At 41.7% G+C, this 113,559-nt stretch overlaps 3 protein-coding genes, 7 long non-coding RNA genes and 1 other non-coding gene across 13 annotated transcripts; 5 read left to right on the top strand and 6 right to left on the bottom strand.

The window, feature by feature from the left end:
• Positions 1-14,133: 14,133 nt before the first annotated feature.
• Positions 14,134-21,669, bottom strand: LOC112433523 (kinesin-like protein KIF1B). Its single transcript, XM_076884672.1, has 5 exons — positions 21,637-21,669; positions 21,390-21,543; positions 20,971-21,163; positions 20,696-20,814; positions 14,134-16,298 (listed from the first exon to the last, which is right to left on the bottom strand). Exons 2-5 carry the CDS (start codon positions 21,398-21,400, stop codon positions 16,094-16,096), a joined length of 528 nt encoding a protein of 175 aa, XP_076740787.1. The 5' UTR covers positions 21,401-21,543; positions 21,637-21,669; the 3' UTR covers positions 14,134-16,093.
• On the top strand, positions 15,062-15,133 carry trnap-ugg (transfer RNA proline (anticodon UGG)). Its single transcript has one exon. It is a non-coding gene; the product is annotated as a tRNA-Pro (tRNA).
• Positions 21,670-23,504: 1,835 nt separating the features above from the next.
• On the bottom strand, positions 23,505-26,213 carry LOC143418943 (uncharacterized). Its single transcript, XR_013098890.1, has 2 exons — positions 25,995-26,213; positions 23,505-25,721 (listed from the first exon to the last, which is right to left on the bottom strand). It is a non-coding gene; the product is annotated as an uncharacterized LOC143418943 (long non-coding RNA).
• A 1,792-nt stretch (positions 26,214-28,005) lies between these two features.
• Positions 28,006-51,368, bottom strand: LOC143418941 (uncharacterized). Of its 2 annotated transcripts, none has more exons than XR_013098887.1 (7): positions 51,020-51,368; positions 43,354-43,494; positions 30,105-30,213; positions 29,920-29,986; positions 29,688-29,772; positions 28,280-28,350; positions 28,006-28,183 (listed from the first exon to the last, which is right to left on the bottom strand). It is a non-coding gene; the product is annotated as an uncharacterized LOC143418941 (long non-coding RNA). The 2 variants fall into 2 exon arrangements; XR_013098888.1 differs by having other exon boundaries at positions 51,174-51,368.
• On the top strand, positions 31,730-36,449 carry LOC106675015 (uncharacterized). Its single transcript, XM_076884670.1, has 11 exons — positions 31,730-32,022; positions 32,244-32,396; positions 33,382-33,458; positions 33,667-33,997; positions 34,221-34,460; positions 34,618-34,741; positions 34,858-34,963; positions 35,063-35,301; positions 35,397-35,552; positions 35,650-36,005; positions 36,214-36,449. Exons 1-10 carry the CDS (start codon positions 31,746-31,748, stop codon positions 35,789-35,791), a joined length of 1,845 nt encoding a protein of 614 aa, XP_076740785.1. The 5' UTR covers positions 31,730-31,745; the 3' UTR covers positions 35,792-36,005; positions 36,214-36,449.
• On the top strand, positions 37,352-38,511 carry LOC143418940 (TOG array regulator of axonemal microtubules protein 1-like). The gene is made up of 4 exons (XM_076884675.1): positions 37,352-37,510; positions 37,610-37,848; positions 37,944-38,099; positions 38,197-38,511. The coding sequence occupies exons 2-4, from the start codon at positions 37,688-37,690 to the stop codon at positions 38,336-38,338; spliced, it is 459 nt and encodes a 152-aa protein (XP_076740790.1). The 5' UTR covers positions 37,352-37,510; positions 37,610-37,687; the 3' UTR covers positions 38,339-38,511.
• Positions 51,369-57,785: 6,417 nt separating the features above from the next.
• LOC143418936 (uncharacterized) lies at positions 57,786-64,350 on the bottom strand. Its single transcript, XR_013098886.1, has 2 exons — positions 61,073-64,350; positions 57,786-59,378 (listed from the first exon to the last, which is right to left on the bottom strand). It is a non-coding gene; the product is annotated as an uncharacterized LOC143418936 (long non-coding RNA).
• Positions 64,351-68,115: 3,765 nt separating this feature from the next.
• LOC143419153 (uncharacterized) lies at positions 68,116-68,901 on the bottom strand. The gene is made up of 2 exons (XR_013099131.1): positions 68,614-68,901; positions 68,116-68,517 (listed from the first exon to the last, which is right to left on the bottom strand). It is a non-coding gene; the product is annotated as an uncharacterized LOC143419153 (long non-coding RNA).
• Positions 68,902-72,430: 3,529 nt separating this feature from the next.
• Positions 72,431-81,043, top strand: LOC143418935 (uncharacterized). Its single transcript, XR_013098885.1, has 5 exons — positions 72,431-73,031; positions 75,886-76,621; positions 77,127-77,223; positions 77,329-77,406; positions 80,904-81,043. It is a non-coding gene; the product is annotated as an uncharacterized LOC143418935 (long non-coding RNA).
• Positions 81,044-85,741: 4,698 nt separating this feature from the next.
• LOC143418933 (uncharacterized) lies at positions 85,742-89,259 on the top strand. Its single transcript, XR_013098883.1, has 3 exons — positions 85,742-86,463; positions 87,867-87,970; positions 88,947-89,259. It is a non-coding gene; the product is annotated as an uncharacterized LOC143418933 (long non-coding RNA).
• Positions 89,260-92,306: 3,047 nt separating this feature from the next.
• On the bottom strand, positions 92,307-94,264 carry LOC112432480 (uncharacterized). 2 transcript variants are annotated; one of them, XR_013099130.1, is made up of 5 exons: positions 94,211-94,264; positions 94,040-94,105; positions 93,680-93,832; positions 93,202-93,271; positions 92,307-93,002 (listed from the first exon to the last, which is right to left on the bottom strand). It is a non-coding gene; the product is annotated as an uncharacterized LOC112432480 (long non-coding RNA). The 2 variants fall into 2 exon arrangements; XR_013099129.1 differs by having other exon boundaries at positions 94,040-94,264.
• Positions 94,265-113,559: the final 19,295 nt, after the last annotated feature.

Genomic DNA, 113,559 nt, shown 5'->3' with positions numbered 1-113,559 from the left:
CCCCAGGCTATTCGGGCCCTGAACCAGGTGTAGGACTGGACTCTCCCAAACACGTCACTATAAGACTGGACTCTCACACACGTCACCACACGCACCACCACACATTTCCTATAATCCTATAATTCCTATAATTTACAATCCTTATCTTTATAATCTCTTCTGCTATTTGCACATTTTTACTGTAAATCCCTAAGTTAATTTGTAAATTTTTGTAGTAAATTGTAAATATTGTAAAACTTTTCTTCTGTCATTTAATGGTCGGGCATTGTACAGCTACAAGCATTTCACCCCCATGTCATACTGTGTATGGTTGTGTGTGTGTGACAAATAAAATTTGAATTTGAATTTGTTGTCGAATTTTAAGAATACTTTGCCTTGCCCGAGAACCTTTTAGAAGGCTCGCCAGTAATTTATCAGGTTTGTCACCATGCATATAAAATTTGGATTTGTCATGTAAGAGTAAACGTTCAGTCGAGTACGTTGTGAGTAGGTCAAGTCTTGTTTTAAGTTCTACACGCTTTTTAAATATTTCATGACTCTGTTTGAGAGCATACTGTTCATCAGTCTCCTTAATCTGTTGCATTAACTTGTTCCTTTCATGGGTGGACTGTTTTTTAATTCTTGCCGAATAAGCAATAATCTGGCCTCTGATATACGCCTTAAAGGCATCCCATACGACAAGGCTGGAAGTCTCTGGGGAAGAGTTGGTGGCAAAGTAAAAGCGTATCTCATCCTGGATAAACTTTACAAAATTTTCATCCGACAGGAGGGTCGAGTTGAAACGCCATTGTGCAGCTTTAACAGGAGGATGTGGAAGAGACAGAGACAAAGTAAGAGGGGCGTGATCTGAAATAACTATGCTATGGTAGGCACAGGAGTGGACCTGCTGCAGACAATTAGTGTCAATGATAAAGTAATCAATTCTTGAATATGTATGGTGCACATGTGAAAAATAGGAGTAATCTCTTTTATGAGGATTTAGAGTACGCCAAACATCACACATTCCATATTCTGATAGAAAGGCATGAATGACAGATGCAGATTTGCTTAAAACATTGCTCTTAGTGGATGAGCGATCCAGGGCTGGGTCTAACCAGCAGTTAAAATCACCCCCCAGAAAAAGAGAGTAGACATTTAAGTCGGGCAAAGAGGAGAATAGTTGTTTAAAGAAATTCTCGTCATCTGTATTAGGAGCATACACATTTACTAGAGCAACAAGACTGTTATACAGTTTCCCACTGACAAGATAAGATAAGATAAGATAGAACTTTATTAATCCCTCGGGTGGGTTCCTCTGGGAAATTCGACTTCCAAAAAAAGCATAGCAACGACCGAAGTTACAGTTACAGAATTGTTATATATATATATATATACACACACACACACACACACACATATATAAATACAGAGACAAATATAAATAAAATATACAAAGGGGATAAATAGAATAAATAGGAATAAAAAAATAAAAATACAAGTGAATTGCACATTTCAAGTATTGAGTCTATTGCACTGTTGACTATTTACAAAAAGTATTGCACAAGGTATTGTACAGTGAGGTGAAGAGGCACTACAGCTTAGTTGTTCCCCCCTCCTTTGTCCTCCTGTCTCCCCTCCCTCTCCCCTCCAGAGAGGAGTTAAACAGTCTGATGGCGTGTGGGACAAAGGAGTTTTTAAGTCTGTTAGTTCTTGTCTTGGGGAGAAGCAACCTGTCACTGAACAGACTCTTCTGATTGTTAATGGCCGTGTGCAGAGGATGCCCAGCATTGTTCATAATGTCCATCAGTTTCTTTAATGTCCTTTTCTCTGCCACTGTCACCAGAGTGTCCAGCTTCATGCCGACCACAGAGCTAGCCTTCCTGATCAGTTTCTCCAGCCTGGATGAGTCCCTCTTTGCTGTGTTGCTCCCCCAGCACACCACAGCATAGAAAAGTACTCCAGAAACCACCGACTGGTAAAACATCCTCAGGAGCTTCCTGCAGATGTTAAAAGACCTCAGCCTCCTGAGGAAGTACAGTCGGCTTTGGGCTTTTTTATACAGGTGCTCTGTGTTGCATGACCAGTCCAGTTTATTGTCCACCCACAGCCCGAGGTACTTGTACTTGTTGACCACCTCCACCTCCTCCCCCTCTATCTGAACCGGCAGTGGACCTTCTCTGGACCTCCCGAAGTCCACAACCAGTTCCTTAGTCTTTGAGGTGTTGAGTTGCAGGTGGTTTGTGTGACTCCATGCGACAAAGTTCCTCACCAGACTTCTGTACTCCTCTTCCTGATCATCCCAGATACACCCCATGATGGCCGTGTCATCTGCAAACTTCTGAATATGGCATAATTCAGAGTTGTAGCAGAAGTCAGAGGTGTACAGGGTGAAGAGAAGAGGGGACAGCACAGTTCCCTGTGGTGCTCCTGTGCTGCTGACCACAGTGTCAGACGTGATGTCCTTCAGCCTGACGTACTGTGGTCTGTCGGTGAGGTAGTCGGAGATCCAAGCCACCAGGCAGGGGTCCACCTCCATCCTGTTCAGTTTTTCCTGAAGCATACAGGGCCGGATGGTATTAAAGGCACTGGAAAAGTCAAGAAACAGGATCCTGACCGTGCCTTTTCCCCCATCCAGGTGTGAGTGGGCTCTGTGTAGGAGGTACAGGATGGCATCCTCCACTCCGACACCCGCCTTGTATGCAAACTGTAGTGGGTCCTGGGCATGTTGTACCTGTGGTCGGAGGAGGTTGAGGAAGAGCCGCTCTAGAGTCTTCATAAGATGTGACGTCAGTGCCACCGGTCGGAAGTCATTCAGCTCATTGGGCCGGTTCTTTTTGGGGACCGGGACGATGCAGGATGTCTTCCATAGGGCGGGCACTCTCCCCAGTCGCAGACTGAGGTTGAAGACTCGTTGTAGCGGCTCCCCAAGTTCAGCAGCACACGCCTTAAGCATCCTAGGACACACCTTGTCTGGGCCTGCTGCCTTTCTGGGGCGAAGCTTCCTCAGTTGCCTCCTGACCTGATCCACTGTGACACTGGGAGGTGTTTGGGAGGAGGGGAGGGGGGGAGATGTCTTGCTGCTGAGAGAGGGATTGGAGGAGGGGGGTGTCATGGTGTCAGGAAGGGGGGGAAGCGAGGGAGGCAGGAGAGTGGGGAGAGGACTCTGTAGTGAAGGTGAGGGTGAGGGTGGGGGGGTTGTGGGCTGGTCAAACCTGTTGAAGAAGTTGTTGAGTTCGTTTGCCTTCTCCACAGTCCCCCCCACTGTGCTTTTCTTGGTGTTGTGGTCTGTGATGGTTTTCACACCATTCCAGACCTCCCTCATATTGTTCCTCTCCAACTTCTGCTCCACCTTCCTCCTGTAGGTGTCCTTTGCTTCCCTCAGGCAGCGTTTCACCTCCCGCTGTGCTGCTTTCATCTCCTCTTTCACTTTGCTCCTGAAAGCCTTCTTCTTCATGTTGAGGACTATGACTATGACATATCTACCATATTTGTCTGCTATGACATTGTGGGCCTCAAAGGGAATGTTCTGCCTGACCAATATAGAGACCCCACGTGCCCTAGCTTGGAAAAGTGAGTGAAAACACTGGCCCCTCCAACGGGAGAAGAGACGGACATTATCAGAGGCCCTGACGTGGGTCTCCTGCAGGAAAGCCACGTCAGTGTTACGGTGTTTAACATGTGACAAAACCCTCCGTCTCTTGACTGGATGATTTAGACCTTTAACATTCCAGCTTAGAAAGTTCAATTGCAGACTCATCTGATTTGTAGAGCAAAGAAACTATGCACACTGGCCTTAGATGATAAGAACAGAATAACTTTACAGTGGGTGGAAATTAGTTCAGAACAGGTTAAAAAAAAGAACAGTGTATGAGGTTCAAAGCAGTGACCCTTACCCTCCCCAAACCCTCCCCACAACAGAAAATGGCTGCCAAAAAAAAGAACAAGAACAAGCAGCGAGCTCTTCAAACTTAACATATTTAGAGTGTTACTCCTCCTGTCTATGATACCAATAACCTAGGTATTGAAGCAGTCGAACCACTGCTCCGGTGGCCATAGCATAGTAAGCTGAAACCCCTTATAATACTGTTAAGTTTCGAAACTGTATCAGCCACCAAGTCCAAATGTAATTGCTGGAGTGTTTCAAAGCAGAGTCCAAGTATGTAAACAAACAACCAAACACAAAAAGATGATGTAGTTCAATAAGTACTACCGTTATAACTGAATTATTGAATAAGAACAGACAGAAGGCTACGAGTAGATAACAAAACTCCCCGTCTCCGTGCAACAGGTATTACGTCATTAGCCAACGGGTAGAAGTCAATGAGGTTGTCTCCTTATTTAACAAAGAAAACAAAATAAGATTATCGAGTTAAATTAAAGTAATAATCAGCATTTCAGTGCTATAGCACTCAGACTACATCGCTACACTCGGAGAGGAAAAGCAACGTCTTACGTGGATCCCGACTGCGCCTCCATACCTATATGGAATGTTTGGTACCTGCATTTGGTGCCATTGTTTTATCAGTAATAATTCTTCACGGGGCTTCCGGAGCCTTTGGGAGCCTCTCAATGTACTGTTGAGCCTGGTCCACGGAGCTGAAAAACTTTCTGGCGCCTCTGGCCTGCGTTATGCGAAGCCGTGCTGGGAAGAGGAGAGCCGGCCTCAGGCCTCGCCCGTAGAGCTCCGACATAATGTCCTTGTACTGCGCCCGCTGATTGAGGACCTCGGGGCTGTAGTCTTCCACAATTCGGATAGGCACGCCTCGGTAGTCGAATTTCCCTCTCCTCCTAGCTTCTCGGATGATGAGGTCCTTGATCTGGTATCGGTGCAGGCGGATGATCACCGGGCGAGGTGGGCGTCCCACGGGCGGCTTCGCTGCGAGGGAGCGGTGCGCTCTATCGAGCTCCGGTGGAGACTGAAGTATTTCTTTGCCCAATAACTCACAGAGAAGGTTGGAAAAGAAGTGAGTGGGGCGCCCACTTTCAGTGTCTTCAGGCAGTCCAAGGACGCGGATGTTCTGATGCCTGCTACGGCTCTCCAGGTCAGTGACTTTGTTCTTTAGCTGGTTGTTGTCTTCGCGAAGAGCGGCACACGTGTTTTCAAGGTCAGCGACACGTTGGCTCAGGTCTTCAGTTGCAAGCTCCAAGGATGAAACTCTCTCGGCCTGTTCCTCTTGGGCTTGTCGTACCTGGTCCAGTTTTGAATCGAGGGCGTTAAATGAGGTCTTAAATTCAGATGCCAACTCTCGGTGCTGCTGGAGCAGCGTGGTGATAGCCTCCAGTGTTAAGCTAGCGTCCTCCTTTTTGTTCGCTTTTGCACTCTTAGCAGCCATTGGAAAGGGTCAAAAGTGTTCAAAACACTAGAAAAGTAGTTACGAGTGTAAGCGACTTAAAGGTGGCAGTTGAAGGGGTGAAACTGGTCAAAGCGGAGTTAAGTTCACCACAGCAGCTCGTTCCTGCGTCTATTCGGGACGCATGCTGACCGGAAGTCCTAAATATCCCACTTTAAGCTTTACTTAAAGCTTACCTGTCAGCCACGTTGAAATGGTCACGCCTGAGGCCCGCTCTTTACTCAAACAGCACGGTAAAGAAGTGGTCCTTGACCACTTGGTTTTTAATGGGTTCCCGAAGTCCCGCGGGCGCCACTCGGGCTAACTGGACGCCGCCAGGCCTGACCACGCATCTGTGATCAGGAGTCGATGCCACACGCTGAGCAACCGCGCTCCTAGGGATTACCGTCCCCGTCCTAAATAATTTAAATAAATTTAAAAGCACCACTGTCGATTCCACAGTTAAATTATCTGGTGCCCGAGTCCAACCCTGCTAATCAATGTGGGAATAAAATCCCCTATCCAAATGTCCTAATCTAATCTCGTTTCTTGGCTGACGTAACACATTCACACACATAACACACCAACTTCAAACAGACGTCACATCAACTTTGAAATTCACCCCAGCATTAATCACAATAAGCTTTCATCAAATATTCCCCAGACTCTACTTTTATTTATCACAAATTATTACAATAGGGTTTTACCATGGGTGTTTGTGTAACTATTGTCACTGAATAAAAGCCTGCTTGGGGACGCTGGATTTTTGGAGTTGTCTGGGATCATGTGAGGAGCTTGTAGCTCCAAGATCCGGATCCGACACTTCCCTTGCAAGTTTAAAACCGATCGAGCTCTGATCGTCTTGATTCGTTCATGGTGATAAATCTCTGAACTAGTGGAGCCTGCGAGTGCAGACCTAACAGTAGCGATAGTGTCTGTCTCCTGAATCCAAACTGGAAGCTGATTCCACAGAAGAGGGGCCTGAAAACTGGATTCTACCTGGTGCGCTGTGCTGATCATGCGTGTTCATATACGTGGCAACAGCAGACGTGCGTAGATCAACAATGGGTAATATGGAGTGCAGGAGAGAGTACGACCATGCAGCGTTAAAAGCGTGGAAGTACTTATATTACTTCAAGTGTTATTCTGTAAAAAGTGGCAAAAACATTAGCGTCCGTTGTACACTCTGCGAAAAATTACACTTCAAATCTGAACAAGCACCTAGCACGCTACCATGGGAACGGAAATTCACAGAGAAACCACCAGATCCCCCACTGATATGACCACCGGCCCCACTCCTGCTAAACAGGTGAAAATAGATTTTTTCACATAGTTTTTTTTTAAAAACTGTTGTATAGAATTACATTTTTGCTTGATGCGATTTCCCTAAAATTAAGAGATTAAAAATAATAAAACAATTTTTAAAAAGAGACTTTTCCATTTGACTGAATTTTTATATGATGGATTATGCATAAAAATAGAACTGGGCTGAAAGGTCTATTGCTTTATTAAGTATTCAGGTGTGTACCAAAAAGTAACTAAGTAATAAGTAAATAATTACTTTTGAAATTAAGTAATCAGTAATGTAACGGTATAACATTTTTTGAGAAGTAATCAGTAATAAGTAACTAATTACTTTTTTCCAAGTAACTTGAACAACACTGATCCACACACAAACACTAGAGAACAATCAGCCACCGCTTCTATTCTTACAAACGTCACAATTTGCAATAATAACAGTTTGAATGTTTTTATTCACATGAAAGTGTTTCTACATATGAATCATTAACAACTGTCAGATTTAATGTGATTTCTAAACAGAGAAAATCTCAGCTTTGTGTTTTGTGTTCGCATTAGACCTGATATAACAAAGAAAAGAAAGAAAGAAAGAAAAGATTTTTTTCTCATCAAAGTTTATAAATCAAGTGTACAGTTAGCTTTGATTTACACTCAGAAAAATAAAGGTGCCAACTGGAACCAAAAGTGGTTCTTTAGACTGATGCCATAGAAGAACCTTTTTTGGTGCCACAAAGAACCTTTCAAACAATGGTTCTTTGAAGAACCATTTCTTTCAGTGGTTCATTGAAGAACCTTTAAAGGTGCCCCAAAGAACCATCAAGAAATGGTTCTTTGGGGCACCTTTAATGGTTTTTCAAAGGACCTTTTTAAAAATGGTTCTTTAAAGAACCATTTTTAAAAAGGTCCTTCAAATGGTTCTTTAAAAGAACCATTTGAAGGACCTTTTTTGAGTGGTTCTTTAAAAAACCATTTTAAATCTTTCAAAATAAAATGCATCATAAATTGAATTTGAGTAGGGTAAAATAAATACGAGCACAGCATAGACATATATTAATGGTTTATTGTCATTTTGTAGTTACCAAAAGACAAAAAGGCATTTTAACCCTCAGCAAAACATCACTACTAATACATGTCACATATTAGTGTTTTAAACAGTAATAATTAAATATATTTGCTATACTATAAATAAATATATATAAATACTATAGCTACAGATAACACAACAAATACTACATGTATTGTTTAATTAATAAAACATCAGAAAGTGATAAAACACATTAGAAATAGCAATAGCTTCATAACAGACCAATAAATCAACACATTTTCATCAGCAGATGTTTGCATGTTCAGTAAAAACATTTCAACAACAAGTTTATGATTAAAATGATCAATGAACTTCAGCCTTACGCTATGTAATGTACGTTTCATGTTGTACTCATGGTCCTTGGTTAGTCCAGTTTAGAACAATGTCTCTGACGTATGTATCATATCAAATATATGTCATATCAAAACAAGCCCACACCTGCAGTTGTTTCAGTTTTTCACTGGTGTTTCCTGTCAGCTGGTCAACCTCACATCCATATCAGCCAACCAAACGACAAGTTCCTCCCTTTGTGCTTCAAACCCCTCCCACTCTGAGACAAGGAGCTGAAAGAGAGAGAAAAGAGTCAATTATAAAGAAGAGAGAAAAGTGAAACCCTCCTCAGAAGGTCTGACTCGCATACCTGCAGTTGACCTGTGATGGACTCCTGTTTGGCGTTCACGTCATCCCTCGTTGTTGCCAACAGCCGAGTCTGCAGGGTGCCCTGGAAGAGCTGAGTTAATGTTCGACTCCTCCTGGTCAGGCTCTCCAGCTGGATGAGCCGAGGTTTCCCCTCTCACCGCTGCCTCTGAACACAGAAACACAAATTGCATCTGAAGCAGGAGGTGCAGATTTTTTGTGCTATTCTTTTCTAAATCCAGGCTTGATCACGTGGAGGTATTTGGAAAACTTTTTTGGCCAGTGGACGACTGTTGTCTTGCAGAAAGTCAAATCAAACATATGCGATACACAATTAATTCACAAGAACACATTATAAAAAATAAGTCCAGTTCTTGCCTGATTTCAAGTGAAATCTGCATCAAAACAGGGTGACAGAAGTAAAACGAGTGCACAAAGCCTCACTTTGTACAAGCCTGCTATTAAAGTTCTCCTCTATGCAGACAACTTTCCTGTTTTCAAGGCACAACTTGGATCTGCTGTACGAATCTTATGGATACACACTAAATGAAACAATAGTGTGGATGACTCCAGATTCTGATCCCTCATCCTAATATGGTCCCAACATAGCAACAGCAATAATGCAAATGTTGAGGCTTCAAAATACAAAGTCCATAAACCAATGGCTGACGTGGGTTTTATCATAAGGGTGATAAATATACAGATTTCAGTCTGTCTTAGAGATTTGATGTTCATTTACCTGCAGATGCACTATACGTGCCTGCTCTATGGTTTTTCACAACATTTTGCACATCACTATTTAATACAGGAAGTAGGTGAACTAAAACAAGTCATCTTTCTTTGTGAGAGGACCATATTAATGAAACAAACCTCATCATAGGGAGCCCTAAAGATGCTCCTGCTGCTTCTCTTCCTCCTCATCCTAAGCTTCCTTCTTCTTCTCCTCGCCTTCCATCCAATTGTAATTCAATCTAATTGTGTTTCTCCCCCTCCTCTTCCTCATTTTGTTGAAGCTGTGAACACAATGTGAATCTGGATTAATTTGTGCAAACAAGACAAATCTACAGCTTTTTGGTCAGAGGTGCTCTTGTGATTTAAGCCGGGTAGAGTAGATTTATGTGTTGATGCTACCTGCTTCAGCTCTGGCTGCTGAGTGATATTTACACCCTGGCTGGATTACAAACTTTAACCATGTGCTGAACTTTGGCCCAGCGTTGATACCTGTTAGTATAACGACCTCTTCTTAGCTTGTATGTATGATGTATGATGGTGGATAAAAAATTACAATACAAAAAAATTAACTATATTACAAAAGAACATCTATCTTGGAAACATCAAATGACCGGAGCATAACTTGTCAACTAGTCCGAAACTAAGTTATGCAGGAACAGTCAAAGACACCTTCTCATGTCACGTTTCTATTCATTTCTATATAATTTGATTAGACAATAAAGAGTTATCTAATCTAATTATTCATTCAAAACACTTATGCATAGCTGTATTTTATACAGCTCATACAGAATTCAAAGTAGAGGTTCATGTGAGTATTTAATGTACGGCTCAGATCTACAGAATTTCAAGAGTTTCTAGAGCAGACACAGAGCTCACAACAGGCTTCAGGCACCATTTTAGTGACTTTAACAATATATTAAATTTTAATTTCGGTCTAGCTGACATTAGGTTATGTACGCAGCACGCAATTGAACCACATATTTTAGAAGCCAAAGGTTCAAATTAGCTGGGAGCAGCTTCACTTAATTATAACAGTGGTTTTGTTAGGAAAACAGTTTCTGTATACCGGATACTAAATTGCGCTGACGTGGCTAACGTATCTAGCTAATCGCTACTGTTAGCACAACATTAACAGCAAGCTACAATGACGAGTAACAAAAACAAAACAGTAATAAGGTTTCAATGAAAATGTTTTACCTTTTCCAACAGTCCCAGAATCCACAGCTTCAGAGTCCAGCAGGTACTGAAGACTGTTATCCGTTTCGCTGTCACCGTCCGTGAGTTTTTTTTTCCCGAAAGGTCAAGGCCCGCCGCTCGCACACTCTGTCTGCGCATGCGCATCCCAACGACGGACCCCTCCGTCCGCTCCCGGGAGGTTATAGTATGACGTGTTCTGACGTCACTCTCTCTCTCCCTGTCATTTATTTGGCTCGAAACACATATTAACAAATTGCTCAGTGATGAACAACTACTCAGATCATTTACCTAAGCAGTGCTTTGTCAAAACGAAGTGTGTGTTCATTACACTGACATTCTGTTCTGCAATTGTTATTTACTTGTATTTTATAATTTGACTTTACATACTGCTGAGTGGTTTGTAAAGTTTACAATAACTAGTATTATCATTATGCTATATTTTCAAAAATATATAATAATCTCACAAGTAATGCCTTGGAGTAGAAAATAGTAATGCTTTATTAAAATTTAAAACTAAAGTACAGTATTTGAATGTGTGTATTGTGTCTACTGTTTGCAAATATTTCTAACTTTTATTTGAATATTCAGCTTCCTACCATCTTCTCTTAAAGGGTAACTGCCAGGTATCCCGCCCTCCCCCTTCGCACACACATGCACACAAAGAAAACACACAGTATAATTCACAGCCTCATTATAGTGAATAAATATTTATGCCATTTACACCATCAAACTTAGATTGCTAAGGATGAAGAACCTTTTGTTCTTTAAAGAACCATTTGTAATAGCTGAAGAACCATCCACAAAATAAAAAGGTTCTTTGACGTATGATGGTTCTTTAAAGAACCATGAAGACATCTGAAGAACCATTTAAGAACCATAATTTTTCTGAGTGTAGAAGCAGCGCAGTATGAAAGAGATGTTTCACAGAACATTTACCAGAGACAGACGCTGACTAATATGCTACAGTTCATCTTTATTCTTTTCTAGTTGTGTTAGTGTTGCCATAACTCTGCGTAGGTTCTCTTCATTGTGATTGATTTCTGCAGCTGTTGTCTCAAAGTACTTATTCATGTACTCCTTGCCGGCTCCCACGAAAGTCTGTAGGTCATCCATTAAATCCAGCACTGGTGTAAGCAGTGATGTAAAACGTTTCACTGACTTCAAAAGTTCGTACAAAGGATCCATGAGACGTTTAACATCATCAAGGACAGCAGGAACATAGGCTTTGTCTAAATTATTTTCAGCCTGGAGGACAAAAATAAACCAAATTAATGTAACAAAATATACAAAAGTATGTAGTGTAAAGAGTGCAAACAGACTTTTGTATGATGGGAAATTGTTTTTTTGTTTTAGTTGTCATAGCAAAGCATGTTTTTCTGTTTGGAGTCTGTCAACATCCATGTCATTGACAGACTCACCTTCCTTCTTGCTGTTTCCTTTTGTAATTTTTCAACGTTTCCTTTCAGCTCCTCCTGCAAAACCAGAAAGAACGTCAACAAACATGCGTGCGAAACATGTAACTGGGACAAAATGAGCATTTTAAAAGTAAGGAGAAAAGCTTAACCAGTGATCGGACGGTCATGATTTAATGGTAAAGGTGGTTAATTAAAAGTTACATTCTTTATTAAAACAACAACAACAAAAAGAAAGTTAACAGTCAGTTTACCAGTTCGCCCTTGTTTATCAGTGAACTTGAAAGATGGAGCAGACACAGCAAAATCCTAACTAAGCCTTCGGTAGTTGTGACACCACTCATGGTCAACTGTGCCGCTGCCATCAAAGTTTCTGAAACACATGAGAAAGTATCAATAAGGATTTAAGGAAATAAAGATTTGTAAAGAAATGTACAAAGAGAACTTTCTAAGTTTAAGAGATGTTGCATGAAAATCTGCCTGCAATATGTTTTGAGTCAAAGCACCTCTTTCATTTGAATTCCAAAAAGTCACGTTCTGCTTACATGAAAATATCAGCTTCTTTTACATGAACTACTGTGACCTTGAAAGACCTTCCACAGTGAACAAAACGAAACAGAGACTATATTCAGAATATGCATGTGCGTGCATGGATTTATACTAGCTGTCTGTGTATCCTAAATGCACAGACACTGTGGGTACATCAGGGAGTGCATCTGAGATCAGATATAAGATAAGATAAGAATAACTCGTTATTGTCATTGCACATTCATATTTGGTACAATAGTACAATGGAATTGGAAACTGTCCCACATCGGCACTAAACACAACTAAACACAACACAACATGTAGTGGATTTTTAAAAAGTGAAAATAAAAAAAGGATGAATTAATAAATGACACAATGAATGTTTATTGCACATAAAACTAAAACCTCTGGAAAAGGCTGCTGCTGCTGCCATCGCTTGTAAAAGTGGACCAAGTGCTCAGCTTGAGAAAAAGTTGAGAAAACAGAGAAATTTGGAACAATAGATTTTTAAAAATGCTGCAAATGCTTTATATACAAAGTGACTCAACCCACAGGGAACACAGTCAGATGTGAGTCGCCCTTTCACTTTTGTTTTCAACAAAGTGTTTCTGTCCAGGGTGTACCCCGCCTCTCACCCTATGATAGCTGGGATAGGCTCCAGCGCCCCCGCGACTCTGAACAGGATAAGCTGAAGCGAATGGATGGATGGATGGTGTCATGGCTACTGAACGGACCCAAGCGCAGACAGTTCTTTCAACGAAACAAAAAGGGGATTTATTTACAATAGGGATCACCTTAGTGCAAAATATATGTACAGTGAGTTGGGAGGGGGTCCAGGGCTCCAGGGAGAGAAGGGGGGGGGGGAATCCACACACACGCTTCCTCTTCCACTCAGTCACCGCCACCGTTCCTCCGCACACACGCACTCCTCTTCAGCCGCACTCGCTCCAACACTCCACACACTGCCCCACTTGGACAGGTCCGGTAATTCGGTCCAGAATCTACAGACAGAAGGTCAAGGTTAGTTCCACAACATAAAACACGTGTAAGCGATCCTTCTTTGAATATGCCGCGAGCACGAACTCAGGTGGTTCGACGTTCCAGCGGTGAGCTGCTCTGTGCCACTGCCTTAAATAGCAGCTGGGGAAATCAGCCGGATCAGCCGCAGGTGGACACCATCCACAGGGGTGCGTGGACCAAGAGTGAGAGCCCGTAATGAGCTCCACCCAGGCAGAGAGGAGGAGGAGAGACAAAAAAAACCAAAACTAACAACAACAAAACCTGTAGCGAGCGTGGGCCAACCAGAGAGACACGGGGACCGTGACAGATGGTTTCTGTTTGTCTAGTCTGCTTTATAGGAATAGAAGCCCATCAGCTATTGTTATGACATACCATGACAAAACACGCTTTTCTTTCAGTTTGACACTTCATAAAACGTGTCATAAGTGGATTGTGAATTATGTTATATATTTTTATTAGTGTTTAAGAAGTGTCCTGATTTCGTATTTGAGGTAAGAGACAAACGACTGGAGGTCCATTGTGCGTCAAAACAATGATTTTATTAAAGCACACACGTGTGTGGGAAAGATGAGCTCTGCAAAACATCAGCCTCGATCTCCCCAGAACAGTAAACGAGCAGTCATATATATAACATAGTCGATGACAAGCATCATGCGTCAAAGCAGATAAGAAACATGCATCAGTTCCAGTAATTCCGACCTTGGACATATTCTAAAAAAGAACAGTTCCTTCCTCTGTTCCTCCGCCACCGCCAGATGCTTCCTGTTATTTCACTTACTGCACTTCACTTATTTGTGGAACTAAACTGTCACGTATGCAGGTAAAACAACTTTGCAGTTTCGAGCAAAACAAGTCTATATACTGTGTATGTGTGTTCAGGCAGACTATGTGTCTTGACCTCAGTGGATGACCTCACTCGACAAACAAAGACATCTTAGAAGTATACTTCCTGACTCCGTTCGAGTCATCTGTTACTAGGCAAACTCCAATGCAGCAGGCTGCTGAACACACACAGGCCTCTATTCTGTTTACAGGTTATATGTAGTGTATTGTATTGTAAGCATGTATGCAATTCTTTCATGGCTCCAGGTCACCTTAACTTCCTATTGATCGGCCAGACGTCGCGCTGACCGAAGCTTCAGACCATTAATTAACTTGACCGAGCTTCAACTCTTTAATTAGCACAAAATGCAATATGGATAACATGGTTACAGTTGCACCTGCAATGAAAGATTATTATGTAATTATGCTCACACCTGAAATACAAACTTTAATGTAACATCAACAGTTTCAATAAATGCTCTAATGAAATGATAATGATAAATGATACGTAATGCAACAGTAATGATAATGTTATGAATAGTAACAGTAAAATAATATTCTAATCTCTACACTCCTCCTCTTTGGCAGAAGAGGTTTGTTTTCTTTTGGTACAGTATGACTCTCAACTTGCTATACTAGTTACATACTTGTAATTCTTTCAGTTTAAGGGAAGAAAGAAAATAATATATACTAGGCTTTTATAAAGCATGTCTGCTATATTCAAATGATAGAAGATTCTTTTAAAAAGTACACACAGAGCAGTTAGTATGATATGATTTATTTTAACTTTATTTATTTAGGGCCAGCCCTCATTGTTGTTGTTGAGAATTCAAGTTAAATAGAATGTGTCCTTATAGTATGTCCAATAAATCTCTACTGAATTAATCCTAGAATAAAATCTAGAATCAAGCACACAAACAGATGATTCTCTGAGCGTTCAAGACAATCTTTCACACATTCTTCTTCATCTAGTTGCTCTGATGTGAGACTTTGTGAAAAAAGACTTGCTGGACTGTTTGTGTGGCTCGTTGGTCTAGGGGTATGATTCTCACTTTGGGTGTGAGAGGTCCCGGGTTCAAATCCTGGACGAGCCCACGTGTTGTCTATAGAGCCTCTCAGCTGCCACATGCTGTTTAGGCTCCATTTGAAAGAATCTCTGCAGCTGCACACATGTTCCCATAGTCCCTCATACAGGGACAGCTAACAGATCTGATATGAAGGATGTTGTTGGCCTTGTTCTTATTGTTTACCATTTAAATTCTCCAAAAAGTTTTTCTAAGGTAATTATTTGTTATTCAAGATAACACAGAGTTTTATTTTAGATTAAATAAGAGAATTCAATTCAAACTTGTACACAGAACTACTACAATACACAGTTATGTATCATATATTATAAATGTGTAACTCTCTCACACGACTTTAACAATATGCATGTGGAAGAACGCACATCAGTTTTACTGATACACAAAAGGGCCAAAAATAAACATCAGTAAACATTAGTACTTCAGTACCACGAAGGAATCTCTTTCAGTGCATTATGCACACATGTAACTTATGTACCAAGTGAAATAAAATATTACAGATGAAAATTATGTGATGATTTTAACTGCAAAATTCAGATTTTAGGGTCAAAATGTGACTTAATTTGTGGTGTAAGGTTTCTGGTTATGAAGCTTGACGCTGTCATGCTCATCTGTATGACTATATGCTCATGCCACTGTGTTGATTGCAGGTGGGTGCATGCTCCATGTTGCAGGGTTTTTCTTCAGGTACTCTTTTTTTGTCCGCCATGATCTAAACACATGCACCTCATTGGAAGCTCTAAATAACCCACCTAAATTGGTTCTTAATTTAAAATTAAAAGTGATCATCTGAAAATTAGACGAAAGCTTATTTGTGACAATCTAAGAAACATGTAATTGAAGCTGCTCCTCTTTGCTGTGGGCAGGTTTGAGAGCAGCCACCTGGGCTTCGCTGGAGGGCAGCAGGAGCAGCCTCAGCACCTCACTCCTCCTCCGCCTGCAAGCACACCTCTGCTGTGACCTGGAAAATGCCTAAGGAAGCTTTTCCCTTTTCACTTTGGGTGTAAGCGGTCCTGGGTTCAAATCCCTGATGAGCCTGTTTGGTTTTTGGGGCTTTGCTGTTGAACTGTTCATGCAAGTCCTGGGAAACTGTAATTTGCTATTTTCAGATGTCATAAAAACTCCCTCAAAAGCCTTCAGCTGATCCAAAATGCTGGAGCGAGAGTACTGGCAGGGCCTAGAAAGAGAGAGCATAACGTTCAAGACTGAAGATTTTTTATTTGTCACATGCATAGTCATTAAATTACAAAACAAACAGTGAAATGTCTCCTGAACTGCTCCTTTGACTGTACAAAAAAAGACATTATATACAATAAGTAAATAGATTTTAAAAGTCTGGAAATTTTAAATCAAAAATCTGAAAATGTACTTTGTGCAAATGGAGTGTTAAAGTGTCTTGTGCCATATTAGCACAGCAACGTATTGACAGAGCTGTGCAAGTAAACAAGTGAGCAGAGTAATATAAACAGAGTAATTCAACTGAGTGACCAGAGAAGTGTAAACAGTAATGCGACCAGGGTAGTGTGAACAGATTGATATAAGGTCCTGTTTCAGTCACTTATTGATGCTATGAGGGGAGTGGGGGCGTGTTCTGGTTTAGGACTCGTACGGCCTGAGGAGAGAAGCTCCTCCTCGAGTGTCTGTTTTGGCCCCGATGGTGTGGAACCTTCTGCCTGATTGCAGAAGTCGAAACATTTTGTTACTGGGATGGGACCAGTCCTTTAATATCTGAGATGCTCTGGACCAACATCTCCTGGTGTAAATGTCCTGTAGGGAAGTTATATTTGTGGATCATACTGTATTTGCATTTGTAACGCAGCAGCGTTCTGACGCACGGATCACTCTGCTTCTCAATCCTGGACACAGTTATTCCCACACCAGGAAGTGATGTTCTGTGTGAGGATGCTCTCCACAGCGCCTGAATAGAAAGTTCTGAGGACCACTGGAAAAACCTGCTAACTTCCTGAGTTGTCGGAGACGGTACAGGCGCTTGCCTAGCCTTTTTGGACTGGACGTGAATGTGAGCAGACCATTTCAGGAATGAGGAGATGTGAACACCGAGAAAGACAATGAAGCAGAAACTGCTAAGAGTGGGATTCAAACCCACACCTCCAGGGGAGAGTGAGCACTAAACACAGTACCTTAGACCACTCAGCCATCCTGAAACAGATCGAGCTGAACTGATTTTCTGATAAATCCAGAATCCAGTTTAAAATCCTTCCCTTCACATAAAAAGTCTTGAATGAACCTTTGGTCTAACTGCTCTTCACACCTGACTGGTAACAAGATGGCGCTGCTGTGTGTGGTTGCTCATCTGTCACTCAGAAGTTTGTTTCTATTATTTCTGACCTGTGTCATTCACCAAACAAAGTCTCTGCTGAGGTATAATCGCCAGACATGATGATCACCTTTTATTGAAAAGGTCGGCACCACCAGGCCTCTTATCACAGCTCCTGACTCTGACCCTCAGCCTGCTCCCCCAGCATGCAACTGCGATCCTCTATGCTGTTGCATGCTGGGGGAGCAGGCTGAGGGTCGCAGATGCCAACAGACTCAATAAACTAATCCGTAAGGCCAGCAATGTTGTGGGGATGGAGCTGGACTCCCTCAAGGTGGTGTCGGAGAGGCGGATGCTGTCCAAGATAAAGAGAATGTTGGATAACACCTCCCACCCACTCCATGACATGTTGGTCAGTCACAGGAGCTCGTTCAGTGAGAGACTGAGATTACCGAAAAGCACCACTGAACGACACAGGAAATCATTCCTGCCTGTGGCCATCTCCCTGTACAACGCATCCACTTAACACACTGTTTGCTGCTACAACTACACATGTTTCTTTTCCAAATATTTATTTATGAGTGACTTATGTATGTATGTATGTATATATATGTATATATTGTACTATTCTTAGTTAGCGTATTGTCTGTCTTGTCTTAATGTTGGTTTAAAATGGAGCACTGTAACAAAAAATAATTTCCCCCAGGGATCAATAAAGTATTCTGATTCTGATTCTGATTCTGTCTCTGTGTTCTTGATTAAGGAATACACCTGTTTATTCGGGGATGTGCCAACTTGCACTACGGTGCTAGAGCATGATATTGATGTCCAGGGAGCTAAACCTATTAAGCAGCATCCTTATCGAGCCAGCCCCCATAAGCGCTTGCTCATGAAACAGGAGGCTGACTATCTGCTGCAACATGGCTTAGCGAAGCCCAGTCAAAGCCCCTGGAGCTCGCCTTGTATAGTGGAATCTAAGCCAGATGGCTCGCCCCGTTTTATTACAGACTTCCGGAAGGTGAACTCTGTGACTGTGGCTGACTCACATCCTCTCCCAAGAGTTGAGGATTGTGTGGACAGTATTGGACTGCTCAGTATGTCACTAAATTAGATCTTCTTAATGGTTACTGGCAGGTCCCTTTAACTGAACGTGCCTCTAACATCTCTGCCTTTGTTACACCTGATGATTTTCTACAATACGCAGTCATGGCTTTCAGCATGTGTAACGCTCCTGCCACCTTCCAGAGGCTGGTAAATAAAGTCCTCCGTGGCCTGTCCAACTGCAGTGCCTACGTAGATGATCTAGTAATTTATACTGAAACATGGCAAGATCATTTGGAAACGTTACACCAGGTATTTCACCGTTTGGCTCAAGCTACTCTAACTCTCAACTTAGCTAAGTGTGAGTTTGCCAAAGCTATAGTGATGTACTTAGGCAGGGAGGTGGGACGTGGACAGGTCCGGCCCATAGATGCCAAAGTGGCAGTGATTAAAGAGTTTCCCACACCTACCACCAGGCGTGAGTTGCGTAGGTTTCTAGGGATGGTGGGCTACTACAGAAACCTTTGTAAAAATTTCTCCTCAGTAGTCAAGCCATTGACTGACCTACTCAGCCCAAAAGTTGAGTTTATATGGTCAAGTGAGTGTCAAGATGCTTTTGAGAGTGCGAAAGTCCTCCTCTGCCACACTCCTGTGTTAGCTGCACCTGATTTGACACGACCATTCAAACTGGAGGTTGATGCCAGTGCTGTCGGGGCTGGGGCAGTGCTGTTGCAAGAAGACTTGCAGGGTTTGAACCACCCCGTTTGTTACTTTTCCCGCAAGTTCAATAAAAATCAGTTAAACTACTCCACCATTGAAAAGGAGACCCTGACTTTGTTGTTGGCTCTTCAGCACTTTCACGTATACCTGGGGTCCAGCATGTTACCTCTTGTTGTGTACACCGACCACAACCCACTTGTGTTCCTTACTCGCATGTTTAATCATAACCAGCGCCTTATGCGCTGGGCTCTGTTGTTGCAGGAATACAACTTAAGTATTCACCATAAGAAGGGGTCTGAAAATGTTTTAGCTGATGGTCTGTCCCGCTTGTAAACATGTTTTGCTGTGTTTGTTCTTTGTTTTTGTTCACACTCTTTAATGTCTGCTTCTGCCCAACATAGGTGGTACTTTAAGGGGAGGGGTGGCCCCGCCTTCCTCTATGGAAATCAACGTGTTCCAGGACTCACGGGGGATTGGCTGGCCCGGACCTATGCCCGCCCCACCTTCATTCAGGTCAGAGCGTGCCAGACCACTCACACCATTGGCTGCTGAGGGAGCCTTGAGTACGACAGACCAATGACACAGCTGCCTGCAATCACCTGAGAAGATAAAAGGCTGAGGATTCTTCATTCGTGGAGGGACTTGTTGATTTGAACAGACTGTGGAGACGGTCCCTCCTGCCTTTGCACTGCTGCCATGTGAGCCTTTGTTTTGAGTTGCCTCCTGTGAGATGTTTAGATGAGTAGTGTTCTACTGGTGTTATTGGTGTTACTGGAGTTGTTATGTTTGTTTAAAATCACTCTATTGCCTAGTGAGTTGTTTCACTAACGGTTTTCAGTTGTGTTAATAAACCTTATGTTTTTCTTTTTATCTAACCCCCTAGTCTCTGGGCTCGTTTATGTTACGTCCGCTGTCGCCTAGCAGAGCCGGGTCGTAACACAGAGCATAAACTAACACGTCACTTGGAGATAACTGTAGATTTTTCCTTCATGGTTTCAAATGTAAGCTGGCTGATTTGGTTCATTTTTGTTTTTTTGTTTTAAACTGAGCAAACCTGGTCTTCTCCTGAGGACTGCTGCAGGTATCATGCGAGCATGTTAATTTATTAAAAAACCAACAGCAAAAACCCCCAAAATAGAATGAAACTCATTTCAGGAGACAAATAGCACTGATAGAGACATTTTTTTTGTACAGATGATTGGCAAACGGAAAGTTTCTAAAGAGTCGTGCACACACAAGTAGACTACTACAACATGCTACTTAGTTAGGAGAGTTTGGGAATGACAACTAAGCGGAACAAGATTAGACCCAAACATTGTCATCGAAACAAAAACACAAAAAGCTGAGGGGAGGGAATAGAGAGGAGGAAAGCTGAGCTGGCAGCGGGGTTGCTGGAGGAAGGCTGCGCCGCCTCGCCAGCTTAGATCTGCAGGGAGAGTTTTACGTTGTGAGAAGAAGGGAATGTTTTTGAAGGGTGCAGAAGCTGCACGTTTGACTGTGGTGTGAGAGGAGCGTGTGTGTCTGTGTGTGTGTACCTTATCGTTCCTGCTAGCAGAGGATTAAAAGCGTACAGCCAGTCGTTCATGTCGTTCTCGTTGGTGGCCTGCAAGAGGATGCCTCCATGTTTTGTGCACACTGCAAATGTGTTGGGCGTCTGAAAAGAAAACATCACATTATATTCATATTCATTCAAATGATAAATCCCAGTCCATTTGCCATTTCATCAATCAACGTGCACCAAAACAATTTGAATGAATTCTCATTAAAGACAAACGTGTTACATCCAGCCTTTCTCTATCCTGCCTCAAACCTTAAGCATGGCCTGCTGGTCTTCGCTGTATTCCACCTGTGCTGTGGAGAGGTTGAGGACGCCTCGCTCCACGGGGTCCTGGTCGCTGTTGTAGATGAAGTCGTAGGGCCGGCGAACAACCACAAAATGCTTCCCCCATGAGTTAGAGCGAGGCTCCACGAAGCTTAGAAAACCCTTCTTGGACACAACAGATCTGAAAAGAAGAGATTTTATTCATTTATTTATTTTTTAAGAGAGCGCTTGTTTTTCTGAGGAAGAAGCAGAGTTGGTTTGTTTCCAGCTGAAATCATCCAGGCTCAGGAATTTGAATCGATCCACATCATTTCTGCTTGAACTAGAGAACATGAGTGTCGACTTACATTTGGTCTGTGAGACACATGTCATAGTGACAGTATTTGGGTTAATATGGCATTACTCACCCTGGTCGCATTTCTTCAATATCAGGCACCAAGTTCAGGAACTCGTTCTTTTGCAGCCCGCGCAAGGTAGGAGGTCTCCAGAGTGGGAACCATCGGGAAGTTTTCACAGTCTGAGCAGGAGGGACTGGAGGCACGTGAGCTGTTCTCAGGGGTCCTTTAACACAAATCACACCAAGTTAGAATCAAATAGATAACCTGTCAATAACCGTTTGCAGATCGAGGTCAATGTTCCTAAAAATATGTTTACTTCTGGCCCATGGAGCCACAGCGGGAGTCCGACAGAGAGGGGGAGGTAGAGGAAGGGGTGAGGGTGGCACTGCTGAAGCTCGTCACGGATGGATCACGTCCGATCGGTGAGATGAGAGAAAGCTGAAGTGAAACAACAGCAGGATGAGGTAGACGTCAATATAGGAACTCCCTGATGTGACACAGAAAGGCTATTTTTTTATTTCTTTGTATTATTTCTCACCTTGCAGTCACTGATGCTGTTCACCAGCTGCTTGTATTCAGTATTGAAGGTGTGTGTCAGAAGGCGCAGGCACTACAACACAACAGGAACAAGACCGATCAGCTCCGAGCAGAGAAGGAAGAAGGCAGCAACAAGAACGCCCACTAAGCCCACGTTTTTCTCACCTTGGTGGCCAGCTCCTTCTCACGCTTTCAAAGGTGGTGCTGGAGATCTGCGAGGAGACGGAGGTGGATGTGGACAGAGTGCCGGAGCTCACGCTGGGGGACAGAGACTCACTCAGGGACTTGGTGGTGGGAGCTGTTCCCACGGGAGCCGCCTCTCCCAGAAGGTGACGGGTCTTTTCCACCTGGACGAAAGATGGGGGCGAATGTGAGGTGGGGAGAAGAGGGGAGGTTAGTCATGTAAAGTCTGTACTCTAAGAAAAAACTTTTTAGAATAGCACTTTGGTCTTTGAGCTGAAAAGTCATTTTTCCCTCAATGATATTAAACAGATTTATTTCTTTATGAATCTTTTAAGGCCCCACCTCCTGCAGCTGCTCCATCTTCTCCAGCTCCCACTGGTGCTCTAGGATGAGGCTATCTCCTCTGGGCCTCCAGCCGGCCAGGTTCTCCTCTCCACGCACATAAGCCACTGATGTGTCCAGGACCTTCCTCCTCCTCCTCTGCATCCCTGCTCAGGACATGAGCCCTCATTAGGATGAAGCTCTCCACAGAATTATGATAAAACAGCTGCCGTTCTTTAAACATGTTTCATGGCCGCTCACCTGAGCTTCCAGTTTCAGACATCTTACACAAGCTCAGCTCGTAGATCCCAGTCACTCGGTTGTTATAATGAAGAAGAAGTTTTGAACAAGGAAACTTTGTAACGAAATGCCAACGACCGCCTGTCTGTTTTCAGGGCTGTATTTGAAGCCATGCTCCAATCAGGCAAAGTTTTAAGTGTTGCACATTTCGATGGGTTTCTTTCAGCTGACATAGTTTCCATTTGGGTCATGTGGTGTTAGATACCCCAGCGTGTGGTCAGAGGGTGAAGAGCCCGGACGATTAGTGGGATTTTAGGTGTGGTGTAAAAATGACGCTGCAACTTTAAAAACGTTGTTGCTTTAAGGATTAACGTACAACCATACTTGGGCTGAGTTTGACACTGGTTCTCTTCAGTAATTAAAATAGCTTTAACACATGATAAGATCAAATGTCAGCTACACTGTGACAGTCGAGGGGCCACACTCAGATATATTTATTCGCTTGTTCTCTTTGTGTGATAAGAGTTTCCATCTGAATTTAACCCCTGTGTGGGGCTGATCTTTCATTTCATTTTATTTCAAGCTCAGATTCTTTGCCTTTGGCACATTTTCTGTGACGAGACTTCAAACCATTCCCACCGTCCTTATTAATCAACATGGTGAAGTGATTCTTCGCAAGGTGATGGGATAGGAAGAGTTTCAGAAAATGAGGCCTTTTGTCTTTATTGGAGAGGTCAGTGCAGACAGGACGGATGGGGGGAAGGCGAGGGGGGAATGACACACAGGAAACGGTGTTGGTCAGACCCAAAGACAGGCGTGGGCAGTGAGGACTCTCACCTTCAGACTCACTGTCTAATCAGTCTGACAGTGAGTCTGAAGACAGAGCAACCCAACACACGTTACTATGTTCATCATCATCATCATTGTTTATTTATATAGCACTTTAAAAACACACAAGGCTGACCAAACTGCTGAACAATAGAAACATAATAGATACCATAAGAATAATAAATACGATACAATAATAAACATAGCGAAAAACAATAAAATACAAGTCAGTCAACCACTGAGTCAAAAGCCAGTGAATAAAAATGCTTTTTCAATCTGGATTTAAAAACCAGCACTGATGTCGATTGCCTAATGTGAAGAGGAAGATTATTCCAAAGCTTAGGAGCCACGATAGAGAACGCTCGGTCTCCTCTCAGTTTCAGCCGTGATTTGGGGACTGAGAGCAACAGCTGCTCAGCTGACCGGAGCGAACGAGTGGGGACATAGGGCTTCAGCAGGTGCCAGACCATTTAAAGATTTAAAAACCAATAAAAGAACTTGAAAATGAATCCTAAATTCAATTGGAAGCCAGTGCAGGGAGGCCAAGAGTGATGTTATCACTAAGCAGGACATTAAATCAAATTAATGAGACACCAAAACAAGAGCTGGAGCCCAAGACAGCCATGAAGTCACAGTGTACACAAATACACAAGAAACACAGAAACCAGCTGGGTGGATGTGGCTCGGGAACCTTCTGTTACCTTGAACGTCGGTGTTTTGAACGCTGGCTGCTCCAGTCTGCTTGTATTTGTCCAAGATTTCCCCTCATATCTTGGTTATGGTTATTTTTTCTTTTATTAAACTGATCACACTCCTGTTCATGAATAGAAAAAAACCCCATCAGTGTATTTTCACTTAAACAAGCAGCTGTTTTTTTTGCATTAAAGTTATATAAAAATGTAACAGTGCAAATTCCTCGCTGACAGTTTAACCAAAAGGCATTTCCAGTGGAAAGTAGCCGACATATCCTCAGCATAACCATGTATAATATCCACAAAACCTGAGAAGGTTGGAGAGAAGGTAGGCGAACTCTGCTGGGATCTGCGTTTAACAAAGTGTCTAAAGACGAAACAAAGAAATCTTTCTGTAAATGTTCAGATGCACAGACTGGACTGAAAAAGAGTGAAAAAGCAGCTAACGTCCAAAAATAAGAAAACTTTGAAAGAACTCCAAAAAAACCTGGAGAACTTTTGCTCAAAAAACAGTTTTGTTTTTTTTAAATTACAAGGCAATCTGACAAAATGTCATCAAATGAGACTCAAGACTTCTGCAGGTCTCTGCCATGACTCAATTTTTTTTTCTTAACGGCAGAAACAATTGTTCCTTTTTTACTTTGTTTCTATTTTCTCTTCTTGTTTTTATCTGTTGAACAACAAACAACATTCATGCTGATTCACATAATATCCTGTCTCTACTCTCTGGGATTTCCTCGTAGCTCTTTGATGCAAAGAACATCCATCAAACGCTCCAGCTTGTGCTCAACATCATCGTGAACGGTGATGGTACTCTGACGAGAAAATACTCAGTCGACCTTTTGGTTGATTTGTTAAAGAACCCCAAAATAGCTGATTACCTAACAAGGTATGCAGATAATTCACAGCTCTTTTCCTGAATAGCTGCTTTAAAACTCTGCTGAAAGCCTTTGTCCATTTCCAGGTATCCCCACTTCTCGGCATGTGTGTCTCAAGTGTTAGGACTGCTGCATTGGAAAGACCCAGACCCTGCAGCCAAGGTGAGAGACGACAAATATGATAACCCACACCAGCTGTGCTTAACTCTGTAAGTTCCCAGTATTCCCTGAAACCATCACGTGTGACACAGTTTACATCAGACGTGATGCAGCTGACGTCAACACTGACCTTCTTGTGGTAACAGAGACTTAAAAAAATAATAATAAAGCTCCAATCTCCTCAGGCGGACTCTCTTCTAGGCTCTCCTGACTGTTCCCTTTACATGTTGATGATGTGTCTTGTAAATCTGGATCCCTTTCCAGCAGGACGCTCCTCTTTTTCAGACAGTACCTCAGCTGCTCTCTCTCCTGACAGTCAGCTGTCCACCTCTGCATGGCCAGTCGAGCCAGCGCCGGCATTTGAGGCAGAGCTCGGAGCAGAGCGGGCAGCCAGGCTGAGCACGGAGCAGAGGTTGAAGGTCGCAAACTGACATCCACGTCTTCCAGAGAGCCCAGACCTCCTGCTGCAAACAGACTGCACCAACCGTTGTCTCCCACCAAGCTGTTGTAGGACAGATCCAGTGCACGGAGTGAGGAGAGACAGCCCCGTCTGCACACGGCAGCTGCACAGAGGAAGAGGACCCATTGATAACTGATCACTTTATGCCTGTTCACTTTACTGTTTTGTTCACAATGTTTCTGATGGAGACAAAAATAACACCGAATAGTTTCATTGTTTTGTTTTATACGACAGCTACAGATGCTGGCAGCATGAAATAAATGAAAGAAATATCAATTTCCTTCAGGCTTTACTTGTCTTAATATACATTTATGCAGCCTAATGATCCACTACAGACCAAAAAAGAAAAAGTATAATGTCATTGTGTGTTAGTTACCCAGATGTTGCATGTCATCAGTGGTGAGCTCGCAGCTGCAAAGACGGAGCTCGCTGACGACTGATGGCTGCAGAGCATCCAGCAGGAGCGCCAAGTGACCGCCAACCACTTTACACCAGGAAATATCCACCGTGCGCAGATAGGACACCGCCAGGGCTGATGCATAAACACAAAGTTTTCACCATTTCAGGCTAGAGGGTGGAAGAGGTATTCAGGGAGAATGACTTGAAGGAAAACTTCTATAAATAAACAAGTGTGTGTGTGTGTGTGTGTGTGTGTGTTACCCAGAGCAGTGAAGGACTCGTTGCTCATGTAGCAGCTGTTGAATGGCAGCCTCCTCATTTGTGTCGCAGGGAGGGCGGAGACCAGCAGGTGGACCACACCTCCCACTTCCTTATTGGATGACACATCAAGCTCGGTCAGTGCAGTGAGAGAGGGCAGCACCTGGACTGAAAAACAACGAGTCACATGACTGCTGCAGAGAGCATGCGATTAGTGTCCGGCGTGTGAGATTGGTAGCAACTGACTCAGAGCCTCTAGATCATCTCGCGTGAGGCAACACAGGTGGAGGTCGAGTCTCTCCAGGTGTGTGACGTGAGCCAGGTGAAAGGTGAGGCGGCTCAGTCCACCAGCTAGAAGCAGCTTTACAGTATATTAATCAGAACAATGCTGCTCTCTAATGTATCTTGGTAAAGCGCAGAAAAATCTAATGTTTTATATGATACAGTGTGATTTCAGTAACATATCATAATGGAGGCTTCAGCAAGTACTTACGAAGGACATCTTTCCTCTGCTCTTCAGTTAGTTCATCAAATACCTCCCAAAACATCTGTATGGTGGGGTGGCGGTCATGATATCTCCAACCATAACTTGTGTTCTGAAAACAGTGAAAATGACTGTTATAATCATAGAGTTTGTAAGGTCAGGCATACACTATGTTGCCAAAAGTATTCCCTAACACATCCAAATCATTCAATTAATGTGTTCCAATCACTTCCATGGACACAGGTGTATTAGATCAAGCACCTAGGCATGCAGACTACTTCTACAAACATGTGTGAAAGGACGAGTCGCTCTCAGGAACTGAATGAATTCCAGCATGGTAATGTGATAGGATGCACCAGTGCAACAAGTCCAGTCATGAAATTTCCTCGCTATTAAATATTCCATAGTCAGCTGTTAGTGATATTATAACAAAGTGGAAGTAATTGGAAATGACAGCGAGTCAGCTGATGCTAAGGCTCATAGTGCACTTAAGTCACCAATATCTGCAGTCTGCTGTTGTTACAGATGTCCAAACTTCATTGGTTTCCATGGCTGAGCAGCTGCATCCCAGCCTTACACTGACAAACACAATGCAAAGCGTCAGATGGAGTGATTTAAGCATCTCAACACTGGACTCTAAAGCAGTGGAGATGTGTTTACTGGAGTGACGAATCACACTTCTCTGACTGGCAATCCGATGGATGTGTCAGGGTTTGGTGGTTGCCAGAAGTACTTGTCTGACTGCACTGTGCCAAGTGTAAAGTGTGGGCATGTGTGCACATGGCTGGGCACCAGTGCACAATACAAGGTCCATAAAGACATGGATGAGTGAGTTTGGTGTAGAAGAACTGGACTAGCCTGCACAGAGTCCTGACCTCAACCTGATAGAACATCTTTGGGATGAATTAGAGCAGCAACTGTGAGCCAGGCCTTCTCCTCCAACGTCAGTGTCTGACACCACAAATGCACCTCTGGAAGAATAGTCAAAAAATTCCCATAAACACACCTAAACCTTGTGGAAAGCTTTCCCAGAAGAGTGGAAGCAGTTATAGCTGCGAAGGGTGGGCTGACTATTATATTATACTATCATACAAAAGTCTGGATTAAGACTGAGATGTGACTCAAGTTCATATTTGTGTTAAAGCAGCCGACTGAATGCTTTTGACAGTATGCAGTACACAGTTATTGTGCTACAGGACAGCTGTGAAACTACAGCCTGTGTCTGTTTGGCTGACTGTACCTGTTTGAACTTTTCCCAGTCATGCACGTCCTGGCCGACCAGCACTCCCTGCAGCTCCTCTGGTCGAAACAGCCTCACCAAATCCTGCTCACACACCAGGAAGAAGCCTCGCTTGAACTCCTGGAACAGATTCTCCACTGATGTGTTGAAGGCATGATTCACATAGGCCTCCACAAACTCCTTCCTGTTTAGGAGGGAAAATGTTAAATTAGCAAACATTTCACAGAGACAAAGGTGCTGCAGATGAACCTCACAAACACTTCATGTTTTATATGCTTACTTATTTTGACCTGTCAGTGGCTTTCCAGGAGTTTGAGGATCCAGGTCAACATCTGTTCCATCCCAGATTATCTGTAAATTAGTTATAAATCAGATGAGTTTAGCTGCAAAACCTGAGAATGAGACAGATTACTGATCATCTTCTATAGTAAAACACATACCAAAAGTCCATGTAGAGATTATCCAGAACATCATCTTCATAGTTAGATAAGATATAAGATAATCTTTGATTTTTTAACTTGCGAATAATCTTTCTTGCTGTAAAATGATCGACTTCAAAGCCTTCCCACATTCATGGGTATCAACAACTGCTTCTCTCCTCCTCAGTATGTTACCACTTACCTGAATACGCCACACCAGCAAACTGACAGTAGTGGTTACACTTACTGATGATCTAGTGCACTTGATTAGCACTTGGCTAATACTGACCCTCTTAAATAATTATGGAAATAGTCTTGGATGTCTTAGTTTTTGAAACATCTGAATTTCGGCTCAGTGTGTGTTAAATAAATAATGACCTGGTATAATGTGTTCTGTGCTGTTCATCTGAGGTTGCATTTACCTCATATTAAGACCTACTAAGGACCTGATTGTTTTTAATTATGTCCTGATACATAAAACCTGAGAGCTCACATAACTGCATATGCTCAGAATAGACAGCACACATGGATACAAATTACTGCCTTGCAGCAGCAATCTTCAGACCATCACTATGAGCTCCATACAAGGTTACACTGTTCCTGTTATTAACAGCAGGGGGCACTATCAGCCACAGACTGGGAGCCAGATATGCTCTGCTGGTGCCTCATTGTTACAGAGGAAAGACTCTATAGTGAGAAACAGCTGAGGGGGAAACACTGATCTGGAAACGTCTGAGTGTTACAGAGGATATACATAGCACTGTGGTTCAGTGTCACACAATCACAAACAAATACAGCAAAGTACTAAAAAGGGTGTTGCCTCCAAAGATTGCTTTTACTGGTTTGGAGCTTAGGAGGCTTAATAACAACAGGCATGAATGAAGACAGATCAGAACAGCTGTTTGATCACAGCATCCAGTACCAACACAATCATCCACACTCAAGAGCCTGTTGGCTTCAGAGTCAGCAGCTGAATGTCTAAAATATCAAATGTCATTTTTGGTCCATCAGCTACAGCATGAACTGCTTAAAGTGAGAAGCAGCCTGAAGCCCGACAGATTCATCTTTCCAGACTGAAAATATCTCAGAGTGAACCGAGTGGTGCGTTTTCAGGGTGATCTCACAAAGTCAAATCCCTTTAATGATGTTCTGTCCTGTCTTCCTCTATCAAAAGCACACAAACACTATAAAACATTGTTTCGGTGCTTTGGGGTTTTGTTTTCTACACAGAGGTATAGCACGACTAGACCCTAAAGGCAGGCTGCTCACCTACAACCAGCTCACGAACATCTTTCCAATGGAGCTCGCTGCCCTTCTCGTGGATGAGGGTCACTGTGATCCTCCGCTGGATCCCCTGCAGCAAACATAACAGGAGCTCAGGATCACAGTGAGCACAGCTAGAGCAACATTACGCTTTAAAAGAAGATATTCAACTGTGTACAAAGGAAGCAGTTACCACTGTGTGAGTAATAAGGAAACAACATGTGCACCAATCCTGTACCTGGTGCAGCAGGTAGGTACCATGACAGGGCAGGCCTCCACTGTGATCCACGATGGCTGGGATGTACCTGTGCATGGAGGGAGGAGGTGACACAACATCCCAACTTATAATATTCTTCCTGGAGATCATTTTTATGGTTCCTTTAAAGCTTGTGCGTGAATATAACACTCCAGGTGGATACTCACTCTCCAGTGGGCTCCAGCTCGCTGATCTCAAACCAGACCAGCAGGTCGTACTTGCTGACACACTGACCCAGGTTGGATTTGGTGATGGTGTTCAACTTGGAGGCTGCAACTGGCACACACACACACACACGCACACACACACACGCACACACACACACACACACACACACACTCAACGTTAACAAGTGGGAATTTTTCTGGATTTAAGAGAAGGTGAATAAAAGTGAGCAGTTTTTACTACATGCTTTGGGTGACTAAATGGAGGATGGATAGGTGACATGAAAACACTACTGACCCTTTATACTGAGCCAATAGCTCACACACTTCTATTAAATCTGTCTAAAGAGCCAGTAATCACAGAGGATAGATACTGGAAGAAAACTGAAATGTTAGGAGGAACTAAATCACACATTACAACACCAGTGGCAGCACCCTGCTGTCTCACACATCGGGATCACGGTCCTGTTGAAGCGGGATAATTGCTAAAGCTCACAGTTGCATTCCTCTATACTCAATATGATCGAAAAAACTATTTTAACAAACAATTAAAAAAGGAACAAGTAAAAGATCTACTATAGCCAAAAGAAGACCATTTACAGACTATAGCCCTGTGAACAAGTATTTGCCTCCTTTCTCATTTCCTATCTTATTCCATATTTGTCACACTTACACCTTTCACATCAATACATTTATAACATTAGACAACAATGTCTAATATTCAACGGCAGTTTTCAAGGGCAAAACGCTATCCAAACATACTTGGTCCTATATGAAAAAGTAATCACACAGAAAACCTGATACCTTGTGCGTCACCTCTGACACCAACAGCTGCAGCAAGCGTTTGGTGCTAGAGGTCACATTTGGACTCTGGACCTCTGTTGTATAATGCAATGAATAACATGAACATTTTTAGTAAGGTTTGTTTGCTTGTTAACATTTTTCCCTTTAATGTTTTCATTAATAAAATCCAACCTTGAAGCATAACAAACCAACCTTCTACTTTCTTAAGTTCAAGCAAGTCTACAGTTTAAATAAAGGTCTAAAGTCACAAATATTATTCTGACAATAGAAATCCTAGAATAGTGGTAACACTCTGAATACACATGCCAATATAAATTTATCTCGCTGTCATGTGTTATTTTGCCGGGTTGTTTCCTCCCGTTGCCATGTAAACACAAAATAGTGTATATATATGAATATTTTCAAAAAATGCTCTGTGAGTTCCACATCATAACAGTTATTTACTGAGCAGCTCAGTTAGAACTTGCCACTCACACACTGAGCAGCACTCACTAACTTTCTATTTCTAAACAATTTGTTCACTTTTTATCTCAGGCATGTCTGAAAAGACATCAGATAACTTTTTCCATCGCTTTGAAGATTTGATTCAGAGAAAGCGCACAGGTGGAGATGTAAGTAACTAAACATACTCATTCTTGACTTCTCTGCTGATCAAATGTAAATGTTTCTGAGAGATGTGTTATATTTTGCTGCTTTGCACAGTGTAATTTTTGTGTAAGTCACTGTAGACAGAGCAACTGTCAGCGCTTCACCACAGAGTCCAGGATCCTGGACTTTCACAAAGCTCAGAGCAGTAAGACAAATGTGTTCTTTCAACAGGCAGACACATTGCATATCGCAATGAGACCCAGAGATTATGCTGTGCAACTCCCACCTTTACCTGAGCAATGCGCAGGCTCTCCACAGAGAGTCCAGAGAAGCTGGAACTGTTTGGATGACCCCTTTTGGAATCAGGAGGACCCTGAAAGAAGTCTGAGTAGCCTCAGCTCTGCAGACACACACACACCAAGTGATCTGAGGGCCATTCCTTTCATTGTTAGTCCTGTTGAGATGACACCGCTCACTCCAGTTCCTCCACCTCCTCGAGCAGCTTGTCCATCGCAATTGCGGTTCAAAGGTGATGCTTTTCTGTAGTGGTGACACCTGCTGTTAATCAGTTAGTTTAGATTTTAAAATTTGACACTGTAGATTATCTATTTTAATGCTAAATTACACATTCTTGCTGTCCATTCATTTTATATGCTTTTTTGAAGAAAAAAAAATCAGGAAGAAAAATGTTTATTGTTGTTTTTGTAAGATGTCAATTTGTAGTTATTTAGTTATTTTTTGTCTAAACAGACACGAAGTTCATTCGTGGAATAAGAGTCTTGACAGCAAAAGACAAATTTGGGCCTATTTTGACTCCAAAACCTCCAACAGTTCCCATACCGCAAAAACGAGGACCTCGGCCTGGGACGCTGCTGCCCCGTGCAAAAGTCGTCCCTATAGACAGTAAGTGGTTTTCCTCAGTAACTGTAGAAGATGCTGAATAATCAAACTTTAAATTAAGAGATTTTTTAAAAAGATTTTAATGAACAATTAATCACTGCATCATGCTTCGAATTAGAAGAAATGACAGTTTCTTTTTACTAACCTCGTTGATTATCAGACAAGAAAGCAGACAGTCAGTGCAGTCAGAATAATCCAAGAGAGAGCAGGGTCAAACTCCCGCCTGTAGCTACACCTGTAGAGAGCCTGTCCCACAGCTTTAGTCTGCTGTCTTCATTAGAACTTTAAAATGAATACTAGATCTACTTCTACTGAATGGAGAAAAGGTTCCTGAGAAGAGATTTAATTTTCAGTATAGAAATTTGAGGCGTTTCTGAAGGTACTGTACCATGTTAGAGCATCTTAACATAGAGTCCTTGAATACTAGGCAGTTGTAGAGGATGAGTTACTCTACTTTAAATGACTCCCACCCCTTATTGGAGGATTTCAGCTTCTTCCTGTGGGACAGAGGTTTGCAGCCCCTAAATGCAGGCGAAGTTTGAAGAAACAGCTTTGTCCAAGCTGCTATTTTGTTGTCGTTGTAACAAATGACACATGTTTTTTTTCTATATTTTTTAAAAACTGTATTTATTTATTTACTGTACTTATTTCTCTATTTATGACAGTGCTTTTATCTCCTTTTTGCTGTTTTATATGAATTTATCAGTATAGTGTTGTCTAGTTTTAGAAGCTGTGATTAGGACGTCTATTTAAATTTGTTGATTAAAGATCATAATTAGAGATCATAAGCTGCCTTTGATTTAGACATGTCTGATATTTTTGTAAACACAAAATAGTGTATATATATGAATATTTTCAAAAAATGCTCTGTGAGTTCCACATCATAACAGCTATTTACTGAGCAGCTCAGTTAGAACTTGCCACTCACACACTGAGCAGCACTCACTAACTTTCTATTTCTAAACAATTTGTTCACTTTTTATCTCAGGCATGTCTGAAAAGACATCAGATAACTTTTTCCATCGCTTTGAAGATTTGATTCAGAGAAAGCGCACAGGTGGAGATGTAAGTAACTAAACATACTCATTCTTGTCTTCTCTGCTGATCAAATGTAAATGTTTCTGAGAGATGTGTTATATTTTGCTGCTTTGCACAGTGTAATTTTTGTGTAAGTCACTGTAGACAGAGCAACTGTCAGCGCTTCACCACAGAGTCCAGGATCCTGGACTTTCACAAAGCTCAGAGCAGTAAGACAAATGTGTTCTTTCAACAGGCAGACACATTGCATATCGCACAGAGACCCAGAGATTATGCTGTGCAACTCCCACCTTTACCTGAGCAATGCGCAGGCTCTCCAGAGATAGTCCAGGGAAGCTGGAACTGTTTGGATGACCCCTTTTGGAATCAGGAGGACCCTGAAAGAAGTCTGAGTAGCCTCAGCTCTGCAGACACACACACACCAAGTGATCTGAGGGCCATTCCTTTCATTGTTAGTCCTGTTGAGATGACACCGCTCACTCCAGTTCCTCCACCTCCTCGAGCAGCTTGTCCATCGCAATTGCCTGTTTTCTCTGCTAAACATTCAGGAGCAGGTCGGTTCAAAGGTGATGCTTTTCTTTAGTGGTTACACCTGCTGTTAATCAGTTAGTTTAGATTTTAAAATTTGACACTGTAGATTATCTATTTTAATGCTAAATTACACATTCTTGCTGTCCATTCATTTTATATGCTTTTTTGAAGAAAAAAAAAATCAGGAAGAAAAATGTTTATTGTTGTTTTTGTAAGATGTCAATTTGTAGTTATTTAGTTATTTTTTTGTCTAAACAGACACGAAGGTCATTCGTGGAATAAGAGTCTTGACAGCAAAAGACAAATTTGGGCCTATTTTGGAAAAACTGCAGCATTTCCAGGATGGGATTGTAACCTCACCTGGACACACAGTACCAACCAAAACATTTACTGCAGTAAAGCCTTTGACTCCAAAACCTCCAACAGTTCCCATACCGCAAAAACGAGGACCTCGGCCTGGGACGCTGCTGCGCCGTGCAAAAGTCGTCCCTATAGACGGTAAGTGGTTTTCCTCAGTAACTGTAGAAGATGCTGAATAATCAAACTTTAAATTAAGAGATTTTTTAAAAAGATTTTAATGAACAATTAATCACTGCATCATGCTTCGAATTAGAAGAAATGACAGTTTCTTTTTACTAACCTCGTTGATTATCAGACAAGAAAGCAGACAGTCAGTGCAGTCAGAATAATCCAAGAGAGAGCAGGGTCAAACTCCCGCCTGTAGCTACACCTGTAGAGAGCCTGTCCCACAGCTTTAGTCTGCTGTCTTCAGACGACTGGTAAGAAACGTAGTAAGGAGACATTAAATACTGCACAGAAACAGTGCTGCATAATGTGGCTGTGTTATTTGTGGTGTTCCTGAAGTCGTGTTCAATGTTGTGTTGTGTAAATACAGGATTAAGAAAAGACAGGGCTTGCAAACTATTCAGTCTCTGGCAAAGCACCACTCGGACATCCTGAAGACTAAACTACATGAAGTGTGTCTGGTCCTCATTGAGGAGGTATTGCACACTTTATGTTTCTTATATGCGTTTCATGCAGCTAGTTTCCCTTCAAGTGCATACTACAGCCTCAACTGATGATTTTCACTCACATTTTAGGTGAAAAACCAACGCTCAGCAATAGCCTTTGAGGCCATACATGCCATCAATGAGCTCTACATTCAGCTCCAGAGAACAATGGACCCAGAAGTTGAAACAACAGGCCGAGCTCTATTGCTGAAGCTTGCAATGACCAACAACAACTTTCTACATCAGGAGGTCAATCTGGCGCTTGATGCCATGGTGGAAAATTGCAGCCATGGACGGATTCTGAGCGCTCTGTTTAACACAGGACTGACGTAAGAGGAGAGAAGAAGCTGTAGTGATTTTATTAGAAGACATGAAAGAGAGATCATGTTCACTGAGTTGTGTGTCTAATATTGTCCTTGCTCAGCCATCGCTGTGTTGCAGTGAGGAATAGCACGGCTCAACACCTGCACCAGCTGGCTGACAAACTTGGAGCAGCCGTCACCCTGAAAACAGGAACCTTCACTGAAAGATTTCTAATTGCTGCCTCTAGAATGGCAGGGGATGCTGCACCTGAAGCCAGGTGGGTACTTTTAAATGGGTTTGAAGTGCATCAATGTTTTATTTTCTGTGAGTTTACACAATTAATGAAAATTAATGACAACTGTAATCTTCCACAGGTACCATGGGCGAACAATCATTGAGAAACTGACCCTTCACAAGGACTTTATGAATTTGTGGGTGAAGATTGTCCCTGAAAAAGACAGGCGTCCTGTGGAGAAGAGCCTGAAAAAGACAGGCGTCCTGTGGAGAAGAGCCTGAAAAAGACAGGCGTCTTGTGGAGAAGAGCCTGAAAAAGACAGGCGTCTTGTGGAGAAGAGCCTGAAAAAGACAGGCGTCCTGTGGAGAAGAGCCTGAAAAAGACAGGCGTCCTGTGGAGAAGAGCCTGAAAAAGACAGGCGTCCTGCGAAGAAGAAAGAGCTTAGGGAGTTCCTGTGTGTCCAGTTGACGGACAAGGGGACGCACAGGTGGAGATGTAAGTAACTAAACATACTCATTCTTGACTTCTCTGCTGATCAAATGTAAATGTTTCTGAGAGATGTGTTATATTTTGCTGCTTTGCACAGTGTAATTTTTGTGTAAGTCACTGTAGACAGAGCAACTGTCAGCGCTTCACCACAGAGTCCAGGATCCTGGACTTTCACAAAGCTCAGAGCAGTAAGACAAATGTGTTCTTTCAACAGGCAGACACATTGCATATCGCACAGAGACCCAGAGATTATGCTGTGTAACTCCCACCTTTACCTGAGCAATGCGCAGGCTCTCCAGAGATAGTCCAGGGAAGCTGGAACTGTTTGGATGACCCCTTTTGGAATCAGGAGGACCCTGAAAGAAGTCTGAGTAGCCTCAGCTCTGCAGACACACACACACCAAGTGATCTGAGGGCCATTCCTTTCATTGTTAGTCCTGTTGAGATGACACCGCTCACTCCAGTTCCTCCACCTCCTCGAGCAGCTTGTCCATCGCAATTGCCTGTTTTCTCTGCTAAACATTCAGGAGCAGGTCGGTTCAAAGGTGATGCTTTTCTTTAGTGGTTACACCTGCTGTTAATCAGTTAGTTTAGATTTTAAAATTTGACACTGTAGATTATCTATTTTAATGCTAAATTACACATTCTTGCTGTCCATTCATTTTATATGCTTTTTTGAAGAAAAAAAAAATCAGGAAGAAAAATGTTTATTGTTGTTTTTGTAAGATGTCAATTTGTAGTTATTTAGTTATTTTTTTGTCTAAACAGACACGAAGGTCATTCGTGGAATAAGAGTCTTGACAGCAAAAGACAAATTTGGGCCTATTTTGGAAAAACTGCAGCATTTCCAGGATGGGATTGTAACCTCACCTGGACACACAGTACCAACCAAAACATTTACTGCAGTAAAGCCTTTGACTCCAAAACCTCCAACAGTTCCCATACCGCAAAAACGAGGACCTCGGCCTGGGACGCTGCTGCGCCGTGCAAAAGTCGTCCCTATAGACGGTAAGTGGTTTTCCTCAGTAACTGTAGAAGATGCTGAATAATCAAACTTTAAATTAAGAGATTTTTTAAAAAGATTTTAATGAACAATTAATCACTGCATCATGCTTCGAATTAGAAGAAATGACAGTTTCTTTTTACTAACCTCGTTGATTATCAGACAAGAAAGCAGACAGTCAGTGCAGTCAGAATAATCCAAGAGAGAGCAGGGTCAAACTCCCGCCTGTAGCTACACCTGTAGAGAGCCTGTCCCACAGCTTTAGTCTGCTGTCTTCAGACGACTGGTAAGAAACGTAGTAAGGAGACATTAAATACTGCACAGAAACAGTGCTGCATAATGTGGCTGTGTTATTTGTGGTGTTCCTGAAGTCGTGTTCAATGTTGTGTTGTGTAAATACAGGATTAAGAAAAGACAGGGCTTGCAAACTATTCAGTCTCTGGCAAAGCACCACTCGGACATCCTGAAGACTAAACTACATGAAGTGTGTCTGGTCCTCATTGAGGAGGTATTGCACACTTTATGTTTCTTATATGCGTTTCATGCAGCTAGTTTCCCTTCAAGTGCATACTACAGCCTCAACTGATGATTTTCACTCACATTTTAGGTGAAAAACCAACGCTCAGCAATAGCCTTTGAGGCCATACATGCCATCAATGAGCTCTACATTCAGCTCCAGAGAACAATGGACCCAGAAGTTGAAACAACAGGCCGAGCTCTATTGCTGAAGCTTGCAATGACCAACAACAACTTTCTACATCAGGAGGTCAATCTGGCGCTTGATGCCATGGTGGAAAATTGCAGCCATGGACGGATTCTGAGCGCTCTGTTTAACACAGGACTGACGTAAGAGGAGAGAAGAAGCTGTAGTGATTTTATTAGAAGACATGAAAGAGAGATCATGTTCACTGAGTTGTGTGTCTAATATTGTCCTTGCTCAGCCATCGCTGTGTTGCAGTGAGGAATAGCACGGCTCAACACCTGCACCAGCTGGCTGACAAACTTGGAGCAGCCGTCACCCTGAAAACAGGAACCTTCACTGAAAGATTTCTAATTGCTGCCTCTAGAATGGCAGGGGATGCTGCACCTGAAGCCAGGTGGGTACTTTTAAATGGGTTTGAAGTGCATCAATGTTTTATTTTCTGTGAGTTTACACAATTAATGAAAATTAATGACAACTGTAATCTTCCACAGGTACCATGGGCGAACAATCATTGAGAAACTGACCCTTCACAAGGACTTTATGAATTTGTGGGTGAAGATTGTCCCTGAAAAAGACAGGCGTCCTGTGGAGAAGAGCCTGAAAAAGACAGGCGTCCTGTGGAGAAGAGCCTGAAAAAGACAGGCGTCTTGTGGAGAAGAGCCTGAAAAAGACAGGCGTCCTGTGGAGAAGAGCCTGAAAAAGACAGGCGTCCTGCGAAGAAGAAAGAGCTTAGGGAGTTCCTGTGTGTCCAGTTGACGGACAAGGGGTTGTTTGGTGAGCCGGGTCCTGCGGGGGAGGTTGAGCTGGGGGCTGTTGCTGGTGTTTCTGCCTTACACCTTATTGCGGTTTGCACTGCTCTGAAGAGAAAAGAAATGACCAGGGAGGGTACATCTCCTTCCCCAATAATCCTTCTACAGACAAACTCTCCTACCTGGGGGGAGGTGATGGCACCCGAAAATGATAAAGTAGATAAGGAGTTTAAGCCGTTTGTGTCAAACGGCTTTGTTTCCTTGATAGGAGAAGATCGGCGGACTCCTGTCAGTATTTTGCGAGACACTGGTGCGAAACAGTCGCTCATTCGTGAGGGGGTCTTACCGTTTTCAGCTCAATCCTGTTGTGGGGCGGATGTGTTAGCCTGGGGAGTTAGGATGTGTGTAATACGGGTTCCTTTACACTTGGTGCAGCTTTCATCTCAGTTTTTGTCTGGTGAGGTTAAGCTTGGGGTGCGACCCCAGTTACCGGTTGCAGGTATTGACATCATCTTGGGAAACGATCTAGCTGGCGGCACAGTTTTTCCGTCGCCAGAAGTAGTTGATATACCACTTACAAATAACAGTGGTTTCGATCGTGCCACATCAAAGGCTGTTCAAACCGTCAGTGTAAAGACATTTAGGCAGAGGAGAGGTGCGAGTGGATCCCAGCAACAGCAGCAGCAGAATAGGAGGCAGCCCAAGGGGACGAGAAGAACAAATATTCAAACCACAAGGGTCACTGAAGCCACCATGCAATCAGACCCAAGTAGAGTCACTTTTCAGGACAGTCAGCAGCAAAATGCTGAAACCAGGCCACCTGCTAGAAAAAGACAAGGACCTCGACGGCACAGGAACCGCAGAAGAGGCCAGCTGATGGTGGCTAATGCTCCATCTCCCACCCCTTAAATTTGACACAGACTTTGATTTTGATTCCTCCAACGCGCAATTCATTAAGGAGGCGCTTGAGAAGAAGTTACAGGAGGGGCTGAATCTAAAAGATGGGAATTCTGAGGGAAGAGAAAAGGTGGGGTTGCAGCTGAGTTCGGGGGAGGATCATTTTGGTCCAAAGTGCTACTATGACAAAGCAAAGTCTTTCTTTGACAACATCTCATCTGATAATGGGCTCAGACTGACGTGGGCAGAGGAGCGAAAGCGCCATCTGGAGACTTTTGGTGTCCCTGGGCGGTTCCTGAGGGGCCAAGGATTCAGAGGTGGACGCCAGTGTTTTGGGGGCGGGTGCAGTGCTCGTGCAGGAGGATGAAAATGGCATTGACCACCCAGTCTGTTTCTTTTCTAGAAAATTTCTAAAACAGCAACCAGCGCCTCATGCGTTGGTCCTTACTCCTACAGGATTTCAACATTGAGATCCGATATATAAGAGCTTAGAGAATGTTATGGCTGATGCCCTCTCTAGGTCGTAAATCAAACATCTTTGTGTGGGGTTGGATGTTTGATTTTTTTTGGGTGGGGGAAACTGTTATGACCCAGTGATGTGTTTGTTGGTGTTGTGCCTCCCACCGGAGGATGGCTGGCGGTATTTTCCCTTTTTTCTCTCCTAGGAGGTGGACACCTGGGCGTGGCTGCTAGGTATCTGGGTGGAGTCTCTACATATCTTCGGACTGGATAATTGATGGACCACCTCCAGTACTTAACGTCCGGATGACAGTCACCTGGGAGTGCTTTTTGGAACCCCGTTGACTCGGTCAGTTGTGTGTTGTGTCATTGTAGTGCAGGCTGTGTGTGTGTCTGTTGCTGGTGTTTTTGCCCCACTGAAAAATCTCCCTTCTCCACCTAGCCCTTCTGCGGAGGAGCTGCGGGTAACGCTGCGCATTAAGGAGGTGGAGCTAAAGAAACAGCAGTTGGAGGTGGAAGCTATGCACTTGAGGATCAGGGCTCACCATCCAGTCACCATCCCCGCAGGCACCCTCCCCGGAGTCATTATCCCCGCAGTCGCCATCTCCGCAGCCACCGGCCTTGATGCCAGGTGGTGGCTTTGATGTGAGTAAACACATCAAAATGGTGCCGGCGTTTCGGGAAACTGAGGTGGATTCGTATTTCACAGTGTTTGAGCGTATCGCAGGTGCGCTGCACTGGCCAAAAGATGTGTGGTCTCTTCTACTCCAATGTAGATTGGTGGGGAAAGCTCAAGAGGTGTGCACCGCTCTTTCTCTGGAGGACAGTTTTGACTATGATATGGTGAAGGCTGCTGTCCTGCGTGCTTACGAGCTTGTGCCAGAGGCTTACAGGCAGAGATTTAGGAATGGGGAAAAATCCGCCAACCAGACCTATGTGGAGTTTGCCAGAGAAAAGAAAACTCTGTTTGATAAGTGGTGTCATGCTACAGCAGTAAAAACCTTGAATGACCTGGGTGAGTTGGTGACGTTGGAAGAGTTTAAAAACCAACTACCAGACACTGTGGTAACCTACTTAAATGAACAGAAGGTTACGACTCTCGCCGCTGCTGCTATACGGGCTGATGAGTTTGTGTTGACACACAAAGTGGTGTTTTCGGTTCCTGCTCACAGTTTTCCGTCTTCCGGTAGCCCGCCCAGATGGTCTCCAAGGGGCACCCGCCGTGCCATCCCCTCATCCATTGAGAACCGCGTGTGTTTTTTTTGCCATGAGCAGGGAGTTGTGTGTTGTGTCATTGTAGTGCAGGCTGGAGTATTCACGTGTACCTCTAGCCTTGCCATGTAAATAATTGTAAATAAGTTAACAAGTGGCGGTCACTTTTTGTTCCTTTGCTGTATAACTTTCATTGTCGCAGCCTAGTAGCCGTGAGAAGCCGTTTTCTTTTGTTGAACAAGTTTTCTCCTGTTTTTCGTTAGATAGTTAGTTAAGTGACTTGTCTTTTGTTTTGGCTTCTTTTTATTTTGGTGTAGGGAAGAGTAGGGATTGTTTTATAGGGAGTTTTGTTTATTGTTTTGGCATTGCTCACTGCCGATGAAAATAAATGGCTGCTTAAATACTTGAAAAAGGTGTCGTTGTTGGGGTTTGTGCGTGGGTGGGAAGTGAGTGGGGCAAACTATTTGTTACGTTTATTTACTTGCCGGGACCAGAACGTAACAAGAGCCTGAAAAAGGCTAATAATTACAGGCAGCAGGTCAGCATCCAGACTAGGCTCTCCTCTCCAGCAGGGCCTGGGTTCCCCAGATGTGACAATGCAAGTCCTGACGAGTACAGAGGAGAAGAGTGGCTGCTACAGTAGCAGCAGCACTCTGAGGCTAAGCTGGGAAAGTCGTTGGAGGTTCAACCATCATGACCACAGACAGTCCCAGTCGCTCTGCGGGAGTAAACTTCTCCATCTTCAGGACTACAAACTATTTCTCTGAAGGACAATATTATTTAGATTTACATTAATTATTATTACATCATTCTTATTATTACATTATTTGTATTATTTCATTATTATTATCACATTTTTAAGATCCTGAATGGACAATGAATGAATAAATCCCTTTTTTTTCATCTGAATTAAAACGGCACTTTGGTTGCACATATACAGTTTCTGTTTTTCTGTCAACAAATATTAATACATTCTTAGTTCTCTTGTTTTCATTTTTAACCCATGATTTTGAATTTTTATCAGGATTCAAAGTCATTTTTATAACATAAAGAAATATTAAATAAATACTAGAAAGCGAAAATTTCAGAAAAATTTTTAAGCCTGCCTATGCTGCTGCTAATCAGTGTAGTTTGCCATTCATACGGCTACAGAGAGCAAAACTCAGCAGAGCAGCCATTCTCCACCATGAACTATGGTAAAAACAAACACCGCTCGCGCCTCACAGATGACAGCTTACAGTTTTGTGTAAAGATGAGGTGACTTCGTACAGCCCCGATTTGCAGACGCTGTGCACAGAGGTTCATGAGCAGAAGTCCCATTGTACCACGGCAGACCCAACAATGTTTGCATGAACACGCTTTGAAGCATTACGTTATGGACCACTTTTCACACATGGTTGGTGTACCCACACAGCCGGCTGTAGCTTTTCAACTCACAGCCCAACACACACCAAAAAAAAACCAGCCGAGAGAGCACAGACTTTACGCCCGTGGGTCCACCTCCCCTGCAGCGGCACTGCAGACCACGCCCTGCCACACACATCAAACACGTAAAATAAATATTTATGCACTTTTGCATTCACTTTTTGTTTTTTGTTATTTTTACACAGTGTTCTGAATGATTAACAATGGTCTACAGCCAATCTTGTGTATTATTATACAAACTTTGGTTGTAAGATTCAGATAACTATTTAATAAAAGGTAAATATTTTATATGAGAGCAAGAAAGAAAAGTATATCTTTGTGTCCCCCTCTCCCTGTTAATGCCCTACCTGGCCCCCTGGCAAAAGCTTTGCTAGATCCGCCCCTGCACAGTTACCAGCTGTCAGCTACACAAAAAAAGGAGCTTGGTGTTATTTGTCTCTCAGAAACAGTTGATAACTTTCCTTCAACTCATTCATGTCACCTAAAAGGTAAACCTGTTTCTCCATCACCAGTTCAGCTCTGATGATTCAGTAAGGACATCTCCTGGTTTCGACCAGCCCTTTTTTACAGCTGTGGCTCCAGCAAACATCAGCTGATACTAGAAATTAAAATTAAATGAATTCTAACAACAGCTGATCAAGCTTAACCGTGCTGCTGTTGTTTAGCGCAATGAACAAACGAGAGAAAAGCCGATCATTGATCAGTTTCATGATTGAAGTTTCAACAGGCGAGAGAATGACAGGGGAGGCTGTCATAAAGTTCAACATCAGTAACTTAGGTGCACACAGCTGTCGTGCTAGCTAGCACGCAGAACGAGTTATTGTAACTGTCAGCACAACGAAAATAAACTACACCTAAACTCGGTTTATATCTGACCCAAATAGAGTGCAGTTCGTAACTTCTTACCTGAAATTCAGTTCACCTCACGCTCGGACCGGCAGCAGCCTGCTTCTCCTGCCTTCGGTTTCCCTTATCCACGATTGAGCTCCACGTTAGCCACCACCGGTCGATCGGCGGCCGCCTCGCCACCGGTGTATGTGTCTTTCCCTGCATAGGAGGGTTAGTGGTTAATGTGCTGCCCATTGTGTTGGATTGTCAATGCAACCCTCTTCTCCCACTCTTCACACACTGATAGCAACACCGCAGGAGAAATGCCAGCACAGGCATCCATAGTTTCAGGTGCTGCACATCTCGTATCTTCACACCATAGACAATTGCCTTCAGATGACCCCAAAGATAAAAGTCTAAGGGGGTCAGATCGGGAGATCTTGGGGGCCATTCAACTGGCCCATGACATGACCAATCCACTTTCCAGGAAACTGTTCATCTAGGAATGCTCAGACCTGGCACCCATAATGTGGTGGTGCACCATCTTGCTGGAAAAACTCAGGGAACGTGCCAGCTTCAGTGCATAAAGAGGGAAACACATCATCATGTAGCAATTTCAAACATCCAGTGGCCTTGAGGTTTCTGTAGCCAAGTACAGGATAGGGTAGGGGAAATTAAAGTAAGATGGAGAGAATGGGCCAATAGCTAGATTCGTAGGAGGGATAAAGTGAGTTGCGTGGAGAAGAATGACTGGAGCCACAGGTAAAGTTGCTATGAATTGTATTAAACTATTTAGCAACAATTTAACAGCATTTCATGAACAGGAATGAAAACATAAAATAAAATACAGTGACAGCAATAATAATAACAGTCAGAATCCTATCTCAGCTCAGATATGTCAGTCTTGCCGGCTTAATAGTCAGTGTTCAGTCAAGTCAAATCCAATAGGTCAAAAGTTTGTGATTGGTGCGATTTCGTCCTACCGCACTGTTGCAATTGTTCATGAGAGAAGAGCAACCTGCCCTTCTGGGCCAACTCAGAATGGCTGTGGTTCGGTTCAAAGGGAAAGGTTCGCCATCTTCCTCGTCAGGAAGAGATCCAGGTCTCACGATCCCATAAAAAAACCTAGCCTGTAAACAACAGGACTATTACTAATTCAGTTCACACTCTAATGATATACATGGCCATGTGTAAATAATGTAAGTGCTATAACAAAACAAGCACAAAACATTAATTCTAATTTCTAACTATAGTCTATACAGTGCATCTTAATCATGAATGCAATCTTTAAGTCACAATCAGCTTATTCTATCATCAATGTGCACATTTCTATCAGAAATCAGAAATAAACCATAAACTATGGTAGATTTTTTTTACAGTATTGCCCTTTAACTGAATTAAAGGAGCATTGCTTTACACTGCATAGCAATGAAGCAATATATTATTTACACTCAATGTACAGAATAAAATTATGAAAAGAATATACAAAAACCCACAGGCTGTAGTTTTACAGTATGTGGTAACGTATCAGCACAGTAAGAATACACACAGACATCTATCCAGTGCCGCTCGAGCATCAAATGTAACAAAATAAAGTAGATTCATGACCTTTAAGATCAACATTAACTTATTCCATCATCTAATTTTAGTGCATTTAATATTCAACAAGTAATACTAGAACATCATCAGCACACAAGCTGAGTGCTCAAAATGGCTGAACTCCGTGAGAAACCCCGTGTCACTACCCGATCCGTACCGGAAACCCGATCGGTACCCCGCATGCGCGAATCTTACGTCACTTCCTCTCTGCCAACATTGCGACATCCAATATATTTGAATGATACGGTTAGCGCCCAGTTAGCTCCTAGCATTTCTCAACAGCTCTGCCTCCTTTTCGACTTCCCGGGACATTTAAACAATGAATAATCGGTATACAAAGAAATTCATGCTTTTCTCCTCAACAGAGAGTGTCCCCCGATTGAGCAACAGCACTGTAAAATAAGGAGAATGGCGCCTAATTACAGAGTTAATAATGCAGACTTTGTAATATCTCACGTGTAGATTCAGCAGCCAGATGAAGTGTTTACTGACAATTGACAGTGATAGCGCACATCATAATCATCACTATTCCAACAATCCTCTCCTCACAGACAAGCATAAACACACTCGACTATCGCTAAATCAAATTTAACACACGTTTATAATGACGCTAATTCAGTTTATAATAGGGTTTATTCGCTCGGTCAGCAGGTGACGGTATCCTCGTACACTGGGGAGTACACTGCCATTAAACGAACAGAAGAAGAAGAAAACATCTGCACATGCGCGGTACGGATCGGGTAGACTCGATTTGTACGGTCAGACTTTACACATGCGCAGTAAGGATCGGGGAGTCCTGATCCGTAACTATCTTTTTATTTTTCGTTTTTGTCTACATTGTACTGAAATGCTTCATTATTGCAAACATTTTAAGATATACTTGTTATTCTTAACATCTTAACAGATACTCTGACCTTTAACTATCGTAAAACGCTATGACCGGAAGTAGAAACCTTTCGCGCATGCGGGGTACCGATCGGGTTTCCGGTACGGATCGGGTAGTGACAGTGACACCCCGTGTGTTCTCCCACAGTGAAAACCTGGTCGGGGGGGCGTTCCAAGATGGCCGAGTAAGTACACGCTTACTGCCGAGCTTAGCAAATGTAACCTTATAATACGGTAGCAACACTGTGTCAACTCAGACCTTAGAAGCTTTTACGGTATTTAAGCCAGAAAAGGACTGATTTTGATCAATTAAGAGATAAAATGTCACAGCGTGACAATAAAAGACCCTCGTCTAGCTCCAAGACGAAGCTACTGCTAAAGGCTAATGCTAGCCAAACAACCGGGTCAGTGAACCCACTGCTTGACAACTGCCATGACTATACGGCTCTTTCACTACCTCTCCCAATAACTGAGGACGTAATGGACGAGTTTCCACCTCTACCCGTCTCACCCAGCCAGTCTCCGGCGCCAAAGAAAGCGATGCATTCAAAGGGAGATAGCGTGGATATTGTTGAAACTCTATCAAAACTAATAAACGAAAGAATGGATAACCTTGCACTACAGATTGACGGGATCAGAAAAACTGTGGACTTTGCATGCGAAGAGATAAAAGATGTCAAATGCAGAGTGGGCACATTGGAGCAGAAAATCTCCAAAGAGGAAGAGCGTATGGATAAAAACCAGCAAAGAATCACAGATCTCGAGCGATATTCCAGACGGTGGAACCTCAGGCTGTTTGGTGTCAAAGAAGAACAACAGGAGGATACATGGAAGGTTGCTGTTGAGATTTGTCAGGCTACGTTGCCTGAATGTAAAAACCAACTTTATGACACCATTGACACCGTACATCGGGTCGGCTCCAAACGCCCAAACAACACCAGTCCCAGACCTATTATCATCCAGTTCATCTCCCGCAGAACCAGAGATAGCCTGTGGAAAGCAGCTAAGACATCTCCATTCTTAAAGGAAAACCGGGACTTGAAGTTTGCTGAGGACCTTTCCAGAGAAGAGAGGGAGCGCCGGAGCAAGTTGTGGCCCATTATCGAGAAGGCTCGCAGAGAAAATAAAAAGGCCTATTACGTTGGATGCCGGGGTTTTGTTAATGGGACAGAAGTTTTCCCGTCTTCAGAATGAGAGGTGAATATGGGGGAAGCTAAGGAATGGAAAAGACCCTACAATGTTGCACAGTTGCTTGGACTTGGTTGGCTGTTTTTCATTGATCCTTCTGGCGTTTTGGATCATTAAGTCTATGCCTCATTTATAGTGTGAGGACACTTTAAGTTTCAGCACCAGAGTTGTATCCTAAAAAATATTTCGTGTATTTCTGCCGAGTTATTTTCATCCTTGCAATGCTCGGTCCCTTAGTGAGGTTTATTTTTTGTTAAGCACACAATATTGGTTCTTTAAATTTCTAGCTGTTTATTTTTTGTTTTCTTAATTGTCATTTTCTATTGTTTTTCCTAAATGCCAGGGGGTTGAGACAGATCTGTAAACGTAAAGCCTTATTTTTGTTTGCTAAGAAATATAAAAGTCATTTTTGTTTTTTCCAAGAAAGCCATTCTGTATCTGCTGATGTGAACTTCTGGAAGTCTCAGTGGGGTAATGATGTTTGGTATTCGCATGGCACAGAGAGGTCAGCTGGGGTCACAACTCTCAAAGGTAGCTTCGAAGGTATTGTTCTACATTCAGATTGTGACTCTTTGGGTCATTATATTTGTCTGATAGTAGAATACAATCACTCCATTTTCATAATTGTCAATTTATATGGCTATAATACCAAACCTGAAAATGATAATTTAATTGACTCTTTAGATACAAGGATTAGTTTTTGGCTCTCTAAATATCCCAGTTCAAACTTAATAATTGGAGGAGATTTTAATGTTTCACTAAATGACACTATAGACAGATGGCCACCAGCACAACATTTTAGGAATAATTTGAGATTGGAAACATTTATGGATAAATTTAATGTAACTGATATTTGGAGAGACAAATTTCCTGATGATATATCTTTTACCTGGAGTAACCGTTCTGGTTCAAGGAAATCACGTATTGATTTCTGGTTAATATCAAGTAGTCTATCAAAGGACAGTGTTACGGTCAATATCCTTACAACTCCACTTACGGATCATAGAGCAATATATATTAATCTGCAACTCTTTCCTACTATTGCAATTAATAGATCCTCCTATTGGAAATTAAATAGCTCGCTTCTGAGCCATACAATTGTAAAATCTGAAATTACACGACTGTTAAAACACTTTATACACAAGGCTAATATTGAGAATTCCTATAGCACAAACTGGGAAATTTTTAAATTTGAGACAAGTAAAATGTTGAGACAGTATGGGGCAAAAATAGCTAAGTCAAGGGCAGCAGAAGAAGAAAATCTAATTGTTCAAATTTCCGCAATATATCAACTCCCACCAGACGAGGTCTCGGAAGAGGATAGATTACATCTTAGGTCCTTTCAATCTAAACTGGATGAGATTTACCGCCAGAAAGCTGAAGGAGCTTTCGTTCGTTCAAGAAAAAGGTGGATAGAGGAGGGAGAGCAGAATTCTGCTTATTTTTTCCGCTTAGAAAAACATAGATCTAAAACCAATACTATTCATAAATTGAATATAAATGGTACGGTCAGTGATGATGCAAAAATTATCTCTCAATTTTGTTGTAATTTCTACTCAAAGTTGTATGGATCCAATTATAACGCAAAGGTCGCTACCCAATTTATTGACTCTGTAAACAATGTTAAAATGATTAAAAGTGCTGATAGGCTTTTTTGTGACAGTCCAATTACTGAAAAAGAGATATTGACATCTATTGAATTTCTTAAAAACAACAAATCTCCGGGCACAGATGGGCTGGTGGCTGAATTCTATAAATCATTTTCTTGTCAGCTTGCACCCTTTTTGTTGCAGGTTTATAATGAAAGTATTGAAAGGGGCACTCTTCCTCCCAGCCTTACTCAGGGACTTATTAGACTCGTCTTGGATATTCTGGACTACTCAGCATTAATATCTGATGACTCATTTATCCTTCTCCTGGACTTCTATAAAGCCTTTGACTCAATTGAGCATGAATTTATATTTCTTACACTTCAGAAATTTGGTTTTGGTGATATCTTCTGCAGAGCTATCAAAACTCTGTATTCCAATGCTAATAGTTCTATTAGAATGAAAAATGGCACCACTTCTCGTTTTAGTCTTAATCGAGGTGTACGCCAAGGTTGCCCGATTAGCCCTTATCTTTTTTTACTTTGCACCCAAATTCTTGCCTCTCATATTTCGAATAGCCCTGTGAAGGGTATAAACATAGCAGACAGAGAGATTGTCATCAGTCAATTGGCAGATGATACCACAATTTTTCTTAAAAATGCTAGCCAAGTGCCAATTGCTTTAAGTGTAATAGAGGATTTCTCAAAAGGGTCTGGATTGGTCCTAAACTTAAATAAATGTCAGTTATTACCTGTCAAAGAGTGTAATGTTCAGAGTATTTGTAATATAACAGTTAAAAATGAAGCAACATATTTAGGTCTGATTATCTGCAAAGATACAAAAGACAGAATTTTACTAAATTTTCCCCCAATTATTAAAAAATCTCAAACCAATTTAAATCAATGGTTGCAGAGAGATTTAAGTTTAAGAGGAAGGGTATTGCTCTCAAAAGCAGAAGGTCTGTCTCGACTGACTTATGCAGCAATTTCTCTGCATGTGGACGGCAAAACTTGTAAGGATATCGACCGAATGCTCTTCAACTTCCTTTGGAAAAACCGGACACATTACATCAGAAAAAGTGTATTGATGAATGACTATGAACACGGTGGTCTCAATGTTTTGGATTTTACTACTCTAAACAATACATTTAAGATTAATTGGGCTAAACATTTTCTTAAAAATCCGGTATCCATTTGGAATTTTATTCCTCACTACATTTTCTCTAAGTTTGGTGGTCTAAGTTTTATCTTAGGTTGTGATTATAATATAGATAAGCTTCCAGAAAAGCTCTCGATGTTTCATAAACAAGTTCTATTAGCTTGGTCCCTTATATATAAACACAACTTTACACCCCATACGTATTCAATTTGGAATAATAGGAACATAGTGTATAAAAATAAATCATTATTTTTTTCTAGGTGGGTTGAGAAACGGATTGTTTTAGTGAATCAGCTGTTTAATCCTAATGGGCAGCTCATGTCCTACTCAGAATTCTTAAACACCTATAAATTTCCAGCCACACCCAAAGAATATGCCATATTATTTGATGCAATACCTACGGGTATTATAATGCTTTTTAAAGGTATTCAACCTTGCATATCATCTGTTTCTCTCCCCAACCCTTTAGATTCACACATAGGAAGAATCTGTCTAACAAACCACAGTAAAAGTAATAAGAATATTCGTGCTTTGTTCCAGACAGAATCTCTAACTATCCCACATGTGGTCTCTTATTGGAATTCCTTTGTCAGTGACATTAACTGGAAAAGAGTATGGTCAATTCCTAACAAGTATCTGGTAACGAATAAAGTGAAGGAAGTCTCATTTAAAATATTGCATAAATTTTATCCTGCTAATCATTACATGACAAAGTTCAAAAGGGACATAAATGTGAACTGTGGATTTTGTGGAAGCCATCCTGAGACTGTGCAACACCTCTTCTGGATCTGTTCATTCGCTAGAACATTTTGGAAAGACTTCAGTAGATTCATTGCTGGACATCTCTATAATGACTTTACTGTGAAATGGGAAAATGTTGTATTTTGTTTCTTTCGAAGGCAAAAAAAAGAAGATGTTTACTTTATAATAAACTTATTAGTTATCTTAGCTAAATTTTATTTTCACAAATGCAAATACAGTAACAAAAAACCTAATTTTAAACATTACTATAATGATGTTTTATGTTACATAAAATTGATTAGTGGATCACTTAACAAAAAGGCTATGAAAACTATTACTATTTGTAGTAATTACAAATTATTTGAATGTTTGTAATTCTTTGTATTACACCCCCTGGCATATGTTAATTTTGTTCTGATTGTATACATGTTCTGTATACTGTTTCTTAATAAAGTTTAATGTTTAAAAAAAAAAAAAAAAAAAAAAAAAAAAGTGAAAACCTGGTCAGCTACAGCTGCAGCTATGAGCATTAGGCTAGTTAGCTTTTCAATTAGCCTGATTCGCCCAGTCCCAGTTTAACTCACCAGCACACTTCTAATGTTCAACTCTCAGAGAGGATCTTGTCCACTTCATCCGCTCCCGCGCAAATATACAACATTGAAATTGGGCCATTATATTCCCTGTTAACCTCTTGTTAGCTTTTTAGCTTCAAGGTTAGCTTAACAGCTTCTGACTCACTGCGATGGTTTCAAGGTCCGAAATGTTCACAATAAATCAGGTCCGTTTCTCCAAGGTCCATGCAGATCTCCGGTATGGATATTTGCTCAATTTATCAAGTTAATAGTTATGTTCCAGCGAAAAGCTTGGCGGTGAAAATCAGCGATGGTCTCTTGCGCCTCCGTCTCTCTCTGTGTCTGAGCAGGTGACAGTACAGAGCAGGGGAAGGCGGGGCTTGTTCCTTCCTAACCAGTAGGGGTGTTACTGTAAATATACTCTTTGGGTTTTATTCTTATATTTATAGTATTTATCTTTTACTATTGATTTACTTTAGCTCAACTCAGTGATTAATAGAGTAATGATAAATCCCAATTAACAATACATGTTGTTGTGCATTACTGAGCCGTGTAAACTCACTGGGTTACATTTCCATTGATGAAGAATGGACCCACTATCGTTGTACCCCATATACCACACCAAACCATCACTTTTGTTGTTCCAACAGTCTTGGAGGGATCCATCCAATGTGGGTCAGTGTCAGACCAATAGCGGTGGTTTGGTTGGTTAACTTCACCATTCACATAAAAGTTTGCCTCATCACTGAACAAAATCTTCTGCGTGAACTGAGGGTCCTGTTTCAATTTTTGTTTTGCCCATTCTGCAAATTTTGTGCGCCGATCTGGGTCATCCTCGTTGAGATGCTGCAGTAGCTGGAGTTTGTAAGGGTGCCATTTGTGAGTAGCTAATATCCGCCGAAGGGATGTTCGACTAATGCCACTCTCCAGTGACATGCGGTAAGTGCTACGCTGTGGGCTCTTGCTGAATGAAGCTAGGACAGCCACTGATGTTTCCTCATTAGTGACAGTTTTTTTGTGTCCACATTTTGGCAAATCCAACACTGAACCAGTTTCACAAAACTTAGCAAACAGTTTGCTAACTGTAGCATGGGAGATGGGTGGTCTCGTAGGGTGTCTTGCATTGAAATCTGCTGCAATGACCCGATTACTGCGTTCACCAGATATCAACACAATTTCGAACCGCTCCTCACGTGTTGACCTCTTCGACCTGTCAATGGCTGTGAACAATGAGACACTTATAGATAACTCATGAAAGAATACATTTACGTTGAAACCAAGCACACCATTGTTTTTCTTTGACATTACCAATAAGTTTGATGTGTCACATGGCCCTCTTCCTATTGAAAAAACAAAAGTTGTATCCAAGATGGCCGACTTCTAAATGGCCACCATGGTCACCACCCATCTTGAGGAGTTTGCCCCCTCACATATACTAATGTGCCACAAACAGGACTTTAATATTACCAACCATTCCAATGTTATTATGGTGTATCCATATAAATGACCCACTCTGTAAATTATACACGCAGCCAATGGAGTTAGGCGAGGATGGGAGTTATGTGCTCTCTTTTATGAGTTCTGGTTAAAAGTCGTGCAGCAACATTTTGGACCAGCTGCAGACGAGAGAGAAGACACTGACTAACTCCAAAATACAGAGCATTACAGTAATCCAAACGAGATGAAATAAAAGCATGGATTACTGTTTCAAATCACCTACTTGCTCACTACTTGTCACTGAGTTGCATCTACATCGTGCAAATGTAAATGCAACTCATTTACATTTGCACGATGTCTGGTCATTTTGCCTGACAAAGCCATTTTCAATCAAAAAATATAAAGAACAAGACAACTTGTTTTCACATTTGAGAAACTGGAGTGAGAAATGATGGACTGATTATTGTAACTGCTAGTTATAGGTTTCTTCAGTTCTGCTAAATCATTAATAGCCATCTTCTTCAGCGTTTCTTAACATCCTTAATTGGTAGGTATGTAAGTGAAGTGGACAGCTGGTTGCCTGGTAACCTCCCATTGACAGTATGCTTTGAGGAAGCTGTTGCTTTAAGTCATGAAACTGGCACAGGCCTAACAAAACCACAACCTCTTCCTCTTTTTGTTATTGGGATGAATTTCTTGTCTCTGGTCAGAGCCAGCTAGCTATCCGTTTTAACGCATTGTGCTAAGAAACATTAATTGACTACCGTCTTAGTTAATGGAATAATATATGAGAGATTGTTGCTAAAGCAGACCCACAAGTCAATCTTGACAGATGCTGTTCAGTCTAGCTTGTGCTTGCCTTCTGTGATTGACACTCTGTTGGGTCTCATTGCTCCCAGTTTTATTTGAATGATGCCAGATAGTTGACCTTAAGCACAATGCAGTGCCCATTCCATCATTTCCTGTACACTGATACCTTATGCTGGTAACTGCATGTGTAGAGTACCAGCTTGTCGATCAGATCTTTGTTTCAGTGATGCGTACTAAGCCTTGTTTCTTTTTTTTCTGGAGCATTCAGGGATCTGTTAAGACCATTCAACCGTCTTGCCAAGAGTGGCAGTCCAAGCTAATTCACCTCAAGGTCAGATTGTGCAACGCTCAATGAAACTGCGAAAAACCCTAAAAGCTACATCCCAGACTCTACAGGCCTCAATTACCATGTTAAAGTTCTTCTCTCTAAAACAAAGTCTGCAGCATGGCTCAGGCTTTCACAGCTGCATCTAAACAAACCACAAGACCTCTGGAACAATATGCTTTGCAGAGACGAGACTAGGGCTGGGACAACGCGTCGACGTAATCGATTACGTGGACGCAAAAAATACGTCGACGTAAAAAAATCTGCGTCGATGCGTCGTCACTTTCAAAAAAAGACATGGCGGCAGCGAGTAGCGGAATCATGAATGAGGCAGTTGCAGTCAACTTAAATCACTCCACCCGAACACGCAGTTCTACAGTATGGGATATTTTAACAGAAAAGGAAGTGATTCAGTCGTTTGCCGGCTTTGTGAGGTGGAAATGGCCTATCATAAAAGCACAACGGCTATGCACCAGCACCTCAAACGACTGCATCCAGGAGCAGCTTCTGCAAAGGACAAACCACTGTAAGTTTTCAACTTTTTTACTAACGCTAGTTTTTACCCGTTAATTCATCCAGACCCCCCCCACGTAGACGTACACTCACTCATAGACACAGAGATAAACACCCAACCTCCGTAAATGCAAAACTCATTTAAGCTGCTTAGCAGTAACATATAGCAGCTGCTGTTTAGTTGTTGTTGTTGTTTTGTTTGTGGCCCATGCTGGCAAAATGAGTCGGAATGCACGCAGGCTGATTATCAGAATCGGCGAAAGACAAAAAATGTGAGACAGCGAATTGGCCGCAGGAGAAATGTTAACAAGGATAATGCACCACCTGCTAAACGTAGCCGTCGTGGACACTATTACAACATTGTTAAAGTGCTTGCAAAAGCAAAATGACAATGAACTCTTGATTTGTCAAATTTAATGTGTTTAATCCTATTTGAATGCTGTTTTAATACATAATGCTTCTCCAGCTTGATCTTATAGGTCAAAGTTATGCCATCTAATGACTAGAAAGCAGTGCACCAGTAAAGGTGCCATCAGCTATGGCTATTTAAACGTTATCTTTTCCAGCCATCATGATTACTGCATATCATATGTTCAACATTGGGGATTATTATTAACCTCTTACTGTTATGCTATGAAAGCACATGGCATAACAGTATGTGTGTGTGTATATCTATCTATCTCAACCAGATCCTTATCAAATTATTTTGATATTATGCTTTCCATATAATTATTTTGTAATTATTCGAATTCATCTGTGTGCTGTGTGTGATTTATGATTTCAGGAATAAACAGAAAAGTCTGGAGGACTACTTTCAGAGAAGAAGTACGCCATGCACCCCGCAGGAGGTGGCTGTACTTACTGAGAGCGACTTATCTATGATTTTAAAAGACAAGAGACCACTTGCTGTGGGTGAGGGATTCAAAGAAATGCTGACCACTTTCCAACCAGGTTACACTCTGCCGTCTAAGCGTCATTTTACAAGCATGATGGAGAGAAAGTATGAAACTTCAGTGGAGAAACTAAGGAAAGAACTAAAAAAGGCCACATCCAAAATCTCCCTTACCACTGATGCTTGGACAAGTCTGGTCACAGAGTCCTACTTAGGGGTAACTTGTCATTTCATTATTTGTTCAAAGACGCCATTGCTGCTGTTTGTATATTATTAATTTTTTGCTATGATTTCCTTTGTTATATTTGTTTTGCAAAACATTAAATTTTTTGTTAAAAACAGAAGATTGTAGTACAATGTTATTGTGGATTTTGTTTTGTGAATGAAGAGCACTTTTTGGCAGAAAGCAAAGTGAATGTTACATTTTGTTTGTTTAAAGACACCATTGTTGCTATTTATTTGAAATGTTTTGTTAACTTTTCCTTAATTTTATATATGTTTGCACATTTCAATTCTTGTTAAATGCTATCTCTATTGTATTGATTGCAATTTTTTTTATTAAAAGGTCTTCAAATGAATAAATTTGTGTTTTTCATTTATATACATAAATTAGTAAATGTGAAATTGCTATACAAGTCAAATAATGGGGGGAAAAAATCGTTAATCGAATCGAAATCGAATCGGATTGAAAAACGAATCGTTAGATTAATCGATGCATCGAAGAATTAATCGCTAGATTCATCGATTAGGAAAATAATCGTTTTGCCCAGCCCTAGACGAGACCAAAGATTACTAAAGAGATGTTTGGCTATAATGCACAGCACCACATTTGGAAAAAAGCAAACACAGTATATCACAACAAAAACCTCATACCAACATGCATTTGGAGGAGGGGTGATGATTTGGGTTTATTTTCCAACCACATGACATGGGTACCTTGCCGTTATTAGCTCAACCATTAACCTGTACACCAAAGTACTCTTGAATAAAATGTAAGGCCAATCTGTCCCACGGCTTGAGTGAAACTGGGTCATGCAACAGCAAAATAAGCCCCAAAATGTACAACAATGGCTCAATCAAAGTCCAGACCTCAAACTGATTGAAATGCTGTGGCGTGACCTTGAGAGCTATGCACGAATGTCCACAAATGTTAATGAACCAAGGCAATGCTGTAAAGACGAATGAGCCAAAATCCCTCCACAACAATGTGACAGTGATGAAGCAATACAGAAGGTGATTAGTTCAAGTTATTGCTGCAGAAGTAGCTCTACAGGCTACTGAATAATGAAGTGTATTTAGTTTTTCACAGTCCTGTGACAGCTTTCTTTTCCACATAACCGTAGGACATTAGCTTCTATCATATTCAGCTTCCCACATTTTGGAGTTTTGGAAAAACTGAAAAAATTTTCACAGAAATGATTTTGAGTTTTAAAGCCTCACAAAACTTATCAGGCTTAAGCTGAAACAGTGTGCGAAGCCACTAAGCAGGAAACGAGTTCATGTCTCAGCAACTCTTTCAGGTAATTATATATCTAGAAAAAAAAGTGATTTATTGACTTCCTGTAGCTCTCTCAGATTATCTCGTAACTCTGAGAACTGCAATAAGAATTTTTTTTTTCTTATTGCAGTTCTCAGAGTGGGGCACGGTGGTTAGCACTGTTGCCGCACAGCAAGAAGGTCCTGTGTTCAATTCCACCATCAGGCCGGGGTCTTTCTGTGTGGAGTTTGCATGTTCTCCCCGTGTTTGCGTGGGTTCCCTCCGGGTACTCCGGCTTCCTCCCACCGTCCAAAGACATGCAGCTTGTGGGGATAGGTTAATAGATCCTCATATTGGAACTTAAGTAGTTCGCTTTTGAGCCATACAATTCAGAAATCACACGACTGTTAAAACATTTTATACACAAGGCTAATATTGACAATTCCTATGGCATAAACTGGGAATTTTTTTAATTTGAAACGAGTAAAATGTAAAGACAGTATGGGGCAAAAATAGCTAAGTCAAGGGCAGCAGCAGAATATAATCTTCCGCGATATATCAACTCCCACCAGACGAGGTCTCGGAGGAGGATAGATTACATCTTAGGTCCTTTCAATCTGAACTGGATGAGCTCTACTGCCAGAAAGCTGAAGAAGCTTTTGTTCGTTCAAGATTTATGGATTTATGACAAACAGACACATCTCCAATAATATTAGACTCGTCTTGGATATTCTGGACTACTCGGCATTAATATCTGATGACTCATTTATCCTTCTCCTGGACTTCTCTAAAGCCTTTGACTCAATTGAGCATGAATTTATATTTCTTACACTTCAGAAATTTGGTTTTGGTGATATCTTCTGCAAAGCTATCAAAACTCTGTATTCCAATGCTAATAGTTCTGCAAAGATCCAAAAGACAGAATTTCACTAAATTTTCCCCCAATTATTAAAAAATCTCAAACCAATTTAAATCAATGGTTGCAGAGAGATTTAAGTTTAAGAGGAAGGGTATTGCTCTCAAAAGCAGAAGGTCTGTCTCGACTGACTTATGCAGCGATTTCTCTGCACGGCAAAACTTGTAAGGATATTGACCGAATGCTCTTCAACTTCCTCTGGAAAAACGGGACATTACATCAGAAAGAGTGTAGTGATGAATGACTATGAACACGGTGGTCTCAATGTTTTGGATTTTGCTACAAAAAAAAGATGTTTACTTTATAATAAACTTTTTATCTTAGCTAAATTTTATTTTCACAAATACAGTGTTGAAATCTCCCAATTCTTTGAATCTTTGGGCTGAAGGAGGGACAATACTCGGTGTATCAATGCTCAATCAACAATCATTTATTTCCATACAATTCAACAGTCAGAGCATTACAACGTCCGGACGGGAGAGATGCTACCAGAGGGTCAGGCACATGTCTCAAAATGGTGACGGGTTGCTCAGCTTTTTATAGTCTCTAGTGGCCCCCAGCTAGTCGTAAAAGCCAAAACATCACATTTTTTCTCTGTTACAGCGCCTAAGTTATGACCTCGGCAGTTGTTTCTCTGCTTTCTGTAAGGTGGGGGTGTGGAATGTGGTCTATCTATCTCCCCTGTCTTTAGACACAGAGTCTCCTGCTTACAACCTTCTCTTCATGATTCAACAATTAAGCATGTCAAGAAAACAGTGTAACACATTCCCAGCAGATCAAGGATACAGAGTGATGCACATTTATCTAATGAACTAATATGTGAATATGTTCTGTTAACTCAAAAGTATAATGAGAACTACACTACATATAGCTCACACACTCTATATTAAAGGGTATAATGTGATCTACAGCAGTATTCTAATTCAACTACTTTGATTACATATATAAGGTAACATATAATAACAGAATAATCTAATAATTCCCCCTTTTGATCTCTGAAAGAGATCACTTACAACATGCACTCCAGGGTCGCAAGGTCCAGGTTTTCTTGATCCTGAGGCCCTCTGTCCCCCTTTAACGGGTGGACCATATGTGGGATGACCTCTGTGTTCACGCAGTTCAGATGCAAGCAAAGTTAGATTTACAACCATAACAGCAGTTACAGATGACTCTCCCATCACTCCCCAATTCTCCCACAGCTTTATTTTGGTGCTCCAGTTTTCCACTCCCATTTTAATGCCACCTTATACCTTTCAAATGTACTTAGACTAGAACCTCTGTCTAAGGAGCTTTTAACCTTTATTTTTATTGCTGCAGCTACCAGTGTCTTCCAGTTGGGTGATTCTCAGCTTCTTTCTTCGACCTCCGGGGTTAGACCACCCTTTAGTCATTGCACAGTTCTGGGGATTATTCTGCCCCGATTTCAAACAAGGATCTGTGTGTTTTGGGGTCACCGGCGTGTCCCCCTTTTTGCCAAGAGCCTCTTGAACCTCGTTGGTCTGGTGTTCCTGGTTTTCGCCAACCCCTTCATGGTTATTGCTGTGTTTGTGGGATCCATCTTCTCCAGGAGCCCAAACGTCATGACACTTGACCCCAGTTGCTGTCTCGGCAGTCCCTACATCTGTCCCTGCTGTGAAGGGTCCTCACATCTCCGGGTCCCCGTCTGGTGTCTGTTCCTTTCTCTGCAAGAGACAGAAAACCAAAACACCTCTCTCCCTAGCCTTGATAATCTAATATTGTTATCCATTGTTCTTCTAATGATTCAAATTTGGTTTAAAATATTATGTTCAGGACCTATTCTAATCATAATCTATGTGTGTGTAAAAGAAATCAAAAATTAGTGAACCCTTTCTAAGTCTAACACATTATAAGCTTAAGTTTTACCATAGCTAAATTATTAAACACAGAAATAACGTCATAAGATGTTCATAAAACCATTGTTTGATGTTCGGACTCAACTTCCCCCTTTTTGACACACTCCCATGTGTCAATTCATTGGAGCTAGACAATTAAAAGAGAAGGTTGGTGACATCATATCTCAGAAAGTATCAGAAATTCTTCTCTCGAGTACCGTTGCTCCAGCCTTGTCATCCCTGAGGATCTTCGATCCCGAAAATGTCCCTTCTCCTCATGTAATAAAGTCTGTCATCCTTCCATGCCCTGGTAACTGGTCCATCCAGAGCTGTAACATTTTGAAATGTACATACAACAAGCCAAACCACACCTTGGTCACACCAACCCTTTTCTGCCCCGAAGATGTCCAACACCATCTTAGTCTGGACCAGGGTTGTAATAGTTTTGCAATTTTCATCAGTTTTAATCAGTTTTTACCAATTGTTTGCTAGTTTAGTGTAGTTTTTATTTTCTGAAAATCCTTAGTTTCAATTTAGTTTTATTTGTGTTTTGCAAAAATTAAGTGTAACAAAATCCCAGTTCCATCATATCAGTCATGCTCTTCTGGTTATCCTTGGGTGTTGAGACTAATAACTATTAACTCTTGCCGCACCGAGTGGTCCTAATTTTGGTTGAAGTGAATTGATAACCTTTTGAAGGCGATTGTTTCACACCTTTATTTAGATGTCCCAGTCCTGTTGTCTCGGGATACATCACGCTGCCTTATCTGGGGTTAGCTGTTTTCTGGGGATGCGGGTTGAGTGGGTGAGCTCTTCAAGGAGGGGGGAGTGTGCTCCCCCTGATGAGGTCTTCTAGGTAAGCTAGGTTAGCCTTCTTGTGTGAGCTTTTCAAGTGCACTTTAAGGTTAGTGGGACTTTTAGTTTTATAAATGTCCCTCATGACCCCCTGATGACCCAGTATTTCATTTTTGCACACTGTAGTACACATTTTAGTTTTTGCTTGTAGCTCGCATACTCTACTTGCCACTCCTCTAATTCCTGATGTTTCTTAGAGAGGGCAACAGTACCTTTAAAATTATATCACATGTGTGGGGGTGTGGCCTTGCCAATTGTTTTGCCCACCTTTTCAAAATGGCTGGCGTGCCCACAAGCACATTTCATGGAAAAAGAAAGGTAAGCTTGATATTTACATTTAAAATGTTTTGTTAAACTCAAATTTTTATTTTATTCTTTTTGCAAGTACCCCTCCTCGGTGGCGAGAAACTGTTGGTGTGGTCAAGTGGGTGCTCTAGAAACAAACGCTCAGGACAGAACAGTTATCAGTCATGTACTTCCTACAAATTTTGCATATGTTTTATTTCATATTGATCCTCTGAGTGTAATGGTACATTTTAATTTGAATTTATCCAAACTAAACACAATATTTTCTTTATTTACTTTGCTCTTGTTCTTTTGCAGTACCACATCCTATCAAATGTCCCTGTCGATTATATTCTACATTTAATAACTTACTATTTCAAGTGAGAACCTAAATCACGTGGACCAATGTTTATTATTGCATATCTCTATTCTGAATGTGGCCAGTCATTCATAGGTATTGTTCAATTTTGGCGATTTTCCTCTATAAAATTTAATTGACTTTTTACAGTGGCCTGCTATGGTTAATAATAACATATTCCAGTCATGAGTGGTATCAAAAGTCTTCTCCACTGTAGCATTTGGCATTCCCAATAATATAACATGATACCTTAATCAAAACACAGCTAATATAGCACAGTTTTCTTAATGCAAACATCGGTAACTCAAAATCAGCAACCACAGTGTTAAGTCTGCAGTTCATACTTATGTGAAGCTAGAGTCTCCTCCTCCAGTCTCTCTTATCCTCCTGCTCCTGAAAAAACAAAACAAAACAAAGCGAAGCATCCACCCTTCTCTTGTCCGCTGGGTGAATTGTTTATGAATTGTTTATTGGCATTTACTAATCCTAAAGTGGGTGCAGTCATTGTCTCAGTATCAAGTCAGTCAAAACTTTTAGTCGTCAGTCCATCACAGTCCATTCACATGCATACCTCCATACACATTCATACCAGATGTTGCTGATAATGGAGTCTCCCGCGCAACCTATTCGAGCCTCCATCACCAGCAAGATGACGTCATCATTTTAAAGGAAAACAATTCCTTGTTGTTTTTTGGGCCGGATTGACTCGGTGCAATCCTTTTAGATCAGTGTTCCCTATAAGTGAATTTCTCCCAAGCCAATTACAATCATGGAGAAGCACACTTTGCAACTGTTTACAGTAATAATATTTTATAGCGCTTTAAATTTCAATCTTTCAGGCCTTGTTTAAAGAGCTGATTGTTAAATCATGAACTCACAAAATATCAACATATCACCACCGGTGGATCACACCTCTCAGATTTTCTTATCTCAGTGCACTGTAACAAAACGAAAACAGACATAACCAACAAAACACTAACAACAATAACACAAACTAGGGCCCGTTGCAGACATGTCCAAGCATAAAACTATCCTCTCTCGCTTACGAGAAAGAACACAAGCCAAAGCTCACTGATAAAATCAAGCTAGCGCTAAACAAAACCAAACAATCAACCAGAAATTCACAGGAAAATTTTGCTTCCTGCTGGTTTAAAATATTGTGTGGGAATGAGAACCTCAGGTGCCGTAACACCTTTTGTTCCTCCTTGAATTAAAACTCAATCACAGAAAATGCCGTACTCCGACCTAAAACTTACACTATTAATTCATCATTTTCACTCTGTGCCACTGTTCCTCATCAGGGCTGTGTGAAGCACAGCAAAGAATTCAGTCAAGGCCTTGAGCCATAAACAGACATCACGCACAGACATTGTTTTCATAACCAAACCGTTTTAGAGCTTATTCCTAAAATCTACATAAATGCCTTCTAGGTGACATATAACACATTCTAAGTAATCAATGGCTCCTCATAAAAATTATGCATTGGGATGTTTGTGTGCAGCATTTTGCATATCAGCATAAGCAAAGCATTCTTCATTGCATCAGCGTGTGTGTGTGTATGTGGATCACTTCTCAGTGAATCAGCATTCCAATGTGTGTGTGTGTGTGTGTGTGTGTGTGTGTGTGTGTGTGTGTGTGTGTGTGTGTGTGTATGTGGATCACTTCTCAATGTGTGTGTGTGTGTGTGTGTGTGTGTATATGTGTGTGTGTGTCATTTCTCACTCACTCAACGAGTGCACGTGTTCATGTGTGTATTTCACTTCATTCTGAATCTGTGTGTGTGTGTGTGTGTGTGTGTGTGTGTGTGTGTGTGTGTGTGTCATTTCTCACTCACTCAACGAGTGCACGTGTTCATGTGTGTATTTCACTTCATTCTGAATCTGTGTGTGTGTGTGTGTGTGTGTGTGTGTGTGTGTGTGTGTGTGGGTGTTTGTGTTCATCACTTTCCTGTTCTGGTGTTCTGGGTAAACCACGGCCTGAAGCGTGCCCTGGGGTCCTGCCCCCCTCCTTTTCAGTTTGTTTGCGACCATTGCTGCTGCTGCTCAAAATTCAGTCCGTCCTGGTTCTGACCCCAATTGGGGCAGTCCTTTCTCCAGTGTCGATGTTCACCGCAGGTGAAACCTGCATCTTCTTCTGTGTTTTTGTCCATTCTGAGGTGCCTTCTGTCCTCAGTTACTCCTCTTGTCTCGGTCACGCCCTTTTTCGCCACCCGATCATCCGTGTTGGTCCATCACTGTCCTGCACAGTGTGAATGCAAAGTTATCAAGGTCAGCATTCTTTCGCTCTGCCTTACTTTTCATTCGGGCTTGGCGGGCGTCTCGTCACAGCTCTGTCAGCTGACGCAGTCTGGGAATTTTTCCCCCGTGTAGTGAAACGGGCCTTAGGTTTAGTGCTCTCCGTCTCGGCTGCATGAGATCACATTCCTGCAGGTCTGTTGACATTCTCAGGTCGTTGTTGTGGGTCCAGCTGTTGCAGCATTTGGTCAGTGTCACATATGGGGGAGAGCAGGAGTCCAGTCAGCCTCGGCTTTCAGGGCCGGCAAAGCAGCCTGTAATTAAATATGTATAGAAAAAACAAAAACAAACAAAAAACAAAAACAAACGAACAGGAAAATGTTGTTGTGTTGGCTGTGTTATTCAGAGGGGAGACACACCGGGACCAGGCCCTGTGTCAGCCTTCTCTCCCCCTTTTTTTGTTTTTTGTCTCCCGATATAATCAACTCCTAACCCACCAAGTTGACAGGACAACACCGGTATATGTTAAAATTCTTAAGATCATGTTTAAAAGCCCAAAAAAGGAACTTTCTTTCATTCAGTAATCACTTTTATTAATCAATCAACAGAAAACATGTCACAATTTGACTCTTTTTACCACTAAATTTGTTGCGTCTTGCCTGGTTGGTTAGACCAGTGTTCCTTTTTTTTTTTTTAAGTTAAATTGTTGTCCTGCAACCCAGAGGGTTTCTTTGTCAGTAATGTATAGACTTCATCATTTAAGTATGTTAATTTTTCTTTAACCTTGCTGGAAAATCTTCACGTGTTCATGAGTGTAAGCTGTTTCTTCATTGCGTGTATGTGCATTTGTATAAAAGCAGGTTAATTTTATCTTTTCTCAAACTAGGCGTTACCTTAAAAGGAGCCTTTCTCTCAGATTTCTCTGCTTGTGTGTGTTTTTGTTTCACCTTTTTGTTGTGATGCTCCGGACGCCTTCCCAACCTCCACAAGTCCGTTGGCCCCAATTTTATGTGTTAAAACTTCTCTTAATTTCTCCTCTAATTCTCTCCTCGCTGCTGTCTTTTTCACAGCTGCTGATTCGTGCTGGGTGTGGTTCCCATTACCTATAATTTTGCTTCGGCCGCTGTGCTTGTGGGGGCAGTTGGTCCAGGTCCGCAGCTTCCTGTATTAACACACTAAGAGATTTATTTAATTTCATTTTCATCACTGTTAAACAGATAAGCAGGCAACACGCCTACCTTGACAGCGTAAACTGTACGCCAGTCTCCCAACACATTCCTCTCTCTACTCCTCCATAATTCTCCACTGCACACCTCTTACTATCTCTCCTTTTTATTTTTATTACACCACAGAGTAATACACCCAATTATGCCCGTCTATCTCCATGTGGCTCCGAATTCCCTCTTTATTCTAATTTCACACTCGTCAGGGGACAGGCACACAACAATTTCAACCACTGAAACGAGGAATTCAACCTTTTTATATTTCTTTACTAATCTAGACTCAACGTTTGTTCGCAAAATGTGTCTTGTTCTAGTCCGGAAATAAATGTGAACCCGTGATTACACGGTCGTTCCAGTGTTATTTCCGTGGCTATGCGGGGGCCCTCACCTCCCCAAGTCACCACCTCAGCACCCGGACGCCGCCGGTCCTGGCCAAGCGTCCCTGGACAGGAGGGTCGCTACTCCATAGGCAAAATGTTCCACAGGTACACTAGGCATCAACCTTTGATCCTAAAATGTGTATTTGCTCTAATGTCCTCCTAATCAAACACATTAACCGTCACTGTCACTGTGTTCAGACTTCACACACACAAAAAGCACACTCAGAGCGCGCCTCACCCACGGCCAGAGCGCGCCTTACACACACAGCGCGTTACACCATCAGTGTGACACACAGAGAGCGCCTCTCATCAGCAGAAATTTGCACAGAAACCTCTGAGCTCAACTATTAGATCTTCTTAAAGCACACTGCACCATAGACCAAAATACCCCTTTCTCTGCGCTTATGACCGCCACAACGGGGCAAAGTCGCATCATAAAAGTGATGCTTGCATCCCCGAAGTTATACCTGACATCATAAACCAGGTGTTGCTCTATGTACTTAAAATTTTACTTTGTATTATGACCGCAGCCCTTAAAACTCGACTGACGCCACAAACCACCGTCAAACCTCTGTCCAATGTACTAAAACTAGCACCAACCACTACTGCACTTCACGGCCGCACCACCGGAACACGCCGTATCATAAACCAAACCTACGGACGTGTTTCGCTCTCGCGTTGCCAGCGTTCAACTGCACCGTGAAGCCAGCATCTGCTTTTCCTTAAATCAACTTCTATTTCATAGCCGGCAAAAGCCAGGACGTCACTGACACCATAAACAAAATAAACAAACCTCGACTTCAATGTACTGAACTAATGGCCGCGTCTTCAGAATAAATTCTAACGTATTATTGCTACAGAAGCCAGTATTAGACAAAATTAAATGTGGAAGGTAAAGTGGCTGCAACTAGTCCAACGTAGTATGTTATTAGTATCTCGGTAGAAGCAGTTTATTTAACACACTGGAATTCAGCCTCAACTTATGTTGTTAGTATCTTGCGCCAAAAACCAGACACCGACAAATTTACTGTGAAAATACATGTGACTCAGCGAACAGATTAATTTGGAAAGCCCAATATGCACATTTGGTATTTATAATACAACAGGCTGTGCTTACCTTTCTGTTTTAGGCCGGCCTTCTGTTCACTTTGCCCCACGATCTCACCAAAGGCCAAATCTACACCTCCTCAGCACACCAAAGATCCGGGTCACACGGCACCAAGTTGTTGAAATCTCCCAATTCTTTGAATCTTTGGGCTGAAGGAGGGACAATACTCGGTGTATCAATGCTCAATCAACAATCATTTATTTCCATACAATTCAACAGTCAGAGCATTACAACGTCCGGACAGGAGAGATGCTACCAGAGGGTCAGGCACATGTCTCAAAATGGTGACGGGTTGCTCAGCTTTTTATAGTCTCTAGTGGCCCCCAGCTAGTCGTAAAAGCCAAAACATCACATTTTTTCTCTGTTACAGCGCCTAAGTTATGACCTCGGCAGTTGTTTCTCTGCTTTCTGTAAGGTGGGGGTGTGGAATGTGGTCTATCTATCTCCCCTGTCTTTAGACACAGAGTCTCCTGCTTACAACCTTCTCTTCATGATTCAACAATTAAGCATGTCAAGAAAACAGTGTAACACATTCCCAGCAGATCAAGGATACAGAGTGATGCACATTTATCTAATGAACTAATATGTGAATATGTTCTGTTAACTCAAAAGTATAATGAGAACTACACTACATATAGCTCACACACTCTATATTAAAGGGTATAATGTGATCTACAGCAGTATTCTAATTCAACTACTTTGATTACATATATAAGGTAACATATAATAACAGAATAATCTAATAACAGTAACCAAAAACCTAATTTTAAATATTACTATAATGATGTTTTATGTTACATAAAATTGGTTTGTGGATTACTTAACAAAATGCTATGAAAACTATTACCATTTGTAGTAATTACAAAATATTTGAATGAATTCTTTGTATTACACCCCCTGGCATATGTTAATTTTGCTCTGGTTGTATACACGTTCTGTATACTGTTTCTCAATAAAGTTTAATAATAATTTTTTTAAAAAGGATCAAAGAGCGCTGTGGATCATTCTGCGCATGCTCAGATCATACATAATGAAATTCATTTTTAAATACTTTGCTATTTAACAAAGGTGACTTCCCTCTAACAAAGGTGAATTTTGCAACACCTGGTGGCGATTCACCGTTATCAACCCTCAAGCTCATGAATTGGCTCTCTCGCTTTTACGTTTATGATCGATTGCTACTGTTGTCTATCGCATATGTATTATTTGGAACCCAGCATACCTGTAAAAACAGAGAAACAGGAGGTATCAGGAACTACCTGGTGCGCCAGCTCTGCACTACTCTTCTAGCGAGACACCGCGAATGGGGATGCACAGTACAGTAGTGCAATTCATCCTGATTGGTGATTGGTCAAAAGTCTAGAGTGAAAGGAGAGGCTTGTGATTGGTGGAAAATGTGCAATGAAGAAGCGTTCTTTCATTCATTCAGTCTGTTGTCTGTTTTTTCTTCATCAGGTGATGTTTCCATCTCCTTTATCCCACCTGACACCTGTACTGCTGTCTGTGGTCTTCACCATGTTCACAATGTGTTATTTATGTATTTTGACTGGTTTACAATGACAGGACAGTAAGCATTATCAGTGCACATACAATTAAAGCATCTAGTTGTTATGCCAATAGTGATGATTATCCTTTGGCTCTTTTGAACCAAAACAGTTTGGAAAGTCCCCTGAAATCAACAGCAATTGAAAACAAATAGCTCTCTTTTCTTCTGTGTTATTATGATGTGCAATGACTATCCATAAGAGGAGTCTTTTATGTTGCCCCCATGAGACCATGTAATTGTTTTACTTTTATACTGGTAAAATGTGAAGAATTATTCATGCCATTGTACTGTCATTTACAGACAGGCAAGAAATTAAAGGCATACCCTGAACTCTTGACCCCCAGATGGGGAGACATTGCACTTTGCTGCCATGTTAGGGTGCACTTTTGCTATGACAGATTATGTTTGTCCTGTGACAAAGTATTTGAAGAAGTGTCAGTGAATAGTTGATTATGAAAATGGTGTGATCATATACCATGGCTTTCACAGTCACCAGATCTCAACCAAGAGCATCATGGGAAATTTGACTGACATAACAGATAGATAATAGCTCTGTTAGTGTTTCAGAATCAATTCCAGTAAACACTGAAGCTCTTGCAGAGACATGTGTTGTACAAATACTTTATGAACTTGACTTTGCCACCTGCTTGTACACATTGCTTCTTTGGTTCAGGTCTGTTATGTTTCTTCATATTTGTGTCTTTTAAACCTGTTGGCAGAGTATGCTATTTGTGTGTAACTTAATAAAAAAATATACAACATGTTTGTCTTTCTATAGATTTTATTTATTTATGCTTGTATGTTTTGTCAGTGCCTTTTGGACTATAGTGATGCTGATTCAAAGAAGGTCAGTAAGTCCAAGTCATTCATTCATTAAGTTATTCCACAACTCACTGTTACTGTAATACAAAACACTTTATTAAAATAAATGAAATGGTGAAACACAAGGACAACACTGCAAGCAATCAGTAAAACACAAAGACAGCACTACAATCAATCAGTGAACTTGATTCTGACTGTAATGTTTTTTAAAAGATCAATTGTAAAGATCAAATGGCACCACCAGCTTTCCCAGGCACTGTTGACTTAAAGGCGCGTGGATACCCTCGGCTTGAAGAAGCTTCTCTGCGTGAGTCAAGGCAGTGACTTGGCTGAGCAGCTCCTGTGGAGGTTTGGGGAAGACCGTACTTCTCACCCGAGAGTAACGTGCCTCTTTGGTTGCCATAAGTAGCGCCTGCTGACGATGTGCAGGGGCATCTGGATTAACTACCCGAATCGTCGGTGTCGCCATACCAAGACTATAAAATGGAGTTAAAAAAGGTTAAATTATGTATTCAGCGTGGCGTCGTGTACTTCCAGCTAAATCCAGGAGCGTCTTAGAGTCGATAACTTACTGTAAACATAAAAGAAATGCTAGTTTCCATAAAGAATAGCGGACTTGCCGGCTTCTTCGCTGTACCGCCGTATGTTGTTGTTTTGGTGACGCAACTTCCGCCGAGCAGACGATTGGTCGTCTACAGTGGGATTCGGCGCTCCCATTGGCCCGAGTCTACAGTGTCTACGCTCACCGTAGACTCCGGGCCAATGAAAACGACGTAACCGTCTACAGTCAGCGTAGACTTTGCACTACCGTAGACTCGACCGCCCTCTGCTGGCGGAACTTATATTGCAGCAAAATAAACACTAACAGTAGTTTTCCCCAAAAGGAAGCATGAAGCATAAAAATAAAATGGGGGGGGGGGGGGGGCTGCAATTTTCATGTATTCATCTATATCATGGTGCCACACATGCCCAAAACTTAATTTAGCATATTAAATAAATGTGAATGACCAGAAACAGTTGTTTCGTAAAGAAAACTGCCCAAAATCAAAATATGTAACTCCAAAATAAAGTTTATTTCAAGCCACTGAGGTTACAGTGATCCTGAAATATATGTACATGTGCTTTACAGTACACAAGGCAGGTCAGTTCTTTACTAATGAGGCCACATATTACTGAATAAAGTGAATAATCGATGGATCTACGTCCATAAGCACATTTCTCCATTTGTTTACGTTTTTAAACCAGGTCAAAACATTTTTTTTTATTTTATTCTACACAACGAAACCAGAATCTGCACGCTTTTTGTTTAGAAAGAAGAACCGTTTAATCTGAGCAAATCCCTCCCGCCTTCCATTATCCCAGGACCTGAAGACAAAACTTAATTTAGCCCATTAAATAAATGTGAATGACTAGAAATTTTCTGATCTTTCGGTTTACAAAGTTACAAAACTCAGTTCACAACTACGCAGTCCGATCTACAAAAATTGCTGCACCCGTTTCCAATTCTCCTGCAAAATGTAAAGAAACGAGGGCACAAGACTTTTGCACACTGCCGTCTATATTAAAGTAAAGCTGGATTCATTCTCATTTAAACACAGTGAAGGTGTTGCTGGTCCATCAGGTAATAAATCACAGAGCTTACAGTCATCACATGGTTTCAGACTCCAACACCTCCAAATCAAGGGTTCATACGCTTTTTTCTGGCTCTAATTCAAGCACTTTTTAAGCACTTTCAAGGTCCATGTTCAAGCTTTCCCAGCACATGGCCAAAAGAACCCACAGAAAGCATGTTTCACTTTGCATCACCTCACTAAGACCATGTGAAAATGAAAACGAATCATCTTAGGTTGGTTTAAAAAGCCTTTCTTCCCCACAAAACAGGAAAACTGCACCGAAGATCACATATTTCAAGCACCCGTGTGAACCCTGTTTACAGATAAATACGGATTCAATGAAACTGCACATTAATCCCATAAACATGAAGCTCTGTCCTCCTACGTGACTGAAGGTTGATCAGTGACTAAATCAGTGGATACTAACAGTGAGTCCAGAACACACTTCCTAGTTGCCCTGCACAGTGCCTCAGGACTCCAAGGCGCAATTTGCTATTGCAATAAACTATTATTTATTTATCCACACTTAACAACTCTTGCACTTAATCTATAATAAAATGATGACTATAAATATAATGAAATTTATTTGAAATAAAAATTTAATACAATCAGTTTCTTAATGTATGTTCTTTAAAACACAGTGTGTGTTTATTAAATATCATAATTGTAATAATCCATAATTATGTGGATATGCATATTACATATATACACACAGAAGCAGGCAGGATAAGACTAGCGTCATATCTGAGACAGTAACCAGGTTCGGACTGTTTCTGAAACCTCCATCATTTTCATTGTGCAACAACACAGCAGCAGAGGACAATTTGATTTTGTTATGGGAATAAATCACTACTGGAAATCACAGGACTCAGATCAACACACGATCTGCTCAACGATCTGTGTTACAGTATTTTTATCTTTTATGAATATATGCCTTCAGCGAAATAAATATGAGTGTATTATGTTTAAATTTCCCTTATGCTTGTAGCAGTCAGAGGAACGTGCAAAACTTAATTATCATGAGAGCACACTCCCTGACTCCCAGCACATATAAAGCAGTTGTTTTTCTGTCAGTTTCTTTAAGCATATTCTAGTTATCAGCACATAGCAACAGAAGGTTTGCCATTTTTCAATTTAATTTATATATTTTATCTTATTCTTTCCCAGTGTGTTGTACAGTTATTTCATTTTTAACCTTAATTTATATTTTATTCCTTCCTAGTTAAATTTACCCTTTTAATTTTTCATATTTATTTCCTATCTTATTCATAGCCTTTTCCTTTTTTGTTTTCTTTAGGTCACGAGCAGTTATCCAAGCATTTCACTACATATCGTACTGTGTATGACTGTGTATGTGACAAATAAAATTTGAATTTGAATTTATAGATAGCGTACAAAGCATTAACCACAATAAGTTGTGAAAACCAGCTGTTATTGTTAGATTAAGTTCCTGGAACTGCATGTTCTCCACCCACGAGTGAAGGGCGTGCAGTTAAGTTCCTGCTTTATCTGTGTGTTTCACCATGTACCATGAAGGTATAAATAAAGGCGTAAGACCAATGCTGAACACGAGAGGTTTTTGGACAAAGTTTGTGTTCTTCATTCTTTAAGCACCGGTTTGAGTACCGTTTAAGCACCGGCACCGTTTCAAAAGTACCGGTTTGGCACCGGTATCGGATAAAACCTAAACGATACCCATCCCTACTCAGGGATGTTAACGTCTCCCCAGGAGACCATCACAGTGTGCTTCACAGGCTTGCGTGTGGTGTAGGTGCAGGTGCTGTTGCCATTATCCTTAACCTGGACATCCACAGAATTACCTTCAACATCCTGTGCAGAAGAAAAGGGATTAGTTCTATCAGATTTAAGTAGGCGCACTGTCGATTATTGAGAAAAAGGATTTTAAGTGTGACCCATAATCCGAAAAATACGGTACATGCAATATATTTAACATATTTGTGATCATATACAAAGCCAGATATTCATGGGCTATAATTTTCAGAGGAGCTTTTCCTCCTTGCTTGGCATCAACTGTGAACTCAGTGGGTTTTCCAACAGCCAGACCACTGCTCTGAAGGCCTGGACCGTACGCCTTAACCTAGAGAAAACTATTTTAAACAAACAATTAAAAAAGGAACAAGTAAAAGATCTACTATAGCCAAAAGATCATTTACAGACTATAGCCCTGTGAACAAGTATTTGCCTCCTTTCTGATTTCCTATCTTATTCCATATTTGTCACACTTACACCTTTCACATCAATACATTTATAACATTAGACAACAATGTCTAATATTCAACGGCAGTTTTCAAGGGCAAAACGCTATCCAAACATACTTGGTCCTATATGAAAAAGTAATCGCACAGAAACCCGATACCTTATGTGTCACCTCTGACACCAACAACTGCAGCAAGCGTTTGGTGCTAGAGGTCACATTTGGACTCTGGACCTCTGTGGAGTGTGCACATGATCTCATTACTGTCTAAAAATCCAAGGAGTGCTGAATCATTGAAAAATACACAGTAACAGGTGTGTAGCATCGCTAACTAGGTAGCAACAAGCCTCTAACACAGTGTGTGTATGCTAGCGGCTAATCTAGCAAACAAATGAACAGAGTGCTTTTAGGTGTTGCACAAGGATAAGATGATAAACTGTGTGTCTTTTTTATAATGACCTGCTTCAATTTACCTTAATCCAAGGAGTGCTCAGTGTGGGTAAATCTGCCATGAGCAGATAAAGTGGATGAGTGGGACTAGGTAGGTGTGCCGAAAACAGGCAACAAAGCTGACGCTGAAGAGTGTGCTGAGAACATAGTGGCGCCGCCAGCAGGTTTCCGGCTAGCAGGAAGACTTTGCAGTAACACCTCCAACATTGGCAGTCCCATTTTGTGAAAGCCAATAAAAAAATAGCTAGGTTTCCATGTGTCATTTGTGTGGAACAATACTGCACAACAAGCTAAATAGATTTAAAAAAACGAAAAAAAAATTGTTGAACAACAGAAGATAAATGTCCTTTTTTTTCTATTTTCTTCTGGCCGGCTGTGTGGTGCGCAGCCTTAAGAGGCCAGCATTCAGACCCCAGAGTTTAACGGCCAAGTTCGAGTCTCTGACGGTCCGTCTGCTATAGCGGGGTAGGCCGAGCGAAAGACGAAGCTCCGGGCTCCTCCTTTTTCCCGCTTTTTTTTTTCATTCATATTTATTTACATTTATTTAGATATCAAGCTGCAAGTAAAAGCTCAGGGAAACACTTTTAAGCCGCCCTTTAAGGTACCCTATATATGTCCTTTCACATCTTATCACTTCACACAGTGCTATGGACCAGTCTACACCTGCTACTTTCTGCACAAGCTTTTATCACACAAGACCTGCTGTTTACAGGTAAGAAATACAGTGTCAGTAATGTTAAAGTGGCTGTGTGGAGTAGCACAACCACTGCTAATATAACACTTTTCACATGCATTTCTACATATTACAGTGTCTTTTACCGTCTTTATGGTGCTAGCTTAAAGTCATGCTGTAAATGTTAGCTTGTAGTGAAACATATTCCGACCATGTTTGGACAGAAATATTGGCTTCTATCATGACTAGTTAACAGAGACATTAACTGCCCACGCGTTACTGTAATCCGATTACTTTTTTCAAGTAACGTGACACACTGTTTACAGCAGTGTGTCATGTTGTTAAAAAAGTGAGTGATGTGAGCACAGTTCTGACATATCAGGAAGTGAACACAGTGACTGAAGCTGTGTTCCCATTCATCCTTTAATCATGACAAAACGTGAGGAATCACACTGAGGTGAGACCTTGACAACAGACAAATCAGGAGCCACAGAGTGTCAAGTGTCAGCCCACACCAATGATAAGAAAGAAATTCATTTACAGACACGTGAAAAAGCAGTTTAAGCTTCTAGATCTGGATGATTACAACACATCATTATTTATTTAAAGCAACCCAAAATGCACAAATGACTATAACCAAGTACATCCTGTGATTCAGCAGCTGATGGAACCAACTTTAGCAGCAAAAACTTGAGTTAATCATTTTTTATTAGTGTTTCACAGCCAGAGATGGGCAGTAACACGATTACTTTTTCAAGTAACGAGTAATGTAAGGGATTACTATTGCAAAAAGGTAATTAGATTACTGTTACTTTCCCATAAGCACGCTGCGTTACTGCGTTACTAAAACCGTAATTTTTTTGCCAGAGTGCCTCATGACAATAACAGCTGTGTGCAGATCAAGAATGGATAATCTATGGAGGAGTGCAGAGAGAGTATGACCGTGCAGCGTTTAAAGCGTGGAAGTACTGAACTTACTTTGAGTTTGATTCCGTAAAAAGTGACAAAAACTTTTAGAAACTTTCTTTTTACAGTGAAAAAAACCCTTAACTTCAGAGCAAGCACCGAGTACGCTACTACGGGATTGGAAATTCACAGAGAGACTCGCGGATTCCTCCACAAATTTCTTCTAGTCAGGATGTTGCATATAATTTAATTTTTGCTTGATGCATAAAGTAAAAAGATTCAAACTAATAAAACAAGTTTTAAAAACAGACTTTTCCATTTGATTACATTTTGTATGATGGATGATGCAGAAAAAGTAGAATTGGGCTGAAAGATCTATTGCGTTATTACCTATTCAGGTCATAAATCATGTTTTTAAAAAGTAACTAAGTAATTAATTACTTTTGAAAATAAGTAATCAGTAAAGTAAGGGGATTACTTTTGGGGGAAGTAAGTAACTTGACCAACACTGCTAGTTAAGTTACTACCATAGTTAATACAGTTACGGGTAACATGATAGTGCTAACCCATAACCCCGAACTCTGTAATGCTGTAAATGATGAGTGATTTAAGTTAACACTAAACATTCAACAGTGTCTCCTGAACATTTATAATCAGGTGTGAGTCTGGCTGCATTGACTTTTGAAGATGCAAATTTAGCATGATGGCTGATGGTGCTGTGTAAGCTTCTACTTACCTTCTACACTGTGTTTAACACACATTTCAGAATAGCAAAGAGGAGCACTGTTGCTTCATCCTTAATACTTTAGAGGAGAACTGGACTGCAGATCAAAAGGTCCTTAATAGCTTTTTGTCCTCCCCGACCCTCAAAGCCAAACCAGCCATGAGAGCTGATGGGACAGGATTTGTAAAAGTGACATTATCAGAAAGAAAGGGGAGCAAGAATACTTGATATTTGCATTCTTTAGAGAAAAGTATTTGAAAAGGCTGTCTGCTGTTTTGGATTGATGTCATTCTCCGGAGGCTCAAAGAAGTAGGGCAGTGTCACGGTCCTTTTGGCAGCAGAAAGCTGCTGAGTGCTGGAAAGAAGCACGGCCACACCAGCTGAAATGTCTCACTGACACAGAAGCTGTTGGCCATCCTCTGTGTTGCCACTGTCTTCACCCTGCTGTTATTAAGTGTCAATAACATACATTTCTATGGAGCTAAGCTTGATGAGCGATGCCTTGTTGGCTGACATTTATGTCTTTGAGCGTGTGAGAAGTTTAATAATTATAAAACCACATGAGTTTGACAAATGTCCTTTTAACCGTCAGCTCATAGTGAAGCACACTGAGCCACCCGGAGCTATAATATCAAAATAGAAGCTGCTACCTTTGTCAAGAGTGGCTGGATCTGAGTGCATACTACTTTCAGTTATTCAAATTTTGCTGAATTTGTTCAAAGTCCTGTCTATGTGCAGAGAGTGTCTTCCAGAGGAATGGTTCTGTGGGGATTGTGATGTTCTACATCACGAACATCAGCCACTCCACAGCAGAGAAAGTGTTATTGATGTTTTTAAAGCCATTGCTCCAACCACATGTATTATTAGAGTGGACGGTCAAAATTGCACCAATATACAAGATATTTCCTCATGAGATTCACTCAATTTTGGTTTTCATATGTGTCTACAGCCAGTTAGAAAGAATCTATTTAAGTGGTTTTCTCTTTCTTGGTAGCTCGCATTCTGCCAACAGTAAAGCTTTGAAACTGCTCCTGTGGGTTGCGTAAACTTCACAGTATCAGCAGGAAAAATCGTGATTTTAATCGACATTAATAGTAAACAGCAACCTGCTATTTAGGTTTCTGTGATGGATTTGAACATAGTGTGATGGAGCATGTTTTCTGCCCTTGCTGTACAATCAGAACATGGTATTGCTTTAACAGAAGTCATCTGTGAAGGCAGTGGTGTATTATTCATGTTGTTTCTTTTTCTTTTTGGTCCAAGGACGTTATGATGTGCACCAGGCGATACACAGATGTCAAACATGGCAGCAGCAGTGCAGCCCTGATTTAAAGGACCTGGTTAGGAGTGGATATTGGCCAGCATCTGTCAACATGTCTACTCTTTACACTTTAGACCTCTTGAGCTCCTTCCTGGAACTAAAAGTATTTTCTCCATGATTCTCCAGGGAAGCTTTTGCAAAACTGTTGGAGCGTGGTACTACAGTGGCTTGCAAAAGTATTCGGCCCCCTTGAACTTTTCCACATTTTGTCACATTACAGCCACAAACATTGTGTGGATCTGCACACACATGCAGCATTTGCTTGCATTCCATGTATGAGCTAGCCTCAGTCAAAACAGTGACGACACATACATGACTGCCTGCTGTTTTGCGTTACTGTGTATCTACTGTGATTCATGCATGCTGTACTGTGACTGAGATAATAGTGTATATGAGACACACTTGACAACAACATTGATCAGGATGTGAAAAAGCTACCAGATACAAGTTGTCAGCAGGTTATGGCTGACTAACTTGACGAATGAGTGTGTGGGCCGTCTGCTGAGGACCAAGAGCTCAGGACAGTCAGACGGGGGCGTCGCAGCAGGAGTCACCGTGCTCAACAATCCTCTGCTGTCCTGAGATGTCACACTCCTGCCTGCACATACAAACCACACTGAAGTCAGAGTTCCACCTGCACCTCCACCTGTTCTTGCAACAGCATGAAAACTGACAGAGGTGAGACAGCAGAAAAGTTCTTGTCTATTTTTTTTTTTTTACTAAGTTAAGGAATTAAGTTAAGAAGAGTGATTAAATAAATAGTTTCTTGCATTTTTGATTTAGTGATTGTGTTTAGGATTATTTCAGAAACATGTTTAGAGGATCTTTGTAAGCCTGTATTTACTTTAAAAGAAGGGAAGCACTTCTTCATCCTACAGAAAAGGTGACACATTACAGATGAGTTCATAAAAAGTGTCTCTGTCACTCTTTCAAGGCTCTGTCACTTTTTCTTTTTGACTGGAACAGCATGGTAAAGTAGGCCTAGGCTGCCATCTTGTGGCAGTGTGTTGTTACTACAACATATGAAATTGTGTTTCTATTGGAAATATAATTCAGCACCACTGAGCCGCTCTCTCAGTTACAAACTGAACCTGTTTCTTAGACATATAAATCACTAAGTACAGTGAAGCTTTTGGTTTTGTAAAAGTGTTTCTTATTCTAAATGCATGTTGATTTTTATCAGGGTGAAGAGCAGTTAGCAGTGCATTCATGGACATCTTTAAACTATTATTTGAAGAATCTTTGGTCATGATGGCATGAACTAGAAGCGTGAGCTCCAGGTGAGACTGCACAGAACAACAAGTGTCCTTAAACTGCATCAACTGATGACTTCTCACAATTTTATTCCACTGTGTGTTTTTATCATTGAACGTTTCTGTCTTCAGGTTTCTCTCAGACCAAGATTGAATGTGATGACAAGGGTGATGAATGGTGTGACATGTGCTGCTGGCCCACAGAACCAGGTGAGTATGCTGTCCATGTGCTCTGCAACAATGAGGACATCCAACACTCTCAGTTAAGATTAGTTTTCGTGATTGTTGCCTCAAGGCCTGAGATCATGGTGGTGGGCTTGTGATGGACACACATGGCTGAAACCTCTCCTGTAGAGGCTAAGCCCAGGCTTGAAGCCACTGGGGTGTTCGTTGGCGGGGGTGACGCGATGTCACTGGTATGCATGAAGTTATTAAACTTGATACAGTCCAATAACTCCAGCCTTACTCATCTTGTCCTTCAGATTCTTTATTTCTAGGATTTAACAGCAGCGCAGCGGTCACAAACTGTTTGCTTCCTCCCGATCAACAACACAGCTGCCGCTAATTACGTGTGTCTACCTTAAATAGCTTCACAAACTCAAAATGTGACCTCTAGCACCAAACGCTTGCTGCAGTTGTTGGTGTCAGAGGTGACACACAAGGTATAGCACAGATGTCGTTATACTGCTCCAGCTGTGTATTGCTAGCTGTGGGGAGGCTTTTTATCTTGTTTACAGCATCTCTCCTGAGCAGGAAGCTCTGCCAGCCCAGCTGGGCTCTGAGCCAGACGTTATAGTATGAGTGGACCAAGATGATGGTGCTTCCCATCATACTCCACTCGCCAAATACACTCTCTGATGCACCACAGCACACCGCAACCTGGTGAGGTAACAAATCACTGACAGTGAGGCAGAGACAGTGCTGATGCATTACATGACAGTGTTGGTTTACAGTCAGAACTTAGCAAAGAGTTGCTGTACGTGTGTGTGACACATACCAGAAACTCCAGCAATCTGTAGGTCCCATTTACACAATATATGACTTCATCCATGTTCTCCACTGGAGCTTTATGAAACTCCTCCACCATGAAGAGAACAACAGGTCAACAGAGTGCCAAGCACCTGGCGGTAGAGTGCACACTGCGATGCGGTTGTGTGTTACCTGGAGAGAGGTGAGGATTGAGGAGGAGATGATGATGAGAAGCCAGAAGTCCGTGTGGAAGAACTGGCAGATCATAAAAGCCATGTACGCTGGAAAGATCAGCAGGAAGGGACAGAGAGAAACTGCACGGAAGTGCTTCCACAAACTCCTACGGGACGGGCAGCAAAACCAGCGTATGAGAAAGCAGTCAGGTTGATAACAGGCTTTGCAAACACACATTCAGTCAGATTACATTTATTGATGTCAAAAAGACAAACTGCCTGTTTAAGAATGAAGAAAGAAGGACAGTACACCGTAGTATTACTTAACTTATGATGTTAGCATGAGTTGTACTGATGACCATAGATAATGAATTCTGTGATAATTAACTAACTGCCCATAGTTATTAATAGTTGTTTACAGAGGTGGGACCAAGTCATTGTTTTGCAAGCCTCAAGTAAGTCTCAAGTAATGTCAGGCAAGTCAGAGTCGAGTCTCAAGTCACTGGTGTAAAAGTCCGAGTAAAGTCACAAGTCTGAAATTTTGAATTTCAAGTCCTTTCGAGTCTTTAAAAAGAAAAAAAAGAAAAAATAATGTTGCAGTTATGCTAAATGTAAATATTAGACCATGTAATTTTTAAATCTGTCTTTTTCTCAACACATGACAAAATAGTGAACTTAGAAAATATACACAAATTGTGAAATTGCACCTCTTTAAAATGCAGCTCAATTAAACCTAGCTCCAAGGATAATTTTCACCGACAGTTCTGAGATAAGCTGCATGTTATTCTTGGATGCGGTTGTAGGACCGGTGTCGTGCCAAAGTAGGTATCCCCGACAGAATTTGTTTCCCCTGTGCTGGGAGCATGCAGGAAGTACTGATGTTTTCATTTTGTGAAAAATTAGTATCGTTACATTACCATTCAGTTTGAGGGTTACAACAGAAAATTATATATTTATTGCTCACGGGGTATCAGATGGGATTATTTTAATAAACCATAAACATTTTGGCTAATAACTATTTTTATTCTCCTGTAACTTTATTATATAAAGAGCTAAATCCTCCAAAGTTTCAGGAGAAATGCGTCATAATAAGAAGTGTTTGTGAACGAAAAATCAGCAATGTGGGATACTGTTTGTCCGTGATTTACACAGGGGGAACAAATTGTGGCAGGACCAGCCTGATATTATTTGTATCCCACTATAACTTCGTTGTATAAAGAGCTAAGATCTCAAAAATGTCAGGAGTAGTCAGTCATTATAAGAAGTGTTTGTAAACTAAAAATCAACAATGTGGGATACTGTTTGTCCGTGATTTGGACAGTCCAGCGTGTGCTCCCGACGCAGGGGAAACAAATTCTGTCGGGGATACCTAGTTTGGCACGATAGTAACTTCCGGTCACTGCAACAAGCCCAGGTACAGTTTACCGACGGATGGGTGCAGGACCTTGAAATGCACCGTGTAGAACGAAAGACCATCGTACGTATCATAAGTTTACCAGTCTCACAAATCGTCTTCATAAATACACAATCGTTAACCGTTTATTAATAGGACCTTTAAGCTCAACGGTAATTAATTAGCAGTGGAAATAATTTCTGGTACGCGTTACAGAAATGTAGCAGTGACAACAATACTGTATGCTGTAATCGTACTGGGCAATTAGTGATACAAAAAACCTGTTTTATCCTGTGAATAAAAGTATATGTTTTTGTCAATGTACCAAAATAACAGAAGCGAAACGCAATATTGTGTCAGGACAATTCACTATTTATGCACAATAAACAAAGGAGCGACAATTTCTGTTCAGCGCCAGACTTGCTTGTAACCTATATCATCAATTATGTTATGAAAATGACGCATTAACTACAACAGCAGACTGACCTTTGTGGGAATGCTTGGAGCAGACTAACCTGTGAGCTGGAGGGTTCTGGGACGTTATATTTGGTCTTTGAATGGCTGCAATCCAGGCCACCCGTCGCCTCATTGTTACTTCGGAAACATGGCTCGAACAATTTCTCTTCAACGACGTAATCCGATAACAACCGATCTCTTTACCCGTCGGCTTCCCGTGGCTGTCATGCGACCGGCTATTGCAGTTAATAATACAACAGCTTCTTGCCATTTTTGTGTTTCTTTTTTATCGCTGTGATTTCAATTGAAAGCCTGCGTGCGCTAGTACCTCTTGCCACGAGTTCCCAGAATCCTTTGCGGTTTTACCCCTGAATGACGTCACATTTTCAATCTCTATATAATATGCGTGTTAAATTTTATATTTGGGGTGAAATATCAAGTCTTTTCAAGTAAACCGGTTCAAGTCCAATTCAAGTCCCAGGTCATTGGTGTAAAAGTCCAAGTCAAGTCACAAGTCTTAGAACATTTTTTCAAGTCAAGTCTAAAGTCATAAAATTAATGACTCGAGTCTGACTCGAGTCCAAGTCATGTGACTCGAGTCCACACCTCTGGTTGTTTATGATCAGTAAAAAATAAAACAAACAGTGGGACACAGAGTTTTCTTAAAAATAAACACATGAAAAAAGTCTTTGGTATATTATCTTAATTGCCTCTAGATGCTCCCAGGGCTAGGACTCAGGTATCTCCAGCATGGACTGCAGGATGGAAGCAACAACAATAAAGAGGATGATAGAGAGGAGGAAGGCTCTGTGGATGACCTGCAGCTCAATGAGGCCAGTTTGGACAGCAAGGATTAGCAAGGTGATCCCTTCAGTCATCCCCCTGCACAGAGAGGAAGCAACCTATTATGCTACAATATAGTCTTTGTGCCAGCGAGGCTTGTACTTGACGCGTGGCAGTCTTCTGGCAGTAGGTGAGCCAGTCTGAGTGTGGTGCAGCCTAGCAGTGTCAGCGTTCTTTTCAGTCACTGGGCGACAGCGTGCTAGATGAGTGGCATTCCAACTCTTTCCATCACTCAGCAAGAAGGCATTCAAGCCTTTGGCTTTTGTTACTGTTACAGGAGGGGTAAATCTGGGATGTCCTTTGGGAACATGGTGGGGTTTCCTTATCCTCACACTCTCTCCTGGTAGAAAAGAAGGTTTCCGTGCGTGACGCCTACCATCAGTGTAACGTTGCATTTTCAACTGATATTTCTGAACTGAGTGACGTGCAACGTATCCAGTGGAGACACAGCAGGAGGCAAAGGGAGTACATCCAGTATAGTATGCATCTTCCTGCCACACAGGAGTTCTTAGGGAGAGGGAAGTAGAGGGAAGTAGTTGCATGCGGTGTTGCACAGTAAACTTGAAGCCAATCCAGCACAGTCGCCTTCCATGGTTTCGACTGCTGGATTGATGTCTGGATACAGGTGCGGAGGGCACGATGAAACCGTTCGATTGCTCCGTTTGCAGCTGGGTAGTAGACAGATGTTCTGCTGTGGGAGATGCCTCTATTCTGGAGGAATGAGGTGAACATTACAGAGGTGAACTGTGCATCATTGTCAGTTATGATGTTCTCTGGGTTGCCATGACGACTAAAGACAGATGAGAGGAACTGAATGACATCATCAGTAGTAGCATAAGGTGAAAAGGCAAGCTCAGGCCATTTGGAGTAGTAGTCAGTCAATGTTATGACGTATCTACAAGCAGGTATTGCAGTATCAAAAGGCCCAACAATGTCAAGACCAAGTTTTTTCCACGGTCCATCAGGCAGTGGGACGGGTTGGAGAGGAGCAGGATTAGTATGTGCAGTTTTGTCATTGGACTGGCAAAGGAGGCATGAGGTTATGGCAGACTGAACTTGTGAGTCCATTTTTGGCCACCAGTAGAGATCTCTTAATCTTTGTTTTGTGCGCACAATGGTGACTTTCATGTGCCAGTGCAATCAGTTTAGGTCTCACTGAAAGTGGTGCAATGAGCCTTGAGCCTCTGAGAACATAATCACTTAGGGTTGAGAGTTCATTACGGATTTTGTAGTAAGGTGCAAGCGTGACATCAAGTGCTTTGATTGAGGCAGGCCAGCCACTTTGTATTTGTGAACGCAAAGCAACCAGTTCAGGGCAAGTTGAACAGGCAGAGTCAAAGTCCGCAACTGGAAGTGAGGACATGGCAGCAGAAACTTGGGCTACCATTTCATGATCTGAATCTGATGTGGAATGGGAAGAAACAGGCAGGGGCAGGCGAGAGAGACAGTCAGCTGTATAGTTCTGAGAACCTGGGCGGCAAATAACATCATAGTCAAAACACAGGAGGCGGGCAGACCAGCGGGCGATGCGCATGCCAACCCTATTAAACCCTTTGGTGCTCAGCAGCGTTGTCAGAGCTTGGTGGTCTGTCCGCAGAGTGAAACGTCGGCCCCACAAATACGTTCTCCATTTCTCTGCAGCCCACACACAAGCATAAGCTTCTTTTTCAACAGTTGAGTACTTTTGATCTGTTGCAGACAGTGTGCGGGAAGCAAACGCCACAGGTTTTTCTGTGCCATCAGGTTGCACTTGAGCAAATACAGCACCAAGCCCATAGTCACTTGCATCAGTAGAGATCACAACACGCAAGGCAGGGTCAAACAGTGCCAGTGCAGGACTATTCACCAGGAGTTTTTTTACTTCTTCAAAGCTCGCTTGTGCACCTGAAGTCCATGTGAAAGTGTTCTTGTCGTTAGCACAGCCACACATAGGGGCTACAACAGTTGCAAAGTTTGGCAAAACTTGGAGTACCATGACACCAAGCCCAGGAAGGATCTCAAACTGAGGGAACTGAGGAGGATTAAAGGGGCAGCACAGCAGCGTTTTGGAAAATAGTGTAAAGGCTTTTCAGGAAGCTTTTAGGACGCTGTGAAAATACTGAATTTGAATAGTGGAGGCTAGAAGTAGTGAATGTATCCTTCCTCTCTATCATTAGATGGAGAGAGTGTACAAAGGCCGGCATAGTGGCTCTGTGGCCACTCTTGCGCTTTTGCGTGTCCGTCAGCCAGCTGTGGAGAAGAGCAAAGTTTTTACATGCAAAGAGCTGAAGTGAAAAGCAGTGTTCCAAACAATGAAATGTGTCCACTCTTTGTGCTTTTCATGCAGTAATGTTTGATGTTTGAAGCTATTTCTGCTGTTGTCCCATTCCCGGTGAAATCCGCTGTCCCTCCAATCCCGATCCTCTTGCAAAGCAATCAGCATTTGTCAGACGCATCAGTCATTGGCGGTACTCAGACAGGATCCTGGATGACTACACGTCTGGGGTGGCTAAGAGAGCAATTGAAGGATGCCATGTTTACTGAATATGTGCCTAATTTTGTCAGGACATAGCTGGGTCCATTGCTTCTGCGTGCTCTATTTTCACAAGCAAAGGCCTGGCTCTTTCTCCTGGCACCTTCTCAGGTGATCTCCATGCCATGGCTTCTTCTCAAATCAACGTCTGGACTGCCGCAAAACAGCTGCATCTCAGTGTTTTTGCATTTCACGTTGTCTGAAAGTTCCTCGACTTCTGTGTTTTTTCTCAGCATGTCATTGAGCTTACTCTGCATCTCTGAGCATTGGTTTTGCAGTTTTTCCTTTTCCTCTTCCAGTTCAGGTGTTTTGTAGTTCAGTTTGTTATAAAGTTCTTGCAGGTTTTGGTTTTTCCTCTCAAAGTCCTGGAGAATTTCTTTGTCTTCTTTCTGCTTTATTTCCTGTTGTTCTTGGTCTTGAAGCAGCTCTTGATATTTGTGCAGTGTTTCATCAAGCTTTACCTGCAGCGCTCCGTATTGTTCCTGCACACCTTGGAGTTGGCACTGCGTGTCTCTCTGGTCCAGTTTTTCTTTCTCTTCAAGGATTTCTTTATTCTTTTGCAGAGCTTCATCAAGCATTACTTGCGAGCCTTCGTTGTGTTTCTCGATGTTCTGAAGTTTGCAATCCAGATGTTTCTGTTTCATGTCTTGCTGTTCTTTCTCTTGAAGGAAATCTTTATTTCTTTGCAGTGCTTTATCAAGTTTCATTTTCAGCGCTGTGTATTTTTCCTGCACGTCTTCAAGCTTGCAGTCCGTTTGTTTCTGTTTAATTTCTTGTTGCTTTTGTTCTTGAAGCAACTCTTTATTTTTGTTCAGTGTTTTATCAAGCTTTACCTGAAGCGCTTTGTATCTTTCCTCCATGCCTTGGAGTTTGCACTGCTTCATGTCCTGTTGTTATTTTTCTTGGAGGAGTTCTTTAATTTTTTTGCAGAGCTTCATTAAGCTTGATTTGCAAGCCTTTGTTGTGTTTCTCCATGTCCTGGAGCTTGAAATCCATTTCCTTCTGTTTTATCTCCTGTAGCCTTTTTTCTTGAAGAAACTCTTCATTTGTGTGCGGTCTTTCATCAAGCTTTACTTGCAGCTCCTGATTCTTTTTGTCCTTCAGCACTAGTTTTTCTAGTGCTTTATCAAGCTTTGCTTGGAGCTCAAAGTTTCTTCCCTGTCTAGGAGTTCCATTTCTTTCAACTTTTGAATATCTTCCTTTTCTAGAAGCTGGTTGAATGATTTGTCTACTTGATCAGGAAGTTGAATTTTGTCTTCCTGATCACAAAGAGGAGAGTTGGGCTTTACTGTTTTTTTCTGTTTTCTCTGAGACATGTTTGAATCTGTAAACTGTCACTCTGTTTATATCTAAATTAACTAATTTCAAGAAACTGTTGCAATTACCTGGACTGCCTCAGCCCAGGTGATGTAACATTAGCAGACAGAGGGTTTGATGTTGCAGAATCTTTGGAGCTGTACCATGCTGAACTGAAGAGCCCAGCTTTCACCAAAAGGAAGAACTAACTGGGCCCTAGATTGCCCAATCAAACCTCTTAATGCCACCTGCCCTCTCCTACATTAACTGTGGGCTCACCTTGTAGAACAGAGTTGAGTGTGGAAGAAATGGCAAAAATATGGAGCTGAAAAGCTGAGAGAGAAAAAGAAATGATAAATAAATCAATGTGTCAAATTAACTGACATGTTAGCTGGTGGAGTGCCCACTGCATTATATATATATCATCTCTTTTTTATAATAAATAATCAAAAACTTTATTTAAACTAAGATTTTAAAAAATATGTGCAGTGATTGATGTGCTCTCAGACATGTGCTTCAATCCACACACAAATACAAAACAATCTGACCACACGTACAACTGTTTCACAAACTCTATAAAGCATTCACACTCCAATGGATGCATCAGAAAGCAGCTTGGGATTACAATCTTGTCCAAGGATATTTCGCCTGCAGACTGGAGCAGCCAGGGATCAAACCAGAAAACTTTCTGATCAAAAGCTGACTTGTGCTAAATGCTGAACAGCAGCCAACCCATTTTAGCCATTTAATGAATGTGCCATTTAATCTTGGCTGCAGCCAAGATTAAATGGCACATTCATTAATTACAGACTTACGGATTGTTACATGGAACTCAAAAGAAATAATGAACCCATCTCGTGTCCTGTGTCTTCTATAGCTGTCTGTACTTTTACTTCCAAAGTTCATCAGCAAACAGTTTGCAGGCCTCTAATTATCAGGCTGTACTCAAGCGCTTGAATTCAACCTAAAAGCTGTGCTGTCATACAGAACCAAGTACCCTCCGCGGAAACTATAGCTAATGTCACAACTGGATCTGATGAGACAGCTATGATTTCTGGACTCGAAGTAAATAATCCTGAATCAATTTATACAACATCAGTTTGTTTGTTTTGCTTTCATAACAAATAGTTTGAGCCATATACAAATACAGAAGTGACAAAAGGAAACATATTTACAATCCAAAGTCAGACTAACAGTTTTCAGTAGCACAGTCTTTTATTTACAGTCTGCTTCTCCTGGTGGTAAACCTCTATCACATGTTTGGATTAAAAATTAGGCCTATATAGCTGCTGGTTCCAGCTTAAGCAATATGTTAAAAATACTAAATTCTTCATTGATTTGAGCTGTGGGGTTTGCTATACACTGGCAGAAAATTGTAGAGTAAATGGTGAAAACAAACAAACCAAATAACAAGATCCTTGAATTCCATCTTTTTTATTAACAGAAACTCCAACAAATTTGTGCCCAATTGATGATGTTTGGGACATGAAAAGTCCAGTCCAGCAGGTGGCGGTAATGCGCCTTAAAGCTTTAACCGCCAAAAAATACAAGAGCAGAAGAAGAAGAAGCCGAGTTCCCGCTTTATGGCGTTTTTCTCTCCGATTATTGTCAAGACTGATTTAAAGGTAAGCACCGAGCTAATATTAATCCGAGTCTAGTTAATCTTGAGTTTAGCTCCTGAATGAGGCTTTCTGTTGCTCTCCTCGGTGTCTCTTCTCAAGTTTTTGTGAACCAGTTGGAAAAAAAAATCTGACTAAATTGACTCAAGCTGCTTTAAACTAATTTACAGAAAGATATCAGCAAAAGGTTGTGAAACACAGAGAAGAAAATAATTTTATTAGAAGAAAGCTTTTAAATGAGCTCATTGTAATCAGAGTTTCTGTTGTTTTATTAGCCTGTTATTAAGGCTACTTAGCATCTCTGTGGCACCTGCACAGCTTATGAATGCAGCTTGCTAACTAAGCTAGCTAGCGCCACCCTTCTTCCATATAAGGTCACTTCCGGCTCCAAAAGACCCAACATGTTGGCGGTAAAAGTGCTATAATGAAATACATTTATGAGAAATGTAAAAATAAATGTGTTCCAGGCTAAAACACAGCTGCCTTTATCAGCGCAAAGTTGTGATGAGGCTCAGATTTCTACACCCACTCGGATATACAGATGAAATCAAGACAAGTACATCAATACAAAAATTCACAGGATTGTTCAAAAAATAATAAATTGCATGAATATAGGAAATCTTCCTCTCAGTGACTGAGTTGTCTCATTGTGTCCTCATTTTTTATAAATCAAGGCCTGAGTAACCCAACCTTAAGTGTTCATTAAGGTTTTTGTCACATAGATAGAAAATAAACTCAGAGATTAAGCGGCTGTTATAAACAGAGTGATTAGTTTATGTAAAAAATGTAGTTTGTTGTTGTTCTGGTTTACGTGCTGAAAATGGTTTTATTTGTGTATGTTCAATGTGTTAGACTTGTACATAGTTAAATATATGATCAAATAATGTTGAATCCTGGATATGGATTTGTAAGCAATGAAATTTGAAATAAGGGGGTAGGAACAAGAAAACTTCATCCTACTCCTTTTCGAGCACACACATTCTGTAGACATAGATATTTACATGAAAACTTGATGATTTTTAAGTTTTGTTATTTTTATTTTTTTCTGTTGTTATTTCAATTATATTTGCATGTTTGAAATAAATTTTATCTATCTATCTATCTATCTATCTATCTATCTATCTATCTATCTATCTATCTATCTATCTATCTATCATTTCTCACGGCACACGTATATTGTTGGGTTTTTTCTTGGCCAGGGCATATTTTAAAGAGGAATTGCTCTCCTGGTACTGGTGTGTCATACTGCTGAATTTGGTATCGGTGCTCAAACCTTTTGTGTTTGTTTCAAACAAGTTGTCCACCCAGGGAAGCTAAAATGTGTTCTGTGTGTTCTCAGATGAACATATGAGACACTTTGACTCTTCAGTGCAGTGTGGAGCTTAACAAAGTTCTGTTTTGTGTCCCAGCTGATCAGGAGGAGGAGAAGAGTCTGACGGAGCAGCAGAGGAAATTTCAGCTACTTGGACTCAGCTCAGCCACTGCAGAGAAAACAATGAGCTCAACACAGAAGGTGACAGATACTAGTGTTAAGAAATACTCCATTAAAAGCTGAAGTACTGATATGTATATTTTATGCTAAACTAAGTGAACCTTGTGCAATATTAATGTAATGTAGAAATAATGTATACAATGTATACAATGCCTACATCTTAGACGGTGACGTTGCCTCTAAACATCAAAATGAGCAGGAAGATGTTAAAGTGGGATTCAGCAGGATTCAACCCTAAAATCAGCTGTAGTGGCTCAGTGTGGGGAAAAGGGTCACAGCTCACAATCATTTCTATTGAGAGCTCCAGTAGATTTTTTTAATGTACAGGCTGTGATCAGCTGACCTGCTGCTCTCTGTGAATTCATCCAGATGTCAGCAGATGTTTCACGAGTTGTCCTGGCTGATTTCCTTTCTCTACACTGACAGTACACTGTCTTTATATTAGACACTATACTGTTGGTATGTGGGTGGAGCTCAGTGAATGAATGTCAGCATCATGAGCTTAAGTTTAAGTTAATCTCTGCTACACTTGATGTAATCTAACTCTGACATGAGCACCACAGTCACTGTGCACCAGTCACACACTGTTCTTTACTTAAATCCATCACATTACAGTAAACTTGCCTGCTTATCCTGCACTAACCTGCAGAGGATTTTACTGCAGTCTTTACATCACATTGTGAGACAAACTGCACACAAACAGTTTGTGTGTTTGCTGATGTTTGTTGGGCTGATAGAATCGCTGCATTTGAAATTACCTGCCACATAAACAATATTACTCCATTTATTCTCGCTCGTCTTCTGTATTGCTAACTAGATGTTGAAATACCGCGACCGCAACTTATCAGCACCTGCAGTCGTTCAGGTTCTGGTGGTGTTTGGTGCCACACTCCACCTTCAGGTTTAAAACTAGTGTTAATGGAGGGAGTTTGAAGCTTCAGTTTGTTTAATGACTGCATTTCACTCACTGCCTCTGTTTGTATCTCTGTCACTGCAGGACCAACGTGGACCGAGAAGTCAGCGCTCTCAGGAGGCCGACAAACCTCACAGAAGAAAGAGAGAGAAAAAATACACCTGTGACGAGTGTGGGAAGGATTTTACCTGGAAGTTTAAACTAAAACAACATCAGCTCATCCACACTGGAGAGAGACCGTTCAGCTGTGACTTGTGTGGAAAGTCGTTTTCCTGGAAGAATGCCCTAAAAACACACCAAGTCGTCCACAGTGGAGTTAAAGCTTACAGCTGTGATCAGTGTGGCAGAGCTTTTACTCGAAGTAGCAACTTACAGAGTCATCTAGTTACCCACTCTGGAGTTAAGGCCGAAATATACACCTACGCATTCACTCCGGAGAAGATGTGTACTGGTGTGATCAGTGTGGCAAATACTTTACAACAGACGCACAGTTACAACACCACATGTTTACCCACACTGAGGAGAGACCTTATCAATGTGACCTGTGTGAGAAGACTTTTAAAACTCCACAGTACCTGAGACAACACCAACAGATCCACACCAGAAAGAGACTCTACAAGTGCAGTTACTGTGAGGTTTGTATTTTTATTTTATTCTTGTAAGTTCAGTCTGACTGTTTGGAACAAGTCTGCTCATTAAATTGTGTTAGCATGTTAGCACTTCTACTGCACCGAAGAGTAGCTCTGAGCCATTATTCAGGTTTTCATTTCATTTAAGTGTAAGTCAGATGTTACTGTAATATTAAATAAGTATTGCTGTAGTATTATGGTGGTAGTATTGTAGTTATTGTAGCCCAGTAAACTGAGTGTGTTAATTGAAACAGTAAAATGTAATTGGACGTCTGCAGAGATGCTCTTTATTTCAGGCGACTTTCAGGATAAAAGTGTTGAAGGACTGACTTACACGGTCTTTGTGTCTTTGTTTAGAAGCAGAGCGACACAGATGGATCCACTTCTCAACCCTGTCATCGCTGTGGTGGTGGGAAAGACTTTCGTTGTGACATCTGTGGAAAAACTTTCAGTCAGCAAGCCGGCCTAAAAATACATCAACGTAAACACACTGGAGACAAACTGAAATACTGCAAAGAATGTGGGAGAAGCTTCCCCACATCAGCTGAGTTAAAACAACATGAACTCTTTCACAGTGGGGTCAAAAAGCACCTCTGTGATCAGTGTGGGTCATCCTTCACCACTGCAGGTCACCTTAAAAGACACAAACGAGTCCACACAGGAGCGAAACCATACAAGTGCAGACACTGTGACAAAAGCTTCTCACAGTCAGGTCATCGTAACGAGCATGAACGTACACACATGGAAGGAAACTACAGCTGTGAGCAGTGTGACAAGAGCTTCAGTAATCTCAGTTCATACTCTGCACACAAACGATCCCACGTTACTAATAAACTGTTTCACTGTTACCACTGTGCCAAAACATTCACTTCATCATCTGCTCTGTGCAAACATCAGCGCGATCACGCAGGGCTGAAACCGTTCCCATCACAGGACGACAGCGAATCTGAAGAGAGAGAAACATCCTCTGGTTTCAGAGTCCAACTTAAAACCCTGGAGATCAGGCTCCACAGAGTTCAGGTCGGCTCTCCTTAAGTTTAAGTTAAAGTTAAAGTTCAAATGAGGCTATGAATCAAACTTCCTGTAGTTCCATTTTAATCTTTATAAATTGTTCTTCTGTTTGTGTTCAGTCGTTACCTTTTTTTTTCAGTGGTTGGATTAAAAATCAGTTTTCTGTTGTTTAAGTTTTTATTGAATGTATTTTGTTAAATAAAGTTAAAATATTGTTAAATAAAGAATTGTTTGAACGACAAAGATTTTGAGCCATGATGTCATTTCCTGTATTTCAGAGTAAAGACTGAAGTGACAAATGGAAACATGTTTACAGTCATGGAATAAACACTGATGGGTCATCTGTAGGAAGTACTATTGCTGACAGACTCGACCTTGTTTACAAAGAAAGAAAGGAACTGATGACATGTGTCAGCAGAGGCTTTCAGGGTTGTTTAGAGTAGAGCTGATAGTCTTAAAGAGAACATGGCGATTATGACAATTTAACACAATGATCTGAGAAAAATATCTGTTTCTCTCATTTTTACTGTATTCTGATCAAATTTCCAACGTTCTTTTAACATTTCAAAAGAAATTGTCTTTCTTCCACTTTCACACTTGGCCCTAAAAACACCAACATCCGTGCATCACCCTTGTGTCAGTCTAATGAACCTAACATGTGAGTGATACATAACACACATTCACACTGGCTGCATATATCAGTCCGGGGGGGGCAGAGCAGAACTCTGTATGAATCAGACGCGCTCACATATTCAGGCTTTCCAGAGGCGTTTACCATCAGAAGAAGCAGAACAATGAATCATCAGCACCCTGCAGAAGAACACAGCAAGCAACAACTCTAACAATAAAGACGTGCTGGAGCCAAAAGATGCAGATAGCGAGTTTTAAACGATAACACACAGGATCAAAGGGGGAGAGGGTAAAAACCCACTGCCTCCTGAGATAAAGATCAGCAAGTCAAGCTGGCAGCAGACGACACAAAACGCTCTCTGGAGGAGGCGGCGACTGTGGAGCAGGCCGACGAAGAGGCGGATCGGCAGACAGGAAGCTCCCGGGGTCCCACAACAAGATGTTGCGCGTCAGACTGGAGCAGGATATCCCCATGTTGGTGACACTGCCCATCGAGGTACAGCCCAACTTGGCAAACCAACCCTTCCCTTTCTTGGACACCACACTGGCTGATCTGGGCATCCAAGACTGAGTCTCACTCCGTGTGGGGACGTTTTTTTGTTTTTGTTTGTTTTTTAAGAAGCAATCATGTGTATATATTCAGCTCAGAGCTGAAGGAGAGGGTGGTTTGGGTTGACACCAAGAAGACCCATCCTAGAGGTACGGCGGTGGGATCCAACTGCAGGGATGTGGTCAGATGGCAGTCTGTGGAAATCAGGTGACAGTGAGAGCAACTTGATTTTCCTATTTTGTCCTTCAGATACGAGTGAAAGCCCAGATGCCAGGAGACAAGCAGCTCCAGGAGGTCCTGTACAGCACCGAGGTCCACACTGACCGCTCCTTCTGCTGCACTGGAATGGATATCCTGCCCTGGAAACAGACGTGTGCAGGTCTAGAAGCAGTTTAAATCCCATACTTTTTTGATCTGTGAGGCTCTTAATGTCACGTCTGCAGCCATGAAAGTCAGCTCAGGGTTTCTTGATTCTGATTTTTCTTTGCTGTGTCACATTTAGCTCATATCTGCATTGCCATGCCCTGAAAACAAGCTGCCGAGCTTTAGTCAGGCTCAGGGACAACGGGAGATCTGAGGAGCAACACAATGAGAACAACTAAAACTGAACAAACTTAACATCTGATTACCTTTTTTATTTGTAAGAAAAAGTTTAACGCGCCAACTGTCCACAGCAAAGCTTATTATGACAAGACTGCTTTTATTCAGTGATGTCAAAGTGTCATCACTTCATACCTCTGAACTGACATTAGATGTATTGCATACCTTGTTAGAATTACACTGTTGAAGCATTTGTAAAAAGCTTCTGTCCTTGTTAATTTATGTTTTAGGATAAGTTTTTGGGCTGTGTAAGGTCACAGGTTGCATTTCTGAGCAGAGTAGTAAAGGTAAAGTAAGTGTTTTCAAAACTAGCCACTCAGCATGTGTACAAACAGTGAGAAATCTCTGAAGAAAACCGTTTGAAGGAGCAAGAGCACACGTGTTTCTCCACAGGTTAAAGCCCGCTGACTCCCAAAGAGCAATGGGAATGAAAAACTCTCCTTAGCAGATTAAATCCATTACTTCACACTCTTGAGAACAAAGCACGAAGTGTGTCCAAACCGCGTAAAGAACAGCAGCAGCGATTTATAGTGAAGCAGGAAATCAAAATACAGAACACAGGATGGTGAACCCGAACTCCTAACATAAGAAAAAGTAAACACGGCATGCACGTTAACAAGGGTCTCTGCTGTGCAGGAAGTGAGGTCACAGCTGCTTGGACCTCAGCACTGTGGTTCTGGCCAAACTTTCTCATGAGTGCTACTGAAATGTTCTGGCTTTCTGTGGAGGAGAAACAAACTGAGAGTTAGAGGTCAACACTGGAGACAGATCACTACAAAAGAACCAAATACTGATGAGAGTGCTGTGCACGATGCTAAGAGACATTAGATATGAAGCTCTGAGTCATGAGGGTTCATTCAAAGGAATTTTAACATGCAATCTGATGAGTTATTCTGCATGTGGCCATAGAAATCTTCACCTTTATCAACATCCTTGTTGCCCACGACATGACTGGAAGCAGCAACTATGGGTTTCATTAAATTCACGACCTGAAAGAGATAAAATAAATAAATAAAAACATTTAAGAAAAAAGTGTAATTAAAAATATTTTTAAAATTTAGGGACAAAATGCACAATGTGAAGTAGTTCAAGACATCAGAGCATGTCAAAGTTTCTGCATGTGTTGGATTGTAAGAATAACTGATTTAACATTTAATAAAAGAAATGATTGGTTGGAAGTTTTTCCTTTCAAAGCATCTTTCTAAACATGTGAACAGCTGCTCTTTAATAATCAATATGAATCAAAGACTTCTGTCAACACAAAATAAATGTAAGGAAACACACTTTCCTGTGCAACATCCAGTTTCTATAACTGACGACAAGCTTGGACCACAGTGATCTAAACTCATCCTCTACATTGGAAATGTAAACAAATGTAAATGTGGTTTTTACTGTACCAGAGCAGGGCTGTGTGTGTAGAGCACAGCCAGGCAGCTGAACACTGTATGGTTCTCTTTTTGGTCCTCTTCGAGCGGGAGACGAGCCACCAAAGCTGGCAACACCGGTCAGTGAACACATTCAGTTTTCAGGCCCCTCTTCTGTGGAACCAGCTTCCAGTTTGGATTCGGGAGACAAGATTTCAAGATTAGGCTTAAAACTTTCCTCTTTGGTAAAGTATATATTTAGGGCTGGACCAGGTGACCCTGAATCCTCCATTAGTTATGCTGCAATAGATGTAGGCTGCCGGAGGATTTCCATGATTCTCACTCACTATGTGTTAATAGACCTCTTTGCACTGAATCATATCTGTTATTAACCTCTGTTTGTCACGTCCGCGGTGGCAGACGTGTGGAATTGGAGATAGGACCCAAAATGCGGCAGCTCTGGTGCAGATGAGTATTTATTTAACAAAAGAAAATACAAACAGCAATGGCGTGGGTGAAGGTGAAACAGGAAAACCTAAACTGGGTAAAACTAACAAAACAAACCAGAAACGAAGATGCAGGAGGTCCGGGGAAATACATACAGAGAGACGCAGGGAGAGCGAGGAGAAACAACACAGACGAACCAGCAACGACTAAGACAGAAGACAAGACTTAAAAACACTCAGAGAACACAGGGAGATCACACACAGGTGGGGGACACAGCTGGGAGTGATTAACGTGACGAGACTAGGGAGGCAACCTGAAAACACTCACATAAGATGCAGACCTTCAAAATAAAACAGGAAACACATACACGCAATGACACAACGCAACAACGTCACACAGACTGGGGAACACATAGGAACATGAAAACAAAACCCAGAATAATAATAACTACTAAAACATAAACACAGAGTCACAAACTCCGTCACTGTCTCTCTTCCACAGCAGGTCTTTATCCCATCTTCTTTCTCTCTCCCCAACCGGTCGCAGCAGCTGGCCGCCCCTCACTGAGCCTGGTTCTGCCGGAGACCTTGGGGGCCATTCAACTGGCCCACGACGACCAATCCACTTTCCAGGAAACTGCTCATCTAGGAATGCTCGGACCTGGCACCCATAATGTGGCGGTGCACCATCTTGCTGGAAAAACTCAGGGAACGTGCCAGCTTCAGTGCATAAAGAGGGAAACACATCATCATGTGGCAATTTCAAATATCCAGTGGCCTTGAGGTTTCCATTGATGAAGAATGGACCCACTATCGTTGTACCCCTTAAACCACACCAAACCATCACTTCTGTTGTTCCAACAGTCTTGGAGGGATCCATCCAATGTGGGTTAGTGTCAGACCAATAGCGGTGGTTTTGTTTGTTAACTTCACCATTCACATAAAAGTTTGCCTCATCACTGAACAAAATCTTCTGCATGAACTGAGGGTCCTGTTCCAATTTTTGTTTTGCCCATTCTGCAAATTCTGTGCGCCGATCTGGGTCATCCTCGTTGAGATGCTGCAGCAGCTGGAGTTTGTAAGGGTGCCATTTGTGAGTAGCTAATATCCGCCGAAGGGATGTTCGACTAATGCCACTCTCCAGTGACATGCGGTGAGTGCTATGCTGTGGGCTCTTGCTGAATGAAGCTGATGTTTCTTCATTAGTGACAGTTTTCTTGCGTCCACATTTTGGCAAACCCAACACTGAACCCGTTTCATGAAACTTAGCAAGCAGGTTGCTGACTGTAGCATGGGAGATGGGTGGTCTTGTAGGGTGTCTTGCATTGAAATCTGCTGCAATGACACAGTTGCTGCGTTCACCAGATATCAACATATTTCGATCCGTTCCTCACATGTTAACTTCTTTGACATGTCAATGGCTGTGAACAAAGAGAAACTTGTAAATAACTCATGAAAGAATAAAGTTACGTTGAAACCGAGCACACCATTGTTTTTCTTGTGACATTACTAATAAGTTTGATGTGTCACATGGCCCTCTTCCTGTCAGGATCCTGGGTCTCCTGACCCAGCATTTTTTGTTCTTTGTGACTCACATCTTTAGGTCAAATATTATTCACAAGCATATTAATGAAGTTTGTTTCACTTGTTGAATGAGCACATGTGATCCATGCTGTCTGAAATGTAGTGATTAGGATCCTTTATTGTATTATGGCCAATGGTAACTAGTCCAAACAAAAGGTTAAATAAACTTGGCCCCGCTAAGCTGCACCGATAGGAGACTCTCTCCTGCCAGCAAGCGGTTAATCACCCATCTCTAACCCTTGAAATAAACGAATTTTGCACAAGAGTCGGAGATTTAAGAAGAACAAAGTGCAAATTGACAAATGACTGGGGAAAAGTATAGACAACCATATTCTATCAGTAGTTGGGGTTAATATTGACATTTGTAGACTTAAGAAAATACTTATTAGTTTAATTTTAATATGGAACAGGGAAAAAGCAAGGAATGTAAAAATACCCACCAGCAGTAGGAGGGGTCACTGACCCTATAAAAAGATGGCTCAGATGCACCCCGGGTAGCTTTTTGGCCGCTGTTTGTGTTGGTTTTTGATCTGCATGCACTCACGGCCAACACCCTAGGGAGCTTTTTTTTGTTTTTCCTTTATTTTGCTGAACTTGACCTTTCAGCAAAACAACTGGCATAGAACGCTGCTCTTGTCATGTGATCTTTGAGTTTTTGATTTTAACTGGCACTGGACGTAGAAATCAGCTCCTTCTAACCTGAGCGAAGCTTGAACCATTTTTAAGATTTGTGACTCAACTTTACCCAGATACAAAAATGACTGACACTGAACTTTTTAAGAGATGATCTTTTTAATGGAGATTTCCCATTTGGGTCCTCAATAGCCTGGCCTTGAGCTTCCTATGCAGGTGTAGATGGAGAAGGAAGAAGCTCAGGAGGCAGCAGACCGGCGTGGCTTGCTGGCTTGTATGAAGCTGATGATCAGCAGTCGCCTCAGTTTTGTGCTGATACAGCTGTTAATAACCGTTCCACAGGTTCACCTGCAGAAAGAACTTGCCACCAACTTCCTCCAGATAGATCTTATTGATCTAAACATCTGGGCTGCATTTGATTTGTAGCAAAGGACAAAAGAAAAGCAAAAGTGAACAAAATAGATTTATTCAGATGATCATTTTTATCTCATGATTAATTCTTTAATTAATTGATTAATTGAAACTTTCTTAATTTAATGAAGAATTACATTTTCGACAATGCAATATCATTCACACTTGTTGGATTCAGCTTCATAGACGACGCTAACGTGTGTATTTGACAAGAAAAAATGATTCTCCTTTTTCGTTTTGTATATGTATTTGTATATCTAAAGAATAATTTAATAAGAAGAAAGAAAATAAACTGTTCTGTTGCATCAGTAGTCAAACCAAAAACAGGATTTTCTCTAAATTCCAGAATCGACCTTATTGGTTTGGTTTTTATTTAGTTGCTATTTTACAGGAGTTGTCTCTCCTGATCTAAGAGTCCAGAAGTTTAGTTTCCAGGACTTTTACTGTGAAAGGGAAGGGAAGGAAGAAACGTGGGTTTGGGGTGGGGGGGGATGTTGCACATGCAAAACAAATCTGAGTTTTTGGTATGACTCGGGCAGTGATGGAGACCAAACCTGAGCTAAACAGGAAGTAAACATTCCACTTCAAACACTTCAGAGCAACAGTGATGACAGTGATGCTCTGCGATTGCTTTAAATGTTTTCTGTTTGCTTTAGTTTTTTTTTTTTTTAAAACATTAAATTAGCTGTCACGTGCATGCACTGTGTCAGAAGTGCATCTGTAGTTTCTCCTGCAAATATCTTCTGTATTTCTGTGTGAATATGTGAACGCATACCAATGCTAGTTGGATATAAATATGTTTGAGCAGACATTCTGTGCTGACCTGCTTTCCTTTGAGATATGAAAAAACAATCCACATAACAAAAGTCTCAAATTTGAGGTTAAATATGGAGGATTGGGGGCACACATTTCACCTCTGTGGTAATTTTAGTAATTAAAGTATTTGGCAGATTAGAAGGCATGCATGGACATATTCTGCTCTCAATCAAAAACTCTCAGTTAGAAGTACTTTATTATAATCATCCATCCATCCATTTGCTTCCGCTTATCCTTTTCAGGGTCGTGCTGGAGCCTATCCCAGCTGTCATAGGGCAAGAGGTGGGGTACACCCTGCACAGGTCGCCAGTCTGTCGCAGGGCTAACACACATACATATTCATACACTTAACTGTAATTGGACACTGACACATTTTATACAGCCCCATAGTGTCCAAGATGCAATAAGAAACTACAACAGAAATGTTAAACTGGGAAACACTGGGAACAGAGAACATGCAACCTGAGAGACATGAGGCTAGATGAGCAGACACTCTGACAAAGAACAAGGGGGGACTTTGAAAATAATAATACAGGAAACCTGACAAACACAGAAAAATATCAATAAAAAAAAAAAAAAAAGAATAATTTACAAGATACAAGATGCAAAAAACACAAAAACATGATCAAGCTAAAGCTCTAAGAAGGCAGTGAGTCCTGTCAGTTCAAACAACTGGATAAAATACAATATTAGAAAATGTTAATAGGGTACTGTAGGGCTCTTGTGAAACACTTCTAAACAAGCATGTTTACTCTTTTTATTGAAAGCTGTAGCAGGCTGTATGTGTAAAATAGCTGCCACTTTATGTGCTCCGTGGTTTGAGTCATAATCCAATTGAACTACTTTTTCTTTAGATGATATTTGTTGTAAGGGTTGATTAATGAAGTATCATTGTGTGTTTGATGTGTATAGCAACTGTAGGACTTTATAAAAGAGCAGCGACACAACAACTGACAGTTGTTTTCTTCAATAACTGAAGGATTTTATTGCAAATTGTATCAGAAATATTAAATACATTCAACCCACAAGCTCAAAACAGAGACAAACATGAACCTTTCTGTGGATTGGTACAGATGAATCGAATTTTGGGATGCTTTCATCTCTAACAATTCATCATATTGTACTAGTTTATCACAGGAGCGCCTGTAAAACTTGAATCTGCAAGTATTGAATCTACACCGTATCCCACTGCAGCACAGTTCAGAGGTCAGTACTTTAATGCTGTAACTGGCTGAGCTGAAGCTGAACTAAAAGTAAAGAACAACTGAAATCCGTTCACTATATTATGCAGAAGTGGGTAACTGCATGTGTAACAGTGCATTATGTTTTAAACTCTGATTGTGTCACATTCGAACAATTACAATATAAATGCAGTGAAGTCTTGAGCTAACAGAATTCATAGTTTGGGGTATTAATTACTGTTGATTTTTCATAGTTTTCAGTTTTGTTTCAATTAGTTTGCAAATGCAGCACTTTAAATGTCCTTTTTAAACTTCTTTGTAAAATAAATGTCATATTTTCAAGTGTGACTTACCAGTTTTTTCACTGATAAGTCACTTTGTTCCCTCATAGTACTCGTCCTTTGTATAGTTCTGTATTATATAAGATGTCAGTCCCAGTCTAAGAGGATCAAACCCTCCTTTTGTGCCACAGGATCCCAGACAGAATCGGTTCGAAATTCTTCTGGATGAGTTCAGACAAAAACATCACGAAAATGGACAACAGGGAAGATCTGGAACATGATGTTCCTTGCAGGCTTGACGATGTGATGTTTGGGCAAACACCCAACCCTCCACCTCCTCCTCCTTTGCCCACTGGAACACCTTTCCCCCCTCAGCCAGCAGCAGAGACTGGGTGGTTTGTTAACAACACCTTCCCGGGATCTTGTCTTCCTGTATCTCAGCAGCAAGTTCCACTCGCTGTTACTCCCATCATTATGAGGCCAGCTTACTTGTACAGAGAGCCAGGGACAGATAACCAGGGACCGCTGAGACAACCAGAGGTAGTGGCAGGTGTCATTAGAGTTTAATTGATAAAAGTGCTTAAAACTTTTGCATGCTTCAGGCCAACTGAAGGAAAAACTGTTTTGTTTGAATGTAAAATCAATCTGCTGTCACCTTTCTTGTATTTGACCCTTAAATAACTTTGCTGACCAGTAAACTTCTTCACTGTCAGTGAATCCTAATTCTTAAGACTAACTAAGAAGAATAAATCTATGTATGAATGTCGTTTTGAGCACATCTCCTCTTTCTACTGATCAATTCTTCCACCTAGTGGATAGATGATAGTATTGCAGCTTGTCTCGTCACCTGTTGTGTGTTTTGTGTGCTCCAGAACCTGCGTCCTGTTGGAGTACTGTACGTAAAACACACAAACACTGGAGTGAACACAGCTGCTGAACATCTCTATATTCATAACTTCTTCCTGTTATCTCATATCTGTCTCCCTTCATCTGTGTAGGAACGGTGTACAGATGTATGAGTATGTCACTCCTGCTCCTCCACCTAACACCTCCACTCCAAACTAAGTTTGCTCGGCTGCTTTGGTTCACTGATCTGCAAGTATCTGTCATTTGTTTGCAGATGTCTGCAGGAATTATTGTAATGATCCATTAATGGTGCCTGATTTCATTCAGTTTTACAGCTTGTCTCGTGTTTTTGAACTGCTTCCCTCACAGTTGTACACAGTGCTAACATGTGCTCTTACTCTGTGTTTTATTCCTGAAGAAAAAGAAAGTGCATTCACTGAATTGCCGTCAACAACCCCCATCTTTTGCCAACTAATGAAAAACAATAATTTCACTATAGACGATTGGACCGATTTCAATTGAATTAAACTGTTACTCCTGTTATTTCAACATCTGTCTTTGTGTAAATAAATGAAAAAACAAACAAAAGATGCTTCTGTCATAAGTTACAGCAGGATGAAACAACCTTCATGTAGTTCTTGTTTTTAACACTGCAAACCTTCTTTAGTTCTTTTGTTTCCTTTCATATTCAGCACACATCTGTCAGTGTCCACTAACTGTCAGGGAAAAGCCAGATAAAAACACTGTGGGGTCTTTTGGGACACGTGCTCGTTGGGTTTACTCATAGATATCAGAAATGATCTGTTCTGTATTCAAAGGATACACGAAGGACGTTTGTATTAAATGCAATATAGCGACTGATCATATGCTGCTTTCTTTGGGGGCTTTTCACCACCATGTTACACAAATCCAGTTTCTAACTGAAAAGAAAATCCTTCACCATTTTCTAATCAAATTCCCTGGTTTCCCATGTCAGAGATGTCATGGCTGAAAGGATCATCGCATATTGAGCTCAAAGCTAAACTCTTGTGTAGGGCCTCTTTCCATGTTGCACCATTCATTTTAAAAAGTCCTGGTAACAAGAGACAGAGGTGACTTGATGTATTACAGTTACTTCCCAATTTACAGAAATGATGTGACTTCTGACATTTTCCTAGCAGGAAATGTGCTACTGTGGGACACTGAAAGAATAAACAGCAAGGCACGTTTTGTTTTAATAACTTTTGTTTACTTCATTTGTATGAACTAGGTTTACCTTACAAAATCTTATACTGTATATAATGTTTTATGTTTAATTCATGTCAATGTCAGCTCGTGTTTACTCGGGTGAGCAGTACCGGCCCACAAAGAGAATGCTCTTGGTGGGTTTATGTCGGATGAAGAAGATGAAGGGATGGTCGGCAACAAACTCAGCGGGAATCGTTATAGAGCGGACTTCCATGTCAACCCCAGTGGCAGCAGCAGCCTCAGCTCCTTCTTCATTTACATCCACCAAAGCCTTGTGGACAACTTTGGACACTATCAGGTCATTTGCTGGAGACATTCCTAGTAGATGAAGAGCCCAGAAATCAGTTGTGTTTTTTTCTTTACCAGATGATGTTTTGCAGTTTTTGTGCTCTCAATATAACTGTATAATTGATTCAGTGTGTCTCATTGGTGCAATATTTCTCACCAGAGAAGTCTCTCTTGTAGATGTCAAAAGCGTTCTCCATTCCCATGTTGGTCAGGATTTTCTCCAAGTCATACTTCTCCTCCATCTTAAATCGAGGGAGCTTGACATCAACCTCGTTGGGGCTCATCATGTCTGGGCGAGTCCAGTCCACAAAGTTCTGATAGGTCAGCTCCTTCTCCAGCTGTGTGGATACAGTGTCACTAGCTTGTCTGATTGAAACTGGACATTAAAGTACTGGTAAGTGCATCTTACCTTTTCCAAGCCTGTGGTATCATCTTCTATGTCATTAGGCAGGAATATGAGCATGCTGAGGTCATTTCCTTTATACGGCATCTCAAGAATCTGTCCAGAAACATTGTTTTTATTTATTACTCCATCAAAGATGATCTGACTTCCTAATCTAGAAATTTAGGCTGATATTTGTAAAAGACAAGTTTTAGATCATGCTGGTGAAATCCTGTAATAAGCTGAAAGTGATGGATGTTACCTTGCAGTTGGCCTCAGGAATGGTCGCAAAAGGAAATTTACTTTTCTGCTGCATCATCTTCACCGGCTTAGTGTCGTTCTGAAAAATAGGGGAGACAAGAGAAATGTTTTTTGTGTTTAGTCTCAAAATGATCTCAAAAAGTTCTGTCATGGTTTTATTCCAGCCATTGAGTGGATTTGGATGTAGAGCACACGTCACAACACAACTTGTTCTTGTTAGCCGAAGTTTGTGATGTGCTGTTGTTTGAGATTTATTTGAGAACTTATTGGATATTACATGAATAATAAACTGCATTGCATAACTGCATAAAGTTGGAAAGTGATCGTCCTAAAAGCACGATTTTATCCCCTCAGAGCTCCAGGCTTTATGTTCTCATTCAGCAAAGTCCACAGCTCGTTTGTAGTATGACAGATCAAAGTATAACTGCACCATCCTATGCTGCCTTTCTGCACTGTTACCTTGTTCAGTCGAAAATGCACATCAGCAGTCTTCTCCTCCTTAAACTGCGTGTTCCAGCTGCCCTTGAAGTAAATGGCATTCACGAGAACCAGCTTCGTCAGGCTACCCACTGCATCCTGGCTTAGCAAGTCCTTGATTTTATCTGGTAAAAAGGATTTATGAAAACTATTAACTATTACCAAAGATGCACTAGTTACTGTACAACATCTTCAGCTATAAAATCAGAAAACAGGGCAACAGCAAGAAGGTTTTTATTTTAAAAAAAGGGGGAAAAAGCTTTATGATCAGTATAACAGGGAACAAAAAACAAAAATTCAAGCGTAGGCTTGAAGCCACTGAGGTGGTTGTTAGCGGGGGTGACGCGATGCTTCTGGTATGCATGAATTAATTAAACAGTCCAATAACTCCAGCAGTACTTATCTTGTCCTTTTTGGTCTTTGTTCCAAACATTTTAAGATAAAAGCGCAGCGGTCACAAACGTTTTGCCTTCTTATGATTAACAACACACCTGACGCTGATTACGTGCGTCCACCTTAAATACCTTACATAAACCTACCATACAGCTCAATATCTGCCTCAGTCACTCTCCCTGATCCAGCTGAGTCACCAATAGGAAAAATCTGCTTTTCACAGGAACTTGGTAACAGCAATAAGAGAATACGTAGTTATTCCAAGAAGATATCGTCTCTCTCCCATATATAACATCTTATTGGAACCGATATGTTCCAGATATCAAGTGGAAGACAGTCTGGATGGTCCCCCATAAATATTTGATTGTAAATAAGGTGAAAGAAGTCTCATTTAAAATTCTACATAAATGTTATCCAGCCAGTCACTACATGGTCAAATGTAAAAGGGACATAAATACTAATTGTACTTTCTGTGGGGATCATCCAGAAACTGTGACGCATCTTTTTTGGTACTGTTCTTTTACACAGAGATTCTGGAAGGAATTTAGCAGGTTTGTTATTGTCCATATTTTAAGGGAGTTTTCTTTACGATGGGAAAATGTTTTATTCTGTTTGTTTAAGTTCCCCAAGAAGTATGAGAAATGTTTTTTATGATGAATTTGTTCATACTTTTAGCTACATTTTTTATCCATAAATGTAAGTTTACTAACAAAACACCATATTTCTGTCATTATTTTAAGGATGTGGAAATGTACATACAATCAATATCAGACTCCACCAACACAAAGGCTCTCAAAACAATACATGTATGTGAATTCTTATAATTGTTACCTTTTTCTTTTACTCTTGGCTTTTTGTGTTCATGTTCTGTTGTTTTGTATACTTCATCTGTTCGTATGTTGTATACTCATTGTTTGTTAAATAAAGTTTAAAAAAAAAAGAAAAAACTTAAAAAGGTTACCTCTAGCGGCAACATGAGGTATCAACCCAAAAATGGCTCCTACAAAAATAATGGGATTAAGATTGTCTCATTTCCAGCAGGTGGCACCACAGTCCTATAACCCTCATAGAAAGTCCTTGTATCCTATTATTATAGATGGTAGATTTATAAATGGCCTGTATTTGTATCGCGCTTTTATAAAAACAATGAATGAATTTCCTGCTGCACTTAAGATAATATAAAGATATAGAATCAATAGCAGCCAATCCTAAATGGGCCTGAAAAATAAAAATATGTTAAAGACACAAGTGATCAAAGTAGAAGTACCCATCACATAATATAATAAGAATAGAAGAATTGGCCTGCTATTTACAGCAACATACTGCTGTGATGGTTTTATTAATAGCATGAAACCAAACAGTAAAACCCAGAGATAGTGCTGCTTAATACTGAATAGAAATTAGACTGGAAGAACTGGAAACAGAAAATAATGTGGACGGTGGACAATCCGGTAATAATGTCTCAACTGAACACAACACAACTGATCCCCAAGGATTTACAGTGGAGATCATTTAAAGTTACATTATGCTTACCTTGTGTCTGCTTCTCCACCCAGCTGTTGATGTGGACCCTGGCCTCCTCTGCATTTCCTTTGAAGTCCACAGACTCGAGCTCAGCGTTGTAATGCTTTTTGGTGCCTTTTAAAAATTCCTGGAATTGTGAAAATAAGTCACTCGAAACAGATTCAACAAACTACGGAGACTTCAATCAAGTTCAGTCACTGTGTTAAAACATTTTCAGTCCTTTGGATGCAGTTGAAGCTTGAACTAACCAGTCAGCCTTTGTCTAATAAAAGATTAAAGCAAATAGCTTGTTGGATGCCAATTTAAGTAGCCAGCATAGAAAAATACACAGATTGTGGGTAAGCTGGTTTGTAACGTTTCGGTTCAGATGGCAGCAGTTTTTGCTGACAAATGTAAGTTTTAGTATTTCTAAGTATTAATAAATTATTGTTTTACTTCTTTATATATTTCTTTATACTATTTGCAAATATTTTAAAAGTTTAATCTGCTGTGATGACTGGAACACAAAGGAGAGAAATGGTGCCTTGTCTCTTGTTATGAACTGTAAATAGCTAAGTGCTTAGAGCAGCTGGTCCTAGCACACTTCAAATCCTGTCTCCCCCCCCACCCTGGACCCCCACCAATTTGCATACCGCCAGAACAGGAGCACAGAGGATGCAGTCTCCATCGCACTGCACTCTGTCCTCTCACACCTGGACAACAACAACACCTACGCCAGAATGCTGTTTATAGACTTCAGTTCAGCATTCAATACAATCCACCCCTCACAACTCATCAGGAAACTGACAGACCTGGGCATCAGTTCCCTCATCTGCAAATGGTTACTGGACTTCCTGACCAACCGCCCCCAACATGTCCGGCTGGATAACCGCTGCTCATCTACCATCACAATGAACGCCGGTGTACCACAAGGCTGTGTGATGAGCCCTTTCCTCTACTCCCTCTTCACCCACGACTGCAGACCTGCTGATGGTTCCAACACCATCATTAAGTTTGCAGATGACACCACGGTGATTGGCCTCATCAGTGACAACGATGAGGCCGCCTACAGGGAGGAGGTGGATCGTCTGGCTGAGTGGTGCGACACAAACAACCTGCTGCTTAACACCGAGAAGACCAAGGAGCTCATCGTGGACTACAGGAGGAATGCTGACCCACATCCACCCATCCACATTAAGGGGACGGCTGTGGAGCGTGTGAGCAGCTTCAAGTTCCTGGGAGTCCACATCTCCGAGGATCTCACCTGGACGACCAACTGCTCCAAGCTGGTCAAGAAGGCTCACCAGCGCCTCTTCTTCTTGAGGACTCTGAGGAAGAACCACCTGTCCTCAGACATCCTGGTGAACTTCTATCGCTGCACCATCGAGAGCATCCTGACCAACTGTATAACAGTCTGGTACGGGAACTGCTCTGCCTCGGACCGGAAGGCGTTGCAGAGGGTCGTGAAAACTGCCCAGCGCATCGCCGGAGCACCACTTCCTGCCATAAAGGACATCTACAGGAAGCGGTGTCTGAAAAGGGCTGGGAAAATCATCAAAGACCCCAGTCACCCATCACATGGACTCTTCACCCTCCTGCCCTCTGGGAGGCGCCACAGGAGCCTCCGGACTAAGACCACCAGGTACCGGAACAGCTTCTTCCCCACAGCTGTCAGACTCCTGAACTCTGCCTCCTGACATCTGACCCACGTTAACTCATGGACTGAACATACACACCCCCACAATGGACAACTGTACCCTCAAACACAATAATAACATGGACTGAACCACCACTCACAACCACTAGCACTTTATATAGCCTCTGTAGAAACTATCTACACCCTCACTTATCTTAACTGCACTACTGTATAGCTCTGTGTAAATAATCATTCTGTACATTCAATAATCTTTAATCCTACAACTGTTTACAACTTGCATAGTTGCCGGGGATTCCCATGATGCATTGAGTTTTTCCTTTCCAGTCACCTTTCTCACTCACTATGCATTAATAGACCTCTCTGCATTGAATCATATCTGTTATTAACCTCTGTCTCTCTTCCACAGCATGTCTTTCTCCTGTTTTCCTTCTCTCACCCCAACTGGTCGCAGAAGATGGCCCCGCCCCTCCCTGAGCCTGGTTCTGCTGGAGGTTTCTTCCTGTTAAAGGGGAGTTTTTACTTCCCACTGTCGCCAAAGTGCTTGCTCATAAGGGGTCATATGATTGTTGGGTTTTTCTCTGTATCTATGAAGCGCCTTGAGGTGACTTTTGTTGTGATTTGGCGCTATATAAATAAAATTGAATTGAATTGAATTGAATTATCTGAGGAAGAAGCAGAGTTGGTTTGTTTCCAGCTGAAATCATCCAGGCTCAGGAATTTGAATCGATCCACATCATTTCTGCTTGAACTAGAGAACATGAGTGTCGACTTACATTTGGTCTGTGAGACACATGTCATAGTGACAGTATTTGGGTTAATATGGCATTACTCACCCTGGTCGCATTTCTTCAATATCAGGCACCAAGTTCAGGAACTCGTTCTTTGCAGCCCGCGCAAGGTAGGAGGTCTCCAGAGTGGGAACCATCGGGAAGTTTTCACAGTCTGAGCAGGAGGGACTGGAGGCACGTGAGCTGTTCTCAGGGGTCCTTTAACACAAATCACACCAAGTTAGAATCAAATAGATAACCTGTCAATAACCGTTTGCAGATCGAGGTCAATGTTCCTAAAAATATGTTTACTTCTGGCCCATGGAGCCACAGCGCGAGTCCGAGAGAGAGGGGCAGGTAGAGGAAGGGGTGAGGGTGGCACTGCTGAAGCTCGTCACGGATGGATCACGTCCGATCGGTGAGATGAGAGAAAGCTGAAGTGAAACAACAGCAGGATGAGGTAGACGTCAATATAGGAACTCCCTGATGTGACACAGAAAGGCTATTTTTTTATTTCTTTGTATTATTTCTCACCTTGCAGTCACTGATGCTGTTCACCAGCTGCTTGTATTCAGTATTGAAGGTGTGTGTCAGAAGGCGCAGGCACTACAACACAACAGGAACAAGACCGATCAGCTCCGAGCAGAGAAGGAAGAAGGCAGCAACAAGAACGCCCACTAAGCCCACGTTTTTCTCACCTTGGTGGCCAGCTCCTTCTCACGCTTTCAAAGGTGGTGCTGGAGATCTGCGAGGAGACGGAGGTGGATGTGGACAGAGTGCCGGAGCTCACGCTGGGGGACAGAGACTCACTCAGGGACTTGGTGGTGGGAGCTGTTCCCACGGGAGCCGCCTCTCCCAGAAGGTGACGGGTCTTTTCCACCTGGACGAAAGATGGGGGCGAATGTGAGGTGGGGAGAAGAGGGGAGGTTAGTCATGTAAAGTCTGTACTCTAAGAAAAAACTTTTTAGAATAGCACTTTGGTCTTTGAGCTGAAAAGTCATTTTTCCCTCAATGATATTAAACAGATTTATTTCTTTATGAATCTTTTAAGGCCCCACCTCCTGCAGCTGCTCCATCTTCTCCAGCTCCCACTGGTGCTCTAGGATGAGGCTATCTCCTCTGGGCCTCCAGCCGGCCAGGTTCTCCTCTCCACGCACATAAGCCACTGATGTGTCCAGGACCTTCCTCCTCCTCCTCTGCATCCCTGCTCAGGACATGAGCCCTCATTAGGATGAAGCTCTCCACAGAATTATGATAAAACAGCTGCCGTTCTTTAAACATGTTTCATGGCCGCTCACCTGAGCTTCCAGTGTCAGACATCTTACACAAGCTCAGCTCGTAGATCCCAGTCACTCGGTTGTTATAATGAAGCAGAAGTTTTGAACAAGGAAACTTTGTAACGAAATGCCAACGACCGCCTGTCTGTTTTCAGGGCTGTATTTGAAGCCATGCTCCAATCAGGCAAAGTTTTAAGTGTTGCACATTTCGATGGGTTTCTTTCAGCTGACATAGTTTCCATTTGGGTCATGTGGTGTTAGATACCCCAGCGTGTGGTCATAGGGTGAAGAGCCCGGACGATTAGTGGGATTTTAGGTGTGGTGTAAAAATGACGCTGCAACTTTAAAAACGTTGTTGCTTTAAGGATTAACGTACAACCATACTTGGGCTGAGTTTGACACTGGTTCTCTTCAGTAATTAAAATAGCTTTAACACATGATAAGATCAAATGTCAGCTACACTGTGACAGTCGAGGGGCCACACTCCGATATATTTATTCGCTTGTTCTCTTTGTGTGATAAGAGTTTCCATCTGAATTTAACCCCTGTGTGGGGCTGATCTTTCATTTCATTTTATTTCAAGCTCAGATTCTTTGCCTTTGGCACATTTTCTGTGACGAGACTTCAAACCATTCCCACCGTCCTTATTAATCAACATGGTGAAGTGATTCTTCGCAAGGTGATGGGATAGGAAGAGTTTCAGAAAATGAGGCCTTTTGTCTTTATTGGAGAGGTCAGTGCAGACAGGACAGATGGGGGGAAGGCGAGGGGGGAATGACACACAGGAAACGGTGTTGGTCAGACCCAAAGACAGGCGTGGGCAGTGAGGACTCTCACCTTCAGACTCACTGTCTAATCAGTCTGACAGTGAGTCTGAAGACAGAGCAACCCAACACACGTTACTATGTTCATCATCATCATCATTGTTTATTTATATAGCACTTTAAAAACACACAAGGCTGACCAAACTGCTGAACAATAGAAACATAATAGATACCATAAGAATAATAAATACGATACAATAATAAACATAGCGAAAAACAATAAAATACAAGTCAGTCAACCACTGAGTCAAAAGCCAGTGAATAAAAATGCTTTTTCAATCTGGATTTAAAAACCAGCACTGATGTCGATTGCCTAATGTGAAGAGGAAGATTATTCCAAAGCTTAGGAGCCACGATAGAGAACGCTCGGTCTCCTCTCAGTTTCAGCCGTGATTTGGGGACTGAGAGCAACAGCTGCTCAGCTGACCGGAGCGAACGAGTGGGGACATAGGGCTTCAGCAGGTGCCAGACCATTTAAAGATTTAAAAACCAATAAAAGAACTTTAAAATGAATCCTAAATTCAATTGGAAGCCAGTGCAGGGAGGCCAAGAGTGATGTTATCACTAAGCAGGACATTAAATCAAATTAATGAGACACCAAAACAAGAGCTGGAGCCCAAGACAGCCATGAAGTCACAGTGTACACAAATACACAAGAAACACAGAAACCAGCTGGGTGGATGTGGCTCGGGAACCTTCTGTTACCTTGAACGTCGGTGTTTTGAACGCTGGCTGCTCCAGTCTGCTTGTATTTGTCCAAGATTTCCCCTCATATCTTGGTTATGGTTATTTTTTCTTTTATTAAACTGATCACACTCCTGTTCATGAATAGAAAAAAACCCCATCAGTGTATTTTCACTTAAACAAGCAGCTGTTTTTTTTGCATTAAAGTTATATAAAAATGTAACAGTGCAAATTCCTCGCTGACAGTTTAACCAAAAGGCATTTCCAGTGGAAAGTAGCCGACATATCCTCAGCATAACCATGTATAATATCCACAAAACCTGAGAAGGTTGGAGAGAAGGTAGGCGAACTCTGCTGGGATCTGCGTTTAACAAAGTGTCTAAAGACGAAACAAAGAAATCTTTCTGTAAATGTTCAGATGCACAGACTGGACTGAAAAAGAGTGAAAAAGCAGCTAACGTCCAAAAATAAGAAAACTTTGAAAGAACTCCAAAAAAACCTGGAGAACTTTTGCTCAAAAAACAGTTTTGTTTTTTTTAAATTACAAGGCAATCTGACAAAATGTCATCAAATGAGACTCAAGACTTCTGCAGGTCTCTGCCATGACTCAATTTTTTTTTCTTAACGGCAGAAACAATTGTTCCTTTTTTACTTTGTTTCTATTTTCTCTTCTTGTTTTTATCTGTTGAACAACAAACAACATTCATGCTGATTCACATAATATCCTGTCTCTAATCTCTGGGATTTCCTCGTAGCTCTTTGATGCAAAGAACATCCATCAAACGCTCCAGCTTGTGCTCAACATCATCGTGAACGGTGATGGTACTCTGACGAGAAAATACTCAGTCGACCTTTTGGTTGATTTGTTAAAGAACCCCAAAATAGCTGATTACCTAACAAGGTATGCAGATAATTCACAGCTCTTTTCCTGAATAGCTGCTTTAAAACTCTGCTGAAAGCCTTTGTCCATTTCCAGGTATCCCCACTTCTCGGCATGTGTGTCTCAAGTGTTAGGACTGCTGCATTGGAAAGACCCAGACCCTGCAGCCAAGGTGAGAGACGACAAATATGATAACCCACACCAGCTGTGCTTAACTCTGTAAGTTCCCAGTATTCCCTGAAACCATCACGTGTGACACAGTTTACATCAGACGTGATGCAGCTGACGTCAACACTGACCTTCTTGTGGTAACAGAGACTTAAAAAAATAATAATAAAGCAACAAAGTGGGTCGCTCTTTGACAGTAAATTCCAGTGCGGTCCGCTCCAATCTCCTCAGGCTGACTCTCTTCTAGGCTCTCCTGACTGTTCCCTTTACATGTTGATGATGTGTCTTGTAAATCTGGATCCCTTTCCAGCAGGACGCTCCTCTTTTTCAGACAGTACCTCAGCTGCTCTCTCTCCTGACAGTCAGCTGTCCACCTCTGCATGGCCAGTCGAGCCAGCGCCGGCATTTGAGGCAGAGCTCGGAGCAGAGCGGGCAGCCAGGCTGAGCACGGAGCAGAGGTTGAAGGTCGCAAACTGACATCCACGTCTTCCAGAGAGCCCAGACCTCCTGCTGCAAACAGACTGCACCAACCGTTGTCTCCCACCAAGCTGTTGTAGGACAGATCCAGTGCACGGAGTGAGGAGAGACAGCCCCGTCTGCACACGGCAGCTGCACAGAGGAAGAGGACCCATTGATAACTGATCACTTTATGCCTGTTCACTTTACTGTTTTGTTCACAATGTTTCTGATGGAGACAAAAATAACACCGAATAGTTTCATTGTTTTGTTTTATACGACAGCTACAGATGCTGGCAGCATGAAATAAATGAAAGAAATATCAATTTCCTTCAGGCTTTACTTGTCTTAATATACATTTATGCAGCCTAATGATCCACTACAGACCAAAAAAGAAAAAGTATAATGTCATTGTGTGTTAGTTACCCAGATGTAGCATGTCATCAGTGGTGAGCTCGCAGCTGCAAAGACGGAGCTCGCTGACGACTGATGGCTGCAGAGCATCCAGCAGGAGCGCCAAGTGACCGCCAACCACTTTACACCAGGAAATATCCACCGTGCGCAGATAGGACACCGCCAGGGCTGATGCATAAACACAAAGTTTTCACCATTTCAGGCTAGAGGGTGGAAGAGGTATTCAGGGAGAATGACTTGAAGGAAAACTTCTATAAATAAACAAGTGTGTGTGTGTGTGTTACCCAGAGCAGTGAAGGACTCGTTGCTCATGTAGCAGCTGTTGAATGGCAGCCGCCTCATTTGTGTCGCAGGGAGGGCGGAGACCAGCAGGTGGACCACACCTCCCACTTCCTTATTGGATGACACATCAAGCTCGGTCAGTGCAGTGAGAGAGGGCAGCACCTGGACTGAAAAACAACGAGTCACATGACTGCTGCAGCGAGCATGCGATTAGTGTCCGGCGTGTGAGATTGGTAGCAACTGACTCAGAGCCTCTAGATCATCTCGCGTGAGGCAACACAGGTGGAGGTCGAGTCTCTCCAGGTGTGTGACGTGAGCCAGGTGAAAGGTGAGGCGGCTCAGTCCACCAGCTAGAAGCAGCTTTACAGTATATTAATCAGAACAATGCTGCTCTCTAATGTATCTTGGTAAAGTGCAGAAAAATCTAATGTTTTATATGATACAGTGTGATTTCAGTAACATATCATAATGGAGGCTTCAGCAAGTACTTACGAAGGAAATCTTTCCTCTGCTCTTCAGTTAGTTCATCAAATACCTCCCAAAACATCTGTATGGTGGGGTGGCGGTCATGATATCTCCAACCATAACTTGTGTTCTGAAAACAGTGAAAATGACTGTTATAATCATAGAGTTTGTAAGGTCAGGCATACACTATGTTGCCAAAAGTATTCCCTAACACATCCAAATCATTCAATTAATGTGTTCCAATCACTTCCATGGACACAGGTGTATTAAATCAAGCACCTAGGCATGCAGACTACTTCTACAAACATGTGTGAAAGGACAAGTCGCTCTCAGGAACTGAATGAATTCCAGCATGGTAATGTGATAGGATGCACCAGTGCAACAAGTCCAGTCATGAAATTTCCTCGCTATTAAATATTCCATAGTCAGCTGTTAGTGATATTATAACAAAGTGGAAGTAATTGGAAATGACAGCGAGTCAGCTGATGCTAAGGCTCATAGTGCACTTAAGTCACCAATATCTGCAGTCTGCTGTTGTTACAGATGTCCAAACTTCATTGGTTTCCATGGCTGAGCAGCTGCATCCCAGCCTTACACTGACAAACACAATGCAAAGCGTCAGATGGAGTGATTTAAGCATCTCAACACTGGACTCTAAAGCAGTGGAGATGTGTTTACTGGAGTGACGAATCACACTTCTCTGACTGGCAATCCGATGGATGTGTCAGGGTTTGGTGGTTGCCAGAAGTACTTGTCTGACTGCACTGTGCCAAGTGTAAAGTGTGGGCATGTGTGCACATGGCTGGGCACCAGTGCACAATACAAGGTCCATAAAGACATGGATGAGTGAGTTTGGTGTAGAAGAACTGGACTAGCCTGCACAGAGTCCTGACCTCAACCTGATAGAACATCTTTGGGATGAATTAGAGCAGCAACTGTGAGCCAGGCCTTCTCCTCCAACGTCAGTGTCTGACACCACAAATGCACCTCTGGAAGAATAGTCAAAAAATTCCCATAAACACACCTAAACCTTGTGGAAAGCTTTCCCAGAAGAGTGGAAGCAGTTATAGCTGCGAAGGGTGGGCTGACTATTATATTATACTATCATACAAAAGTCTGGATTAAGACTGAGATGTGACTCAAGTTCATATTTGTGTTAAAGCAGCCGGCTGAATGCTTTTGACAGTATGCAGTACACAGTTATTGTGCTACAGGACAGCTGTGAAACTACAGCCTGTGTCTGTTTGGCTGACTGTACCTGTTTGAACTTTTCCCAGTCATGCACGTCCTGGCCGACCAGCACTCCCTGC

Source organism: Maylandia zebra, linkage group LG6, assembly GCF_041146795.1.
Source record: "Maylandia zebra isolate NMK-2024a linkage group LG6, Mzebra_GT3a, whole genome shotgun sequence".
Lineage (NCBI taxonomy): Eukaryota > Metazoa > Chordata > Actinopteri > Cichliformes > Cichlidae > Maylandia > Maylandia zebra.
The sequence above is the reverse complement of the archived record's forward strand: the minus strand, read 5'-3'. Positions and strand labels throughout refer to the sequence as shown.

What these genes read in the sequence shown, in the direction of transcription:
- LOC112433523 (XM_076884672.1), bottom strand. An exon ending in ACCAGCAGGCCATGCTTAAG is followed by an intron (nt 20,815 to 20,970) that starts GTTTGAGGCAGG and finishes TTTTCTTTTCAG; the next exon opens with ACGCCCAACACATTTGCAGT. An exon ending in CTGCTAGCAGGAACGATAAG is followed by an intron (nt 16,299 to 20,695) that starts GTACACACACAC and finishes CTCTCTTTCTAG; the next exon opens with GCCCTGCCAGTACTCTCGCT.
- LOC106675015 (XM_076884670.1), top strand. Translation starts at nt 31,746, where the DNA reads ATGAGACCCAGAGATTATGCTGTGCAACTCCCACCTTTACCTGAGCAA. An exon ending in ATCGCAATTGCGGTTCAAAG is followed by an intron (nt 32,023 to 32,243) that starts GTGATGCTTTTC and finishes TTGTCTAAACAG; the next exon opens with ACACGAAGTTCATTCGTGGA. An exon ending in GAAAGCGCACAGGTGGAGAT is followed by an intron (nt 33,459 to 33,666) that starts GTAAGTAACTAA and finishes TTCTTTCAACAG; the next exon opens with GCAGACACATTGCATATCGC.
- LOC143418940 (XM_076884675.1), top strand. Translation starts at nt 37,688, where the DNA reads ATGGACCCAGAAGTTGAAACAACAGGCCGAGCTCTATTGCTGAAGCTT. An exon ending in CTGTTTAACACAGGACTGAC is followed by an intron (nt 37,849 to 37,943) that starts GTAAGAGGAGAG and finishes GTCCTTGCTCAG; the next exon opens with CCATCGCTGTGTTGCAGTGA. An exon ending in GATGCTGCACCTGAAGCCAG is followed by an intron (nt 38,100 to 38,196) that starts GTGGGTACTTTT and finishes AATCTTCCACAG; the next exon opens with GTACCATGGGCGAACAATCA.